The 142,748-nt window shown below is 38.1% G+C and overlaps 12 protein-coding genes across 16 annotated transcripts in view; 8 read left to right on the top strand and 4 right to left on the bottom strand.

Annotated features, from left to right (window-relative positions):
* fgf4 (fibroblast growth factor 4) overlaps positions 1-3,263 on the top strand; it is a 4,052-nt gene extending 789 nt beyond the window's left edge. The window contains exons 2-3 of the mRNA XM_087783132.1: positions 987-1,090; positions 3,058-3,263. Coding sequence (XP_087639258.1) covers positions 987-1,090; positions 3,058-3,234 — 281 coding nt within the window. The 3' untranslated portion in view covers positions 3,235-3,263. The remainder of the gene's footprint in view (positions 1-986; positions 1,091-3,057) is intronic.
* A 6,244-nt stretch (positions 3,264-9,507) lies between these two features.
* On the top strand, positions 9,508-13,346 carry fgf19 (fibroblast growth factor 19). The gene is made up of 3 exons (XM_087783131.1): positions 9,508-9,749; positions 9,821-9,924; positions 12,366-13,346. Exons 1-3 carry the CDS (start codon positions 9,548-9,550, stop codon positions 12,687-12,689), a joined length of 630 nt encoding a protein of 209 aa, XP_087639257.1. The 5' UTR covers positions 9,508-9,547; the 3' UTR covers positions 12,690-13,346.
* Positions 13,347-23,794: 10,448 nt separating this feature from the next.
* LOC148087245 (apoptosis regulator BAX) lies at positions 23,795-31,586 on the bottom strand. The gene is made up of 6 exons (XM_087785447.1): positions 31,386-31,586; positions 29,436-29,484; positions 29,132-29,293; positions 27,361-27,493; positions 25,885-25,989; positions 23,795-25,808 (listed from the first exon to the last, which is right to left on the bottom strand). The coding sequence occupies exons 1-6, from the start codon at positions 31,450-31,452 to the stop codon at positions 25,710-25,712; spliced, it is 615 nt and encodes a 204-aa protein (XP_087641573.1). The 5' UTR covers positions 31,453-31,586; the 3' UTR covers positions 23,795-25,709.
* A 7,610-nt stretch (positions 31,587-39,196) lies between these two features.
* Positions 39,197-74,463, top strand: ano1a (anoctamin 1, calcium activated chloride channel a). Of its 3 annotated transcripts, none has more exons than XM_087785446.1 (26): positions 39,197-39,352; positions 46,904-47,025; positions 51,162-51,509; positions 52,620-52,718; positions 56,194-56,345; positions 58,552-58,606; positions 58,944-58,995; positions 59,225-59,280; positions 59,360-59,401; positions 60,269-60,333; positions 60,588-60,722; positions 60,960-61,120; positions 62,486-62,571; positions 63,889-63,900; positions 65,462-65,533; positions 66,747-66,821; positions 67,333-67,534; positions 67,726-67,837; positions 67,917-67,974; positions 68,655-68,755; positions 69,047-69,189; positions 71,509-71,661; positions 71,913-71,965; positions 72,044-72,228; positions 72,295-72,400; positions 72,969-74,463. In XM_087785446.1, exons 2-26 carry the CDS (start codon positions 46,948-46,950, stop codon positions 73,209-73,211), a joined length of 2,844 nt encoding a protein of 947 aa, XP_087641572.1. In that variant the 5' UTR covers positions 39,197-39,352; positions 46,904-46,947; the 3' UTR covers positions 73,212-74,463. The 3 variants fall into 3 exon arrangements, with proteins under 3 accessions (XP_087641572.1, XP_087641569.1, XP_087641570.1); XM_087785443.1 differs by lacking the exon at positions 39,197-39,352 and adding an exon at positions 40,472-40,644; XM_087785444.1 differs by lacking the exons at positions 39,197-39,352; positions 63,889-63,900 and adding an exon at positions 40,472-40,644.
* Positions 74,464-76,701: 2,238 nt separating this feature from the next.
* On the top strand, positions 76,702-77,933 carry fadd (Fas (tnfrsf6)-associated via death domain). The gene is made up of 2 exons (XM_087785442.1): positions 76,702-77,034; positions 77,564-77,933. The coding sequence occupies exons 1-2, from the start codon at positions 76,743-76,745 to the stop codon at positions 77,848-77,850; spliced, it is 579 nt and encodes a 192-aa protein (XP_087641568.1). The 5' UTR covers positions 76,702-76,742; the 3' UTR covers positions 77,851-77,933.
* Positions 77,934-78,621: 688 nt separating this feature from the next.
* On the bottom strand, positions 78,622-82,288 carry LOC148087242 (high choriolytic enzyme 1-like). Of its 2 annotated transcripts, XM_087785441.1 has the most exons (7): positions 82,180-82,288; positions 81,358-81,507; positions 80,848-80,968; positions 80,491-80,669; positions 80,340-80,421; positions 79,836-79,960; positions 78,622-78,741 (listed from the first exon to the last, which is right to left on the bottom strand). In XM_087785441.1, coding segments are annotated over exons 1-7 (708 nt in total). In that variant the 5' UTR covers positions 82,229-82,288; the 3' UTR covers positions 78,622-78,739. The 2 variants fall into 2 exon arrangements, with proteins under 2 accessions (XP_087641567.1, XP_087641566.1); XM_087785440.1 differs by lacking the exon at positions 78,622-78,741 and having other exon boundaries at positions 79,828-79,960.
* A 9,151-nt stretch (positions 82,289-91,439) lies between these two features.
* On the bottom strand, positions 91,440-94,421 carry LOC148087241 (hatching enzyme 1.2-like). Its single transcript, XM_087785438.1, has 9 exons — positions 94,292-94,421; positions 94,125-94,155; positions 93,726-93,788; positions 93,345-93,497; positions 93,100-93,217; positions 92,828-93,006; positions 92,675-92,756; positions 91,746-91,870; positions 91,440-91,681 (listed from the first exon to the last, which is right to left on the bottom strand). Exons 1-9 carry the CDS (start codon positions 94,352-94,354, stop codon positions 91,638-91,640), a joined length of 858 nt encoding a protein of 285 aa, XP_087641564.1. The 5' UTR covers positions 94,355-94,421; the 3' UTR covers positions 91,440-91,637.
* Positions 94,422-96,094: 1,673 nt separating this feature from the next.
* On the top strand, positions 96,095-98,507 carry LOC148087240 (hatching enzyme 1.2-like). Its single transcript, XM_087785439.1, has 7 exons — positions 96,095-96,182; positions 96,635-96,790; positions 97,257-97,377; positions 97,450-97,628; positions 98,119-98,200; positions 98,280-98,404; positions 98,489-98,507. Coding segments are annotated over exons 1-7 (744 nt in total). The 5' UTR covers positions 96,095-96,103; the 3' UTR covers positions 98,491-98,507.
* An 11,361-nt stretch (positions 98,508-109,868) lies between these two features.
* Positions 109,869-113,147, top strand: LOC148087239 (hatching enzyme 1.2-like). The gene is made up of 9 exons (XM_087783035.1): positions 109,869-109,925; positions 109,988-110,069; positions 110,927-110,983; positions 111,402-111,557; positions 111,833-111,953; positions 112,026-112,204; positions 112,695-112,776; positions 112,856-112,980; positions 113,055-113,147. Coding segments are annotated over exons 1-9 (861 nt in total). The 3' UTR covers positions 113,057-113,147.
* A 4,031-nt stretch (positions 113,148-117,178) lies between these two features.
* mtch2 (mitochondrial carrier homolog 2) lies at positions 117,179-125,003 on the top strand. Its single transcript, XM_087785436.1, has 13 exons — positions 117,179-117,298; positions 120,132-120,216; positions 120,548-120,654; positions 121,307-121,333; positions 121,829-121,885; positions 122,174-122,231; positions 122,856-122,907; positions 122,981-123,040; positions 123,123-123,216; positions 124,036-124,083; positions 124,151-124,218; positions 124,291-124,366; positions 124,525-125,003. The coding sequence occupies exons 1-13, from the start codon at positions 117,212-117,214 to the stop codon at positions 124,609-124,611; spliced, it is 906 nt and encodes a 301-aa protein (XP_087641562.1). The 5' UTR covers positions 117,179-117,211; the 3' UTR covers positions 124,612-125,003.
* A 2,197-nt stretch (positions 125,004-127,200) lies between these two features.
* Positions 127,201-130,573, top strand: znf414 (zinc finger protein 414). The gene is made up of 4 exons (XM_087785435.1): positions 127,201-127,383; positions 127,465-127,581; positions 129,746-129,851; positions 129,927-130,573. The coding sequence occupies exons 1-4, from the start codon at positions 127,338-127,340 to the stop codon at positions 130,405-130,407; spliced, it is 750 nt and encodes a 249-aa protein (XP_087641561.1). The 5' UTR covers positions 127,201-127,337; the 3' UTR covers positions 130,408-130,573.
* Positions 130,574-131,522: 949 nt separating this feature from the next.
* Positions 131,523-140,961, bottom strand: plekho2 (pleckstrin homology domain containing O2). Of its 2 annotated transcripts, none has more exons than XM_087785433.1 (7): positions 140,754-140,961; positions 135,333-135,479; positions 135,111-135,233; positions 134,030-134,134; positions 133,865-133,963; positions 133,460-133,732; positions 131,523-133,213 (listed from the first exon to the last, which is right to left on the bottom strand). In XM_087785433.1, exons 1-7 carry the CDS (start codon positions 140,760-140,762, stop codon positions 132,161-132,163), a joined length of 1,809 nt encoding a protein of 602 aa, XP_087641559.1. In that variant the 5' UTR covers positions 140,763-140,961; the 3' UTR covers positions 131,523-132,160. The 2 variants fall into 2 exon arrangements, with proteins under 2 accessions (XP_087641559.1, XP_087641560.1); XM_087785434.1 differs by having other exon boundaries at positions 133,466-133,732.
* Between the last annotated feature and the right edge of the window lie 1,787 nt (positions 140,962-142,748).

Below are 142,748 nucleotides of genomic sequence, written 5' to 3'. Positions count from 1 at the left end.
CAATGAACAGTTCAAATAGCTTATCACAATATAACTAAGTATAACTAAGTTAAAGGACAATTAATTTATAATTCTGAAATTATTTTAAAAAAAAAGATATAAATAGTAAAAAATGATATATATTTTTTTATTTTAACAAATGCAAATTCATAATATTTGAGTCAGCTTCCCATTACAATTGTTTTTCATATGCTTTCTGACTTCATGAAATTGTTTTTAATATCATGTGTTACATTGTAGGATTCCTCTTGTAGGATTCCTACAACTTAGGTTTATTCTTATCCTCACAGAAAAAAAAGATTGATTTTCTAACCCACTTCATTTTGGATTTTATTAAAGAGAAAAACCCAATCTTTGATAGCTTGACCAAAGATGATTTCCACCGCTGGCCCCATATTGAATAGAGAGCTCATCCTCCTCGATGTATACTTATGTATGCACTGCTCTCTGTGTGTTGCTGTGTGTAGATGTGTTTAACCACAGCTGTGATCTAAAGATAGGGCAGAGAGAATATCCATGATGGGGATTTTCAGACAGAGAAAATAACAAATGTATATTTACTGAACACAAGTCTAATACCCCTATCAGGCAGTTGAGAATTCTAGTATTCCAGAATAATAAAGGTGACTATGGAGGCTTTTCAGGAACTCTGTTTATTTCCAGTCATGATACTAAATCCAGGGAAAGTGTCACACTAAATCTCTGACTATTGTCTTCATCATTACACATCTAATCACTAGCTTCACAGAAATCCAAAATCCAAATCCTGCAAAATCTTCATATCACTTAAGTCCCTTAATGAGGATATTTAGTTGTTTATTTGAGAATATTTATGTGTGGATCATCTTTTCCAATCTGTTTACATCACATGCCATAATGTTGTCCTATTGATCACTATAAACAGGTGTGGGAATCACATTAGATTAGAATATTTCAATGACCTTCATGGTAGCCTTATTGACTCAATATGTGTCTTCTGTGTCCAGGTCTTCTGCAGATCTCTCCAGTTGAGAGAGGAGTGGTCACCCTACTTGGTGTCCACAGTGGTCTCTTTGTTGCAATGAACTGGCGAGGAAAGCTCTACGGATCTGTGAGTGTGACTACATGAATAAACCCCCAAATCTAAATGTTGATACTAATATCAAGTTCAAGGGAGAACATTTAATAAATACATTTTGACTTTCTTGATAACTTTAAATACATATGGATTAGAACCGGATCAATATAAGGCTTCAACAATGCTCTTTCAAATGGCCGTTGTTATCATTTTTCATTCCGCAATTATCTTCAGTGGTTGCCACATTGGTACCATCTCTACCTAAACTAATCTGCGTGCTTCACACATTTTTAATGATGCCCACTCTTGTTTGTTAGCCAGTCCTTCAATTTACAACACATCTGAGTTTGGTCTCACTTACTTAGAATCCAAATATTTAAAAGTTGTTTCTCTTACACGCTCATTTCGGACATTGTCTTTCCTTATCACACCCACTTTAAATCGAAGCATCTTCAACTTAAATAGATCGATAGATACATAATGATATATAGCAATGTTTTAATAAAAAAAAACTGTGAAACTGTGTCTTCCTGAATGAGGAACAAAAACAGAGATGACCTAATATGTTTGTTTTTTATGAATAATTGCTGTATTGCTGTGTCTAATTGGAAAAAAAACAATTTCGATCAATAAAGTTCTACCTAACCTAACCTAAGCTAACCTAATGCTTGCATATCATGTTGAAAAGTGGAGCAATAACAGTGTACATTGTTCAGTTTGAGTTTTCAAAAGGTCAATAAAAGTCATTTCCATTGCCAATTCAGCTCATCTGTCTTCATTAATCCTACTCGCTTCTTCTTCTGCATTAAGGCCTTCTTCTGGATTTGTTGACAGTGACTTGGTGTCTTGGTTTTGTTTCTCGGGCAGAGACACTCAAAGTCAACTTGAAGATATAAATAAGAATAATAAAGAACATAAATAACATTGTTCATTAGTACAATGTTTAATAACATTTTACACTGATGCTCCCACATTCCATTTCGCATTTAACACCCTGGTATACTAAGAAAAAGAAACTAAGTAAGTAAGATATTAATAAGCACATTTTATGGTGAACTGTCACTTAGGTCTTTTTTTTTCTTAAATATGAATAGATTGCTTTATTACAATTTGTGTATTGAAGTCAAGTTCATTTAATTTAATCTGTCAAGAATATGAAAAAAATAATTTATTTACGAGAAGGAGGATCAGGTTTGATAAAGACACAGGTGACAAGAATCAGGGCGATCAGATCAGGAGCACATAAGGAAGTAAACAAGATATATATGTGTGTATATATATATATATATATATATATATATATATATATATATATATATATGTCATTTTTCTTCCAAAAAGGATTTTTTTTTTAATAATAGCCTTGTGCTGTGTGGAATTAGTGCTTAGAGTACACCTTTGAGCAGGTATGAGCAGAAAAATAAAGAAACTGGAAAGAGGGAAGCCAAACACTGTTTGAAATAACGATCAAAAATTAGATCAAAGGTGTGAATCAAGTTGTTCATGACTTTGCGGGAGACATTTAAGGTGATAAATGAAGTGAATATGTAAATAAAGACATACAATAATTTGCATTATGATAAAATAAATCCAGAATTGGTCGTTCTTCGTCCAAAGTTGAAGCATTTCAAAATTCAAGTTTAATGTGAAGCGATGAGTGATACGTAAAAGTCACTGTGTGTGTCCTCATTCCCAGAATAAAAGACAAAAGCTCGAATCCATCTTTGAATTCATGCTTCCTCCGTCACAAAGGATTGCAACACAATCACAGCCTGGCGTCCCGAGACCTTTCCCTGTCGCACCATTCATCAGTTCACTTTCTATTTCTCCTGAAAATGTCCCATACAATAGCCTTGTGAATGATTGTTTGATAGAAATCAATTTTACAATGGGAAATTTCAATTCCCCTTTTGTAAACGAAAATTCTATCATCATTGTTTGCACTCACTAAACGATCAACATCCTGAAATAATAATCTGTCTTTTCTCTCTGTCCGCCAGTTACACTACAACCACGAGTGTAAGTTCAGAGAAAAGCTCCTCGCCAACAACTATAACGCCTATGAGTCGGCCACCTTCCCTAGGATGTTCATCGGCCTGAGCAAAAGCGGAAAGACAAAACGAGGAAACCGAGTCTCGCCTGCCATGACAGTGACACATTTCTTGCCAAGAATCTAGAGGCATCATAAATAGCCGTGACAGGAAGGAGATGGACAAGAAGGCAAAATGCACTTTCACTCTGAGCCCTTTGTAAGTCTCTCATATTTGACTTTTTAATTTGACATTTTCCTCTTATTATTTATTAGTGTTTTCATTGTGCCTGTTTTGTATTTTCTTTTTAAAAAGTTTTTGTAATCCTTGTAAATGTGGGGTGAAAATGCAACTCACTAAACTTGTACCTCTTTTATAATTTATTTGAAGCTTCTGAATAACAACCTTTTATTTAAAGTGAATATCATTACTTGATGACTTCAAGCTATATAACACTGTTGCGTCCTAGTCTGTGTTTTGTGTGTTAAGGGTGTTGGTGACGGCGCTGCACTCCGCCAGACTAATTGAAGCAGTATCGTTTTACTGTTAGTGAGAGAGCGAGGGAGAGAGATTGACTGGACGGTCAATGAACATCCTCCTCTGTTCTGTTTTTAGGCCTGCCATGGGGGGTTAACTTTGAACTTTTCTGCCATCAATCTCAGTCACATCTATCAGTGAGCCGCAGCACAGTGACATCGTCTTTGACATTATTCTTTAAGTAGGTAATTTTGGAGTTTAACAGCAAGGTCAATGTCATACAATGTAACAGAGAATCTGGCGCCTTGACAGTAGCAGCCTATTTTTAGTTTTGTTCTGATTTTCTGCTCACTCTTGAACTCAAAGTCAAATAAGTGTAAACAGTTATATTATACTAAACAGCAAGTATTTGGATTAGAACATGGATATGGTAGTTTTAACTCTAGAGTGAATTATATGGTGTGAACATATGAAGGTAATTAATCTAGCCGGACAAAATCCATCCAACTGAATCCAACGTTTATGCGGTTCACCCAACACTAAACTGTCTTTTTGAGAATGTTCTTCCAATGTTCAAGCATATACTAAAGCAGAATCTATCAGATAAGACATGGATAACTACACTTGTTGGTCACGCTGTAAATTATTCAATTGATTTAGAAATTCTAGATGAACTAGACTAAACTAAAGATTGCTAGATTGGTCAGTTAGTTAAAGGGCAACAAATGTGAAAACCCATCTCATCATGATGAAGTTTTGAAGTTATTATTAAGTTATTACTTGACAAGTAATAGTTCTTACTGGCTGAGGTTATGAGAGCGAAGTCTATTATGACATAATAATGGGCTTCACTCCTCTTTCAGCAGTGACAAACCTTGATGTGTTTTCAGTGGGCGGGGCTTAAGCACATTTTCTAACGTAAATATTTAAATGAAAAGAGAGTTTTACACAAACAGACTCATACTGAAGTACAATCGAGGTCCACAATCTATTTAAGAGAGACTTGCATCAAAACAATAGTTGCCCTTTAACCAAATCATGCAATAGGTCAGTTCAGAAACATAGTGATGTAATTCTTAATTTCATTCACAAAGTGCTCTGCAAATATAAATGACTTACTTACTATTCTACATTGATATAAAGAAGAAGACAGCAGTCGTAGTCCCAAACTACAAAACAGAGTCCTTTCCTGCCTTCTTTTTCACCTCTGTGAGAAACTGAGCAGAGCTTTAAGCCATGTTGTCCTAGTTGTGCCTTGTCACGTTCCAGCTATCTTTACCCCCTGATTTACTTTTAGAAAGGATAATCACGGGGGAAATATTCACAGACAGCTGTTGCACTTCAATATATGCTTGGGCTGGTAACCCTATATTTTCTGTACATGTTTTGTGAATATAACCTTTATATTGATGGCAATGGTGTTCCCTCCCAGGAAGGGATGGCTAATAAAATGTATAGCGCTGTAGTGTGTCTGAGCTGCACATTTAGGATTCAAACTGAGCTCATAGGTCATTCCACCTGTGTAGGGCTGACAGATCAGCAGGGCAGCTTTGGTTTCTGTGCTCGAGCCTAGCAGACATGCTGACAGACAAACAAATATCATGCAAATCAGCAGTTTGCAATGTGTCGTGACTTCAAGCTATGACCACTGTCCAGAGTTTTCTGATGTTGAGACAGATCGAGACTGTTGGTTGTATCATGTACGCCTGAGACCATCGGGGTAATGATTGTTGCTCACAGCTGGCACTCTGGTATTTCTGCTTTGCATCGAATGCATTAGTCCCCTCGGTCCCTGACGCAGATACGTCCATCTACTCCAGCTGCACATTTGACTGTTCATGTCCAGGTCTGACTGCGGCAGATCCATTTTGTCAATGACAGTCAATGGAAGTCTTAAGTCCCATCCCACTGTTGTTGAAACTTCTCATCCGTGTCAATATCCGTTTCACTCAGTTTCTTACAAAGGATTTATAGTCTTGAATATAATCAATAATGTATCAGATTGAATTTGTCTTCTTTCTTCACTGTCAAGTTCCATTATGCAGTATTGTCAAAAAACATATTTTTACTGTTAAAGCTTTCAGCATTTCCTACTCTATCGTGTGGTGTTCAGAAGTAAAACTCATAGCAAATAATTCAGGGGGACAGGGTCTTTTCCAGGTACTCAAGATTGATCAATGGTCTCAAATAAAAGCTGGTGGTCAGGTCAGACATCGGCTATCAAGTGTCTTACTTACGCCTTGCCACCTCCTCTCTTCTCTACTTTGCAGTGATAAGGTGAAATTGTTTTAAAAAATGAAGAAACAGAATGTTTTTTATCTTATAACAAGGTGTTACAGTTTTCTTAATGAATATTCGTCCTGACCTAACAACCTTACCTTGTGCAGTTATTTTAGATTCTTTTTTTTTTCTATGACCAAGCAGAGATTATTTTGTATTGAATTTTGTAGGTCTTTATTGACAAGATCCATTTTTTACACGGAAAATAAAATGTATACATATGTATCAGGGAAGTTGACTGTGATGTTTTTGATGATGTTTTTCTTTGTGACTGTCATGATATATCAAGTCAAGTCAAGCGGTTTTACAAATATTTTTTATACAGAATTTCTTTCATGAGTTTCCTGTAGTTTTATATTCGGCAGCATGAAAGATGAAACTGTATGTGCCATGCACTTATTTAAATCCACTGTAAGATATTTTGACAATAAATCATCATTTAAAACTACTTTCTTCATTTTTGCGTTATGACAAATAATAACGTTCTCCCACATTCTACTTGTTAAGAACAAGTGCAATTGTTGTTTTAATGATTACATTTTACACATGTACATATGGTAGGAGCATCAGAGTTTCTTTTTGTGCTGCATTTCTCTTGAACTACTTGTTGGAATAAGCTAACATAATATTTTAGTCATTGGTTTTCCCTTTATGTATATAATTACAAAGACCAGAGCAATTACAATATTTGTGAAAAGTTGGCTCAATGGAGAATAATATGTAATATTATCTTTCTTTTTTGGAATCAGTGAGTAAACTGACCTGTAAGGAACACAAGAGTTGCCTCAAACTGGAATGTAACCAACGGCCTCTAACCAATGCACCACTACTCTCTCAATGGAAATCAATCGGAAAATCCGTACTTGTTATTGTGTCCCTAACAAACAAAAATATATCCATGTGTTCAAAAGAGTAATTTTTTTAAACATGAATTTTAAGAGGTAAAATATAAAATTTATATTTAAATGCTAAATGTGTTGAAATAATCTAAGAGGAACTTTGTCAGTAATGAGGCTTGTCTGTCAAACATGATTGAAGTTTGTTAAAGTGACAGCACAATAAACCACAAAAGCAAAATTTGTGAAAGGTCACAATATAATTAGATTTGCTATCTAAAAACAATAACCATTAGTAATTGTTTTTCTTTATTATTTTGTAGAGCATCATCCATGTTTCACTAAATTGCTTTTATCAACTTGTGTCAGGCAAACGTTCAAAATGAAGGCTGCTTGGAAGGACATCCAAGGGTCTTTGCCTCACAACAATACTGGCTTTTTCTTCTTGAGAAAGAGTGTATTTAAAATGCTGTGTGACAGTTTTGATGATGAGTGCGTATCTAAAATCTGTCAACAAAATCATTCAAGAAACCAAAAAAAAAAACTTTCATCTGGACCAACACACAGTTCAATCTAATAAAACAATGGCTGACTCTGATTCCCTGTCACAAATCCCAGTATTCCAATAATTGATTGTCTTTAACGAAAGATTTTGACCAAAGTGAGATTTTGCTGCTCTAGGGCAGCAGCTCAAAATGTTAAACTTGAGTTAGGGTTTTTGCTAGGCCAACATGTACTGGAGCATTGGTTCAACAAACATCTTCTGAGAACTGAAATAGTTTCTACGGTGAGAGAACAGCAATAGTCTTGGCCAGTGTCCCACGGTCAACCCACAGTCCGGACAGCTTTTCTTACTGCAATTGGGGCAAGAGTCTCTGGTCTGGATTCCATTCCCAGATTAATGGTCAGGCTGAAAAAGAGCTAACCATGAGCTGTAGGTAACACTACACCAAAGTTATTTAACTGTCAGCCTTCAGGCTATATTGGCTCCACAGATTTTAGTTGGAGCACCAAAACTAATTCAAATCATATTATTATGATTTTTGGTTTATTAGCTCCTCTGTAAGTGCACGGGGCAACTGCAAGTGTAAGCAAGTCAATGTGGGTTCATGAGAATGTAACCTGTGGAGCCACCTGAGGATTCTCTCAGGAAGCAGTTTTAACAAACCTGGTGTTCAAACCAGAAGCGTGGAGGATTCAGCTCTGACCTGTCATATTCTAGAAAGAAGGGTTAAAGGTTAGTTTAATTAACCCTCAGTCAAATGTGATTCGTGCATGATAATATAAAAATGCTTTTTAATGAAAAACAAAACATGATTCACTATGGCAACAGGTCCAATGCCGTTTTGCTTTTTCTACTTCTCCCTGGTTTAGATGAGTGCAGACAGTAAGCAAAAATAAGCCCAAATTTAAAATGTTGTGTCACTGAATGAGAATCAATTGATCTTGTATGTTTATTCCAAGGGCTAAGATAGATTTGAAGTGTATAGGAGTCATTCCAGTGTAATAAACAGCAACAATATAAATGTAACAGAGTTTGAACTTGAACAGTAAAAGCAAAACATTTTTCTAAAATGACAAATCAAATGCTTTGAGAGAGACCAAACTAGTCTATTTTGGAAAGGGAACTAGACCATGTTAACCATGTTATCACCGGGTCAAGGTGAACAGAAGGCCAGAAAACAAAAGAGTTTGAGATATCCCTTGTGTTGTCACTATGACCCTGAGATAACACAAGGGTTTTGGTTAGGAACTATTCTTTTCAACAAACAAATTGTACTGCATGGGAAAGTGGCTTATGTGACCCGGAATGTAAATTTGAACTTCAATGCAATTCTGTCTTTAAGCATTATAGAATGAATTGCATCCTTATATCTAATATCTAATTTCACCTGATAATACAAATGTCTGTTTATGATTCTTAATTCAAAATCATAAAATCATAAAATACTACAACAAAGGGATTTCTATATCTACACCATAAAAGTAAATATCATCAAATTGTGGACAGAACATTACATTGATGATAAAGTTAATCTGACAAAATTGGACTGATGTATGAGTGACTTTTAATGAATGGGAGTGTAACGTTCTGAATTCCAGGAATTGTGATAAATTGACTTGACATAACGATTTAATATGTGGTGAACTTGTAAATCTGGGATGGTATGGCTGCTTCGTTATGTCCTGTCACATGACTGACGGAGGGATTAAGTATCATTAAACCATGTTTTAATGAAGAAAGGGGGCGTTAATGATAGTTCCAATTCTGCATTTTCTAATTCTTTTGACAGAGTTGCCATCGTGTGGAATGAGGGAGTATTGCATCCAAATATGGTTTAAATTATATAGGTGTTTTTATTTTATTTATCATTTATCAAGTTATTTTCTGTTATTGAGAGAAAAGTATATTTTCTGATCTTTGAACAGATGGTTGTTATCTTAATTAATATCTTTGTTTAGAAAAAATTAATGATTGAACATCATAGTACACAGTTGCATTGCCAATAAACATTACCAGAGAGACTTAAGTTAAGCTCACAAAAGTTATTCAAACCATTGAATATGAACCAGCAACTCCCTATTTTTCAGCATTTATATGTGCTTTTGACATTTTTTTGTGATGCTGGTCAACACACACTCCTCTAAAGCAACGAAACAACATGCCGCCATTGCTGCCATGTCCTGCTTAGTAAATATTGCTCTAGCAAAAGAGGGGGAGTGGAGAACAACCATGTCGTTGGATGTCATGCAGGGGTGTGTTATGGTCTGCTTCTGAGAACTGTATTCGAGAAAGAGGGTTATCAGCAGCAGATAAGAGCAATGTTTAAAGCCTGATAGAGTCTCCACACAAGATTTATACAACCATGCGTCCACCAACATTTTGTATTATGAGTTGTCTTTACGCAGCTGGATTTTGTATGCCACTCTTGGATCAGGATCCACACATTTCTAACGGCTGGGATCAGGTGGTCCGGCTCAGGCACTTGTTTGCAGTCAGAGCAGGACTGCATCTACTGATGGGCAGAAATGGAGAGATCCAGGGCTCTGCAGACCAACATATGTACAGTAAGTGTGAAGTTGGCAGACAATGTGCACAAAGGAATGAAAAACTGACTGTAAGAACCATCTGAAACAAGGCCTGTTGGAGATCCGTCCAGTGGGTCCAGGTTGTGTTGCCATCAAAGGAGTTGCTGCTGCAAGATACCTATGCATGGAGGCAAATGGGAGACTGTACTCATCGGTAAGAAAAATTTGATGGTTGATTAGACTTGGCCTCATGTTATTTGTTTAAAAAAGCTACGTAAAGGATTGTCTTTCATTAAATATTATTACATAGAAGATCTAAACTTTTACTTTAAATATTTTTGGTTTATTTTAAACAGTCAAATGTGTCAGTGAACCTTTGTATTTTCTTATAAAAAACAGCCAATGGTCAACTATTATATAACAACAGTCTATTTACCATTTGACTCGTCAGCACTTTTAAATACATACAAAAGAAACAGGTTAAAAAGTGCAAAAATGAAAATGTAAACTTGTGCTCAGGTCAGACTACAAGATTTTAGACTTGAGTCTGGTGTTGATTCTAGGAATTAAACTTCTATTTAAACAGCAGTTACATAGGTCTTTATTCTCTGAGCATTTTTCTGAACACCTTTAAATGAAAATACTTTTATATATTGACAGATGCTGTTGACTCATTCTCACATGTACACATAATAATTGACACTTTGTGTTGGTAAGTGATAAATAACTTAAGACCATTATTAAGAATTCTATGGAGTGTAATGAAAAGCAGTGACAAAAAAACACATTCTGTGGATTTAAGAAAATTGATCTTGGACATCTATTGTTCTCATCAGTATGTGTCTGTTTGCAATAAATCTCTTTAAATTATATATATATACTGTATATATTTACATTAGAAAATGAGTTTGAGCATCACTCATTGAAAAAACTTTGTTTTTCTTGAGATCTTGGGACTTATTGAAACATTTCACATTAGTAGCTCTTTAAGTGTGGGGATGTAGAAATACTAAAATGTGTAACGATGGTATTGGTGTTGTAAATATTTGAGATGAATTGGCTTGGCTAGATTGCGTATGTGCTTGATTTTGTTTTAATGTGTGTTGTTTTATTTTTGAAGCGATAATATTTGTGTGCATATGTGTCTCTGGGATTGGACAAGCAGAAAAAATAAAATATATCTGAAGTCACAGGGGTGCAATAAACTGCAACTGTATTAATGGCAGAACAAAACAACAAATCAATGTTCAAACAGAAATGATTCAGTCAAAAAAAAAAAAATACAGTTTTATTCGTTTTTTTTGTCAAATAAGTGACTTAAAACAATGTAAGCTGTTAACACATTTTCTGGAATTATCTGCACATAGATGTAGATGAAATATTGACTGGAACAGCATTTGAATTTTATCTTGACAGAAAATGGTTTCCAACAGGTTTTCTTTCTGATAGCAGTTCCTTTATAGGCAAGAATGTGTATTCTGGAAACACAAACCTTTAGTGCAACAGAATTATCTGCTTGTTCTGAATTGTTTACGATACCCATACAATATTGTAACATTGCTGGTTAGATCCCTGGGTGGGACTATTAAGTGGCAACTAGCTTGGTAACCAGAGTGGGCTTGCTGACATTCTGCTTCCTTATTTAAAAACTGTGAAATAAATATTGTTCTGGTTATTGGGGTATTGTCTTTATCCTGGTTAAGGTTTGGTGTCTGACTTTACTCATTATAGAATCACACACCGAGATGTACTTGGTCTTTTCTAAACCTGCAAATATCAAACAATTTTTTGCTCTTTCAGATCAAATGTATTTTACAGCTAGCAATTTACTTTTTTAATACATTTTAATATTTTCTCATTTTAATGTTTTAAAAGCTACTTATGTTCATAAGCTGTTGTGTGCACAGCAGTCAGTCATTCAGTCTATCATCTAGTCAACCTTTGCACGCAGTAGTACAGGATAGGATGTTTGCGAAGAGAAAAGCTGAATGAAGAGCGCAGCAACAACAACCTTGACCTCTGACTAGCTTTGCAGCCAAGACAAACATCCGTCCAAGAACTGCCTTTTTACATGGCCTTTGTCCATGTGCTGCACTCAAGTAGCTTTATACAATCCTAAGCTTTTTAAAACATATAAATGTTTTACGTTAACTACATGAATTGTTTTGGTCCCCAACAAGGTTTGTATTACTTCCAGTAAATATTATTTGACTTCATTATTCCTGGTCAGCATCTGGGAATCTTTGCTTTTGATTGTGGTCACAGGTATCGATCTACTATGATTGGCTTATCCTAATGGGACTAAAGAATGAATATAATATCTTAATAAGATGTAGTCTGTAAGTAAAGGGGCTGGACCATAAACTTTAGTTGATTAACCGGGGGGTGGGCACAATTTAGGGTCATGAAAAACAATGTATGCTGAATGGTGTCTGCTTTTGATAACATTTGAAAAGCATTTGTGAACATCTTTCATTATTCCAAGTTCATCTGGAACCAAGTTAACTTTTCTAACCAGGTCAGTAGTTCACCTCCTAATTTATTTGATGCTGTAATAAACACTGCAACGATGCTGATAAACCTAAAAATGATTCAAATGTCAGGACATTAAAAATACTAATCTTGCACTTTTGTCTGTCTGTCCTGCCCATACAGCTACTCTATGGAAAGGATGACTGCATCTTCAAGGAGGAGATCTTACCAGATGGCTATAACATCTACACTTCCCATAAACACCAGGTTTTGCTCAGTCTTGGGAACCAGCATCTCAGGCAGCAGAATCCAGACAGAGGCCTCTCCGCTTTCGCACGGTTCCTTCCCAGGATCAGCACTGTGGGTCATAGTAACTCCCCTCCAGCACCAACAACTCAGAGCCAGCTGGCTCAGAGCACAAAACAACCAGAGGAAGATCTAGACCTCATGAATCCCTTTGGAAAACTATCTCAGATCATCCACAGTCCTAGTTTCAATAAAAGATGAGGCCGCAGGAGTGAGACACATCTGTAAATGTTTTCAGGAAGAATCAGGGCTCAAACCAACCTGGACAGCTGAAGAGTGGCCACTTCCACAGGGTCTTGTATTGGAAACTAGTGTTTGTGTAGACACCCCCATTGCACTATGGGTACAGCTGTGCACACCAGCAAAACTATTAGACTCTGGGATTGAAAACCTCTTTAAGTCCCATGCAAAGTGTCTCGGGACAGATATGAAGCCTATACTGGACGATCTAAAGGATCCCCAAAAATGAACTGAGGGGATAGGTGCCTTATCCAGTAATATAACATTTTTCATTTCCATGTTAGTCAAAACAGGTCAAAGATAATGATGAAAACCATTGTAATATTTCATATGTATATATTGTTTATTATTATGTATTTATAAATGTGTTGTAATATTTTACTTTATAGTCACTTGGGTGTGTCAGTGGGTGTGTATATGTGTTTCTGTAAGGCCTGTATGACAGCACCAGTTCTTAGTTAAAATCTAAGTGGGCTGTTTCATTATGGCAAATTTCAGTTGATTCTCAAATGCTCCCAGAGCTATGCTCAATCATTCACATCTATTCCTCAACAAGTACATGGGCAATATTGCGAAAAACAAACAGGTTTGGATTACAAATAAAATGAATGACATGTGTGTGACAAAGTCTTGTGGCCTTATTTTACATGTATTCACTTTGCTTCCCAACCTCTTCCCTCTTTCAAGTCAGGGACGATCTTGATTGTCTATTGTTCTGAGCCCAACATCCATTCAGTCCAGTGACCATTTTGTGAGTGTGATCAGCAGTGGCTGACGACATTTGTTTGGCGTTCCAGGCGCTGGATGTGATTACCAGGATAGTGTTAACCCTAGAAATATAAGGATGAGGAACAAGGAACATTATTAACAATAAAGATGATTTCAAATTGTGACATAAAGCTTTGTGATGGGGTGTGGGGCAGCGCTCTCCTGTGCTTGATAAAAAAAAATCGGCGGTGGTTTGGATTTCTGCTCATTTCTTATAAGGATTTCTTTATCTACCAGGGAACACTTTTTCAACCATGCAAAATCAGCTGTTAAAAAAAACACACTTAATTATAGTAACATATTTTAATGTTATACAACAACAATAATAATAACAGGAACCAAGTCCACCTTCAGTCACAGTACACTCCTCTGGTGCAGAGACAGACTGTGACCACCACAAAGTCATGTATCAGACTCCTGTACTCTTCCTCGCTGTTGTCCCTGATCCAACAATGGCAGTGTTGTCAGTGTGATAGCCCAGTGTGCTGTCACAATGTTGATTTTTACTTTTTTTATTTACATGTTAAATGTATGTGCCTTATGGCTGAGTCAAAATATGATGTTTCAAAGGTAGGCGTATTATTTTATTTTTTGAGCAGCAGGGGGCAGGATGATAATGTGCCGGGCACTGACCAAAGTATTACCACAGAGCGGGTCGCGTTGTGGCCTCTTTCTGTCCAACACAGTCGTGGAGGAAAGAATTAACGTGTCCATCTCATTTTCATGGTACATAAGACGGTACATAAGAATGCGAGCGCGGAGCAAGATCGGAGATGCCAACCTGGTCAAGAAACTGAATACTCTTGCGAGTTCTTCCGGGTAAAGATGCTCCTTATCTGTGGGAAGAACCCGCCATTCAATCATCCCCAGCCGCGCACCTGCCAGCGTCTGTCAAGACAAAACAGAGGACACGTACCAAAACGGAAACACAACTTCAAAATAAAACAGGAAGGAACATAAACATGACAGTACCCCCCCCCCTCTAGGTAGCGCCTCCAGGCGTTCTACCCGGTCTTTCCGGGTGCTCCCGGTAAAAGTCACGGAGGAGGGAGAGGTCCAGGATGAGTGAGCGGGAGATCCAGGAGCGCTCCTCTGGACCGTAGCCCTCCCAGTCCACTAGGTACTGGAAGCCCCGACCTCTGCGGCGAACCTCCAGGATCTTGTGGACTCTGTACGCGGGGTGATCGTCAATGATGAGAGGAGGAGGTGGAGGCTCGGCTGGCGCACTGAGAGGACTGGTGGTGACAGGCTTCAGGAGAGAGACGTGGAAGGTGGGGTGGACTTTGAGCGACGGAGGGAGCTTGAGGCGCATGGCAGTGGGATTTATGATCCTCTCGATCTCAAAAGGCCCCACGAACCTGGGAGACAGCTTGCGTGATTCCACAGGAAGGGGGAGGTCCCGGGTGGACAACCAGACCTTCTGGCCAGGTGAGTACCTTGGCGCTGGCACACAGTGCTTGTCAGCGAGACGTCGATTCCTTGTGGCGGTGCAGGACAAGGCCGCCCTGGTCTGGTGCCAGACAGACCGACAACGTCGTAGGTGGGCCCGAACTGAGGGAACCGCTGCCTCCCTCTCCTGAGAGGGGAAGAGAGGTGGTTGATACCCGTAAGCCGCCATGAATGGTGACCTCCCAGTGGCAGATGACGTCAGGGAGTTGTGAGAATACTCCACCCAGGGGATGTGCTGACACCAGGAGGCAGGGTGACGAGCCGACACGCAGCGTAGTGCTGATTCCAGGTCCTGGTTGGCCCGTTCCGTCTGTCCGTTGCTCTGCGGATGGTAGCCTGACGAAAGGCTAACCTTAGCCCCCAGGGATCTGCAGAATGCTCTCCAGACTTGCGAGGAGAACTGGGGTCCACGATCCGAGACGATGTCCACCGGGATGCCATGGAGTCTGAAAACGTGTAGGACCAGCAGGTCCGCTGTCTCCAATGCGGACGGTAACTTGATCAGGGGAATGAAGTGAACCATCTTGGAAAAGCGGTCCACTACCGTAAGGATTACTGTCCTACCCATGGATGGAGGAAGACCGGTGACGAAGTCCACGGAGATGTGCGACCAGGGGCGACTCGGCACAGGTAAGGGTTGAAGGAGTCCAGCGGGGGGGCGACGAGAGGACTTTCCGCGAGCACACGTGGCACATGCAGCCACAAACTCCTTGACGTCGCGTGCCATCTCCGGCCACCAGAATCTCTGTCTGAGAAACGAAAGTGTCCTCGAAACGCCCGGGTGACACGCTACCCTGTGGTTGTGCCCCCACTGAAGCACCTGGGCACGAGCTGGCTGCGGAACAAAGAGTCTATCAGCCGGTCCAGAGCTAGGTCCTGGGTCACTCTCCTGAGCCTCCTGAACTACCCTCTCTATATCCCAGCTGGCCGCCCTAATGAAACACCGCTTAGGGAGTATGGTCTCATCCGCCAGACCCTCCTGGGAAGGAGCAAACTGTCGGGATAAGGCATCAGGCTTAACGGTCTTACCTCCCGGGCGGTAAGTCAGGGAAAAGTCAAATCGGCCCAGAAACAGGGCCCAACGGGCCTGGCGGGAGTTCAGGCGCCTGGCCTCCTGTAAGTAGAGTAAGTTCCTATGATCCGTTAAAACCAGAAAGGGTACCTCTGAGCCCTCCAGCCAATGCCTCCACTCCTGAAGTGCCGCCACCACCGCCAGGAGCTCCCGGTTGCCAATGTCATAGTTCCGCTCCGCTGGGGACAGCTTCCGGGAATAAAAAGCACAGGGATGCACCTTGTTGTCCTTGGCGCACCTCTGAGACAGCACTGCCCCTATGCCGGTGTCCGAAGCGTCCACCTCCACGATGAACTGACGGACTGGGTCAGGGTGTCGTAGGATAGGCGCGGAGGAGAACAGCGAGCGCAGCCGGTTGAAGGAGTCCTCCGCCTTGGAGGACCAGGTGAAAGCACTCTTAGTGGAGGTAAGCTGGGTTAGTGGAGCGGCAACCTGGCTATAACCCCGGATGAACCTACGATAAAAGTTAGCAAAACCCAAGAACTGTTGCAATTGCTTGCGGCTAACAGGCACCGGCCATTGGGACACTGCCTCCACCTTCATGGGATCTGGCCGCAGCTGACCCTGCCCTTGAATAAAACCCAGAAAACTCACGGTGGAAACTCCGTACTCACACTTCTCTGCCTTGACAAAAAGTCTGTTCTCTAATAGCCGTTGGAGAACGCGGCGGACATGGCTGAGGTGTTCATCATGGGAACTGGAAAAGATCAAAATGTTGTCAAGATAAACATACACAAAATCATTTAAGAAGTCCCCTAAGACCTCATTAATGAGTCTCTGGAAAACCGCTGGCGCATTGGTCAGGCCAAATGGCATGACCAGATACTCGAAGTGTCCTAGGGGGGTCTTAAAAGCCGTCTTCCAGATACTCGAAGTGTCCTAGGGGGGTCTTAAAAGCCGTCTTCCACTCATCGCCCTCTCTAACACGAACCAAGTGATACGCACTTCGAAGGTCCAGTTTTGTGAAGATCATGGCCTTGTTCAGAGGATCAAAGGATGGGTCTATGAGTGGGAGGGGATAACGATTCTTGACTGTTATGCTGTTTAACCCCCGGTAGTCTATACAGGGTGTCAGGGACTTGTCCTTCTTACTAATAAAAAAGAACCCTGCACCAAGAGGCGAAGAAGAGGGGCGAATTAAACCGGCGGTCAGTGACTCCCCGATATAAGTGTCGAGGGCCTGACGCTCAGGACGAGTAACCTTGTACAGTCGACTACAGGGAAGTGGAGAACCAGGAAGTAGGTCGATGGCGCAGACATAAGGACGGTGCGGTGGTAGGGATAGCGCCCTCTCCTTGCTAAAAACCTCACCCAAACTGTGATACTCCGGAGGAACGGAGGAAAGATCAGGAGGGGGAGAAATGGGAAGTGGAGGACGAGAGGTAGTGGGTGCAGACCGGAGACACTGTGAATGACAATGAGGACTCCAACCAAGTACCGTTGAGTTCACCCAGTCAAAGTGAGGATTATGGATACGAAGCCAGGGGAGACCGAGAACTATAGGAGAAGAGGGAGATGAAATGAGAAGAAAACAAATGACCTCAGAGTGGTTACCCGAAATAGTGAGGGAAAGGGGAGTGGTCTGGTGAGTCACGTCGAGGAGCGGTCGGCCATCTATGGCGCAGACCGGGCGGGGAACGTCCAGTCTAACCAGGGGAATGTTAAGGGAAAGGGCGAAGTCTCGGTCAATGAAGTTGTTGTCAGCGCCAGAGTTGATCAGAACAACCTCAGCAGTCGAAGTCATGTCAACAGTCAATAGTCCAGGTAGAGTGATCCGGTGAGTGGGGTCATGAGAAGAGCGGGTGTGTCCCACCCGAAGCACTAACCTTAGGACGACTTGGGCAGACACGTAGTAGGTGAGCAGGCTCGCCACAGTACAAACACAATCCCCTCGTGAGCCTGTGAGAGCGCTGTTCAGGAGACAAACGTGTACGACCCAGCTGCATCGGCTCGTCGGGTGGCGGCGTCGGAGTCGCAGGAGTCAACTGAGGAGCTGGTCGGTCAAAGATGGAAAAAGGAGGAGAGAAAACGTCCTTGCCACGTTCCCTGCGGCGTTCCCTCAACCTATTATCGATTTTGATAGCTAGGCTGATAAGAGCCTCTAACCCCTCTTGTTCATCCCGTGTGGCGAGTTGATCCCTGACGGAGCTACTTAACCCCTGGGTAAACGCGGTTATAAGTGCGGGCTCATTCCAACCACTCTCGGCGGCTAATATACGGAAATCTACAGAGTAATGCCCCACAGACTCATCTCCCTGTCTTAACCTAAGTAACTTGCGAGAGGACACAGCGGGAGAGCGATGTGGCAGGTCGAAAACCCGGCGCATCTCGTCAGTAAAACCCTCATAATTAGCTAGAGCCGGAGAGTTAGACTCCCACAGAGAAGTAGCCCAGTCCGCTGCTCTACCCCGGAGGAGATTTATCAGATACGCGATCTGGGCGCGACCCGTGGAAAACGAGGAGGGCTGCTGGCTAAACACTAACTGGATCTGGAGCAAAAAACGTGCACAACCACCCACTTCCCCACTATAATGTTCCGGCGTGGGTATCGTGGGTTCGCATAGAGCCGCCAGTCTTTCAGGTTGAGCAGGAGCTCAATAATCCTCGGAGTAATAGTTCAAAAACAAAGTCTTTTAATAATCCATACGGTCGGAACGGACCGGAACAAAAAACAGGACAGGCGCTCGGGACGGAGGCAGGACGCGGCTGGAGATCGGGGTCTCAGAACAGCAACTAAAAAACAAAGGGGAAAAAGAGTCACGTGAGTAACTTAAATCGCTGACAACGTCAGGGGTCTTCACAAGACGGTACATAAGAATGCGAGCGCGGAGCGAGATCGGAGATGCCAACCTGGTCAAGAAACTGAATACTCTGGCGAGTTCTTCCGGGTAGAGATGCTCCTTATCTGTGGGAAGAACCCGCCATTGAATCATCCCCAGCCGCGCACCTGCCAGCGTCTGTCAAGACAAAACAGAGGACACGTACCAAAACGGAAACACAACTTCAAAATAAAACAGGAAGGAACATAAACATGACAGTATATGGCTTCCTGTGCATTTGGGTTGAATATGAGTTCATATTGGTATTGTGTTATGTGTGAAACTAGCTCAAGTTGTTTATTAATAAGAGAAAAAGTGAGCCAGGTTTGGAAGACTGTTAATCTATGTGTTAAAGAAAACAGAACACATACACTTTATAGTAAACGCTATACCCTTTTGAAGTAATAAACAGATATAAATGGTCGTGAACAATGGAATACTTTGGAATATTGGAAAATGTGGAGGACGCCATCAGAGACTACTTTGATAACACAGACTAGGATGTGCTGCTGAAGTCTCATGGTGAGGACATCATTTCAATATTATTTAAATTTCTGCTTAGACGTTGTCGCCCCTGCTAAGACTGTCCGCTGTTACCCTAATAATAAACCGTGGGTAACAAAGGAGGTCTAGGATGTCCTTAAGAGGAAGAAGGTGGGTTTCAAGGGCAGGGACAAGGACGCCATGAGGTCAGCACAGCAGGAGGTGAAGCGATGCTTGAGGGAGGCAAATGACACCTACAGGAGGAGGTTGGAGGTGAAACTGAGTGGGGAACAGATATGAGAGGTCTTGGATGGTGTTAGAACCATCACTGGACACAAGACCTCTCTGACTGCAGTGGACACGGTGGAGGAGGCAAACGGTCTCAACAACTTTTTCAACAGGTTTGAGCAGGTCACCTCACTCTCACTGCTGCCCACTTCAGGACCTGCCCCACCTTCTTGTGCCCCCCTCAGCTCCACACAACCACTTCCCAGCATCACCTCACTCCAGGTGCACGATGCACTTCTGAGGATTCGTCCAGGGAAGGCTGCTGGTCCTGACAAGGTATATGCTTGGCTGCTAAACCACCTGCGCTTCTGAACTAGCTGAGCCGCTCCAGCATGTCTTCAACCTCAGTCTAATGCTGGGGAAAGTACCAACCCTGTGGAAGACTTCCTGTATCGTTCCAGTCCCGAGAAAGATCCAGCCGAGCGAGCTGAACGATTACAGACCGGTGGCACTGACTTCGCAGCTGATAAAGACACTGGAGCGGCGGGTCCTCAAACATCGCATGCCACAAGTTCAGGACGCACAAGACTTGCAGTTTGACTACTTCCTGGCCTTTTTAGCGCCTTTAACAACATCCAGCCCACTCTGCTGCAGTTAAAATTGACAAAGATGCATGTAGACCCTGCTCTGGTTTCATGAATCTCGCACTGTCTCACTGATCGACCACAGTATGTCAGGCTGAAGGACATCACATCTGACACTGTGGTGTGCAGTACAGGAGCTGAAATCTCATTACTCTTTTTACTTTTACATATAATCCAGTAATTTATAATGTTCTTTTAATTCTCATTCGTTAAACATGTATGCCAGGTGCTTATTTATTCAAAGCCTTTTATTTATGTTCGTGAATATTTGTTATAAATGAATAATAACTACGAGTAGAAGCACAAGATGTTAATGCATGGCTGATATGCTAAAATTTTATATAAACACATACATTTGCTTTGGTGCCCTTAATTCGAAAGAAATCCTTGCCTTGGTGCCCTAAAATGAATGCTCTTCTTTAAGGCAACACTTGCCTTGACCTTAAAAAGGTTAAATTCGAAGCCTGGAAGTATGCTGTTGTTTTAAGGGCTGGTCGTCCCGAGCCTTGTTGGCAGATAAAGTCATTTTGGTGTGCGTTAAGGTGCCTGAAACCAAATGAACGAAAATGAGAAGGACATGTTACTTCTTTCCCCCTCGACTGTGTTAGACAGAAAGAGCGAGTGGATTCATTGCACTCCATACATAACTCAAAATTAAAACAATTCCATATTTTAATTTTCCAATATTCCAAAGTATTCCATTGTTCACGACCATTTATATCTGTTTATAACTTCAAAAGGGTACAGCTTTTACTATAAAATGTATGTGTTCTGTTTTCTTTAACACATAGATTAACAGTCTTCCAAACCTGGCTCACTTTTTCTCTTATTAACAAACAACTTGAGCTAGTTTCACACATAACACAATACCAATATGAACTCATATTCAACCCAAATGCACAGGAAGCCATATACACTCACACAATTGCGACGAACGAACGCTGACACAGACGAGACCTTGTGCCACGATGAGCAACTGTAGCTAATTGCTATCACACACTCACAAACTTCACAACAACTTTCTCTCCTTGTCATTTCACAAATGGGGACATTCACACACCAATACAGTGACACATCATACATTAAATAACCGATTCTGAGCTAAAAATTAAATGAAAATGAGATGGACACGTTAATTCTTTCCTCCTCGACTGTGTTGGACAGAAAGAGGCCACAACGTGACCAGCTCTGTCGTAATACTTTGGTCAGTGCCCGGCACATTATCATCCTGCCCCCTGCTGCTCAAAAAATAAAATAATACGTCTACCTTTGAAACATCATATTTTGACTCAGCCATAAGGCACATGCATTTAACATGTAAATAAAAAAAGTAAATATCAACATTGTGACAGCACACTGGGCTATCACACTGACAACACTACCATTGTTGGATCAGGGACAACAGCGAGGAAGAGTACAAGAGTCTGATACATGACTTTGTGGACTGGAGTGAGAGGAACCACTTGAGGCTGGACACCTCAAAGACCAAAGAGCTGGTCTTGGACTTCGGGAGGTCCAGGACAAAGCCACATCCAGTGTCCATCAAAGGTGATGAGGTGGAGATAGTTGTAAACTATAAGTACCTCGGTGTGTGGCTGGACAGTAAACTGGACTGGTCCTGCAACACAGACCATGTGTATAAGAAAGTTCAGAGTAGACTGTACTTTCTGAGGAGGCTCCGATCATTTAAAATCAGCAGGAAACTCCTCTGCATGTTCTACCAGTCTGTGGTGGCCAGTGTCCTGTTCTATGCTGTGGTGTGTTGGGGTGGAAATGTGTCCAAGAGGAGTGTCAACAGTGTTGGACAGGTTGATCAGAAAGGCTGGCTCTGTGGTTGGCATGAAGCTGGACTCACTGGTGACAGTTGCTGAGAGGAGATCTCTGGACAAACTACTGTCCATCATGGATGATGACAATCATCCTCTGAACACTGTCATTAGTCTGTGTTGCTATGTGCCAAAAGAAATCCCGAAAGAGACCTCCAAAGGGATCAATAAAGTGTTCAAGATTCAAGACAGAAGAAAGATATGCGTCAACAAACAAATGTTTACAATATTATATTGTTATTATTGTAGATCTGTTTGGTTCCTGTTTCACTTCCACTTCCACATCATGTAAAACACAAGTACAGTTCAAACGTGCATAAGCAGAAATGTAAATGCTGCATAGGTGCAAAATAACAGAATTGACTATTAAATATTACTTAACCTATTGTAATGGTAAGTTAGTAAGTGATAGTTATTTGTAAAGCTCCTTTTTTAGACCAGGGTCACAAAGCACTTAAACAATCACAAGCAATACACATAACACATACAAAAAAATCCTACAAATTTCTGAGTGAGCAGAAGATTGTTCAAATGTTTATGAGCAACAGACTGGAAAGATTTCTCTCCTCTGGTCCAGAAGCATATGTGCAGATCCATCAGCAGTTTTGATCCAAAGACCTCAGAGCCCGACCTGGGGTGTAAGGCTGAATCAGATCAGTGATTTAAGGAGGAGCCTGACCATGAATAGTTCTGAAAGTAAGAGCCAGAATTTTAAAATGGATCCTGAAAGAAACTAGCAGCCAATGCAGAGTTTTAAGGATCGTGGAAATGTGAGTTTCTTCTACTAGAGCAGGTCAGAATTCTCATAGCAACGTTTTGTATTAACTGCAGGCGAGACAGCTCCTTCTTGTTTAGACACGAAAATAAACTATTACGGACACAAACGCATGGATTATAAGCTCCAGATCATGTTGTGACAACATTTTCCTCAGTTGAAGGAAACAGTTTCTGGTCAGTTTTCTGCAGTGTTGAACTAGAGACATGTCTTTGTCAAATACAACACCCAGGTTTCTCAGGCTCAGTTTGACAGACTGACCTAAGTCACCCAAGTACTGACTCAACCCTGGAATCTTATCATCAGGATCAATAACCAGAGTTTCAGTTTTGTCAACATTTAGTTGCAAAGTGTTTTCACTCAGAAAGGTATGATGAGAACTACTGTTACACAAACCCAGACAGTCCCACTTCATCCCTCAGTCTTCTCAGCAGGATCTGGTGATGAACCGTCTCAAAGGCTGAGGACAGATCCAAGAGAACCAGAACAGTGTATTAACCTGACATCATAATGTCACTGGACACTTTCAGTAAGACTGCCTCCGTAGAGTGATGTTTGCTGAAGCCAGACTTCTCATTTCTGTCGCTCTGATCCAGGACCAAAGACAGATGCTCAGACACCACCTTCTCCAAGATCTTGAATAAGAAGAAGCTTAGTAATAGGCCTGAAATAACTGAGGTAAATCGGGTCTAAGCCTGTATTTTTGAGCAAGGGCTCAGAATGGTAGTTTAATACATTGGGAAAAACGACAGTGGAAGGGGGGATAATTGGGAAATGTAGTTACACATATATGATAGTTATTCGCATTGACATTTAATTATAACTACAATATTTGCATACAATTGTTTAAATAAAGAAACAAATTGAATCTGAAAGTGTAGTAACCAATTTCCCGAAGGAGATCTCCAAAAAAGGGATAATTTCTTACATTTTAAAGCCATGCAAATTACAATATTTAGTTTGTTTTCAATACATTTACAATAAACACAAATTGCAGGAAGGTCTTGATCAATGTTTTTATTTTCAAGATATTTTACACAATTGAATATGCTAGAATCAGCCACCACATTATGGCAATCTGTGTCTGTAGCAGTCAAAACAAAGGAAGGAAAAGAGGAAAAGGGCTTTAGGCAGACATGTATCACTGATGACTCACAAAGATTATTTCCAGTCATACTACTAGTCATTTTAGGTGCTTCAAAAAACAACCTCTAGCACACAAGGCAGAAAAAACCCAGACAAAACCATATAAATAAAAACTAATAAACAAAAAGAAATTCCTTGAATGACATTATTCCATAAAAATGTTTCAATAATCAACACAGAGGCCCAGCTCACTAGGAGGAAATGTCAGGGAGCAGATCAGGCAACTAGGATTTCAATCATTCCTCTAGTACTTAAATGCTGCTGTAAGTTTTATAAGCACAAGTAAAGTGGAGGAAGTTGTAAGTGATGCAAGTGATTTGTGTATAGTTTTTGAAGAAGCAAGACATAGTGAGGAAGAAGAGCAAAGTGTTGGTTTAGAGGCTACCAAAATGACAATATTTACACTTATTTTGAGTTTGTTGCTAAACATCCACAACTTTTATTTGTAAAAACCATTCAATTACATTAAACACAAAGTGGCATCTACATCTTTTATGGGCGAGTTTTAACGCAATGTGCCGCTTTGTTGCAGTGATATTGATATATGCAAGCTATTGAGTTGATACAGGTTGGAGAATTTTAGTTGTGGCCAACAGTTTCACAAACTTTTTGTCATGAATTTTATAAACTTAAGGTTTATGTGTAACTGGAAAGTGAACTAACCAAAACTGTCTGTCTTGGAATGAAGGCTGCAGAGTTCAGATGATAGTAACTTTATATACAAATATATATTTATTTAGTATTATATTTCTTCCTAGGGAGTTATTGGATCTCTAAGCTTCCATACGCATCAGTATTTCTACACTGATATGGAACCGAACCGTTTGTTTACATTATTGCTGCATAATTTAGGCAAAGTAACTTTTTATCATTACGTCATGCAGGGGAATCTCAAGATACAACCAAAACGATATGTTCTGTTACAATTTCTAATGGTTAATTGCCAATGGTCCATCTTGAAATGGGATGGCAAATAACATGCCACCTCTCCTACACACTTCTCATCTCCTCTCCCTGCATGCTTTAACGGCCACAAGGAAAAAGAACTAAAGATTATCTTTGAAATATTTAAAAAACAAACCAATAGTGAATGTAAAAATACATTGAGCTGAAACCATGTATATATATATATATATATACAGTATATATATATAAAACCCTACTGTAATACAAACAAACAAAAAATAGGATGTCAAATTGTGCAAACACATAATAGGAGATAAATGACGTAAAAGTGATTCACAAAAGATGTCTAACAAAATCATTGCATCTGTAGTTTTTACAGTCATATTTACTGACTTTAAAAAGACTGAGATAACAAATAAAGATAAATATTTGTGTGATTCCCAAGCCTGGTAGTAAAAGCCCATATATCCATCTTTAAGGAATGAACAGTTCAATTTAAAGTAGGTGTCAGTGAGAACTAGGTTTTGAAGATGTATTTTTAGGATTCATGAATAACCCTATTCAGTGATCAACTTTTTATTTCTTTAACATGGTTGCATGGCTGATAAAACACTTTGGGAAAGACACTTGAAGTCATGTGGTCTAAAAGCTGAAACATACAATAAAAAAATTACAGTAAGTTCATTTCAATTTATAGCTGAGAAAAAATGTATGATCATCGAATCCAAAAGACTCCAGATAAACATCCATTTAGTGGTGCATCAAGGAATGATCTCCTATAGATCTGGGATGGTCAGAGGTCCCATAAAAAATATGTAGAGCATGTCATGACATCCACCAAGAGGGCTGATGCTATCCAACATTCTCAGCGTGTCCACCGGTAGTAAAGAAAGGCAGCCACCAAAACTATAGAGGCTGCAGTAGCTGCCGATCTCCAGTGTGGGACTCCTCGAATCACTGCTTCCTGTATGGAGAGAAAGCACCTAGGTGAGGAGCTCATTCTTTCTGACAATAATTAGACAGCCCGACACCAAACTCACCCAGCCTCCTTGAGCAACAACCCAGTTGTAAAGAAGATCCTTGATGACTTGTAAAACCCAACTAATAATCATTCTGATATTCTCTAGATGGTTGGTTGTCAGTTGCTGAAACATGTCCACATGAAAAGAGGAAACAAGTTTGAGACACAGGATAAACAATGACATGCATATTTCCTTTTAATGTAAGATTCAAAGAATAGAGGTTTGATGTAGTCTGTAGACAGAGGCAGAGTCTTAGTTCACGTTCATTGTGACGTCAATGCAATTTCCTAAAACCCAAAAATGTCTTATCCTTCTCTTTGAGAACAATTTGAAAGCTTAACAAGTGAAGGTGGTTGGAGCCAAATCTACATAGCTATATCTAGATTTGGCTTCTAAAAAAAACGCTTGTAACCTCTTGTTCGCCCAGAGTTCAGCCGAGTGAGAAATGTATAAAGTAATAACTTCAAATCATGATCATGATGAAAGGCTTACTGCATCATGGAGAGAAAGAATTCAAAATTTGAAGCATGTGAGTAAGTCACAAAAAGTGGGTTTTCACAATAGTTGCACTTTAAAGTGTGGGGATTCAGAAATACGGAAATGCTGAAAGATGCTTTTAAAAGCTTGAGCGATTTTAGGCAGTCTAGCAACCTTTAAACTTCAGAAAGTTCAATGGTGCCCAAACTTTTTGAACAGTTTTTCATGATACATTTTGTTGTATTTTAGTTAATAACAAGATTTGTGAAAAGAAAGCTGCCACACTGAAGGAAAAAAAAAATACATATGAGAACAACAGTTATTGTTTATGAAGCTTTCGCCCCCCACTGTATATATTCTTCACCCTCTAGATCAGGCCTACATATTATGGTGATATAAGACACATTGATGCATACATTTATATAAATAACACATATTTATTTAACTTCTCAATTGTAAAAATAAATAATTTTCCATCATTTTAAATTATTGACTTCAAGCCTTGTGAATATGAAGTACAATTATATAATTAGATAACTGGACTGCAGAACCGGTCTGGTACAATCATATTAAAATACATTTAAATTATTGTAGAGTTCAAAAATGAATGTTTTAAATGTTTTTCAGACTCACACCGCTATTACTTTTTTTTTTTAACCAGAATGTACATTTTTCAAGACATAAGTCGCGAGAAACTGCGAAACATTTCTCATAAGGAATAAATGAGACAAGGTCAAAAAAGTCGTAAATGTGCAATGTTTTTCAAACATCTCCTGCTCTGGCAGAAGTTCACATAGAGATACCATTTAAACTATAAAATGTAGAGAAAAGTCCAAATTATCAACATGGGACTTACGTAGCTTTCATAGTTGTTTTTTTTTAGCTACAACTACCTTTACTTTTGGCTGTTTATTCTTGAGATTAGTTTCAATACAATCAACCAATCATTGGTAAAACGGTGCAGCATACATGTACATGAATATTAAATATTACTTCTTGGAGATGGGAACAACTTACCCTGTATATCAGTCTATATGCCAAGTGGAAAAGGGCCACCACCCGACCACGATTAATGCCCTCTGAGAAGAGGCCCCTGGCTACCTCCATGAAGACGTCCTGAGCACAGTTGCTTTGAACCCGGTTCACCAGTCTGACAGGAAGCAGTTAAGACACTGTGAGTGAGGCTAAGAGTTGTCTGCTTGGTCTATCGTTTTCTAGGATATAAGGGTCAAACAGTATAAGTATTAGGGGTATAAGAAAATATCGATACAACGATATATTGTGATATTTTTACTCCCGATACTGTATCGATATTCAATAGCACTGTATCGATGTTAAAAAAAATAAATATAAATAAATAAATATATATAGCAGTGACGCAGCTGCTGCTAACAACAGAGCTAACAGCAGTGGCTCTGCTGTGGTGTTGCTGTGTGTGGATGTTTGGAGGAGTACTATTTTAATAAGCATCTACAGAAGCATCATGACAAAGAATATGAGAAAGATAAAACAAAACTAAGCAGTTAACTTTGCTGTTCTGCAGAAACGAGAGAAACTTTTAGTCGACCTCATAAAAGTCAACAATAACAAACGTTCATCTTAGTGTTAATGTTGACTTCATCATTGGAATCTTCTTCAATCCACTAAGTAGAGAGTTTGTGGTTAATACTAGTTGAATAAAGAATGACAGCGCTGACGTCAGGACGATCAATGATTACACAAAAATACATTTAACAACTTTTAAATCTGTTAATCACAGAACAAATTGCTTAAAAAAATGGTTGGGCCTTTTTTGGCTTTAAAACGGAGTTTAAAGTAAAAAAAACAAAAAACACTGATAGATTATGGATATTGCATGTTGCTCCAGGTTGTTTGAGATTTAATGCACTTCATTGTTAATACAAGTTTAAATTTGTCAATATTTTAAGAAGCACTTTCCTACAAGCACTTTCACATTTGATTAGAGAAATTATTAGCCATTAGCTATTCTAGCTTTCTTGTAAAAGCCAGAAAAAGTGTTGTTTCTTTAAAAGAAACTTTATATCGAATTTCCTACATTATCACAATATATTGCGATATATCGTATTGTCAAACATGTATCGCAATATGTATCGTATCGCCAGATTCTTGCCAATACATAAACCTACTAAATATGCATCTCAAAGATAAATTCTAATTTCGCTCATTTTCTACTCACCCTTATGTATACCAAGGGTTGGGATTAAACCCCCCCATCTTGTAGCCACGATATAAGGAATTGTTCCGAAGAAACTGAAATAAGTCTGTATATGTTACGTTTGTTTGTAGCAGAAGCTCTAGATTACTCAGCTCCTGCCTGAAGTAATTCCCCTTTGAAACACATTGCAAGATTTCAGCTGATGGTCTAGCAGCTTATTCTAAAAAACCTTTAAAATATAAACTTATTTAATTTTATTTTGGACAATTCCTCATTTAACTCTTCGATACGAGATGCAAATTTAATTGATAATAGATTCATTGTTTGCATCTCACTATATTTATTGTTTTTTGGACAATGCATTAGCTAGCTCGCAAGATATAAATAATAAATATAACATTATACACCCACACAATCATCAGTGGTTCTTCTTCATAATTTTTTGCAACCTAGCCAGTTGACCGCTACGTAGCAGATTGACTCACGATGCATCATGCAGCAACAGAAGTGCTGAAACATAATTTATCATCTATTTCTTTAATACCGATTGGTTGCTCATTTTTGGCTATTAAACTTTCCTGACTGTATTTGTGTCTGTAAGGAACATCTTACCTTTGAAATTCTACATTCCTGTTCAAGTCATCTGCGATCCTAACCAGCTGTCCCACCACCTCTTTGATTTGTGGGTTTTGTTCTTCTCTAGGCCTCCCACCCAGATCCTCCAAACGGATTCTTCTCTCAGGATCCTGCATATGGACACGCTGGATCACGTACCTGGAAATGAGATCATCGGCCAGATACTAATTAGTTACTGGAGATTTAAAAAAGAAAAATATGGTGTTTGTTATACAAATATTATAGAAACCATTGTACTCATAATTGTTTGAAGAATTGGTATAAAGGAATAAAAACATACCCTCGGAGAACCATTGCCCCCTCTTCAATAATTGGATCATCAATCACATCTTGGAAAAGAACAAAATACTTTAATTAGCAGACATCTTGGTGCTTGTGGTCTATACATAAAGCTTATACGTGACAAGAATGAATACTTCCATCCTATAAAAGGAAACCTTTGAATTTATCTTTAGACAATCATAATAAGGAGTAGAAGTGTAAATCACCAACTTTATTATATTTAAGTTTGGATGACAACACAATGATTTTATACGTCAATTAAATTGACGAAACCGCAAAACATGTCACAATCCATTACATCTACTTACAGCATAAATGTGTACTTTAATATAAAAGGCATCAGGTTTTCTATGGAAAATAATTGCAGGATATCTTCTCAAAGTCTATTAAAAGTATAGGTTCTATTTTGAATTCGAATATTACAAAAATATTACTTGTATTCGCCCGTATAGTAAATAACAAGGCCAAATATTATATTACATTTACCGCAGACACCAATGAAAATGACTAAACTTGACGTAATGCTAATTCTAATTCTTTAAAAAAAACTGCATTTCTTCTTCATAATTGTCAAACAGGTATATTTTAAAAGAAATTCTAACTGAACATAGCACTAATATTTACTGCCTTTACCACATTATGTGCATGAGAAGCGCTGGCACTGGATCAAGTTGGAAGTGCACAATCCAGAAACATTGCCTTCTCCAAGTCAGTTTCAAATCTATTTTCAAATTGACTTGGGCAAAAAAGGAAAGTTTTTCTGTGGTAAGATGAATCAACATTTTACATAATTTGGAAAAAAATAAAAGCAATGTTTTTTTCATAAACATTACCTTGTTACAGTCATCAGCGTTCAGTGCAAAAGTGAAGGCCCTATGGAATTGGAAGCTTGGACATACTGTAGACGATAGATCAATATTAAGAAGGCTGATGAAAAAAAAAAACATTCCAAAAATATTGAAAATATTAAATAGTTTTTAACATATTAATTCTTAAGGTTAAAGGTTGGTGTACTTTTTTTATGGATGCTTCTCCACAGTTTGGAACACACGTGCTACGCAGATTGGTTTTAGGAATAAAAGTTGCGTGCAACATTCACCTAAAGTTTCATTTGTTCATTTCTAACTTAAGACTACACGTTTCCTTCACTGCTTCAGTTCCAGCAGGTGGAGGTAAGTAAGTAAGTATCTTTATTTGTATAGCGCTTTTCTAGACCTGGGTCACAAAGCGCTTAATCAAAACAATATTCAACAAAGTATATATTTTAAAGATCAAGATAAAACTGATAACACAACATGAGTTCCAGAAAATCAAGGAAAAGCCTGAACAAATAAAAACGTCTTAAGATGTTTCTTAAAGGAGTCAGTAGACTCCATCAAACACAGAGGGAGAGGAAGATCATTCCAAAGCTTTGGAGCAACAGCCTGGAAGGATTTCTCTCCTCTGGTCCTGAACCATAGCGTTGCCTATGCAAGACAGTTGCCCTCACAGTCAGCAAGAAGGTGCAGGACCTCCTTTAGAACATGCCAAAAATGTTTTACAATATTCCAGGGTCCAGATAAGGATATGAAAAGATGATTTTTTTTCCCTCCTAAAAACTCAATGAAGTCAACAATTTTGCCACTAAACAAACTCGAGGCTAGCCTCCTTGGCGGAGGTAGTACACTTGAGCAAAGAGCATTTCTCATTGTAAAATGTTGTAGGTGGCGAAATTAATCCAATAAAGAGACACAAATACAATATATATACAGAAGATCCCTACCACGCATGTACATCATGTTAATTATGTACAGTAACTCGTGTACAAGGTATGTACAGGAAGATACTGATACTGGAGAACTCAATTCACTTCATTTTTTGTTGTTAATCTTCCAGGAGAGTTGTCGTTAGGCCGTGGAAGAAGTTGAAAGTTAAAACCGGACATTATTAACAACATGGCTCCACATACCTTCCCCACCCATGGCTCCTTCGGGTTCCTGCTCTTCGTCCCTGTTGTTTTCTGGCCGCTCTGCCATCGTTCAAACCTCCGGTCAGCCTCTGGCGGAGGAGCTCCGACGACTGTAGACAACTTTATCTCAAACACGGTACCATAGGAGTGAAGAAATTCGGTCAAAAGAGTCAGGCCAAGATTTAGAAAGTTTTCAACTCAAGCGCAACACGGAAGTGACGTCAGAGCAGGTGGGCGGGTCAATAAGGCAGACGCGGTTCTTGACTCGCGCTTCCTGCTGCAGTGGAAACAGACTTTTCTAATGGTTTTATTTTTTGGTCAAAACCAATTAAAATACATGCATTAGGCAAAACTATTTAAACGTCTCCTAAGCTCTTACCTCAGGGTTCAAAGGTCGATCTCAGGCCTCCAAAGAAGACCATCATCAGCTCATCAAAAACAAGACAAACAACTATAAACCCACACTCTCGCACTATTTACAGTATACTTTATTTGAGACTCGACAAATATAAAATATGTATTTTTTATTTAGTAAATCAATTATTTGAACAAATCACACATTTCGAATTCAAAGTTGTAGGTTACATTTTCAGGGAAATATTTATAGAATTTGGCCACATGGTGGAGACAATGAGCCACGCTGAGGTTGTGGTGCTCAGCTTGCAGAGAAACTCGATGACGTTAGCACGATGCCTGGAGGGTTGGGCTGGTTGAAGTATCACAGCCCCAACACCCACACAGCTTTATCAACTTGAAACCTGCCTCTCTGGTTTTTGCACGGTCTTGTTTGTCCCAGTCATTCATCTCAACAAAAGAATGTCTCGTAGTTTTTTTTCCCACTGCAACTAAAGAAAATTGCCTAGGTTTGACAGAACATCATCCAACACAGGCTTGTGGTTTGTTTAAAATTATAATTACAATGTTTTAAAGCATCAGGTGTATCTTTGCCTGCCTTTGGCGTAATGTATTTCTTACTTACATTGGTCAAAATTTAGAAGTAAATATATTAGTTTGAATTTTTCACTGCAATGCTTTGAGAAAATCCAAGGAGTGCATTATAAACACAGCTTCACACCTAAATGGGTTGAAACTTAAGGATGAGCTTAACTACAAAACAATTATAATAAAGAAGAAGAAAACATTAGCCTAAAACATAAACCTTAATAGTTAAGGATCTTTGAGTCTGATCCACAGAAAACATATCGCAAAATGATAGTGTTCTATTTTTAAAACAAAATGATGTGATCTGAGTTCAGTCAATGGCCACTTTATTTGAAACACATGCTGAAATGCCCGGTGACAGTAATAGTGGCAAACCACTTGCTAATAGGCAACTAGATGTGGTTAAGACGACTTGGTAACTGCTAAAATGGGGAATAAAGGATTTTAGTTACTTAGTCGGATTATTTCAAAATATACTGGGATTTCATTGAAAATGAAAATGGGAAAGATTCTACTCGACTATAGGCAAAAGACAGAGACCACATGCATTTCAGATTGTGGTCATTAAAGGTACATGTTAGATCTGTGTGTATGAAAACATGTGTTCCTATGAATCTGATCAGTGTAAGTCCCACTAGTCTTACTCAATCAGCTATTTTATATCCTTAATTATATAAAGAGGATTCAATAGGAGAGAGGTTTTTTAACTGTACAATAAATCCGACATCACTTGTAGGTCTGACACCGACAACTGTCTGGTTACAGAGGGTTTTGGGTATACTTTTCTTTGATTCTTACGGTAAGTATTTGGTCATTTTGCTCCATTTCTATTTAAAGTTGTACATTAGAGTATGCTGTTTTAGTATTTTAACTTTTATTAGGATATTTGGTGAACAAGTAAAAAAGAAAACATATTTTAAATGTTTCTTTTTAGAGAGCTTTGACAGCCTTGCTAGTTTCACCTGGCTAAAAAAAGAACTGTATCTCCAATAACATGTTTGTCAATGTCCCAAACATCACTGGTGTTACTTTGACTAGCAAAGTACTGTGAGAAAATTTAATCAATCTCTGTGTAGAGAGGAGTTGTCATGATGGTGTGACAGGAAGTGTATGTGTTCAGATAAGCAGTGGGACAACAGGAAGAAGCAAGTATGGTGCATGGGAAAGCATAAAGGGGTTATTTTTGCTAGGGACTATGGTGTACGGTGGGTCTGTGACCTTTGTCCTGTTCATACTGAGACCAAATCTAGCCACCATGACTTATATTACTGTGGTGTCATCTCCCAGCAGACACACAAACAAAATCAATCAAATGTCCAAACAAATGCCAAAGGAATTTTACAACAGTCTTGACATGAGCACATGTCATGACTGGTGAAGATGATGGAAGCGTGGGTTGTAAGTAAACAGAGCTGATCCAAAGACAGTCATAATAATTATGTAGAGACGAAGAGCAACAAGTAACTTAGAATTTCAATGAATAGATATCCCATATGTTTTTTAGACATTTTCATAAAACGCTTTCTCTTGTTTTGCTGTTCATCTACTTATTTCTTCATATAAATAATGTACTGAAGGTGGAGCACAACGACAAATTAAAACTGCCAGACAATTCTAGCAGACAATCTTGACAGTTGCTTTTTCGTCTCAGCAGATTGGTCTAAGTAGAGTTAAAATGGCAGCAGACACCAGTGTTATTTTGGCTTGCATTGTTGCATTGCCTTTTTTCAAAGTAGCGTTATTCTGAATTACAAATCATTCGAGATAATCAGCTGTTTAGCCTATTATTTATTAATGTTTGTTGTCAGCTGGCTAAGCTGAAGGATCAGCTGGGGAGGACATGGTTTGCCACTAATAACACACTGAGGTTACAATAATGATGTACACTCAGTGTGTCAACACGAATGAATCCATGAAAAATATTTGCTGTGTTTATGAATCACAAGGTGTTTCCTAGGGAAATATTAATGATATATACTTCTACAGTGGCCTTGAAGGGAAAATGATGCAATGTAAAATACTGCAACATGTGCATCATCACTTTCCGCCTTTCAAAAGATACACGTGCAATACTGTATGTCCACGTCAGCAACAAGCATTTTCATGGTAGATATACAGCCCATTGTTTTAGAATAATGTTTCTGCTCTTCCGTTTTTGTGGTTCCGTTTTAGTTTATGTGGTTGCAACTTTGTTGTAATTAAGATTTTGCTTTGAGTTTTGGGGTCTGTCCTTCAGTGCCAACCTACGGTAAATTCATCACTGGAGTTTAAAATGTAAAACATGAGAAGTATAAAGCAGTCTAAAGCTCAAACAGCAGCATAGAACAAGATAAGTGGGGGAACAAAATCAGTCAGATCATCTTTAAATTTGAACAAGGCAAGTTTCCGCATGAGCATCATGACTCACCAGTTGCATTTACACAATGGCGCCTTCATTTTAGTTCTAGACATTCATTTTTGTGTAAATAGAGGTGACTACACCCCTCATACACACACACACACAGGTCCTGAATTCAGCAGCACTTTACTTTTTTATTTTACCTTTGTCTTAAGCTTTGATATATTTTGTACATTTAATCTAAATAGATTATTTTGCTCACATCAGTGATCTGATCCAGCCTTACACCCCACCTCGGGCTCTTAGGTCTGTGGATCAGAATCTACTGATGGTTCCTCGCACACGAATCAGGACCAGAGGAGAGAAATCCTTCCAGGCTGTTGCTTCTAAGCTTCTGACGATCTTCCTCTCCCTCTGCGCTTGATTCAATAAGCTTCTTAAGACCTATTTATTTGTGCAGGCTTTTTCTTTACAATCTTGGGGCTGCTAGGTTTGTCACTGTAACATAACAATCACTTACTTTCTTACTTCACCATCAAGATAGACATATGTACTGTACGTGGGGGCACCAAGAATGAAGCACCAAGGAAATCTCCATCTAATGAATATGGATGCTTAGTAATTTTCAGTATATTGTTCATATATTTAATAATTTGTTGAAGGAAACAGTTTATGGTACGTTTTCTGCAGTGTTCAACTAGAGACATTTCTTTGTCAAATACAACACCTAGGTTTCTCAGGCTTAGTTTGACAGACTTACCTAAGTCACCCAAGTACTGACTCAACCCTGGAAACTTATCATCAGGAGCAATAACCAGAGTTTCAGTTTTAAGATTTTTTTTTAACGGCAAAGATATGGATGTAAAAGTATGGCAGAGACATTAATTACTTCATGAGACACAATTTGAAATAAGTGAAACTAACTGTTATTATTTTATACAAAACAGGAAATTACATTCTGTAGTCTCCACTCAGCATAAAGGCTTTTGTTCCAGCCTTCCTGGTCTGCTTTTGGATTAAGGTGTCGCCAAGAAAGAAGTCTCGGCTATCTTGTTTATAGTAAAAGCAAGACTCAAACTTCGTTCTGTTTGGTGCATCCCCCAACTCAGTCTACCCGACACCTTCATGTGAAATATTTAGCAAACACAACTCCCTGCTTTTGATTTCTCACCGTGATGTGCTCACAGCAGTCTGTAGACGTGAGAGTAGCTGGTGTTCTGGTCTGTCCACTTTCAACTGGAATAGTAAAAAACAGACCAAGTTTGTTGACATTAAACCTTTGTGAGAGATTCTTCTGGTGGGGGATGTTGAAGGGTGTGTCACAGGTTTTCAATCCACAAACAGCTATAAGGAACATTTTAGCAAATGTTGTTGAATGATAGTTTTGAACTGTCTTTTGGTAGTAAGCTGATGGCTGGTGCCTCAGGCCGCCCACCAAATAAAGTAAACAGATTTCCGGGCTTTGGTGTAGATTAAAGGTTATTGAATCGTTCCTTTTTTTTTGATGCTACCAACATCATCTTGTGGTTTTTTTGTTGTGAAGAAAAAATAACTTTTGGTTTTGTGGAGCAGATTCACACAGCTTCACACATATCCTGCTACCTTCTCTCATTATGCTATAAACCCAAACAAGGGGTCTTAAGGTGATGTACAGATAATTAAGGATTATCTGCAAATGAAGTAAGTTGTTCTGTATCCTAACTGTCACAAAAATGAGAGCAGGGAGCAGGTCTGGCTTTAAACATTAAAATGTTTTTGCTGCAGTTGGAGAGGGCTGTAAAACTTAATACTGATATGGTTCAACTTTTATTGTTAGTTTTAATCAATTTGTGTGGGCTATTATCAGGACTCTAGGGGGAACTGAATGTCTCTCCTCCCTTTGTTTCTTATGGGAATATTGCCATCCTTAAATTTTATGAAGTCAAGTAAAGAAAAAAAAGCTTGAAGAAGATGTTTGCTTTAGAAAGGTTGGATTGACCGTCAATATTAAAAAATCCTTCTCTGTCTCCTCTACCATACCTGATTATAAACTTTTTGAGTAATGTTGGGATTAGTGCGATTGAGGTCTGTTAGAAATTATATTAAGGATAATATGTCTATTTAGATCCGAATGAATGTTAAATGTGACTGGTCTTCACTGTGACCGAACCAAAGGCTTTCATGTGCTTCAATGTCAGATGGGCACCTGGTGCAAATGAGTGGCTATAATGTTTGTACTGTCATCAGATGTGGACATGTTCAGATGCCGTGTTTACGGTGAATGTCTGCCCCCCTCCAAAAGATCTGATGAGACTTGCAGAAATCCACTGGTGGCTGCTGGTTTTTCTGCTCATTCTATCTACATCATAAAATGCATCCGTACCTCCATCCAATACCTAAATTGTACCCTCCATTCTTTTTCAAGAAGATGGTCTCTGATTTTATACAGTATATATACCGTATATAGGAGAGTTCATTAAGTTGAATATATTCTGCCAAGCTCACAACACGGGGAAGCAAATATCTTCAATGGTTCATTTCAGGTGAGCTTTATTATCTTTCCTATAGTAGGGCTGATGCAAAATTCCTCACCTGTCTTCACACCATATCTGTGCCGTTAGAGTAATAGTGTAACATTTGGCTCATTAAGACATTAAGACATTACACATGGTCCCACTTCAGCCCGGAGCATGATTTTGAATCGTGTTGAGTGAGCAACTTTTCAAATTCAAAAGTTAAACCTGGCATGTTCAGAGGGCAGCTTAAAGACCCACTTCCACAGTCCATGGAAGGGTGTGGTTTACTTCATGTTACCTATGAGGGATACAAATCATTATAAAATGAGTTCAATATCATTTATTGTCATCTGCTGCTACTCCAATTGCCCATGCCAACTTGTGTGTGTTGTTATATATGGGTGGTGGCAGACTAAAGTTTGCTGGGAGAACTCTTTAAAAAATATCAATCTCAGAGTCTTTTTACACAAAGGTAATCCCGAAACAATAGGAGAGGAGGGAATGGAAATCACCTGAAACCCCACTTCGCTGTGGCGACCCGAAACACGACATCATGGGGGGCTCTAAATGGTCACATCAATGACCAATGACTATATATGCAAATGTATAATTTGTGTCACGCTCAATGTTTTGTATTAAAAGAGAAGACTACTTACTCTCTATACTTGGTATACATTTCTGCGTAGAATGTGATGTTATCTGATGTTATACTAGATTTTCTTCAACTGCAAACCCCAACTCAATTAAATTACCAAAAAAACTCAAGCCCATGTGTGAAATTGTAAACAGCATGAAAGACAAATGCATATTTAGGAAAAACTATAAACTTATTTTATCCTCGTCAAAAGACAAGCTTTAGAACTGCTGGTACAGTTTTTGCTAAAAGAATGTTGAAAATTAATTATTTTTATATTGTATGGTCTTAAATCTATCTGGCTATTGCTTTTTTCCCGGACCATCATTGGAAGCTGCGCTGAACATGTTACGCCAAAAGCTACAGGTGACTCAAATTCAGAAGCTGGACAAGGGAAATGGAGGCACTTTAGAGTTGTTAAATCCACAAACGTTTACTCACACGAGCCTCTTTAAAGTTCTACACCAAGCAATTCTAGTCAGTAATGTAAAAAATTGAAGCAGCTAGGTTGATAAGGCCAAAAACCCAAATCTCTTGGGTAAACATTTATTTTCTTTTTGACAACATTGCTGAGTTAGCATATCAGAGAAGCTTGTGGTTGTCGAGCCGGTCCGTAGTTAGAAAATAAAATTGAATATGGGAAAATCAGGGGCATTCAAAGTATATATTATTGTTTAAAAGTTATTGTGCAATCCTTCATTATCCTCACATCATATATTTTTTTGGGTTATTTTGACATTTTCTTCAAAATTACAGCACTCCTTGATTGAAACATCCTCATGTATCCTCTTTTGAAAGACGTTTTTTATGGATTTGATCAATAATGTAATGAAGTAAAATACTTTAAACACAACTAAAACAAAAATTCTCAAAATGAAAAAAAAAAAAAAAAAAAAAAAAAAGTTCAATTATTATTATTATTATTATCAACTCAAGGAACCTGTTGATGGATCAAACCATGACATGGTTAAACTATTTTGCGCTTTCAGGACCTTTTCTTTGTTTTCAAATATCTTGTATACAATATTCATGAAAAAAATAATTCACTAACAAACAAACAAGTTGTAGCACCACCACAAACAGGCTGTAAAACTCGGCATCATTATTTTTTATTGGGAAATTTGGTGGTGAAGTTGGGAGGCAACTGGCATATTGTCCAGAGCTTTTCATTTACTCAACAATTTTGCTTCATTGACTGGGAGTGGTCCCACTTGAGGAGGCTTTTTTCTTACCTGAGGGAGTTTAAAACAGTCGTCTGCAAGTCTCCACACGCACGCAGTGGAATGCGTACCATCTTGCCCTCTATGTGTAACTACATCGCATGAGGCAAACAAACACGAGACGTGCACATAGGGGCGAGTTAGGGACACTAGCAGCAGAATCTGTCACGCAGCAGGGCCACCTGAGGGTTGATGTGGGAGGAGAAAGAGCCTCACCTGTGGAGACAGTAGCACTTCCTCCTCCACCCTTATGTGGAAGAGTGGAAAGTTTCACCTTATCAATTGTCGGGTCGCCTCTGCCTTCTAACCATCGGGACCACTGAAGTCGCAGAGGAAAGGTAGGAAGCCATTTCTATGAGTCAAGACTGGATACAAGATTAATCTAGATATAAATAAATAAATATTTATTTATAATTTATTTATTATAAATTAAATGTACTTGTAGACTTAGAATCAGAGTTCTTTGGATTTTCTATCTCTTCTCTACCTGAGTGGTGCGTTAGTTTTCTTACCACTTTAAATTAGATGCACCCGAGTGTAGACGAGTACCTACGAAAAGAAGGAAAGACGCTTATATCTGTGTTGAAGTGTGGCTTCGTTACTTTACATGATGGTTTAACGTGGGCGGACGCTTGGTTCTGTCTTCCAACACGACGATAATATAAAATAATATCATACACGCCCCGTCAACCAGCCGGTTTTCAACGACCGACATGCCTCGCGTACTTGCGCTCTGGGCTCCCGGCGTCTGCTATACCTTGGCGCGTGAACGCGCGTTACCATGGAGCGTGAAGCCGGCGAAGGAGCGGTGGTGCGTTCACGTGCAATGGGGAAACACTAGAGTCGAGCACTAACCGAACGCTCGACACCTGCTACGAATGTATACTTATTTGTTAGAAAAGAGCCAGCAACTGCATTTGAACATGGAGGCAAAAACACCGAAAAAAAGGAGATTTGTCTTGAGCTTTACTGCAAATTGTCTGATACATGTAGTTTATAGAAGTACAAAATTTAACTGTACCGTACACATTTGTTAAAATGCTAAATTTTAAGATAGAATAAAAATAATAAAAATACCGCTTAACTATGAGTCAAATCTGAAAATTTATAATCTGGGTTTGCGATGCTAGTTGAAAAATATTAATATTTTCTATAAATTAAAATTACAAGAAAATGAAAAGCAATCATGGAAATGTTATTGCATTGTTCCTATTGGCGAGTACAAGCCTCAAAACGACAAACTAAATCGTTTTAATAGTTCTCATTTTGTTAGCGCAGTATCATTTTGTGTGTAACTAATATGAAGCCTCAGGGGTCTGAATGCATCACGATGCCATGCTGTTTCTGGCTTGATGACGAGCTTCACAGTACTGAGTGGATTCCGACACTAGTCCGAGCGATGCTCCTGGTTTACGCGCGCCCACGACAGTCGCTCGGTGATATACTGGTCACGCACGAGGATGCGTGAGAGCTGCAGTGGGCTGCGAGACCCTCACAGGGACAGATGTGGCGCTGAACACCACGGCTGATCGAAATAAACCGAGCGCGTTTTAAGACCCGATGGAGCGTCAAGATGCCGAAAATGATCCGCAAAAGAGCGTCGATCACGGCGGAGGCACCGAGATGTCCGGTAAGAGGCAAATGTTTACGCGAATAATGAAAACGTAGAATAATACGCTGACTGGGATTTTTTTTCCGACGTATTAATGACAACAGTCCTGGTGTTTATTTGTTGGAGTATATTGTTTGGTCCGATTGCTCACTAAAATGATTGGAGCTGTTTCTAATGAGATTATGAGCGTAACAGACATTGTTTTGAAACAAACGCAACATTTAAACTACGACAAAGATGTGCCACTAGGTAAGAAGCGCACAAGACAGCTGCCAGTGGATGAGGCTGAGTTTCTGAGGGAACACCTGAAGAACCTGGAAACGTAGATAAATATTACATATTGATCATCCGGTTTCATGATGCACTTCTCTATCCTTCAGATATATCAGACAATATGTACAACATCACTTAAAATAAAGAACAAATATAAGATCTTTGTCCACTATAATCCACCACAAGTCGACACAGTTAGTTATCTTACACCAGCAATAAATAATTGCTACTAATATATAAGGCCTTTTCCTTCAATGGCTATTTATTTGACTTGTACTTTTGGCTTTTTAAATCTTCAACTGAAGCCATCACCAAGAAAGTTAATTTATGGGCTCCCGAAATGTAGCATTCATCCATTAGAGACATTTTAGGGTCCAACACTATACTGATTCTGTGAGCATTTAAAGGGATACTGGATCCCGTTGGGTTAGTCTAACAAAATATATTAGTAATACATTTTTAAAATCATTTTGCAAACACAAATACAGCCTGAATAATAAACCAAAACCAACAATAAGATTAATGTGACAGGGAGACATTCAAAGCAGTTAAAATACATTTACATCACTTTAAATAAAAGTAAGTAATAGTAAGTAAGTAATATTTATTTATATAGCGCTTTTCGAGACCAGGGTCACAAAGCGCTTAAACAATCAAAACAATACTCAAAAAAGTACATACTTTAAAGATCAAGATAATACTGAGAACAACACAGGAGTTCGAGAAATTCAAGGAAAAGCCTGAACAAATAGAAACGTCTTAAGATGTTTCTTAAAGGAGTCAGTAGACTCCATCAAGCGCAAAGAGAGAGGAAGATCGTTCCAAAGCTTAGGAGCAACAGCCTGAAAAGATTTCTCTCCTCTGGTCCTGAGCCGTGTGCATGGAACCATAAGTAGATTCTGATCCACAGACCTCAGAGACCGAGCTGGGGTGTAAGGCTGGATCAGATCAGTGATGTAAGGAGGAGTATGACCATGAATAGCTCTGAAAGTAAGAACCAGAATTTTAAAGTTGATCCTGAAAGAAACTGGAAGCCAGTAAAGAGTTTTAAGGACTGGAGAGGTGTGAGTTCTTCTACTTGAGCAGGTCAGAATTCTCGCTGCAGAGTTCTGAATCAACTGCAGACGAGACAGCTCCTTCTTGTTAAGACATGAAAACAAACTGTTGCAATAGTCCAGACGAGAAGAAACAAACGCATGGATTACAAGCTCCAGATCATGTTTCGACAACATTTTCCTAAGTTTAGAGATTTTTCTCAGTTGAAGGAAACAGTTTCTGGTCAGTTTTCTGCAGTGTCGAACAAGAGACATGTCTTTATCAAATACAACACCCAGGTTTCTCAGGCTCAGTTTGACAGACTGACCTAAGTCACCCAAGTACTGACTCAACCCTGGAATCTTATCATCAGGAGCAATTACCAGTGTTTCAGTTTTGAAGTATATACTTCTCTTACTCTTATAAAAGAGTACATTAAAAACCTTAACTGTCATTTTAAACAGTTTGAACCCAAAAATATGTTTAAAAGTGAATTACTCAACCGCCCCAAAAAGTTGAACAGTTCGTTCAAAAGACCAGAAGACTATATCTAGTGCTAAGCTAGAGCTAAGATTCATGGACTGATCTTTGATGTGCATGCTGAGCCACCAAAGACAGACAGTTTTGCATATGTTTTGCAAAACAGAAGCTTAACATTCACCAAAAGACAAGTTATTGACATAGGTCACTGGTCAACGAGAACAAACAACTTATCAGGTCAGGTTAAGGGAAAGTGGGCATCTATCAAATATATAAAATTTCAATGCAATTCATACAATATATAGTAAACGCATATTAAATAAAAATGTTTTTTCTCAAGTTCAATTTCAGTTATACCTATTTTTTCCTTTTCTTCAGAAAAGCATAACTGGGTCCCTAAAATAAAAGCTTTTTATGATTGTCTTGACCCAATGTGTTATTGGTCAAGCAAATATTACTGGTAGAATTGGTACTTAAAATAGTTACAGCTTTGAAAATATGGGAAGTTCTCACATTAAGTCAAAATTTATGTAGGCAAATTTAGATTTGTGACTGACAGTGGTGTGACCACATGGTGAGTGCAGCCTGTGATAATTTAAAGACATGTCCTGTCTGAGTGCATATCATGCTGGCTGCATCCTCTCAGGCATGCTGCCAACATGCCTGAAGATTGTATCAGAAAGTAACTGCACATGCTGGCATTTGTTTACTTGTACTGCATTGTTTTTTATTACAATTAATTAAATATCAGTGAAATACCTTATTTTCATATTAAGTCGAATGATTTTTTTGCTTGTGTTTCGTTGTACATTAATAATAGTTGAGCCTTAATGAGTTACACACACATTGCTGGAACTGAAGGCTTCTCACAGCTCCATGCAACCGTCACTTATAATAAAAAAATAGGGAAATCTTGAACACAGGGTACTCGGAACCTAACCGCAGATACGTTTCTGTCACTATTCACTCATTACATAAATAATAAATGGAGTTTGTCCTCTCATCTAGGAAACAGGTTGCATTCAGAAGCTCTCTCAAAATTTCTCTTACCTTAGTATTGGGGATGTTAAATGTCAAATCAATCTTTGAATTATCAATAGAAATCTGCATTTTAAAGTGATTATTTTTCATGTTTGTTGGGGCTTCAGGTCACAAAGCCCAGATGTTATTAAGATCGAATATAAAGCAAGTACAGCAGTAAAGTCTGGATTTTGCAGGGAGGTCACACAGCGTGTCTTTTCGTTTGTACCTCTCTGTTTGAAAACAACAACTCGCCTGTTTCTTCTGTTTAAGCAGCAATGCAGCTAGAAAGAGGTGAGGCAGTAGCAGACTTGAGCCTGTAAACAAATGACTTTTCTGAAATAATAATATTGATACAGTACAACAGTCTGTGTATTTTCTGTCCATTATGTCGAAAAACTGTGAACCAGAAAGTGCTGATCAATATAGAATTATAGAAAAAACTGGAAGCAATCATTGTGGACTGACAACACTTGTTCTGCTGATGGTGATCACGAAGAGTAATTGTTGGAAAGGAAGATTGGTAAAAGGGCTGGTTAGATTAAATGAAATGTCATTCCATCATTTAGCTGTCCATGTCAGGCGGACTAAAATTGATATTTTTTTGGAAAATGTGTGTGTGGACTGAAGGAAGAAGATTGTGGAGGCAAGTGACTGACATTTCTTTTCTTCATGGTGTCCGAGTTCTTGAAACCAGTGCCTTTGCATCATTTGAAGATATTGTCATCCTGTTCTGGCTGCTATCCTAGTCAGCCAACACTGGATACGCATAAGCGGTGAAAGATATATTGAAGGATGGATGGATTGATGGGTGGATGGATGGTAGAAAGATGGTGTTATGTTTGTCATTTCTACTGGAGATCTCTGTAAAAATCCATCCCATGAAAACCAGCTATCTAGTTATGCCCAGGGCTATGCCCAATACGGTTGTAATGGCATTTTCTAAAGAAAGAAGTATTTGCTTTGGGCTATTGACATACCAACTGGATAGACACAGAACAATTACAAAACATTGTGGTAGTACCTGTGTTTATTTACGTCAACAATAGCTGTTTAACCGTTTGTATACACTACTAAGGACAATGTGTTTTTAAGAAATAATATCAAGAACTTGGTTTAGATATGAATAGCCCTCAAGTGTAAATGCAGCTTTAAGGGTTCTTATTGTATGCGTCCAGCAGAATTCAAAACATGAGGGTGATCGCCAGGCTAACATGAGATCAGTTGTTTAAATACAATGGATAGAGTCTGTTGTAACATGAAGCATGCAGTTAAAGCAACGCCCTACCCTCACCTGGCGTCCTTAGACTCCTGTTGTTGTTATAACCAGCAGTGGAGGCTTTCCAGGGTGCTGTTCAATTTTCAGAGCTGCAGCTCTTAGTGTGTGGATAGAGATGATTCTACAATTCTCCATAAGGTTCCACACAAATGGAGGATGTCATCGCAGTTCAAACCTTCACCATTAGTCACAACTCCTTCAGAGAACAGGGTGAAATAAAACAAGGCCCACACTGAACCAGGCAATAAATAATCAACCTGTTTAGTAATTTCTTTTGATCAAATGTCAGATACCTCAAGGAAATGTTGTATAGAAAATCTTTTATACATTTATACTTATAATAAACTGTACTCAAATTGATGCACTTCTGTTACATGTTTTTTGCTTTGTTATTATAGAGTTGCAGAGTAAAAATATATATTCATTCATGTTCTAGACAAGTATTAAACTAAGTTCACTGCTAAAAAACTGCCACACTGTTACTCATTGGTTTTAGTATTTATTCAAACAAGAGTGTTCATAGTGTTTGTATTTAAAACAAAAAAGCAATATTTAATTTTGATAAATAAATATGAATAACTTTAAATAAATCACTGCAATCAAGACCTTCGCCAACATGTAAAACTACCCCTTTTACCTTGACCAACATTAGTGTGTTTTTTTTTATACATCACAGTGATGTTTTTAGTCAGCCCAAACATTTTTACAGTGTTAAGATAATTGGACAAGATATCTTAGCCACCCAGACAAGTTCACAGACATTGCCTGCTCTATTAACACTTGAACTTCAACTACATGTTGCAGGTTCTCACGCTATTTTGACTGTGGTATCTGTGAATACTCACTGAGGGTGTTACATTGTTATAAGCACCACATGTACGTAAGTGTTTCCACGTGTGCAACAACTTTAGGATTGATAAACTTGAATCTGAATGTTTTCTAATTCTGTATTTCCCCTGCATACGGACTGTTGTGATCTGCTGTATTTATCATATCAAGAGATCTGTTCTCTATGCTTGAGAACTTGGGGTCGGTGTCAGTTTCTGTTTTCTCCTCTTCCATCCCATTTTACTCTAACCAACTTCACGGTATTTTCATATAATTCTAGGTACTGAGAGTAAACCAGAAAGTAACCAGAGCACAAATATGACTTTTCTTTTAGTTTCAAATATGAAAATAGGCCACATTAGGTGCCGCAATCAGGGGAAACAACCAGAGTGCTTACCAGGGTTCAATTTGTAAAATATTCAGTCAGGGTTCCTTTACCTGCGTACAGTATCGGCAGTCTGGTCAAACGAATTAGAATCAGGCAATCAATGGGAAACAACTTTCTTTTCAGTTTATTTTTCCTGTTCAACAATCTCTGCAGGCTTGATTCTCTCCAACTGATAATTGTCTGTTCTGTCATTTACTATTTTAGTTTCTTTACAATCACTGTCTTCAGTTTCCAGTTCAGTTAGTGTCACATCTATTAGGCTTCTATTTCCAAGCATGTCTTCATTTCATTTTTCTACAATTTGGTCTTTGGGTAAGTTTCCAGTTTCCTAATAGCCATTTGTTGTCAAGCTTTTTGGTTGAACAATCCTCAAGGTTGTTTACTTGTTTGGGGTTTTGAGTGTTGTTTGGGTCTTACGTTCTTATGTTCTCTCCAGATAAAAAAGTCTTGGTGGAGTTTGAGTAAGGATCTTTTCCAACCCTTAATACAGACTGTGTACACAGGCAAATGTACATTTTCTTTTAGACAACATATATAATGGACCATAGTAAAGCCAAAAGGTTTGTTTTTTTCTTAATCTGCTACAGGTGAGACTCTGACATGTTTAACAACAACCGTGATGTGTTTTCCCATCAAATGGTTGGACATCATTATCAAACATATCAGAGGTGAAATGCACCGGAAATTGAGAGATTTAAAGGAATGTAGCTGCTGTGGGGAGCGCTGCTATATTGGTATACTTGACCACTCGGTAGAGGCGCTATTGCCCCTTTAGAAAAATATGTCTTGTGAAAATAGCCATCAATGAAATTCGTCAACTATTGTCAGTATCTGTTGTGTAGTGACAACATCGACTAATCCTTGCTGCCAACATGCCAACTGCTGAAGAGGGCTCTGCAGATGTTTGATGAGAGATTTAATGCCATTCTGTAAAATATTATTATTAAATATTCATATAAATGTGTCTTTCACAGATTCTTCGCATCTGGATTCCAAAGAGGAGGGTGAGCCTGGCACCATGAGGAGAAGTGAAAACTACTACCCGGTCCCGGGTGAAGACAAGAATGTTGGCTTTGGCAACACTAGTGATTCCATAGTAAGAGTTTTCTCTAGTTTTGCTTATGATGGTTGTTGTGTGTAGTTTAGATAAGGCAAAGCAGAGTGAACACATTTTAATGCAATGTGTCAAACTGGTAGGATTTGTTAAATATCTTATTAAAATGATGTAGTAAGTATCTAGCAGCTTAATAGCAGTGGCTCTGAGTTGTTTGATAATTGAAATATAATAAAATACATTGTCAAGTGGAAGAGTGTTGGAAACCCCTGGAGATGAGACATGGAAAAAAGACACAGAAATGTAGAACGAAGAACAGGAGAGCCATACCAATCCTTTATATAGCTTTAGCTATAGCTTTTTGGGTGATGGAAAATTGGGAGCAGCACTATTACCTTGGATAACAGCCAAAATAAAATGAGAGTCGCTCTTCAAGAGAAAGTTAACAACCACCACAATCCAAATTGAAATATTGAGAGAAATGTCAAATACATAACATTAAGACTATCTTAATTGAGAAGGAGGAGACTGATTTGGGAGAATGGAAAATCCCAATATTAGAGGTTGTTGGGACATGTCAGATGGCTTCTTCTCCACCCAACTTCAAGGATTTACAAAAGTAAAGAAACGGCAGATTCAAAATACATGGAGAAATACAAATTTCAACATAAACACACTCAAAGTTAAACCAGAATAATTTGGGATTTAAAGGTCAATCAATATCAACTCAGTCTAGGTAACATGGCCATGATTTGAAAAGAGGAGAGGCTTTATCAGTTTCCTGTTTTTTGAGGGTTGCATGCTCTTGCCTTGGTGGTATCCCTGGACGGCATGGTAACATAACACAGGAGCACTGCCCCTCTCAGTCACATGAGCTGACTTCCTCAGGTGTGTCTGTTTTTGGGGCTACCGAAATGTAAAAATAATAATACATTTAATTTTTTTGTATTTTTTGTACTTTACCACTTTATGTGACACAGCCCTAGAACGTCTTTACTAAAGGAAACTAATGTGTGGATTTGAGTGTCTCTTAAATTGATGTTGATCATTTAGTGTTCTCATCAGTATGTGTCTTTTTGTACAAAACTCTATTTTAATATAAATATTTACATTAGCAAATGGGCTTAAGTTCTCCAAACATACAAAATCATCACGGTTGATTATTGTGGGCCAGGCGCCACTGCTGAGATAGATAGATCGATTTCAGACGGGGGAGAAGACTATAGTAAAAAAGTTATAACACCAAGACATCATCATGATGAGGGACTAATTGCATCTTGGAGGGAAAGACTTCAACCAGCTTTTTCAGTAGGTGGAGGTTAAGTGCATTTTCTAATCTAAATACTTTTACAATTAAAGAGAATTTTTTGCAAACAGATAGATTCTGATGAGTACAATAGAGGTCCATGATCCATTTAAGAGACACTGAAATCAACACATCAGTTGTCCTTTAAAATTGTGGAAATAAATGGGAGTTGAACAATTCGAAAGAGCAGTTAGTTTAATCTTTGAGATCAATGAAAACAAAAATATCTATTAAGTGAAAGTAAGAATACTAACATATTTACAAAGCTGTGTGTGTGTGTTCACACGATAGACTGTATTTTCAATGTAAATCCTCTATTGTGACTTCACAATACTTCTTGCTGCTATGCCTAAGGCATGTTACTATTACTGACCTGCTGGCCAACCAAAACTAGCCCTGAACCGCCAGATGTTGTATTGATGATTACCACTAGATGGCAAACCAAACCCACTCTATCACAACCACTGGACGCACTTTCAAGATGTAACAAGAATATATTTGGTAAAATAGGATTGTGGATTGACCATGTTATCGGTCGCTCATCCCCGCGCCGCCCTGACTTGATTGACATCTAGCGTAGCTCAGGTAGAGCACGTCCCACTGGTGTTTACGGTCCTTCAGTTTTTAAATAAACTACAACACCACTGAACAAACTAGAGAGCGTACACCCATTACAGCCAAACCATATAAAATCATGTGAAGAGTAGTAAAAAATTACGTTTTATCCACTAGTGTACAAGTGCACCCCTTGACTAGGTAATGGTATCTTCCACCCTGCCTCTTCCTCGACTGATCGACTCATCTGCACAGGTGTTTGCTTTTACTCTACCTGTAGCTATCTTTAATACAAGTCGTCACCACTGTTCATTTGAGCAGCGTTAATAACAGCATTGTGTTTTTGAGGTAAGGGTTCGCTTTTTGATTTATTTTTGATTTTTTAATTATTTTTTTTAACTACTGTTGTTATTTTTAAAATATGTTTTGGGGTTGTCATACAATATTAGCGAATATAACTGTTACTGTGTAATGAAATGTTGTTGCTTTGGCACTACAACATTGAAGGGCCAGTGTTGTGGATCTCTTTTACCCTTTTTCCATATAGATTTGTTAAAATGTTGCTAAACTTTTTTTGAAGATGTGTTGTTTGGTAAATTCCCTTTGGCAGTTAGAAAATTATCCAATGGGCCATTTCTTTGTTATGAGGGCCACTGATTCAGTAGATTTCATTGGATTAGCTTATCTTGACCTTTAAAGTATATACTTTATTGAATATTGTTTTGATTGTTTAAGCGCTTTGTGACCCTGGTCTGGAAAAGCGCTATATAAATAAAAATTACTTACTTATTTACTTACTGTCAATTGGTCCAGTATTGACAGGCTATCATCATCTGCAGGGCCGCCCTGGTTACTATTTATTTATTTAAGGACTCTCAAACTAACCTAGATGTTCACCTCTGCTTCACTCAATGCTTCAATTTTAGTTTCAGACTGTTATGACACTTGCAGAGATGTGAGTGTGTCAGAATTTGTCCTGAGGAGGGCTTTTGAATAGTCTAACTCTTATGAAGCGATAAAACAAACACACCCGAGAGTAAAGAGTAAGCTGCTCTACAGGGCTGCTATGACTTTTACTGAAAATGAAAAAAGAGGACACAAGACAGTAAAACAGGCTGTAAAAGCATTGTTACACAAAGTATTTGCTTAAGGAACACACTGGTAGTAAACACATTTGTAAAACATTTATGCAGGGAAGTGCAATTTAATCTTTGCATTTTCATCAGTAAGTACATATTTATTTCTCTTTGTTCTTATTTTATTTTTATGAATATTTGCTGTATTGCTGTGTTCTAATTGGAAAAAAACAATTTCCCGAAGGAGACCTGCTGAGGGATCAATAAAGTTCTACCTAACCTAACCTAACCTAACATGAGAAATAACTTAAGGTTAGTTAGACTTATTTCAATATTTAGCATGGGAGTGTAGGGTGTGCCATGTTTAACAAGCCTGGTTGATGTTTTTTGCAAATTTTTTTCTTTGAAAATATTTTCTTTTTCTGCCTCGCAGCAATCATATCTTAAGTCTTGGACTTTAAGGCTCCTAATTCAACTGTGTAGATCAAAGTGTTCTGCTGAATAGCAACATTCTTCCTTTGTTCTTTTTTGAGAGAAAACTGGCAAAGAAGAACACACGAATTGGCAGCACAACTCTTGGACAGGTTTATTTATATGATTGAAGCTTTCATTGTAACCAAATGTTAAGCAAACAGTTGGTTCTTGCTGCTGAGAAGATGCTGCTGTCGTGAACATACAATAAGGGCAAATGCATTTTGCTTAGGAGTCCTTTGAAAACAAATGAGTGGGTCTTCTAGGTGGAGGTGTGGAATTTCCAGGTGGCACACAGACCACACACAGAATCCAGCAACATTATCCAAAGTTGAAAGATTAAAGATTGAAGACTAGTCACATATTGATGTTTTTTGTTTTCAAATTATGCAATAATGTAGCCTGGGTGCCATCCTATTTCTACCAAGGCACATGCTACCCTTAGAAAATAGTCTGGGATCGCTTGACCCAGGCTAGGAATAATGTACATACATCTGTAAACTACCCACAGTCAATATTTCGAATGTAAAATACGTGCAGAGTTTTGTAGACAGATACTGCTTGTAACATTTCCCTCATTACTGCTGATTCTACCACGTGGTTAAGTACAGTACTCAGTTTTTATTATTACTTCAATAAATGTGAGAAATTCACTTTTTACTATTGGGCTAACTAACTAGGACTCGGCAAACTGATTTCTAAGCAACAATACATAACAAACTGTTGTTTTCCATCATTGTATTTTTAAATATTCTTTATCTTCCCTCTAGCCAATGAAGAATCTATATGCTGATGACGGGTCGCCTCTCTGTCCTCGGTATGGTCCATTTTTCTCTGACAACAAGCGAAGGGTGGACTACGTGTTGGCATACCCCATGCAGAAACCGAATAGTATCCGACGCAAGTCCAACAAACCTGGGGAGGGCAACTTCATACGCCGGCTGCGCCGAAGTCTTAGCATGAGGAGCAGCCGTGCACCCCTGCAACCCAAAGAAGACCCTGAAATAGCCGCCCAGGATCAATGCACAGATTACCATGAGGATGATAAGCGCTTCAGGCGTGAAGAATTTGAAGAAAACCTGCTTGAAACTGGGCTTGAGCTGGAGAAGGATGAGGGGGTAAGAAAAAAAGTTTTTGGAGATGTTGATCAATTTACAATATTTCTAAAGCTTGCGAAATCATGAGCAAGACAAAATTGACTGAAGGTTAAACAGATTAGGGAGAATGCTTTAGGTGGGAGTGGGAGAAAATCTGTCGCAATTCACAATTGTTAATAGTGTCAAATTTCTAATTTTGTAAATAATTTGTATATTCTTAAGATCGTTTTTATTTTGTATTATCTCTTTTATTATTTCTTTTTTCCTTGCACTTTATTTTTTTTCAACTGCGCTGTTGTGAAAGTGTGTTTCCCCTCTGGGGATGAATAAAGCTTTTCTATTCTATTCTATAATTCACAGAGTTTAGCGATAATCATCTAGTCTGTAGGAAGATGGTAAGCAGACAGGTAAAGGCCACCTCAAACACTGATATTCAGTGGATGATCCAAGATGGCAATAGGAGAAACAACAACACATATATATTTATGGTATAATATCCATACACTACGGTTTATATCTCTACCCATAGAAGCACTTCACTAACCGGACTATAGACTATGTAGATACTAAAACTACCAAAAACCATAGAGAGTAGACATATTTGTGCAAACTAAGATCTTAGAGGACTTCCATTATGAAAAAATACTTCTTTAGGTATTTAGTTTCTCAGCATTAATGTAAAATATTTCAATTAACCTTCACATTCTCATCAGAGGATGTGTGACATGCAGGTCTGATCAACAGAAAAAAGGGGGGTGTTTAAAATGCAAATCCTCACCTGTCTAAAATCATCCAGGGATGTGATTACTAAGCAGAATCTCCATTTGAACAAAAGCTCTTGTATTGCAAAGCATTTCTTTCTTGCAGCTGATGAGTACGAATTCTTAAAATAGTTTCCTAGCAACAGCAAAACTCTCAGGAAGGCGAGTGGATAATCATCATCATCCACAGTGCACATTTTGTTGTCAAACCAATTGTTTGTCATATGCAGCCTTGGTGGGAGATTTACTGGCCTGCATTCTCCTGATTGCTATTCAATGTATTTAACTTTAATTTCTGAATCAACCACTCCAATGTAAAAAACTGCTTTCATAAAATAACTGGTGCTGTGAAACTGTCTTAATTTTCCAGGGTAAGATCCCCGGGATCGGGTTCTTGAAAATACACGCTCCATGGAATGTTTTATGTCGAGAAGCTGAATTCATGAAGCTGAAGATGCCAACTAAAAAGGTACAGCATTTAGCATAAGCATTTGATCATTCTTCCCAGTATGTCAATTCTTATCTAGGCATAACTTCATGTTCTAAGATTAGTGCAAAGCCCTCTGACAAAGCTTTGATTTTGGTTAATCCTGGAGGTCCTGCCTTGACTCTAAGATAACTCAATGAACTCACTACACAGCTTAATGGAGTCCCTTAGGGCTTGGCGCCACATCGTAAAATCTTATGTTATGTTCAGATTACTCAAGGGTTCTACTTCATGGTGCTACGCCCTCTAACCAAGCTTCACTATTGGTTAAAACCAAGGCAAAGACTGCCGGGATAAACGTACCAGCTAAACGCTGCTTCTGATAGCCCCATCACATGGAACAGAGCACAGGACCCAAGTGAACTGAGACTGGGATCCTCTAGGGCGCGGCAGCACCGAAGAGAATGTGGGCTACCTTTGCCACGTCGAAGTACTCCCTGTCAAATGTGTGGAGGCCCAGGCCACAGATGTACTCAGTGGCAATATCCCTCAGGAGGGCCAGGGAAGCAGCCACAACAAGGGTGGTGTGAGCCTCAGACCACCAGGGAGAGATCCATCTGCTTCCTAGTCTCAGATAATGGCTGAGCTCATCCAGTGAGTAAACTCTAAGGCAGGGGTGGGCAAAGTGTTACACAATACGTCGCAGTGGGTAAAGATTTTTGTCCCAACCGATCAAGAGACATATTTTAACAAATCCGGTGTCTTAGTAGTCTAAACGGGTGACTGTCAATCTGGTGTTGGTTTTGGCAGAAACCCCAATGGTTAAACTGTGTGCTTGATCATTTGAAACAAATCCTGCACCACTCTAGCCCTTAGGACCGGTTTGCTCATCTCTGTTCTAACCCCCTAACCCAGCACACATCTGCAAAAACAGATGAGTAATGCATCAGAGATTCTGAACGCAGACAACCACTTTACATAACAGGCCAACACCCTCACTGGACACAGCAAATGTAGATGTTGCTGATCCGGGTCTAAGTGAAGCGGCAGTTGGAGCGTCTCTTTGAGAGGGTATTTGCTCAGAAGGAGTGCAAAAGATAAAGACAACTCCTTGACTCCAAAGGGAAGACACTAATTGCTAATGTACAAGCTCACTTGCTTTCTTCTTTGAAGCCAGGGCCAAAAGGAGTGAAACATTAAAAGACTAGTTTCGCGGCTGCCATGAGGTTTTAGGCACAGGGCCGAGGGAGATCAAATGTATGGCCCATGGAATCCAGACTGCCATCTGTGCCCACTCTGGACTTCCAGTCACCTTCCTTCCAGAAGTCGGTAGTCTTTCTCTGCTCATCCCAACAGGGTGCAGGGGTCGTCTTGGATGTATTCCACCCACGATTTAAAGGGACAACGCAACTTGGCTTGACTAGCCTCAGACACTCCCTGTCAGTCTCTGATGGCTGGGCTGATGGCCCGTCACACAAAACATAAAGCATGTGTGTGCTCCAATCCAGGGGAAGGTTTCACACAATACAGGCACAAAAGTCAACGTTAATGGTAATGTTTGTCACTTGCCTTAATTCCTTTCTGAGCCGCACCCAGCTAGGTGGCGGTGAGCTTTCTCAGAGACAAAGCAGGGCCAAGGGGACTAACAAATAGCGCTGCTTGGTTAGAGGGTGGAGCATCATGAAGTAAACCGAAGTGAATACTGTTGACTTACACTTTTTTTTTTTAGCAATTGTTCGTTTAGGAAATGTCTAGTAACTAGTAACTATAATTTATTTTTTTTTTTTTTCACATTTTTTATCTTGACACTAGATGATTTGTTTTGGATTTAAATCTCTTTAAAAGTGCAACTTAAAACATACAAAGTGTGTGGTCTTCTGGTCAGTTAGCAGTTCAGTCAAAAGTGAACCTTTTTTTTTTTCTTAGCATAGCATAATGATGAAAATGTTTACAGTATTCAGATTTTATTGCCAGAAACTATATCTGCAGGCACCTCTTAGATAACACTAAGAATGTCATTTAGCACATTCTATTTGATTTTCAGCAATTACTTAATGCAGAACACATCATAATACATCTTAGCTTTGTCATGTTTAAGGTAATTATTAATTGATAAATAATTAATGCTTCTTTTGATTTATACTATACTTAATTTTTGTGGCATTTCTTTACACACATAGTCATCAAAATATAATATTCTTCTAAGAATAGGTCGATCATGAATCTTGTTTTAAAAAAAAGGACCATACACACACTAAAGAAAAATAAAACAAAAAAGACAATGAAGGCACAACTCATGTACTCACTTTTATGCATTTCTTTTAATCTAATACAATAAATAATTACCTTTTCATTAAAATGTATTTCTGTGTGATTCTCAAGATAGTATATAAAGTATTCCGACTCAGTAGTACTCGTGCACTGGCAGAGACGAGAGCGGCGCACTCACAGACAGACAGGCAGACAGGCAGACACACGTCTCGATTAAAATGTACAAACCGATGTCAGGATGTAAAGTTGTTGAAAACACTGTAGTTTGTTTTTTTATGCCGCTCTTTAGCTTCTCTAGACGTCACTGATCAACGGCTTCCAGCGTCTCTCTCCGCTAACTTGTTTGTTAATCCACTGCGTCACTTCACGTGTTGTTGGTACTGTTGGTCTTTTTAATGTTAGATTGATGGAAACATTATTTCATTGTTATCTGAAGGTATTTATTTGAAGCATCCTGATGCAAACTTGTGAGGTATTTTTCCTTACACCTAGTTTTGAAATTCCAAAGAAATTTAAAATAATAGTTTGTAATAATTTCTTGTGGTTATCAGGCATTGTGAAAACACTTTAATGTTTTTCTTTGACTATGAAGTAGTCCCAAATATTTGCCTGAGGTTCACAGAATGAACAAGAAAGCAAAAAAAGTTCGGAAAAAAAAAGTATTTGAAACATTAAATACTAGGGCTGCACGATTAATCGTTAGAAAATCGCGAACTTCGATTCCTACTTATAGACGATCTCATTTCCAAGTGACGACTATTATAAAATAATATATACCCCATTTTGATTGGTTAAAGTTTGTTACCTATAACAATCACACAATTCTTATAGTATAAATGAAAATATATTGATGTGTATGACCGAGGATGTGCTTATATATGACAGAGTAACAAGAGCAAGTGTGCAAACATGTAAGTAAGTAATTTATATTTGTAGAGCGTGTGCAGTAAAAGACAGAATAAGTGACCAGTGTTTGTACTTTTCTTTACTCTGCACTGAACGTTTATTTGTTATTGAATAATAAATATATTTTCACCACACTTTTAGCACGGTTTTGCAGTACAAGTTTTTTAAGTATTTGCTGTGAATATAGTATGTCTGTTTATTGTTTTTTATTCAATTAAGTGCAATAAATATTGATATTGGGGAAAAGAAATCGTGAAAGAATCGTGATTAAAAAAAAATGTTTTTCTCATTTTACCCAGAATCGTGCAGCCCTATTAAATACATATCCTTCTCTTTTCAGGTCTATGAGGTAAAACAGGGAGGCAACATTGTGGAAAAGATCCGTCTTTTCATACACAAAGTTACTGCTCCTCTTCACCCAAAAGTAGATGCAAACCGACAACAAAGCATCAAGTCCCTGTCACATCCTTTTTCCAGAGAGAAACAGCATCTGTAAGTGTCATCTGAACGAATAATGTGATTTAAAGGCAGATATGTGAAAAAGTATATTTTCAGTTTAAGGGATACTTTTCAAGTTATCTGTTAAAAGTGGAAAAATCATTTCATTGTTGTTGTTTCAATTTGATTTTTATAGCTGTAATGTCTTGTCTCCCTATATCCTGTGATAAATCTTGCGGAACCTTTCACATAATAATATTAAATAATATTAATAATATTAAAACTATACTGTAACTGTTTTTCCACATCTTCTGACTTTGTTCCTTTGCAGTGGTATTCAAAAACCAACACTTAGCACACACTTGTACCTAGGGAAAATTTAGAGTTCTCAATAAATTTCTGTTTTTGGAGTATAGGAGGAAAGTAGTGTGCCTGAACTAAACCTAAGAAGGAAAACATATAACATCCACACAGAAAGAATGCATGTTGCAGAAAAGCTTCATCACGGCTCCTTACGATGCTCATGATGAGAGCCAGAAAGCCTTTCGTTATCTACAAATCTACATTAATTCAATTAAATTCAGTTTTATTTAAAGTGTCTTATCGTAACACAGTTATATTAAGACACTTTACAGTTGAAGTAAGACTATTAACAATCCTAACATGTGTTCCAGAAAAAGCAAACCTCAGACCCAAGTCTGACAAACATTCATCCTTATGGTGTTACTGCCGTGGGTTTTGGGTGATGGTCTTGTAATTATTATTTCCTTTTTTTTCCACTTAGCAATCATTGAAATATATTTTTTTTTTGGATTGAATGTTTTGGATGCTCCTTGCCTTCTTTCTTATCTATTAACTGAATATACCGGTTTGGCCAGTGTCAGAACACATTCTGAGGTCTGTGGATCCGAATCTGCTGATGGTTTTACGCACAAACTTCCAGACCAGAGGAGAGAAATCCTTCCGGGCTGTTGCTCCTAAGCTCTGGAACGATCTTCTTCTCCCACTGCGTTTGATGGAGTCTACTGACTCCTTCAAGAAGACATTTTTATTTGTGCAGGCTTTTCCTTAATTATCCCGGGGCTACTATATTTGCCACTGTGTTGTCTTGGCCTTTTAAAGTCTATAAATATGTATTTTTAACTGAGCATTGAATTTTTTTTAAAGCACCTTGTGACCCTGGTCTGTGAAAGGTGTTTTACAAATGAAACCTACTTACTTACTTACTATATAAGATCCTGGTAGCAGAGTTGACTGCAAGCTATGTCTGTGTTATGCCACGAATATCATGAAGGACCTTTGTGCTTGGAAAGTCATCGACCAGAGTGGGAAGAAAGTGTTTGCAGGTTGAGATGTATGGAGGAGAGAGTGGGCGGCTGACACATTTATTTATAACTGCGACTACCTCCAGATCACCATCCTTTCTCCTCTCCAGTTAAACATCTGACAATCCACAGGGAGGCTCATCACATCCTGTCAGTAATAAGTGGACGGCCACAACGTTTCGAATGCTGATGAATATAATAAACAAGCTTAAACTCAATCCCTTGCTGGCATCAGTAAGAACGACTGGGTTCACATAAATCTAGACAAGGCAACATGGGAAAACAGGAAAGTGGTATTGTATGTTTCGGTAATTCCAGTTTTGTTTTTCATAACCAAAATCACTTTTATTTGACTGTGGATGACTATATTACTATATTCTTTTTGATTTTATGGTATCTGTTTCAGCCTTCTGAACAATCAAAACAACAACACCTAATGTTAAACAATTAATAAAACTGAGTGTGGTGTATTAAAAAAAAATCATGGGGATGTTTTCATCTCAGTTGTGATTTTTTACTTTGCAATATTCAATTGATTCATACTTAATATAAATGTTTGAGGTATGATTATATTGGAGGATAATTGTTATCATGTTGAATATATAGCCCTGGCAGGCTTCTTTGAGAACGCAGTCAAATGGCAATGCAATAATGAGTGAGTGACAGGAAGGGCAACTGGACCTTCACTGAGGAGAGTACTTGGTCCGACACTACAGCCAACTTAAACCAATTCATGCATTAATGGATCCTATTCAAATTGCAGAAAGCATTTTATATTTAATGTATCTTGTGTTTGTGAAGTGTAACTTGTGTTTTTTTAATTGTTCACAGACAGTGTTTAGTTTAAAACTAAATAAGAAAGTGAAAATCGTGAAAGATGTGTCAATAAAAAACCAAGTCATTGCTCACACTGTATTGTTCTCCTTTGTTGCCAGATTTGATCTTTCTAACCAGGACAAGTTCTTTGACAGCAGGACAAGAAGTTCAATTGCAAGTTTTGTTTCTTTTGTTCAATATGGTAACTCTCTGTATTGATTCCAACTGGTTATATTAACTGGATATATTCAATTTAAAAGTTTTTCAATCAGCCCCCAACACTGGGTGGTCAATATTGTTGCCACAAATCATTATCGATAATCTTTTACATAACAATTAAGATGCACAATAGTCTTCCTTTTAATCTGTAATGCTATTGATTTCCCATTACTGGAAGCATTATACCAGCCTAGTCTGAGCTACTGTCAATTGAAAGCCAGATAGATTTGCCAACAAAGAGTGGATGTCATTGTCCATCTGTTCTTATGATTAATTGTACTTTTGTTCTTAGGTATACGAGGTGCTGAAAAGAACCAAATGCATCAGAGCTAAATATCCCATGGGTAAGATGTCGAGCCATCAATGAGTGTGCAAAAAAATCAATAAGCAATCACGATTTGTCGCAATACAAGCAAATGTTTCTTTCACTGCACTTTTCCTGAACCAATACATCATTAAAAATCATATTGATCTTAATGTGGAGCCTTAATTGATAAAAAATGTAATACATACAATTGGACTGTACTTGCACTGTATTTAATTATATAGATTTTCTTTGTAATTTTTTTACAGGCATCACTAGTCTACTGGCCAATGGTGTCTATACGTCAGGATTTCCTTTACATGATGTAAGTGTGTCAATGGCATATTAAACTTTATAAAATGAAAAAATGACCTGACTGCTAACAACGTGTGCATTTGCTGCAGGGTGAGATTGAGGGTCTCAATGAAGGGCCTAATGACAGAAAAGTAAGATTTTCTTTATTTCTTTTGTTTCTTACCTAATGCTTTGGGAGAAAAAAGATCAACATTTAATTTACAGTATTCGATGCATGCCTGGCAAAAGTGCTAGTGCCAGCATGGAAATCTGTGGTGCACGGAATAATACCACCATGTTTCCACTGTGTGATAGTGCCTGCAGCTAGTGTAAGCCAGTGACAGCTTGTGGTACAAAACGTTTTTGATGCATACTCAGTCGATGAAAAATATTTAGCAGGCTGTCAATAAGATAATGATGAATTATTTTTTTCATTCTTTATCACATGTTAACGATTTTAACATTTACGGAAAAAGGTAGAATATTTCCGCTGTTTCTATTAATAGTAAAATAACAATTTTGGACTGACGAAGTTGAACATTATTTTTATCAAAAACAAAATAAATATCCACATAGAAAATGTGTTTTTGCCTGAAATTCCACCCAGTGAAAAAATCCTCAATTTACAAGTTATACACACATGCTGATGAACATAATTCCATAGGTGTGGATTGGAGCTGTAGAGGTCCATGGTAGTGGGGAGGGTACTGTCTGGGTCATCCTTTGTACAGCTTAACACGGTGATCCAGGAGCTGTAGGTTGACACAACAAGCTTCCAAGACTGACACTTCTCTCCACCTGATCCACTGCTTTGCACGGAAGGCGGGACAGTGTTTGCTTTTTATGAAATCCACTACCATATAATTTGTTTTCTTTACATTGATTCAGAGGTTATTCTCACCACATCAATCAAGTGTCAAGTTACCTGCTGTCTTAACAGAGCAGTCATACACATGCTGTAGGATTTCACATATATAATTTAATTTAATGTATTAATTGCTGACTGATTTTTCTCATAGCTGCTGCATGAACAATGGGCCAGCTACAGCGCCTTCTACAAATACCAGCCCATCGGACTTATCAGGTAAAACATTTATGGGCATCTTATTGAAGATCTTTGCTTGCTTGAAAACAGCCTCTGGAAAGCCAAAGCTCAATTGGAATATTTTTTTAAATCCAAAATACATTTTACAACAGAATTGTTTATAGTAATTCTAAATGGCAAAAATTTGAATTGTTCTTGTTAGTCTTGTTCAGTAATTCTTGTATTTTGGATACATTTTAAAGATGACACAGAGTTATTGACAGTTCTGTTTGTATTTATTTCTGCTCTCATAGAAAGTATTTTGGAGAAAAAGTTGGACTCTACTTTGCGTGGTTAGGAGTTTACACGCAGATGCTGATCCCTGCTGCCATTGTGGGAGTAATAGTATTTCTTTATGGCTGCGCCACCGTCGATGATAATATCCCCAGGTAAATTGCATTTATTTTTTATTATGTTTTTATTTTGGCAACCTAATGCCATTTTAAAGTTAAATGAACACATCTGAAATATACATTTGGGGGCTAGTATGAATTGTTTGTGGTTTTTGTTTCTAAACATTGCAATGGACGTACTACACCACACCTAAAAACAATTTGGCAATGTTATACTGATTTGTAAATTTGTCTCTAAAACTGTGTTTCCTTCCTGCCCCTATGCATTGCCAGCATGGAAATCTGTGATGCACGGAATAATATCACCATGTGTCCACTGTGTGACCGTGCCTGCAGCTACTGGAAGCTTGTGTCGGCTTGTGGTACAGCCCGAGCCAGTCATTTATTTGACAACCCTGCAACTGTCTTCTTCTCAATCTTCATGGCTCTCTGGGGTAAGAACAAACACAAGAGCAGCATCTTGCCACATTCAATAATTAAAAATATGCGTGGCCAAGTTGATACCAAATAAAATTGTTGATAAAAAACTAAATTAAAAACAGATCAATTAAGCTATACAATTGTGTATTGTGAGTTAATAAATTAAAATATTATATACATAAGCATCTTACATTTGGTATATTTCAAGTTAAACAAAATGAATATTATATATATATTATAGCTGCGGCTGTAGAGAACAACACTGATTATAAGGTATATCTGCTGGCTTAAGGGAAAACCTTCATTATCGATCCGTTTATTGATGTCACTCTTGTCTCTCTTCCACCGGCACAAGCCTCATAAAGCAGCCATGTAAGATCCAAAAGGGACGGTCCCTCCACACTAAAGTACCTAGTTCTCAATAGTCCATTTTTGGCCTATCGCTTGGTTGCTCTGGTGGCAAAACACGGTGTGGGCCGTGACACCTCCTCTGATGTTCTGCCAGAGAAGATTGCCATCTGTCAGCTGCAACAGGAGCCTTCAGTCATATGCCCTAGGCTTATTCTTATTTTGACAAGCAAACGATCACAGGAGATTACACAAGCAGAATCCTTAAAAGATGAGATGAAAATAATAAAAGAAAAAAAAGAAAGAGTTAAAAGAAATACAATTTACCCATTAGCAGCATCAATGACTCACTGCACTGTGGATGCTTTTCATTGGAACCATATTGTAGTTCATATAATATAATTTATACCAGCCTGTGACTATTGGTTGCAACTCATTGTAAATAATATCTCATATGTTCAATTTTTTTAGTGGGATGTGAAGAAAGAAAATGAAGGAGAAAAGGAAAGGAAAAATAGTATTTTTAAAAGAGATGTATTTTTGTTAATGTTGAATGTGCGTTTTTTCATAAAAATTATAACTTGAAAGAAATTGATTTGAATTACACTTACTTAACAGAAACTCTGTGATTAATCTGAATAACTCTGGTTAAGGTCAGAGAAGCTTTTAATCCCAATAAACCCAGTACAGGTCATTGCCCACATTAGTGATCACATTTTCAAGCAGAACAATGCTGTACCAGAAAGAGCACGTTTTAGTTCTCCGACCAGTGAGTCCAGAGAAAAACTTACCTTTACCACAACCTTGAGGAATTCTACCCTTTCATCCACTGGGATAAACTCCAATACAGAAGCTCCAAGTCAAGAGTCTGAGCTGTCTATTCAAGTCCAACTGCATCAAACTACAATTCGAAAAACAGTATTTATTTTATTGGTGATTTACAGCATTGCTAAGTTTGCTAACACATATTTTTCAATTTTTATTTTTATTTTGGGATGCTATTATGTGCTAACTCTTTTCTCTTCTTATAGCTGTGCTCTTCATGGAACACTGGAAGAGACGGCAGATGCGTCTGAACTACATTTGGGACCTGACAGGATTTGGTGAAGAGGAGCAGGTCTGGTCATGCAAAAATATTTTACCATAACCCCAGCCCTAGTTATTATACAACCTTTTCTTGCCACCATGTTTCATGGCATGGTACCTGCATGTTTTTTATCATGATCATTTAAGATATTTATAGCTTACTTTTACAAAATAAATAGCAGAGAATGTACTTAGATCTGATTAAGACGTATATCATACAATATTATTTCTCTCAATGTGATGTGATTCAAGTCACCACCTGTAAAGGAAGTCTATTGCAACTGCTGAGCCCTACACATCTATATTCAAATCCAGGTCTGGTAAAGGTTTCTGCTGTAAAGTTTTTAAGAGTTGACCTTAACCTTAAGGTTACTCATTGCTACTGAGTAGCAGAGACAGTGTAAAGATGATATGTCTGCAGCAGACTGAGTTGTTAAGTGCAAGCTAAACAAGTGGTACAGGTCTTGACAAGTATTATATCAGCCCAGTGGGAGTAAACAGACAAGTTGGGAAATGACAGATAACAAATTGTTACAAACAGCCAGACATTATGTAACAATGATCTATTGGAGTTTTCTTTATTTAATGATCAGTCCAACATGTACCAAAGAAGGATTCTTGGCAGCAGACAACTTTTTACACTTGCATTTAAATGTGATAAAAGGCTGTGTGACATTATCTTATGTTATATTAATAATAAATGATACTAATATTCTATAGGTGGATAACCTTTTGTCATCGATTTTGAAGGGAAGACAATTGTTGATCGAGTTTGTCATTGTTCACTGTTGTTATTATGAACATCCATCCATCCATCCATCCATCCATCCATCCATCCATCCATCCATCCATCCATCCATCCATCCATCCATCCATCCATCCATCCATCCATCCATCCATCCATCCATCCATCCATCCATCCATCCATCCATCCATCCATCCATCCATCCATCCATCCATCCATCCATCCATCCATCCATCCATCCATCCATCCATCCATCCATCCATCCATCCATCCATCCATCCATCCATCCATCCATCCATCCATCCATCCATCCATCCATCCATCCATCCATCCATCCATCCATCCATCCATCCATCCATCCATCCATCCATCCATCCATCCATCCATCCATCCATCCATCCATCCATCCATCCATCCATCCATCCATCCATCCATCCATCCATCCATCCATCCATCCATCCATCCATCCATCCATCCATCCATCCATCCATCCATCCATCCATCCATCCATCCATCATTTGTTGTGTCAGTTAAAAAATGTGAAATAAATGTCAAGTTGCTTATCACTCACTGATTATGTCCTCATGTGTGGATGTTTTTCAGGAGGAGCACAAGGTTTGGCTCAATCATGTCCACCTATACATATTTTCTCTTTCTATCTAATGTTTATTTCCTTAAGGTTTCTGATATCTGTTTGCTGTTCGCTCTACTTTTTGATGCTGCCAGGCTGTAGTCTACCTGCTATTTTACTGCTTCTGCCATTTATGCTGAGAGGTGGCTGTGACTCGTCTCTATCTAAATCTTAAACTATTTTTCACTTTGCAAAGCAGAAGACAATTAAGATGAGATGCATTATGATCTTTATTAAAGAAGTAATATTCACTTATTTTAGTTTAAAATATCTCTAAATGTTCTGGAAAATCAAGCAAACAAACAAACCTTACCAAAGCAAACCTTAAATAGTTACAGTTTTTCTCAGTCACTTTGGTGCTTTTCTCACATCACTATTAACATTTGCCCAGCAGTTAGTGCATTTCTCAAAAAAGCAAAAGTAAGTCTATATTCTATTCCTCAAAAGCAAGTATTCATGTCAATGAAACTGCAAGTGTCATCAAAATGAGTCTTGACACCATTGTTTATGAACAAGATCGTCAAATGGACAGATTATTCTCTCAGTGTTTTTCCAATGCAAAAAAAAGGTCACAACTCGGGGACCAATGTGAACAATGTAACAGGACATATTGTATCTGTACATATATAGGTAAATCATTCTGGCACATCCAGACGTTCCTGTCTATCTGTCATGACTATTCAGCATCCATAAGTATAGTTCATTTTGACTGACATGACATAAGCAAATGACAATGTTATAAAACAGCAGATAATTGTATGAAAGCAACTGATACATGTCCAAAAGCATTTTCAATTTGTTCAGAGGAAGGAGAAATTGCTACTATGATGTGCTCAAATGACTAAATGTTGCGGAGGTTGAACTAATAGTTATGAGCATTTTCATGCTGATCTGAGAAAAGCACCAAGGCAACTGAGAAAAACTGAATTCTTGTACCTTCAGGAGATCCTGATAAGTGTGGGGGTAATGATGTGGGTTGGGTTATGCAGTCAGGAGGGAAATCGTGAGAGCCGGGTTATTTCTTCCTCTCATCTGGTTCTGGTTAATTTCTTTTGGTTCCTCCTTTTTTCTTTCAACTGAATTCATGGTGGATTTGGACATATATGAACATCAATATACATACTCAAAAACAAGCACAGAAATCCAAACACTTTTAAGAATCACTTTTCAAATCAAATTTTTTATATAATTCGATGTTGTTGGTTCTCAAATTGTAAGATATGTCGTTTACCACAAACTCAGTTTATTACTTCCATCCAAACCATTTAGAACAACTTGCAACTCTGCATTCAGGTTTATCCAAAACGTGACTTCCTGTAGAACTTAAAAGCTCCGGATCTTCATCCATCTATAGTGTGACCACAGGGTTTTCTCTTTGACCTTCAACTTCACATGCCTCTAACGTTTTGTTATATGAAGCAGCATATCTGTCTCCTTGTTAAACTCAAGCAGCATCACAGCATCTGAGCATGTTTACCGCACTTCCTGCTCACTAACACCTGACTCAATCATTTTCTATAGAACCTAAACCCACTTCTCTTGCAGGATCACAACCGAGCAGAATATGAGTTCCGGGTCATGCAGAAGACCATGAAACTGGAGAATTCGACTCCTAAGGTAAGTTTTATTTTCTTTGTTCAATTACAGAAGAACACTCTCCTCCTCTCCACTTTACAATTAGTGGTATTAGAGTGACAATAAAATCCTTCTATATGACTTATCCTGTCATTTTTTCCTTGCCTGCTCTTGGTTAGGAAAAACAGGCTGTGCATTTGCATGAACTGATGTTAAATCTGTTTATCTTATAAAAAAAATCTACACTGAATAGTCAAATTCCATTAAAATAGTAAGTTATAATGGTGCTCTATCAAAATCAATGATCTATCCTGTAAGAAAACCTGCTGTTAGACAAGTATCATTGTATGAAAAATAAACATAAATAAACATTAAACGAGGAATAGGATCTTTTTTTTTTTTAATAACAAATGTATATATATATATATATATATATATATATATATATATATATATTGTACTAATATTATAAGATGTATAATATTTCAGCATGAAATTGAAAAATATAACATTACCATTATGTTTGCATGTAGATACTACTTACTATAAAATTAAAATTAAAAGGTAATTAATAAAAATAAAGCACAAGCAGTCAGCTGATGAATCTTTATCAATCACTATGTATTTCCTGGTCAGTGACCATTAGATTAAATGATTAAAAACACACAATTGTAGAGAAATTCTTGAAACTCCTTGACCTACATTTCAGATGAAATTAATGTGACATGATGGCTCTCGGCAGAATAAGCTTCGCTTGACTGTGTCTGTTTGTGTTAGTATTTGTACAGATGTGTTATGCAGTGCAAAACAATAAAAGTGCATAATTTCCTTGTTAAAAATGTATAATGGATAAAAAACAATTGTTCATTTATATGTTAATAAGGCAGTATACTTGGGTGTGCTTGCAGGTAAATAAATAAAATAAATAATAATAATAATAGGTAAATAAAGTTCTACCTAACCTAACCTAACCTAGGTGTATTTTTAGTTCGATACGATTTTATTATTATTTATTATTATTTTTGCCCGGGTATTAAAAGATATGGGAGGGATAAGAGAGTAAGTTCAGGCAGATCAAGTACATAAATATTATATAATAATAATAATGATGGTGATCAGTCAAGATAAATCCAATCTCAAATAATGTTGTTCTTTTTTTATTTTATATACATTTATATATTATTAAAAAATGAACAAAGGACTAATGCCATGGTGGAATCCATCTGGTATCTGTTTACTTATTTGTTCCTTCCAGGATGAGAAGGTAAAGTTGACATGCATGGACAGACTGCCAGCGTACATGACAACAGTGGTGATGATGTTATTCATGGTGAGTCTGCTTGAGTGTTCTTGCTATTTCCCTTAAATAATGTTGCTTTATTTGACATGATCATTGCAAAGATGGACTTATTTGAAATGTTTAAATAATTATTATTGTATTTTTTAATTAATAATATTTTTTTGCAGTGTGTGTATATAAGTAAGTATGTTTTATTTGTTTATTGTTTTCCTACAGTGAACTTGCTGCTTTTATAACACACATTTCCCAACAGTCAGACTAATGACTTTAAAAAGATTTTCTCTCTGAAATGATAACTATTGAAAATTGCTGATATCTGATATCTAATGTATTTGCCCGAAAAAGACTATCGTCATGATAGCCTTCATTAAATGTTTTGGCTTTCTGTCTTCATAAGCTCTGAACTAAAAAGACAGATGTAGACTACAACAGTAAACTATATTTTCTCATGAGTTATGTCTTCTAACCGTCTTCTTTCTAGACACATGCATTTCTACACACACAGATGTGATTATTGATTATGTCGCTTTCCAATCTCCAGATCACAGTCACCTTTGTCATGGTCTTTGGTGTCATTTTGTACCGGATCAGCATCAAGGCTGCTTTGCACATGAGCAACTATCCTGCCGCCCGCTCAAATATCCGTGCAACTGTCAAGACGACAGCTGCCATCATCAACCTCATCATCATCATCATTTTAGATGAGATCTATGCTTCTATCGCTCGTTGGTTGACCAGGCTGGGTGAGCAAGATATGTAGTTTTGGGCAAAGGTGACAAGTTCAGCAAATTAGAAATGAACTAGAGAATAACAGAGAATATATTCTAGTGATCCTGCGAATGCACTTTTGATAAAGATATTGCTTATTGTGAGTGTTTATTAAGGCAAACATTAACATCAATGAGGTGTATCAACAGTTTTCTGCTCCTTCCAGAGGTGCCAAAGACAGACAAGAGTTTCGAAGAGCGTCTTATCTTCAAGACTTTTGTCCTGAAGTTTGTCAACGCCTTCACACCTATTGTGTATTTGGCCTTTTTCAGAGGAAGGTAAACTGAACACACTGTGTATGCAACCAAAGTTTATTTCTTAAAACTAAACACAATTTTTTATGTGTTTACTTTGCAGACTTGTTGGTCGACCTGGTAACTACCTCTATGTGGTTGGATCCTACAGAATGGAGGAGGTAGGACACTTCAGAAACAATTTCAAAATAATTCATTGTGCTTATCTTCTTTGCAATGTTTTTCCATAATTCGGTTAACTTATCCAAGGATTTAGAATATCGAAAATATCAAAGAGGGCCAATACATCAACTGCAGTGTGCTTGTACGCCAAGTGGAATATAAGTTGACTCTTACTCAGCTGTAGAACAAATAAATAACATTATGACTTTGAGTTCGAAAATATAGTTAGACCATTCACTGAAGACTGTATTTCATGGTATAATATGTTGCTTCTACTTTCCTTTTGAAGAAATATTCGGAATTTTCATGAAAAACGAATTTTGGTTAGTCAGCATTGCATGGGATTTCTTCGTGTAAAAGCACTGACATCTAGTGGCAGCATTTATATATCATTATGGTCCAAAATATTGTTAAATTAAGGTATATAAATCAAATAATAAAAGAATGGAGCTCAAAGATCGGCCCGGGGTTTCAAAATGAATACAATTTTCTTCAAAGCATAATGTCCTTGACTATGTACTTACTGATAAGATAAATTGTTGGTTTGTCATCAAGATCTGTAAATGGTTCTTACTTTTATAGGTTTTTTCTTTATATAAATCACAGATTATCATTATGACGTGAACGTGAATTTTGTATATAACTGCCAGTTTTGACTTTACTTCTGACTTTTTTAAAGTGTGCCCATGCTGGCTGCCTGATGGAGTTGTGCATCCAGTTGTGCATTACCATGCTGGGCAAGCAGTTGATCCAGAACAATCTGTTTGAGATCGGATTGCCGTGAGTATGCAGCACATTTACACCTTAACTTTTTATATTAGGAAATTCAAAAAGGAAAACACAACAAGCAACTGATGTAGGAAAACTAATAATGCGCCATGATGCATTCACCCTCACATTTGTGAAAGAAATAGAGTAAATAAAAGATATTAACAGATCCTTCAACTAAAACCGGATGTAATAATTGAGATGCCCATGATGAAGAATCAGATAATGACAATGAGTTAATCTTAAGTCAAATCCAATATGACATGAAATTTTACAAAACTGACAAATTCATGTGTTCTGCAGTAAGCTGAAGAAATTGCTACGTAAACGGAAGTCTGAGCGTGACATTGAGCAGCAGGAGGAGCTGAAAAAGTCACTGCAGCGTCACGAGAGAGACCACTTCCTGGGTCCTTTCGTTGGTATCAACCCAGAATACATGGAGATGAGTGAGTCTGCTTACAATCACTTCAGCATGTCTTTTAAGGTGCATTACAGATAAATAAATGTTTTCTTTGAAAATGAGGATGTAGTACACAGGCAAGGAAAGAGTGACAATTCAATTCAATTCAATTTTATTTAAAGTGTCTTATCATAACATAGTTATCTCAAGACACTATACAGTTAAGGAAAAATAGATCCCAGTAATTCAACAAAGAGCAAGAAGCGAAACACTGTACAGTGAGCTATGGCGAGGAAAAAAATCCTTTTAGAAGGCAGAAACCTCGAGCTGAACCTGACTCATTGTTGACGGCCTGCCGCTTTGACCAGCTGGGAGGAAGGAGGGGTAGACAGATGGATAAGGAGAGGAGTGAGGGAAATTATAGTGAGAAAAAAAGAGGAGAGTGTAGGAGAGTCCATGGAGGTGCTGGAGAGAACTCGGGATCTGATGATGTGGTGAAGATCCTGGATCAGCTGCAGCTCTGGAGGTGGAGCCCTGGGGCTCCGAGAGAGAAATAAAGAGGTGTGGGTTTAAACTGCACAGGTGATGAATGTAATGCAGAAAAGAAGGATATACAGAGCTCAGAGAGTGTCTAAAACTCCTCCAGCATTCTCAGCCTATAGCAGCTAAGATAAACAGTTAAGTTAGTTATAGCAGCTAAAGATAAACAGTTAAGTTTATCGAAAAGTAAGGTTTTAAGATTGTTTTTAAACATAGAGAGGGTGTCTGCCCTCCGGACTGAAGCTGGTAGTTGGTTCCACAGCAGAAAAAACTGAAGGCCCTGGCTCCAAATCTACATTTAGAGATTTGTGGTATAACTAATAGATCAGAGTTTAAGGATCGTAAGGTCCTAGAGGGTTGGTAAGTTTGGATTAAATCTTTAGTGTATGTTGGTGCGAGACCATGTAAGGCTTTATAGGTTAGGAGAAGGATTTTAAATTGTATTCTAAATTCTACAGGAAGCCAATGTAGGGAAGACAGCACAGGGGAAATGCGTTCGCGCCTCTTAGTCTTAGTCAGGACACGAGCTGCAGAGTTCTGAATGAGCTGAAGAGTTCTGAGAGACTTCTTAGAACTTCCTGACAGAAGAGAGTTAATATAGTCCAGCCTTGAGGTTACAAAAACATGGATGAGTTTCTCAGCAGCATCCAAAGGAAGGAAGTGCCTGATTTTTGAAATGTTACGAAGATGTGTGAGTTAAATGATAAGTCCTCGTCAAAGCAGACACCCAGATTCTTTACAGTGGTGCTAGTAGCAGGAGCAAGTCCATTATGTAAAGCTAGATCATTAATTAATGATTGTCTCAGATGTTGCAGACCAACTAGTAAAACCTCAGTCTTTTCCGAGTTCAGTAGGAGGAAGTTTTTGGTCATCAAGGACTTGATATCTGTAATACAGGACTGTAGTTGTGTTAGCTGATTTCTTTTATCTGGCTTCCTTGAAGTAGAATTGGGTGTCATCAACATAACAGTGAACGTTTATAGAGTGTCTTCTGATCATGTCCCCTAGTGGGAGCATATAGATTGTGAATAGTATTGGACCAAGAACAGAACCTTGTGGGACACCATAGCTGACCTTAGTGTGTGTAGATGAGAGGTGGTTGACATGTACATAGTGCGTTCTATCCGACAGGTAAGATTTAAACCAGTTAAGAGCAGTTCCACGTATGCCTATATGGATTTCTAGCCTCTGTAGAAGGATTTGGTGGTCGACAGTGTCAAATGCAGCACTGAGATCTAGAAGAACAAGAACTGAAACATGGCCCTGATCAGAGGCCACGTCGTTACTAACTTTTACCACTTTTACAATGCCATTTTTAACATATTTTTGATGGTTTCTGATTCATTCACCGTAGGATAACTTGAGAGGCATATATCGGTGCTCAAAAAGCTTGCTCTTTACATGGACATTCCATAGTTTTGACATCAAAAATGAACTACATTTTAAAATCTTGTGAAGGTAAAAACACCTTACTGTACAAATGTGCCACATTATGTAGTACTGGAATTTGAAACATGAACCTGAGTCAGAAAAATGTGAATGCAAGGTTGTTATGCACCATTAGTAAATCAACTTTATAAATTTAGATAAGAAGTTCCTTCACCTTATCTTGAGTTTGTACCTCACTACTGTTTTGTTTTGTTCCATTGGAACACCCAAGACCTCACATGTGGCAGAAGAAATAACCTTTGAAAAGTACTTAAGTATAGATAAATTGTAATGATTGAATCCATCTTTATCCTCCAAATTAGCAAAATGTAATGTCTTGTGTTGTCTCTATTTGCTGTGATATTAGTGCTCATACCTATTTTCTTTTTGTCTACAGTCATCCAGTTTGGAATGGTTACCCTCTTTGTGGCCTCCTTCCCTCTTGCTCCACTCTTTGCTCTGCTCAACAATATCATTGAGATCCGTCTAGATGCCAAGAAGTTTGTGATGGAGCTTCGAAGGCCCATAGCAGCCAAAGCAAAAGACATCGGTTGGTGGCGTTTCAGTAGTGTTTCTACACATTTTAGATGGTCGTGTGGACATGAATGGACATTGAGTGTACATTATTATGTGTTGAACTTTCATTCACTAACTTGAACATTTGTGATTAAATATGTAAGCCACTGGAGGTCATTTGCACCTTGACATTGTGAACATTTCCTCTGTTAACCCTGCTTATCCAGGGAAGGTGGTAAACATTGTTGTTGAATCGCCCAGTTTGAATCTTTGTCTAACTCACAGGAATCTGGTACAACCTCCTCCGAGGTCTCAGCAAGGTGGCAGTCATTGTAAATGTGAGTGGTAAAAGCATGCATGCGTACCTCAGATGGTGTTAGTGAGCTGGTGACACTCACTATTCTTCTGTTCCTTAGGCTTTCGTCATCGCCTTCACATCCGACTTTATTCCACGTTTGGTCTACCAGTACATGTACAGTCCTGATGGAACCATGCATGGTTTTGTTAGCCATACACTGTCTTACTTCAACGTCAGTGACTTCCAGCCTGGAACAGACCCGGTGCAGCCCATGCATCTGGGTTACAGTGTCCAAGTTTGCAGGTTAGCCCTCCATTCAGCTGATGACTTGTTATCCATTATAATGTTGGGTTGTATTCACCTCCTCAGATACAAAGACTACAGAGAGCCTCCTTGGTCCAGCACACCATACGAACTGTCCAAGGAGTTCTGGGCCATCCTATCAGCTCGTCTTGCCTTCGTTGTTGTCTTTCAGGTTAGGAAGTCCTCAGCATTAAACTTTGTATATATTTGTTATTTGATTTTCGCTGGTAAAACTAAATTAACTTAACCCATCTCTCCTAACTTGTTCCTGTGTTTCAAATGTGTAATGTTATGGAAAACCAACATATAATAGTAATACCTCCCAAAAACTCACCAATCATTATTGATTGGGCAATTTGTAGTCTGACTATTCAATTCAATTTTATTTAAAGTGTCTTATAACAAAGTTATCTCAAGGCACTTTACAGTTGAAGTAAGACTATAGTGGAGAAAGGAGAAACAGATCCCACCAATTCAACAATGACTACTTAGCTATGGCTATGTTCAAAACGGTGAAAGAAGCCTTGAGAAGATTGTATTTTCTCTTTAACGATAGCTAAATTACTGAATAAACACTACAAGTTAGAAAAATTACTCACGAGCACCCAAAAATAATCATATTAAGTGATGTTGTACACAAAAATAGTTAGCTCTAATGTATTTGTATTTTAACTCTAGCGTACATCCGTTTGAATAGTAAAATAGATTGTTGTAACACAGTTTCTGCATGTGTGTCACAGAACGTGGTGATGCTGATGAGTGATTTCGTAGACTGGCTCATCCCAGACATCCCTAAAGACATCAGCCTCCAGATGCACAAGGAGAAGATCCTTATGGTGGAGATGTTTATGAAGGAGGAGCAGGGGAAACGACTGACACTGCGTGTCCATAATCGCCATGACAAAAGCACAACACCATCAAATGACAACCAAAGTCCTCCCATGCCACGCTCTAGACCCGTGTCACATGCCAACTGCTACTAGTGCAAAGTGTGCTTGGAAATAAAGAAGACTGAAGAAGGGAAAGAAAAGCTCAAGGTTCAGCCAGATGCCAGCTGGTCTTTTAATGTGCGTTGTTGAAATTTGTTATGATAATGAGACATTAATGTCTTTCAACAGGGCTTCATTTTGCTCCCTTTATGACTGCAAAGACAGCAACTGTGTTGCTACAATAAGACCTGATAGGAACTTCTGGTTAAGCCATTTATATTCACATCATCTAACACCTATTTAAATAAGTGATCATTTATTTGATTTTTTCTTTTTAATGTTTTTTTTAAGGAAGAAGCCATTAACGGTCAATACGTTCTGACTTTCAGAAAAGGAAAGAGTGGCAATCATTTCTTCATGCATCCAGGAAAAGAGTTTCCTTCTAGAGTACATATCTGCCATTTTGTAGACATGTTTATGTACCCGTTACTGACCTCTGCAGGTGTCAAGCAGTATCAATACATAAATGACAACAATCTCTCTTAAAACCATTGTAATAAAACAACACTTCACCACAGTTATGACTTGGTTATTGTCCACTAACAGCAATAATATCAACACTACCTGATACATTTGGAGTGAAGATTGTGATAAGTTTTTATAAAGTTGGATAAACGTTTAATTTAATGCAGATATTTGTTTCTAGTTTTTGTATTAACATGTAGTTTATTTTTTAATCTCTCTAAGTGTGCTTTTTTAGAACTTCCCAATTTTTAAAAAAAGGAAATGGACCTGACCTTAGTTGGGAGCAAGTCGAAACGAATAGAGAAAGGGCTAAAATCACAAAATATGTCTTAAAATAGAGCACAAAGCAAAACGTCCTCAAATGAGGTTCACCTGTTCACTGGTTGAATTCACTGACACGTTCACAACAGATAAACTTCCCTAATACAGACACAGCTCTGGCAGGTGATCAAAATGTCATAACAAACTTGAAGAAAAATCATGCCAGACACTCAAGTGTTTTCAAAGTTTTCATTCATTCACTATCTTGTCTTTAAATGTTCCTTCTGAGAAAAAATGTAATTGTTGTATCTATAATAAAGCACACGTTAAGGCGAATACAATAAACACCTTCTTGTGTCTCTACTGTTAATAGCATGTGTGTCAGTGCTAACCTGTTATGGTCTCCAATATGACTTTGGATTTGTTTGATAGATTTCACCTTGTGCATGTACATCCATTTGCTCTGTCCGTTTTGCTCCAAAACCTGAAACGAAAATAAATGTACACAACTATAACCTCACCATGTCTGAAAACCTTTTTGTGAATTAAACCAATCTGCAGTCGTCAGAACAAATGTTTTGCTTAAAATTTAAAACATTGCAAACATGCAAAAGTTGACAGAGACAAAGCTCGTTCAGCCTACAGTATCGCGGCTGCGCATGCGCGGTATTTGCTAGAAAGCGTTTTGAAACTTTACCGTGGAGAGTCAAAGTAAAAAAAAAATGATTTAAAAAATATTTACGTGCTGTAATGAAGAAAACACCTGATGACTATCAAAACGTTTGTAACCGTTCCTTAACACTGGCCAACAACGCCACCTATGGACTTGCACCTAAAGATGTAATGCCACGACCCTGCGCGTAGAAACCTCCAGCAAATGAATACAGGCCCCCAAAAAACGGAAAATAATATAATTTATTGGAGTATCAACACAATGCAGCGAATTAATTACGACCGAAGTAGGCTAGAAATAATCATAACAGGATATGTAGCTCTTTACTTTAAATATCCTGATGTTAATCCGTAGTGTGTTTTTCTTCTCGTGTGTTTTTATTTTTTGTTTTATTTTATTTTATTTTATTTTATTCTGTTAATAGTGTTAATTTTTTAATAATGTAAATAATTTGTATATTTTTAAGATCGTTTTATTTTATTATCTCTTTTATTGTTTCTTTTTTTCCTTGCACTTTATTCTCATTGTGCTGTTGTAAAAGTGTGTTTCCCCTCTGGGGATGAATAAACGTATTCTATTCTATTCTAACTGACAACGACATAACAAACTAAGGATTGCACCCAAATGAATTAAAGTCAAAGCACACAGTTAGTGATTATAATACAGAAATAAAGGGAAAACAAAAACACATTTGTACATTAGTATAGACTTCAAGGGGGGATTTATACTAAGGGTTCGGTATTAACAAGTAATTTGTTTTATATGGAATGATTAATTCATGTAACTTTATTTGTATTCGGCAGTTACTAAGGTAACATATTGGTGATGTATCAAATATTTTGCTTTATCAAAACTCCTATTCTTTAAAAAGTAATGCAGCTATACACATAAAAGCTTATAGTTTAAAAAAATGACGTATGATTGACTTAAATTTATAAATAAGATTCTGTTTTTATTCATAACTACTCAATAACTATTTCAGTTAGTAGATATATGTATGTAAATTGCAAATGCAAATTTAATATTACAGTATGACGTTTAGGCGATTGATCTCTCGTGAATTGATTGCTTTGTCCCTTTTTTGGGAACCTGAGATAACTTGAGTGAGCAGTGAATTTAACGGTTACCAACTTGACATGGAATATAATCGGCAAATTGTATTTTTTTTGCTAAAACATTAGAACCAACAGACAGTTGTTTATTTAAGTTGTTTTATTTATTATTATGGTGTGTTAATATGAATAAATGTGATTGTGTTATTGTACACACTGAATATGTTTTTTTTATGTCTGCATACAGTAATTGTACTATAGTTGAATATTCTGTATTATCAAATCTTTAACAATTTAATGTATTTAGAATAATTGATGTACTTACACTAATATGCCACTAGATGGTAGTAATGTATATATATATATATATATATATATATATATATATATATATATATATATATATATATATATATAATATTTAAGTTATTTTAAGTTATTTTTTAATATATATATATATATATTAAAAAACAACTTAAATGAAAGTGACTTAAATTAAATACAAGTAGTAATGGATGATGTACTTTAGAAACAACTGATTACTAATGAAGCTAATTATTGGATCAATTATATTAAAACAAATTACTTTTTTGTCAAAATGTATTTTAAGATTCAATTATTCTCTGTCCAAACATTTTTCTATGATCCGTTTAATAATAGCGATGTGAATAAAAATACTAATGAAGTAAACAAAGGTCGGATCTTCTCGCGTGTTTACTTCATTGCAGCACGTAAATATGTTTTAAATCATTGTTGGGTTATTTTGACTCTCCGCGGTTAAGAGTTTAAAAACGCTTTCCAGCAAATCCCGCGCATGCGCAGCCGCGATACTGTTTGCTGAACGAGCTTGGTCTCTGTGAGAGAGAACATTAGTGACGTCATCAAGTTTGCGACGACACCGCACATGCGCGGGCGGGATACTGTAGGCTGCCCCGATCGTGTACTGACAGAACCTTGTGCGCAATCGTGTAGGAAGTGACGTCACGAAGTTGGGAGTCGGTACCCAGAAAAGGGCACTGTCTTCCTGCGGAAGTCAAACTGTTCTGTGTGGAATTCTGGCTTTCGGGGTCGAGAATGGAGTTTGACAGTCTGCTGCTCCACATTTCAGATCAACTGGACAATAGTCAGCTCCAGGACCTCAAATTCTTGTGCCGGGATGTGATCGGTAAAAGAGACTTGGAGAGGGTGGACAGAGGAACTAGACTCTTTCAGCTGCTGTCCGAGAGAAACCACCTTAGTCCAGACCAGACGGAGCTCCTGGCGAGGCACCTGGATTCGATCCAACGACCAGATCTGTCCAAGAAGTTACAAGACTTCGACTGTCAGACAACACTCGAGGAGCAACAGGAGGACTGCGAGGAGAAAAGTAACTTTAGAAGCTGAAGCTAAAGTTAGCTAAAGTTAGCTAAATGCACCTTATGTTGGCTTATTGTGTTATGATCAATAATCTCATGAACATTGATTATAGTTTGAACCCTGACAGTGATTCTTGACTTTCAACTATAACTAATACACATGAAAGCAACTATTCACGTTGAATAATAATAATACTGTTTAAAAGAGTAGGAACAACAATAATCTTATATCGTATTAGATTAAATCATAATGCTCTTATTGACACGAAATACATTTGCACCCTTAAAATAAAAGCCATGGTGGCCAACATGACAAGCAAGGGTAAATGAAAAGAAGTGCAGGCCAGTAACCCACGGATTAATTTATAGATGCAGGCTAGTTTTACACATTTGCTATAGTTGGACACATTTTTACCTAGATCACTTTAAATATGTGACTATTGTGGCACAATGTCAGGACCGTAAAATACCTAATATGTAATGGAAATTTTGTGATGGATTGTGAACCCCATTTAAGGATGTCCTGTGTGTTTTCTGCAGGAAATCTAGACATGGCTATAGAAGTGGTGGAAGAGAGCCTGGGCAGAACGTGGCGTAAGCTGGGGAGAAAACTAGGCTTAACGGAGGCAAAGTTGGATTCTATCTCCATGAGACACCCTACTGACCTGGAGGAGACAGCCAGAGAGGTGCTGAAGGAGTGGAGAACGAGCAGAGGAGCCGAGCATAAAACATCTGAGTTGATCAAGGCACTAAGAGCTTGCCAGCTCAACATGACGGCAGACATTATAATGGAGAAACTCGCAGCTGCAGGCTTCTCAATGGCTTGAGTCATCCAAAAAAATGCTCTTTTCTGTAGAACATTGACAGACTGTTGATCAGATTTTATAAATAAATATAATTTTTAAATATACCCTTTTGCCTATGCCTGATCATGACTTGCTCAAGCAGGAGTCACCTGATTCTGAAGACAAATAATTTGATTATGATTGTCTTAACTGACTGCAATCTGTAATGTGGCCGGATGTTTTTGTGGAAAGTGGAAAAAGCAACTCAATCACAGAGGCAGTAATTATGTACAATTTTATGCAATTGATTATTCAGTTTTCTATTATTTCACCCATAGAGTACGTTTTTTAAATGTGTGCTTCTTTATATTTGCATTTAGGTGTGTCTATGTACATTTTTGGTTTTTCCTCACGTTCATTGTTTGAAAACATATTGATTGGACAGCCGATTACATTATGGAGGTATTCTGAATTACCATATGGATCCACAAAGCATTTGTAGAAGATGATGCATGGAAGGGTTTCAGATTCGGAGCTGGTTGCCATCAAGAATATCTTATTAGTACTAAAACATGTGTATTAATTATTAAATCATGTAGGGCCATGCTTCTAAGTTACCCCACTCAATATTTTTGTAAATCAGTAGCTTCGTTTTTGTGTGTTTTGTGTATCTAATTGTTGGACAAATGTTTTGTGTCAATGTTGGCACAGTTGGAATGAGTTCTAGCTAGATTTGTGTCTATTATTCTCAATGTACCATCAACTCTGAATATGCTAGTGAGATCGTAAATGATTGTGTGTATTACACAGACAGCAATGCATGAACACTTTTATTGACTGCAGAATCTCTGGTGAAGTGGTCACTTCCGATACGTTTCCTCCACAGTGGTCATCCCAAACCCCATATATGACTGAAGAAGTCAGCAGCAGGTTCTGCAAGAGATTTTGATTAGTAATGTAGTAAGTGGGTTTGTAAGCGCTATAATAAAATCTGCCGCGGAACGGCCCTTTAAAATTAGGAACCAATTATATTATTAGACCCTTCTGGTCTACAAGTTCCCGGTAATGGCTATTTTCATCCCTCGTGTTCAGCAAATTATGTCAGTCTTGCTTATTAAGACGACGCTCGGCTGTGTAGCCGGATTTCCTCGGCTTGAGTCTGGAGCGACGTGTTAAGGTTTGCGAGCATGTCAGCACTTCATCAATGTATTGTAGACTGACCGCTCAGAGCTCCACTTGAACGACTCGCTGGAAGCCTTCACGTCACCACTGCACTCGGCCAGGTATGTGATTTTGCTCAGATCAGCTTCGCAAGTCGCAATCATTTTATCTATTGATGATTTATTTACTTCTTTTTTTTTTATTGTTCACCGCAGGCACATCAAGGCGTAAGTGCAGTACGCCGTCAAGTGGCTGCGCCACCTTGCCACCGTGTTAACCTCTGTTTTGTCTCTGTTTAATTGATACTTGATGCCGCAAACTGTTCCCACTATTCACGAGCGGAAGTTTTCGGATTCCTTTCAATATATTGTTTGCATGTTTTGAGCTTGCTTTGCATGTTTATTTCTCTACCTTCTGTAAAGGTTGGTTGTTTTCTTTTACACTCATTCATTATTTGCCATATTATGTTCTTGGTGAAAGGATCCTAAACTGAATTTTGTCTTGTGAGTAGAACACACCGGCTGGAACCAGCGCCCGGATTTCCCCTGGTGGTGAACGGTTTTCGGTGACTGCATAGTTTACAGGGTGTTTTAGTGAGGGGAAAAAATGGTAAGATTGCTATGTATTTCTTCTTTTAGTATCTGTGATTTGTTAAATAAAATACATATTTTTATATTGGTAATCACGTCTGATTTTCATACTGTATTAACGGACCTACATGCCTTTTAAATTACATATTTCCTTGGGTTTGAACTCCCCGGGTGGCCTTGTCGGCTTAAATAACTGAAATCACAATCAAAACAGAAAACCCTCGCCACAGTAACATAAAGATGGCTGTGAGTCATGTCGATGCCTGGTTTACTCACAGCACTTGTAGAGCCTGTTGAGCCTATCAATGTCGTTCCTGCTCATCTGAGTGGCCGTTCCAAAGGACACGTTTGGGTTTGGAATGGGAACCATGGTAGGCTGGTTGTTCTTGGAAAAGGCGTACCTGCATCAAGCACAGGAGGTTGAGGACTTCCAACAGAAACCTGGTGCTTGTATGCTCAAAACAAAGGGTGTATTGTAATGAGTAAAGGAGACATTGAACCATAGCTTTTCAAATTAAATCGGAGCAATAACTTCACAATGGAACATCCTTGGCTGTCATTACCCTTAGCAGGGAGGTATGTTATCTTCATAAAATCTAGAAAGTTGAGCTGGTTTACCAATGACTTGCACAAAAGGCAACTGGAGCATCAACTAATTCTCACATCACATTATTCTTGTAATATCTGGCATTTTCCAGACAAAAATTAGACTGAGGTGCACTGCGACCACTTTTGGAGTTCATATTTAGATGTGATCTTTGGAGGTTCCAAGTGCCATACCTCTCATACTGCATGACAGAGTTGTAGTCGTAAGGAGTTCCCTGGTTCAGTGTGTCGATTTTGTAGAAGTTGTAATCCATTCCTGCAAAAAAATATTATAGGAGGATGTCTTCAAGTTAAACATCACAGCGATGATGAATGGGACTCGTACCGTCAATGATGTTGTTCCAGTACACTTGGATATAGTTGTCTCTGTCAGAGCGGGTCTGCTCATGATTGAAGCCAAGAGCATGGAGCAGCTCATGCTGAACAGTTCCATGGTAAAGACATCCCTGGCGGGCCAGAGAGACCACCTGATTGCCACCTTGGCGACCCACATAGGACCAGCAGCTGACCACAAAGACATCATTGAAAAAACATTCCTTTATTTGTGTCTAAATACTAAAAAAAAATCTTGCGCTGATGAGCATTTTATGCTCAAATATATTTTTTAAAAACATACAAAAACTTGCTTTTTCCCCTCTTTGTCTACTTGGAATGTGCAGATGTGAAAACTATGGAGACTCACCCATCCTTTGACTCAATGCTCAGCCACTCATGGTCTCCATTTTGGTAGGTTCTGAAGTAGATGCAGGAGACGCTGGAGAAAGACTCCAGTCCTCTGACAATTATGGACCTTTCTCTGGAAGCTGTACACACAAAAGCACACAATATTTGCACTCAAACTTTTCTTGTCACCAATCTGAGAATACAAGATGCGCAGATAATCTTGTTTTGTCCATTTATTTGCACATCATTATATTTGTTAAGGCTCACAACAGCTAAAGCAAGACACACCGAATTAATTCAAAACATATACATGTTTCACTTTTTCTTCGAAAATCTGGGACTGAAACAAGTAGCTAAGTTAAAAATGTTGTTGACAATCTCATGTACTGCAGCTAGTATTGATTGAAAAACATACTATGCAAATTAAAGTAATACTGTTTATAGCTGAGATAATATATATTTGCTTTTATCTAAGAGAATACAGTCACTGCAAGTTTATGTGTGTGTATCTGTGGCAAAAACAACTCACAGTATTGGCTGGAAATGTAGTAAGGGATATAGACTTTCCCATCTGTGTTCTTCAGCCACATGCAGCCTCTGGAAGTGCACGGGTCAGCATTCTTGTCAGGATTGATTGCAATATCTCCTCCAATCAGGGTAGGTTCATCCACACTAGGCTCTGCAACATGGGCAGAAAGATTACTTAGGGCTTGTAATAACGATTCAAAACAGATTAAAGAACATGGGCAGATATAATACTGTAAGAATAGCTATAGCTTAGATATCAAATAAGAGACTGTCAACAAATCATTTGCAGGCAAGAATTTAAAACTTTGAAACTTAACCCATAGAAGACTATACAATACATATTGTATTATTGACCAATAAGTGCTTTCATCATAAATGGCATGATCGTACTACAGCATTTAGTTTCAAATTCCAATATATTCCAATATCACCATGTTCACTAAATTCTATGAACCCTTTTGCAGCAACGCCTTTAAAAAGTAATAGCAAATAACGGTCCATCCTACTTAAGTAATGAAGATACCAATATTTATATGTCAGAAAAATGTGCAAAAATAAAGACAATGTAGAGAAGGTAATTTTGTGCCACAAAAGAATATACGTATGTATTTCCAAACCTCTATGTGTGGTATTACATGCAGATTATATTCCAAAAAGTAAAGACATGCTATATATACCATTATATATTATAAAGATAAACAGCTTAGAAAAACTTTAAATGCTTGTCCATTTACATTTTCTTTTTGGAAACCTAAAGTTCATGTTTCACAAACAGTCAATATTCCTAGTACAACATTAAAAATAAAGAAGTAACTCTACTCACGACGGTCTCTGTTGGCTCGCTCCAACAGTTCACTCACAGACAGGTTCATGTCATCACTGGGCACTACAATATGCAAAGAAACACACACAGGACCATACAAACATAGAAATGCATAAGACACTATATAAAGTATAAGAACATATGATTATTAAATCAGTGGATTATAAAGGACAAAAACAAAATTTAAAATGTGAATTAAATGTAATCTTACCTTCCTGAAATGATACATGTTGACATGAAACAGAACGGAAAGCAAATATTACAAAGCTTTAATAAAATCAATAAAACATGATTGTTTCATAAAGGATTATTCTTTATGGTGTCTCATTTTGTATATTTAATGCATTGCTAAAACTCCACTCTCCAAATATCAGCTTTAATTAGGAAATACTGTTTTTCTATTTTATTTTGTTATGCTTTTAAAATCCTAATGGTGATCAACATTACTATAGTCATCATAAATAGTTTAATGACTCTTGGATTACAGTGAATAAAGGATATATATTATAGAAACAAATAAATAAAGGTAACACAGATGTAAAACCCAGTTAAGGGATGTAAACCGTCCATTCATGGACATCACTTAATTTGGATGTGTTTAAATGAGGTTAGTTACCACAGCACAGGCTGAGGAGACCAGGAGGAAGACCAGCAGAGATGAGGAGACAATCATGGCTGCAACGAACCTGTGGTTAGAAAGAGAGTCATACCAGGGGCAGCTTGTACATGTACATTTTTAAAAAGTGTTTTGAGTAAGGTGAGATACCTGAGAGCCAAACCAGTGATCAGATGTTAAGATGACCCAAAAGAGAGTTTTTATAAGATGTAGTTGTCTCTAGGAGTTAATGGATAACAGATCATCACAATTTACAGTTTGATCATTAACTGTGAGAATGTTACACCTGTGTCAAAAAATGAAAGAACACCTTATCTGCACTTGTGTGTGTTCAAATGGATAAAGCGTTTCAAAGAAGACGTTTTTACACTTACTTAAATCAATTCAATTAAATCAAACACTTTTTTTTCCATCATTGACACAAATTTTAGGTTGATCAAGGTCGAAAGCCACAATCACAAGTAGCACGAAAGTCTTGAAGATAAAATGCTTTAATTCAACATTTTACACACGCTCATGTTTTCTTGTGTTCCATGAGAGTCGATTCTATCATTAGAAATTAGGAGGTGCTGATCCCCCACACTGTTAAGCAGCTAAGCACTGTACAGTAAGAACAATATGACCATGGAAAACATAGCTCTCTTTAGGTAATGGAAAAAGAAAAGTAGAATTAAAAGAGCAAGCATACCTTTTCCCAATCCATATTGTCTATTGTGGGTAGCAAACTGGATTATGTAATACAAATTAGCCTAATACTAATATTACATAGATCACAACACTAAATTAAAACCTAAATTGCCACCTTTAAATTATTCCACACAATGCTGTTGCTCTAGTGTTTGTATTCATATATTTTGCAACAGAATGTTTGGACTAACTTCTGCACAGCAGCTGAGGTTCTTTGATGATCACAGGCTCTTTCAGGCCATGACCTTCAGTTCTCACTAGGTGGGCAAACAGCTGAATGTGAATCGGCCCAGATGATCTCCTGTTTTTCCAAAACCATAGTCCTCTGTTGGAAAATAACCTACCAAGTTTCTTGGGGTCTTTCGCACAAGTGGAAAAAATGAACATGAGCTCGATAGACACATATCTGTATCAGTCTGTTGTGGTGAAGAAAGAGCTGAGCCAAAAGACAAGGCTCTCAATTTATGAAGTTATTAATTACAGTGTGTCTTAATTAGGTATCTGTCAGACAACCTACTCCAGAGCTCCTCATTTTTACAATAAATGAAGCCTCAGGTACACGCATGCACTGCACCTGGAGCTTCACCCTTTTATGTTTACTTTTGAGGCCAAGTGAATCTGTTTTATCTGATTGATTAGTTTCATGTTTTCTATGTTTCTATTGTGAGACGAATAAAGACTTAATAATTAATATTTAATTGCTATTTGTTGCTGTACAACAATCATGGAAAAATAATTGGTATAGATATACTGTAAATATGTATATTGGGTCACTTTTAGGGGGATTTACTTAACTGTTTAGACAGCTTTTGAAGACAAATGACACAAGTTAAAGAGTTAGAGCAGTTCCTCTGAAAGAGAGAAAAGTAAGGTTAAGGCAGATAATTACCAAGTAAAGGTGCTGTCAAAGGACTGGTATAGTCTGTCATATTATTATCTGTCCTTGCGGCTCATCTCTGAAGTGTTGTCGATGGACACGTTGGCATCTGGAATTGGAACTATGGTGGGACAATTGTTCTTACAAGCATTCCTTCCAGATGAGGTAAGCAGATTTAATGAAAGAAAATAATGTGAACAAATTTGCTTCAAGGTATCTTCAACCTTCATGCCCTTAAGTAAACTAAGTTACTTAAAGGCATGACGTTTTCTACCCGTGGGTTTCAATTTTCACCCAGTCGTGGTTCCTGCTTTTGTTGGGTCTAAAGAAGATTCATGAGAAGGAAAAGATTGACTCCAATCCACGAGTGATGATGTACTGATATTTTAAGCAGGCAGATTATATACAGTGCTGTCAAAGATAATAAAAGAAAAGTACTTTTCTTCTTGTAGTAGGGGAAAGGAGGAGATCATTTCAGACACACTGACTTTTTGAGAACAGTTATTAATGTTTCAGAGGTGGAAATTTGCATGAATTGTCCAGATATATACTCGGACAAAGTGTATTTGGAAACAGTTCTTCTTCTTCTTTTCCTTTTCCGCTGCTCCCTTCAGGGGTCACTACAGCAAAACAACCTCCTCCATCTAACCCTGTTCTCTGTATCCCCGTCTCTCACACCAACCAACTTCATGTCCTCTTTCACTACATCCATAAACCTTCTCTTTGGTCTTCCTCTAGACCTCCTGCCTGGCAGTTCCAACCCAAGCATTCTTCTACGAATATACTCACTATCCCTCCTCTGTACATGACCAAACCAGCCCATTCTGACCACTTTGACCTTCTCTCCATAACATCTAACATGTGATGTTCCTCTTTTTTTTACTCCAGTTTCTGCTATCAATGTGAAATGTAAACAAGTCAAGTGCAATGCGGTCCGAGGCAAAGTGGTCCGGCCGATAACAACAAAATCTCTCATTACCTTGTCACATTTATAATAGTCGGAAAACACAATATAATGAAAAGAATATTTGAAAATGTTGATTTGAAAAATAAATACATTTGGAAACGATTTTGAGGACTTGCAATACCTTCGCAGCACACCAGGGGGAAGCGGCCCCACAGGTTGGGAATCACTGCTCTAGACCATACAACATTGCTGGTCTCACCAGTGTCTTGTATATCTTTACTTTAGTTCTGGCTCATACTCTTTTTTCACACCCCTGACACTTCTCCACCCATTCCACCCAGCTTGAGGACACCTCTTTTCCACAATCTACACTGCTCTGGACTGTTGACCCTAAATACTTGAAATCCTTCACCTTATTTATCTTTACTCCCTGTAGCCTCATGGTTCTACTTTGGTTCCTCTCATTCACAAACATATATTTTGTCTTGCTGCATCCAACCTCAATGCTTCTCCTTTCTGGAGCATATTTCCACCTCTACAGCTTTTCCTCCACCTGGTCTCTGCTCTCACCACAGATCACAATGTCATCTGCAAACATCATTGTCTATGGAGATTCCTGTCTAGCCTCATCTCTCAGTCTGTCCATCACCACTGCAAACAAGAAGGGACAGAGAGCTGAACCCTGATGTAGTCCCACCTCCACCTTGAACTTCTATGTCATACCTACAGCACAACTCACCACTGTCTCACAGTTGGCATACATGTCCTGCACCAGTCTAACATACATGTCCTGCACCAGTCTAACATACATGTCCTGCACCAGTCTAACATACAATTCTTGCACCATTCCAACATACTTCTCTCCTCATACGGTACCATAGTTCCTCTCTCTGCACCCTGTCATAGGCTTTTTCCAGATCGACAAATGCAAACGCAGCTCGCTCTGACCTTCTCTGTTTTTCTCTACCAAATGAAGATATATCCTCAGATTTACCCACATATATGTACTCATGTTTATCAAATGTTAATGTTAACAATATTACCTTTTCTATCAGAACAAAAAAATCTTGTATATACCTTCATGACATTTGCTTTTAATATTCACATTAAGCTTGAACTATGTTACTTTTAACATTGTGCATTCAAATGGGTGATCAGTGTGTATTGAAAGTGTGTGAACTCTGTGACCCTGAATGTTTTTGTTCCCACATTCCAAGACTCTGAACAACTGGGGATTTTATGATCAATCGCCTATACTTGCGATAAAAGTGACACGGCCCTCAATGTGAGAGTGGACGAGTGCTCGGACTTTACATACACACACATACACATACACATACACACACACACAGCCCCCCTGGTTCTTGAAAGACTTCAGTGACTTTTTATCTTACATTATTCAAATGGAATCTGTACTTTTTCTTGGAGACTTTAATCTTCATGTTGATGACGTCACATCTTGCTCTGCTAAAGAACTTTTAACTTTAACAGAGGCCTCTAATTTTAAGCAACATATTTCTTAACCCACTCATCAAAAAGGCCACACTTTAGACTTTATTTTTTCTCTTGGCCTGGACATTTCTAATGTATCTGTACATGATGTCCATCTGAGTGATCATTCTCTTGTCTTGTTTAACCTGGACTTCATCCCTGAACCTAAGCCTTTGAAAGTTAGGTCTCAGAGGCGTGTCATCTCAGCTGATACTGCAGATAGTTTTTCTACAATGTTTGACCCTCTTTCCTTTGATGACTGCCCAGGCGTGGACAGTTTGGTTCACCGTTTCACTTCTCATTGTGTTAAAATACTGGATCAAGTGGCACCTGTTAAATCGAACTTGAAAATTCAGAAAAAACAGTGCCCTTGGACAAATGAAGATCTCCTGAGTCTGAAGAGACTTTGTCAAAGAGTGTCTCTGGAAGTCCACTAAACTTGAGGTGCACAGACTTCACCTCAGGGATCTGATGTCTTCATGCAATGAGATGGTGGAAACTGCTAGATCTGGTTACATCAGAAAACTGGTAGCAGCAAATAAAAAAGACCCTAAAGTATTGTTTGACACGATTAATTCTCTCGTGTCTCCTGCTCCTCAAATCACGCCTGTCTTCTGTGAAGCTGACAGCAATGCATTGTTGAGATTTTTCATTGACAAAATTAAATTGATCAAAGAGAAAATCTCTCCCTCTTTGTGTGGAACCCCTGCTGCAGCTGAGCTCCTCTCCTCCTCTTGGTCTTCCTTAAGTGCTCTATCTCTGGGTGATATTTCGGCTCAGATGACGTCCTTCCTTGTAGGCTTTTTATCAAAGTATTTGATTCGGGTAAATACACTGTTCTGGTTCTCTTGGATCTGTCCTCAGCCTTTGACACAGTTGATCACAAGATCCTGCTGAGAAGACTGAAGGATGAAGTGGGACTGTCTGGGTCTGTGTTAGAATAGTTCTAATCATACCTTTCTGAGCACAGTTTTAGTGTATCTGCTAATCAAATGAGGTCTGAATCGGCGGGTCTGTTGTGTGGAGTCCCTCAAGGTTCTGTTCTGGGTCCTTTATTGTTTTTGCTGTACTTGATTCCCCTGGGTAAAATCATTCAGAGATTTCCTGATGTTTCTTATCACATTTTTGCTGATGACATCCAGCTCTACTGCTCTTTTGATCCAACTGAGGCCCGGGGGCTGAACAGCTTAGTAAATTGTTTGCTAGAAATCAAACAATGGCTAAGTGAAAACACTTTGCAGCTAAATGTGGACAAAACTGAAACTCTGGTTATTACTCCTGATGATAAGGTTCCAGGGTTGAGTCAGTACTTGGATGACTTAGGTCAGTCTGTCCAACTAAACCTGAGTAAACCTGGGTGTTGTATTTGACAAAGACATGTCTCTAGTTCAACACTGTAGAAAACTGACAAGAAACTGTTTCCTTCAACTGAGAAAAATCTTCTCGTCTGGACTATTGCAACAGTTTGTTTTCATGTCTTAACAAGAAGGAGCTGTCTCGCCTGCAGTTGATTCAGAACTCTGCAGCGAGAATTCTGACCCGCACAAGTAGAAGAACTCACATTTCTCCGATCCTTAAAACTCTTCACTGGCTTCCAGTTTCTTTCAGGATCAACTTTAAAATTCTGGTAAAATTCAAGCTCCTCCTTACATCAGTGATCTGATCCAGCCTTACACCCCAGCTCGGGCTCTGAGGTCTGTGGATCAGAATCTACTGATGGTTCCTCGCACACAGTTCAGGACCAGAGGAGAGAAATCCTTCCAGGCTGTTGCTCCTAAGCTTTGGAACGATCTTCCTCTCTCTCTGCACTTGATGGAGTCTACTGACTCCTTCAAGAAACATCTTAAAACATTATTATTTGTTCAGGCTTTTCGTTGATTTTCTTGAACTCCTGTTGTATTATCAGTTTTATCTTGACCTTTAAAGTATATACTTTATTGAGTATTGTTTTGATTGTTTAAGCGCTTTGTGACCCTGGTCTGGAAAAGCGCTATATAAATACAAATTAGTTACTTACTTACTTTGGAATATTTTAATAATTTGAACATTTTGAATAATTTGAACATTTTTAAATTGTTTTTGTTAACTTTGTATCTTGATTTTTATAATTGTAATTAGTTAAGTAAACGAGCAAGCATGCTCGCACGCGCTCCTGCAAGCAACAGTTATTTATAATATGCCTATCTAGACCAGGGTCACAAAGCTCTTGAACAATAATAAGCAATACACAGTTAAAATAGAAACAGATTTAAAAACTCTTGATGGCCAAGGCAACATAAGACAAACACAGAAGTCCCAGAAAATTAGGAAAAGGCCAGCACAAATAAAAGGGTCTTTAGATGTGTGTGAGAGTGATTATGTGTGTGTGAATGTGAATATATATGTGTGTGTAAGTGAGTATATATGTGTGTGAAAGTGAGTATATATGTGTGTGAAAGTGAGAATACATGTGTGAAAGTTAGAATATATGTGTGTGAAAGTGAGTATACATGAGTGTGAAAGTGAGTATATATGTATGTGACAGTGAGTATATATGCATGTGAAAGTGAGTATATATGTATGTGACAGTGAGTATATATGTATGAGAGTGAGTATATATGTACGTGACAGTGAGTATATATGTATGTGAAAGTGTGTATATATGTATGTGACAGTGAGTAAATATGTATGAGAGTGAGTATATATGTATGTGACAGTGAGTATATATGTATGAGAGTGAGTATATATGTATGTGACAGTGAGTATATATGTATGTGACAGTGAGTATTTATGTATGAGAGTGAGTATATATGTATGTGACAGTGAGTATATATGTATGTGAGAGTGAGTATATATGTATGAGAGTGAGTATATATGTACGTGACAGTGAGTATATATGTATGTGAGAGTGAGTATATATGTATGAGAGTGAGTATATATGTATGTGACAGTGAGTATATATGTATGAGAGTGAGTATATAGTTTCCACTACTCTTTTCCACAACATAACTCTTTCCCATAAGCTCATCAACTTTATTCCTCTATAGTTATTGCAAAATTGAACATCTCCCTTATTGTTAAAGATAGGCACCATCACACTTGTTCTTCATTCCTAAGGCATCTTCTCACTCTCTAAGATCTTGTTAAATTGTCTAAAGAGAAACTCTACTACCTCCTTCCCTAGACACTTCCATACCTCCACAGGTATATCATCAGGACCAACTGCCTTTCCATTCTTCATCCTCTTCAATGCCCTCACTTCACCTTTACTATTCTCTGCTACTTCATGGTTCACAGTAGTCACCTCTTCTATCCTTTGCTCTCTTTCATTTTCCTCATTCATTAGCTCTTCAAGTACTCTTTCCATCTTCCTATTAATTCTGTGGCAACTGTCGACACATGTCCCTCTCTATTCTTAATTACTCAAACCCGCTAGACGTCTTTCCCATCTCAATTTATCTGTTTTGCCAACCTGTATAAATCATTCTTTTTTAACTCCTCCATGAAAACCATAGAACAATCCTGTCTGACCACTGTGTCCTTTGTTCTGCCTTTGTCCTCTTCATTTTCCTTGTCACCAGATACATCCTGCAAACCACCATCCTATGTTGACTTGCTAAACTCTCACCCACCACTACTTTTGCAGTCACTGATCTCCTTTAGATTACATCGTCTATACAAGATGTAGTCTACCTGTGTGTTCCTGCCTCCACTTTCATAAGTTACACTATGCTCATGGCTTTTCTCTAGCTTTTCCAGCTCAATGCACAGTGCAGCCGTTTTATATGTTCTGGTCGAAGTAAGCTGGGCTGTTATCTGTCAGGTGTCTGGTTATGAGGCTGCACACATCAGTTCACTCAATCACCTTATTCTTGTTAATTATCTGGCTTATTCTTTGTTTAGCTAAGAACATGGTATTTTATTCTGTTTGAAGAAAAAACTAACGTGAAAACTGAACTCTCCTGACTCACTTAAATATTATAATTTAAGTTTCAAGTTGAAGTCTTACTATCCAAGATTCTCCAAGTCCCTCATTATGATTATAATGTTTTACAGTTATTACTTGTCCCTCTTCTGTAATCTCGGTGAACAAAAGGTTATGAGGATAAAGCACATCATAATATAATAATGGTCTTCACTACTTTTCCAGCCAGCTGTAATCCATCCCTGCTTTGTTTTTACAATGAGTCCCTTGGAGTTGGAGACTTCTTGGATTTATAATGCACGGTGAAAAACCTTGCAGAATGGGTTCGGTTATAGTGAACAAGATTTAATCTCTAGAATAAATAGGGGTTTTCAGTGGGTGGGGCTTCAGATAATTTTCTAATGTAAATATTTAAATGAAAATAGAGTTTTTTACAAGCAAACATATACTGATGCAACACTGTTGACTGATGAGTACATTAGACGTCCAATATCAATTTAAGAGAAACTAAAATCAACACATTAGTTTTCCTTCAAATGAGTATATCTACTACTTTATTGACAGTAAACTGTAATGGAAACCAATGTTTGTAAAGGACCAGCTGGTTGGACCAGCCCTCATTTTTCAGAAAATATCCCAATGGGCCCCTTTTTTTGTGTCCAGATCCACCCACTCAGTCGTGGCACAAAAATATGTAATTGGATGAACTAGATGTCAATTGAAACTCTTACACAAAAAATTCAATTACTCATAATATAAGTGAAAAACAGACTTGTCATGATTGAAAGCATATTTTTAATAAATGTGTTTAAAGCAGGCCAGAGAGACACAATTAAACATCAGCTTGTAATAACAAAGCAAATTGGTTTGAGGAAAGATCAATGATCTATTCTCATTAAAGATGAATATGATCTTTGTAAAAACACGAAAGGAACTTGTTGAAGTAAAGGAAAGCAGGCACAACTTCCACTCTCATCTAAAGATGCTGGTTTTTGGCTTCAGGGTTGAACTGTTCTCTGTCTGGAGGGAAAGAAAACAAAGTGTGTGATGATGGAAAATGAGATTTGATACCATTGATACCTACTGCAGCCGTAGAGGATGTTGATCCGCTGGATGTCTATTTGACTCATCTGCCTGGAAGTTCCAATGGCCACATTGCTGTTCGGGATAGGTATGATGGTGGGTTGTTGATTCCTAGAAAATGCAAACCTGGCAAAGAGACACGTTTCATGTTTATGTTTCATCTCTGGTTTTCACTGTATACAACCCCCCCATTTATTTATTATCTTCTGTACTTTTACTCACTACCCAAAGTGTGTGACCATAGAAAAGAGTAAAAACAAAGATTATAAATTATAAATTTGAGTGATTGAACTTTTGGCTTAGCTCAAGCATAACCATGATAGTCCGATACAGAGACTTCACGGCTGAGGATAATTATCTAAACTGTTTGTCTATCTCATTCTCCATTTTCCTCCAACTCTTGAACAAGATCCCTTCACCTAGGGAAGAATCACCAACCTGACAGGATGTTCCATCCGTTTACAATCGAGGACCATATCTTTGCATTTAGAGCAGACACATTATCCAGTAGTGCCATTTAAAAGGTCGAACAAACAATGCTGTCTGCCAGAACACAGAAATACCAAACAAGGTTCATGGCTAAGGCTAACTGGTGGATAAAGCGTGGTCACTAGGTCTTTGCCAAGGGACCACTTTCCTGGACTGGCTTGATGTTGGGGTCCCAGGAACACATGTCAGGGCAATGTCAACTTGATCTTGGGTTTTGTATCTTTCCCTCAATCATCCACTGACAGCAGGGTCAATTGGACAGTTCTCCACCACAGAAGGTGACAAGGAGTAAAAGAAGAGTTTTAAAAACAAGGTGTTGGTTTGGAAAGCAATAGGGCCTCTGTAACTTGTTTTGAAGAATGTATATTTTAAAGTTTTCTATAACTGAGAACTAGTAGAAACATAGTACAAAGATATAAATTTAACAAATGTGTTTCTTACCTATCATAGTGCATGACAGAGGTGTAGTCATATGGTGTGCCAAGATTCCTGGTTCTTTTTTTAGCAAAATTAAACTGCATTCCTGTACAAAGACATTAAGCTATTAGGAGCAGAGAAAACAAGCAGCAGCAACTCTCATAAATCGTAACTCACCAGGGATAATATTCTGAAAAAGAATGCGGACGTGGTCGTCTCTGTCCGAACGTGTCTGCTCGTGATTGAAGCCCAAAGCATGCAGCAGCTCGTGCTGTACAATTTTATGAACGACGCAGTTAGGACGAGCCAGAGACACCACCTGACCACGTCCTTGCCGTCCCAAAAAAGAGTAACACCTGAAGTTTCAAATTCAAATAATGAGTTCCTGAAGAATGAAGTCTTTTGATGTTCTTGTGAGATTTTATTGTACGTCATTAAAGTTATCTCACCCGGAGGCTGACTGGATGTTTACAAAGTCCCTCTGACCATTGCGAGGAAAGAATCGGATGCAGGAGGCCTGAGCAAAAGACTGCAGACCTCTCATGATGACATTTCTCTCAGACTGAGCTGTAAACACAACAAGAACATGCTGGATTAGCTACAATAAATGTAATAATTCTGACTCAAAAGATAGCAGAAAAGTTCTGTTCTGTTCATTGCCAGATCAGAGGTCAAATGGTCAATATGAACTCACAGTACTGGTTGGAGATTGTGTACGGTATGTAGACATTGCCATCAGTGGCTTTTGGCCAGAGGCAGTTTTGCAAGGTGCAAGGATCAGCATTCCGTAGCATTGTCGGCATAGCAATGTCTCCATCGATTACCATAGGTTCATTCGGTGCCCTTCCTGTTAAAATAGTTATTGAAAATAAGTTTTAATAAAATCATAATTATTTCGGATCCTTTTAGTTGTTTTTTTTGTGGCCCTGGTCTGTGAAAGGCGCTGTACAAATAAAAATGACTTACTTATTAAATGTAACCCGTTTAAAAACAGTGCAACATAGGATGGCAGGTAAGTGAGTGTACAGTAAATAATATGAATTATAAATAAGATAAATGTTAATAACGAACATACCAACGTTGACGTTTGCCTTCTCTAAAATTGCAGAGATGCTGTCATCATCATCAATGCTGTTGCCTATAAAAAGAAAGTATTAGAGAGAAAGCAATTTAATCTGAAGAGCTCACAAAGCAAACACATGTTTGGGTGAATACATGTAATCCAGCTCACAGAAGAACAAATCAAATAAGATAAATATATAAAGAATCAATTAAAAAAAAAGATATATTTGGATTAAGTTTCAATAGGAAAACACACACATACATTTTTGTTTCCATAATATTGGTAAAATGTAGTCACCACAAATATCAGTAATAAAAGTTTGGAAAAAAGCTGACTTGATTATCATAAATGCTCTTAAATGAAAAATGCATGCACCACTTATTAACATTTACTACAAACAGTAAAACTCACCAGAGAAGTCATCTCCTTTATCGGCTGCAGACTGTAAGAGGACACAAAAAGAAAAACAACATATCACAAGTGAAAATACAAAAAAAACGAAAATTTCCATGAATATTGTGTGAATAGAGTTTTCATGTTTTAATTACTAGAAAACAAGAATAGCTGTTGAAGCATACTTGGACACTGAATCCGCGGACGGAGCACAGGAGAAAGCTGAATGCCAAGGCCTGCAGTATCATGGTGCACCGGATGAGAACAAAACATCAACTGACTTCTGTCGCCAAGTCAACCTTTTTCTTGCTCCAGTTTAAGAGGAAGACAGAAAGAGCAGTTGTGCAAGATTTCAAAGCTGTAAGACGCAAGAAAAATGTTTGGACATGGGGGGCAGAACTGTCTAACTCTATAAGCTACGACGACAGCTGTAAAGAGAAGCAAGTTAATGAATATATCAGACCCTCTTAAGATTATCTGCATCATTTATAAAGAGGTTGAAATGTCTCTAATAAAATAAGATAGTGTTGTAAATGTGTGCTTTCTTTAAACTTTAGGCTCTTCAACACAAATTCATGTCTTCTTCACTTACAGTATATCCATTACCTTTAATTCTGAGTTAATTGTTATTAACCATTATTATTCTTATGTATACATAGCATCTTTACGGTTGGATAAAAGTTTCGTTCATTATTATTTTTTTTTTTTTTTATAAAAGTGCCCGCGACTTCTGAATGCATTGTTTTTTCTTAAGACATTGCTTCTCCATCTCTAAAACACAAACGTTGTTTTAGACACCGAGCATTTCAACAGCAATGAAAGAGGATGTCTCTTCAGAACTCACTTAAGTGATCTGAACTGAAGAAGGTTATAAGGAGGGTCTACATGGGGAAAACAAAGGCAAAGGCAGCAAAGACGTCATATGCATTCAAATAAAGTAAACCTTAAGACCCCTGGTTTGATGAATAAAATGAAAATGTTATTGAATTAATAATGTGAAAAACAACACCAAAATACTTTGCTAATTTGTTTTGTATTCTAAAACAAAAAAGAGTTGTCATGTCATGTCAGCAAGAAGTTTAAACTGTTGAATTTGACTTCTCACTCATTTCCTTGAGCTTTGCGAGAATGTAGCAAACGATTCTGCAACAATTCATGGTTAATGTGTCAATATGATGTGGCTTTTTGTTGTGTAGTCTTCTTAGGCAAGGAAAGATTGCAGCACACAGTTCTCTTTTTTGGTCTGATTTATCTGCTATCACTCATACCGTGCTTTGCATTAGGTTTATTTAAACAGAAGATCTAATCATTTTTCAATCAATATTGATGTAGGCTCTATCAGTGCATTACCAATCTTATTCCCCCAAAAGGGAATGAGAGTCTGAAAATGAATAGATGGATGGATGGATTATATGTTATATGTTATATGTGTTTTCAAAAGTCTGATAGGGTTGTGCATCCTTTTCAAACATATCTTGCTTGGGCAAACAATAAAGTAAGGACTGACTTTTCTACAACTCTAGCATTGTGTACGATGACCTTTTGCAGAATGAGCATTTTTAGCACATGTTAAAGTCTCACAAGTATAGAAAATATACCACCTGCAAGTGTTTGCACTGATAAATGTCTGAGCCCCACTGTTTATCTGATCTTATCTTGTATAAAAAGACCTCAGTGGACACTCTTCTGCACACGTCTGCTCACAGGAATCAAGGTGAGCAAGTCTGGATGTCAGCAGACAGACAGAAGTTTCTGACGCTTGTCTGTTTCTTGCAGGTCTGCTGAGATGGCTCGCTTGTTTGTGTTCTCTGCTCTGGCCCTGCTGCTGGTGGCAGCATGCTGCTCTGCGGAGGTGGAGGTAAGACAGTACAATATGACATGAGATCATCAATGTGTTGTTTAGCTAACATTCTCTACTCTCCTGCATCTCACAACTCACCATCAGACAGGTAGGTTCCTTAATTTGCCTATCTTGTGTAATTCTTTGCTAAAGTTTGATGGTTTACTTTCACCAAGCAGAAAACCTGGAGGATCTATCAGTGTCTGAGTTGCTGGAGAGAGCCAACAGAAACCTGGGTAAGTTGAATATACCTTCCTTTATTCATATAGGAATGCTTATGTTCACAAGTTTAGCTGAGCACCCTGCAAGGGTTGTCTTAAAAATATGATGATCTAATGCCTTTTCCAAGTCAAAAAAAAAAAAAAAGTGAAATGACTGACCTGACTCGGAGGAAGTTTGAAGAACTTGCCTCAAAATGTATTGAACATGTATATAATGTGAAATTACAGCTGTTCACAAATAAATTAACCAAACCAACCATAACATTGCTTGTGTGACAACGTGGAATAAACAGAATAGGCTTCGGTTGGATTCTCTTATTATACTTTTAGGTGACATTAATGTAATCATGGTTCATAGTTTTAATTTTCATATTTTTTTTTCGGTTATGTAGACGTGTTGCATTACCACTTTGTTAACTTTGTTTTTGAGCTTTTCATGAAGTTAAAAGGTTTATGGTGTCTCACAGTTCGTTCTGCTGGTGAGCCCACCCTGATTGAGGGAGACATTGCCATTGACGAAGAGGCTGAGAGGAACGCTGACCCCTGCACCAGCCGTGGCTGCAAGTGGGGCAAGAACAATGATGGAAAGGTTTACATCCCTTATTACATCACCAACCACTTCTGTAAGTATTAAATTATGGAAGGAAGGGTTCTCTTCTTTAGTCTGGTGACTAAACATCAACACCCATGAATAATTAATAGTCTTGTTCTAAATCAAATAATCTCTATCATAGAATATATGCCACACAATTCCATACTCAGGACATTTTAGGAATATATGCCGTTACTTAATAATTTGATATCTCTGTATTACAGCATAGTTAGGTGGGATTTCATCGGTAGATATTATTCTACTGATAAATTATGTCTATATTGAATCTACTATTATCCGGACGAGTCAATATTGCAAAATGTTTGACACAATAATGCATTTGGACAACATTTCTTGTAAGCGAACTTTGCAGCATTCATATCTGTGAGTTTTGTTTACTTCCCCAGAAGTCCCTAACGTTATAACTACGAACCAAATACTTACTTAAACAAGTGAGATTGGCTGAATTTGTCAAAACATTGTGTACATTCTGTCAGCCTCCCGTGAGAAGGCCATCATCACTCGTGGATTGGAGTCCTTCTCCTCCTTCTCTTGCATCCGCTTCAGACCTAGCAGAAGCAGCGACCGCGACTGGCTCCAGATTGAGTCTCAGAACGGGTAGAACGTTTTTAATGTGTTTTGATATCAAGTAGGTAGATGACTTTGCTGACCATTGGTGTTCTGTCCCAGCTGCTGGTCCTTCGTCGGACGTCGTGGTGGCAAACAGGTGGTCTCTCTGGCCCGCAGTGGCTGTCTGTACCATGGAACTGTTCAGCATGAGCTTCTCCATGCTTTGGGATTCAACCATGAGCAGACGCGCTCTGACAGGGACAACCACATCAGAGTCAATCTGCAGAATGTTGTTTCTGGTAAAATGCACATTTTAACAGTTAAAGAGGCATTGCTACAAAAAAGAATTAGCGTCACCTAGCAACCCTAGTATGTTCTTACATGACCAAAATCGTATATATTCCCGCAGCTTCTTCATCAGTCCTCTGACTATATCCATTCCACAGCCCTGGTCACTATACACTCTCCTTATCTACTGTATATTGCAAAGACAAGACTTTTCATTTCCAACCCCTTAAATCAACATACTCCACCTGCAGTCTGACAAATATATACTTGAATAGTCAATGACAGTGTGACACGTGTCTCCTCAATCCACAACTCCACTGAACTTGATTCCCTCTGGAGTGCAAAGTTTATTTTTGTCTTGTCTGAGTGATTGTTATCAAACTAGTCAAGTTAGAACCAAATTCCTCAGTAGAAAAACATTCAGCAACATGCAAAATTACAGTTCTCTGTGAGATACCAATCTTAGGAAGCTAACAGACATGTCTTTGTCCTGGTTTCAAGGAATGGAGCACAACTTCAGGAAGATCGCCACTTTGAATCAAGGAACTCCCTATGACTACAACTCTGTCATGCAGTACCACAAGTGAGGACAAACACAATGATGTGTCTTTTATTGGTTTTTGGATTAAAACCTGGTTCAACTTATCTCTGCCTTGTTTCAGGTATGCCTTCTCCAAGAACAACCAGCCTACAATGGTTCCCATCCCAAACAGCAATGTGTCTTTTGGAAACGCTAAGGAGATGAGCCGCAATGACAAGACAAGACTGAATAACCTCTACAAGTGCTGTGAGTGTTTGCACTATTGCACACTTATATAGAGATTCACATGCAGGCGCTGACTTCTTTGTGTTTTTTTTTTTTTGCTTTCAGAGAAACGATCTTCATTGTCATCAGTCAGATGATCATCATCATCTGTTGTGACTGCACTTAATAAGTTGTTCTTGCATAATAAATATTCTTGAAACTGACTTAATGTAAATCTTGTCTAAATATTTTACACTTGATTCATTGCAAGCATAACTACATTTGTTAGACAGGATATGCATGATAACAATTTAATCAATTCAATTCAAGTAGACAGATGGATGAAGAGAAGAGTGAGGGAGGATACAGTGAGAGAAAAGAAAAGAGTATGGGAGAGTCCATAGAGGTGCTGCAGATAACTCGGGATCTGATGACGTGATGGAGATCCTGGATCAGCAGCAGCTCTGGAGGTGGAGCCCTGGGGCTCCAGGAGAGAAATAAAACGTGTGGGTTTAAACTGCACAGGTGATGAATGTAATGCAGAAAAGAAGGATATAGAGAGCTCAGTGTCTAAAACTCCTCCAGCATTCTAGGCCTATAGCAGCTAAGATAAACAGTTATGCTAATTATAGACTTTATCGAAAAGCAAGGTATTAAGATTGTTTTTAAACATAGAGAGGGTGTCTGCCCTCCGGACTGAAGCCGGTAGTTGGTTCCACAGCAGAGGGGCTTGAAAACTTAAGGCCCTGGCTCCAAATTTACATTTAGAGATTGTGGTATAACTAATAGATCAGAGTTTAAGGATCGTAAGGTCCTAGAGGGTTGGTAAGTTTGGATTAAATCTTTAATGTATGTTGGTGCTAGACCAGGTAGAGCTTTATAGGTTAAGAGAAGGATTTTAAATTGTATTCTAAATTCTACAGGAAGCCAATGTAAAGAAGACAGCACAGTGGAAATGTTTTCACGCCTCTTAGTCTTAGTCAGGACACGAGCTGCAGAGTTCTGAATGAGCTGAAGAGTTTTGAGAGACTTTTTAGAACATCCTGACAGAAGAGAGTTACAATAGTCCAGCCTGGAGGTCACAAGAGTATGGATGAGTTTCTCAGCAGCATCTAAAGGAAGGAAGTGCCTGATTTTTTAATTAATCAACTGTGTGTTAGCCAAGACATTTAAATATGCTTTTTAATCATCACTAGAGCAAAGATCCTGTTATATTGTCAACAAGGCAGGCCATAACATAATATGGTAGAAGTGGAGGAGCAGGAAGTGGCGGCACAGATCTCCTTCTATGGACCTCTGTTCAGGATGGCCACCGAAACAGTCAATCCCAGGTTGGAGTGCGACTCCATTTCGAAAACACACGTTGTCTTAGACACCGAGCATTTCAACAGCAATCAAAGAGCATGTTTCTTCAGAACTCACTTAAGTGATCTGAACTAAAGAAGGTTATAAGAGGGGTCTAACATCGGGAATACATGCGAAAACAAACAAGAATATATTTGTATTCAATAATTAAATATATAAAAACAATAACAGAGAGTAGCAAAGAAGTCATATGCATTCTAATGAAGAACTCAGTCCTCTGCTTCTCTCTTGAGTTCTGCGCATTCGTTTGATCCAAGGATGAGTGAAACTTAGAATCAAAACATTTATAGGAATAGTCTCGAGGCAGGGCAGCTATCACCTCCTTCCTAAATTTGGAAAAAATGTTTTTATTGTTCTGAATTTATGATCTTACCTTATTTCTCCAAATCATTTCTTTATGAGATTGACGGTTATTTCGCAAAAGGTTCAGGTATCATAATTCAAATATGAAGCGGTTGTTTCTTTCAAATGTTCTTTCTTCAATTAATTTATCCACAGATCGACTCATGAAGGTTTGTTAGCATTAAACTCTACTAAAATCAAATTCCTAAAAAGTTATTTTCAGTCTAAGTTTAGAAATTAACTATTTTAAAGCAATCGTCAAATCTCAATTAAGCAAATTATTTACCTAAATGATATAGTTTTCAATCATACTAACAAATGAATTCTACAGTCTTCAGAAGAACCAAAATGTTCCCTAAAGGGATCTCAAAATCAATCATCTTAATTTATTTATCAATCATCACCTTCTTTGGACATGATAGCACTGCCATCAGCGCTAATGACAACATATCAAGCCTCTTCATTGCTTTTCAAATCCAAGTCAGAAAATATTTTTTCTTACAGACCTCAACAGACTGAATTAGGAATCCACTTCTCCATTAACTTCTTTATCACTTCAACTGTTCATTCACTTCTGGAGGGAAAAGTCTCAACATTTCCAGAAAACACCAACAAAAATGAACAAGTTTAATTTTCATCTTCAAAGTAAATCTTGTTCTGTTGTCAAGCCTCCACTCCAAACCAGTCAGCGTATCAACTTCATTTACATTCAAAATATGATGTGAATTTAAATAAAACTTAAAAGAATTTCAAACTAATTTTTTGGTCTTAAAATATTTTAAGAAAATACTTTTCCTAATAATTATCCTTATTCAATAGTACTACATTTTCAACCATATTTTCTTCCTCTCCTTTGCTCCCTTTTTTCCTTTTCAAAAGTAGCAGATAAAGGGATAGTTTACTTCCCATTTTTTAAACTATTCCATTTCACTTAAACTTCCTAACTCCCTACTTCTGAAAAGTGTAATTAGATAGACACTATGTAGATTTTAATCTAAATCACGATCTATTAGTATTCTAATGCTCAAAATGAAAAGTGAAAAGTCACAGAGTGGAAGGAGTACTTTAGTACAGGAGGAACAGATCTCAGATACCAACCCCAAGTAGTAAACTCCCCCCAGATAGAACTCCTCCCCTTAGAAGTTCAGTCTAACTTCATGTCATGGACAAGAAAACATATCAGAGCTAGAGTGGAGCAGAACTTGCTCTGAACTATCAAAATGACCTCCACACATTACAAATACTTATTTAAAAAAACCTAGATTTTAAAACAGCTGACACAGTCTCAGAGTTAACAAACAAGACACAGAAAACAATCTCAGTCAGAGTTTATACTTAACAATAATGACTAACTTTAACTCACAATTCAAACAAGTAACAATTACTATTATCAGCCAAGACAAATACTTCCAGAAACATAGTCCAAACATCTAGAGTCAAGCAACATAAATTCACAGAACAACAACTATAAAAACAACCAGATTTCAAAAACTAGTAGTTATTAATTCTTCAACCAATACAGTATCATTATTCCAACACAGAAAAAAATCATTTAAATTCAAAACTCATCAAGGATTATCAATCAACAAATTCTCCTTTTACATGGAATTCACCTTGATAAAGTCCTAAAAATGAAGGTTTCCTTAGTTCTTATCTCATTATACATTGTGGGTTGGGTTTAAAGCTTTAACATAAGATTTCATACATTTAAACATTTAAAATTCACATTATAGAGGGAAGCCTGTTGCTTCACAGTGTCCTTTTGACCTTACCATCCCCCATGTTAAGACATGTGTTACACTATGACTCAACTCTGCCCAACAATGAGCCTAATGGAACTGGTTTTACTCGTGTCAAAATTATTTTCATCTTTAGCAGTTAGCTTTACCTTAGCTGTTTCATTATTATCAGATCAGATGTGTAGTTCTTGTAGCCTAGAACACTTTCCTGTATCAGTCACTTGTGCTCACTTCATTCATGTAAGGTACTGACCACTGCACAATTCTAAAAGCATCTATGTTCATGATGGTTTTGTTACTGGATTAGTTATTTTACTTTAAATCTTTATTTCACTTTTGGTAGCACCATTTACTGATACTACACACACTTTCATTTGACTTTTTCTATTTTTAAGTTACGTTTCTTGTCCCTGATGTTGAGGAACAAAGGAAAACATAAGGATTTCCTTCTATATGTTTAAATAACGGTTTACAAGCTGAATCTTTTATCTAGAGAAATTTTATTTACAATCTCTTGCCATGCGACCTGGTTTGTGGCAAATAAAACAGTTTCCATATGTATTTTGGTATTTCTTACATGTGGAGTTGCTAATAAATTGTTTCACATGTTTTTTGTCTAATTCCCAGTAAATCCATATTCTTTATTCCATCTGTCAACATAACTATTCCTGGTTTACTGAATTCCATCAATTTAACATCCTTTGTTTTGGTTTTTTTTTATTCCCATTTTGGAGATTACTTTAATTTATTTAAAAGCTTTTATCTTCGACGTTACCTACTGTTAGTTTTTATTAGTATAGGATTTTTCCAGCGCTATATTCTTATTCTGAGTAATTAATTTCTTTAGATTATTGTCTTCAGTTTGTATTGATCGTGTCTACATAAACACTGATCCACATACACACTATTTTATCTTTTGAATAGGAATGTTTCCTTTCAATGACAATATTTTAAGGCCTAGGACGGTGAATGTTTTTTCGTGTGTTTATATTACCAAGTCAGAAGTCTCTTGGGTCGACAATAATTCCATGTCAAGTCACTGGCTTCACAGAGGCATTAGAAAGTGAAATGTTTTCCTCCTGTCGATCAGAGAGGCGTAGAGTGACGTGGAGGTTGGCCGTTTCCCTGCATGTTGTTCCAGGTTTCTACTCTGTGTTTCTGTATTGCGGGTGATGCGAGGAATTTCAGTGATTCAGAACTTCAACAGAGTGTCACAAACATTTCCGTCATCCTCAAAGCATGTCTAGCTTTGCATTTTCCTTAGGCTTTTATTCAAACTTTTTTTTCTATGTCTATTTGTATAGTGCCATTTTAGACCAGGATCACAAAGCGCTTTGACAGTCACGCATTCCCACACACAATCACATACTGATGGGAGTAGGCTGTAACACATGGTGCCAGCTCTGCCATCAGAAGCAATCAGGGTAAAGTGTCTTGCTCAGGGACACAACGCCACAAACTGGTCTGGAGCTGGGATTCAACCCGCAACCTCTCAGACCGCAAGCAACCACTCTACCATCCGAGCTATGATGACTCATAACTAGAATTTGTTCTCTTTACTTGGAGACTGATAACTATCCAAGCCTTGTGTGGCCTCTTTCCCAATCATTATTTCTACTCTGCCAGCTAATTTTAAGTACCTCAACCCAAATCAAAGAAGTTCAACAAAGAAATTATAGTCTACAAGGATAGTGAACCTTAGCAGGCCATATTTCTTCTCGCTCTCCATCTCACTTGTCAGCACTTCACCCAAGCATTTTTCGCACACCAGTCCGCGATATTTGCAATTATTTGCCGGGAACAATCTAGTATTCTGCACAATCCTAAATGCCATCTTTTCAACTTTTTTTGCACCATTCCCTGTTGTTTATTAACGTTTCATTTGACTAAATATTTGAATTACAGCGCACAGTCTTTCATCTTGATTTAAGAAAATCATTTTTTGAATTCAAGAGCGAACTCTCTACTCTATCATTAGAATTTTTATTCCCATTAAAATCCCTGTTTCCTTTTATCATAACCATTTATTCGAAAATCAGGTAAAAACTACAAGTACGGCTCAGTTACTCTTACTTTTTTAAAACCTTTTAACAAATAAAATCCAGACAGCCATAAAGAGACTTCTTATCTCTTTTCTCTCACTTTTCAACAAAATAAAATCCAGGCAGCCAATGTTTACTCACATTTTTCGAGTCTGAGCAAACACAGCATCTCCCTGAGCAGACCCCTTGTACGATTGTGAACAACATTAGACGCCCTATAGTCAACTTGGGATAATTATTGATTTATATCAAAAACCAGTCATCTTTGACAATTAATTATATATGTCATAGAGATCAGTATCAGTCCATGATTGTTACCCATGGAAAGTATTGCTTTTTCACAATCCTAAATTAGCTATTAAAAATATCTGAACCCTATTAACTGGGTGTTAATCTAAAATCTGTTCTAAACAATAACGCCCATTCTAGGGGGTCCGGGGACATGCTCCCCCAGGAAAATGTTGAAATCTAGACGCTCTGAAACGTTATTTCCTGCATTTTCAGGGCGGTGACCTCGCTGCAACCACACTGCCGCCTAAGTATTGACAAATTAAAGCGCTCAACAAAGTTCATAGATAAAAATATCGGGAAACAGATCTTTCTACATTATGTGTGTTTTGTTGCCATTAGTCTTACTAATACATTTTGCATTATACTTCAATTATGGCATCAAGGGTTAAGCAAATAAAATAGAAAAAAAAGGACTCCTTGCGCCGACAGCAACAATCAAAATTCCAAGGCCTCCAAACTTATATTCACTTCTTATTTATCAAAAACAACACAATTCAATAATTCACTTTGGCATTCCTGATCAATCAAAAACAACTAAATTTATATTCATTACTTTAAACTTATCTTGGTTTCAGCCACGGAACCCGGATTTAGACTCAAAAGAAGACTTTAACTTATTCATATAACGGTGTCTTCTTACCATTTGCTGCGCAGCTATTCAATTTTGAGTCCAACCACCGGGTCCGTCGTCTCAACCAGGCTCTTCCCCTCCTTCCTTGGATCAGGTCGGAGGTCACCAATTATTGAAGAACTCAGTCCTCTGCTTCTCTCTTAAGTTCTGCGCATTTGTTTGATCCTAGGAAGAGTGAAACTTACAATTAACACAATACTTTATTTAAGGTAAAATGATAATGAAAAATAGGCCATGCAAGACCTCAAGTACAATTACAAAAATCATGATACAAAGTTAACAACATTTTCAAATTATTAAAGAATGCCAAATTCTGAGCGCTCGGTCCACTCTCCGTCAAATCCTGGTGCACTCACCAGATCCTTCTAGAGAGTGGCCCAGAACCTCCAAACTCATCTTCCTTTCATTCAAGGGGATTTATGACCATTACCCCATAGCTGGATAAGGACTCTATCAAATTAAAACAAAGTTCATGTTTTTTGTCTGTTTTCTCTTTTTGTCAACCCTTACTGATACGACAATAAATTATCTGATTAGTCTGTCTTCAACCTTAGCCTTGTTTGTCACTTAAACCTGTGATGATTACCGGAGAAATACATTACTCCCTGGGTCTTCAACATTTTAACAAACAGACCTAATCTTAACAAACAAAGATGTTCATTTTAGCACATACCTTTCTAAGCAGATGCCCCTTTACGCAGTGTATCTCAAATCTTCAAACATACATGTTTTTATCCTATATCTTTTACGACTCACACTGAATAGCAGAACCTACACAGATGGTCCCTCCTTGGCTCAAGTTGTTGAGAATGTTTGAACAGAAAAACATTCGGGGTCACAGAGTTCACACACTTTCAATACACACACTGATCACCCATTTGAATGCAGGATGTTAAAAGTAATGTAATTCAACCTAAGTTTGTGAATAATAAAAGCAAATGTCATGAAGGTAAATAAAATAATATATTTTAATATTTTTTTCTAATAGAAAAGGTAATATTGTTAACATTAACATTTGATGAACATAAGTACATATCTGTGGGTAAATCTGAGCATATATCTTCAATTCAATTAAAGTAAACCATAAGGCCCCTGGTTTGACACTTGAAATGAAATGAAAATGTTATTGAATTAATAATGTTAAAAACAACACCAAAATACTTTGCCAGTTTGTTTTGTCTTCTGAAAAAACAGAGTTGTCATGTCAGCAAGAAGTTTAAAGTTTTGAATTTGACTTCTCACTCATTTCCTTGAGCTTTGCGAGAATGTAGCAAACAATTCTGCAACAATTCATGGTTAATGTTTCAATATGATGTGGCTTTTTGTTGTGTAGTCTTCTTAGGCAAGGAAAGGTTGCAGCATATAGTTCTCTTTTTTGGTCTGATTTATCTGCTATACCTTCAACTGGGCTATCACTCATACCGTGCTTTGCATTAGGTTTATTTAAACAGAATATCTAATCATTTTTCAATCAATATTGTTGTAGGCTCTATCAGTGCATTACCAATCTTATTCCCCCAAAAGGGAATGAGAGTCTGAAAATGAATAGATGGATGGATGGATTAGATGTTATAAGTTATATGTGATGATATGATATGATATGATATGATATGATATGATATGATATGATATGATATGATATGATATGATATGATATGATATGATATGATATGATTAGAATATATGCATTCTATTCAACAACATTAACAATAAAGACAGGACTGACTGTTCTACAACTCTATAGCATTGTGTACGATGACCTTTTGCAGAATGAGCATTTTTAACACATGTTAAAGTCTCACAAATATAGAAAATATACCACCTGTAAGTGTTTGCACTGATAAATGTCTGAGCCCCACTGTTTATCTGATCTTATCTTTTATAAAAACACCTCAGTGGACACTCTTCTGCACACGTCTGCTCAAAAGAATCAAGGTGAGAAAGTCTGGATGTCAGCAGACAGATAGAAGTTTCTGACGCTTGTCTGTTTCTTACAGGTCTGCTGGGATGGCTCGCTTGTTTGTGTTCTCTGCACAGGTAAGACACAGTAAAATATGACATTAGATCAATGAAAAAATGTGTTGTTTAGCTAACATTCTCTACTCTCCTGCCTCTCACAACTCACCATCAGACAGGTATGTTCCTTAATTTGCCTATCTTGTGTAATTCTTTGCTAAAGTTTGGGGGTATGCTTTCACCAAGCAGAAAACCTGGAGGATCTATCAGTGTCTGGGTTGCTGGAGAGAGCCAACAGAAACCTGGGTAAGTTGAATATACCTTCCTTTATTCATGTGACCCTGGTCTCGAAAAGCGCTATATAAATAAATATTACTTACTTACTTACTTATGTTCACAAGTTTAGCTGAGCACCCTGCAAGGGTTGTCTTAAGAATACGATGATCTAATGCCTTCTCCAAGTCAAGAAAAAAAGTGAAATGGCGTTATATCTTGACCTTTTAAGTATATGTTTTATTGGGTATTGTTTTGATTGTTTAAGCGCTTTGTGACCCTGGTCTGGAAAGGTTCTCTATGAATATAAATTACTTACTTACTTACTTACTTACTTACTTACTCACTTATGTTCACAGGTTTAGCTGAGCACCCTGCAAGGGTTGTCATAAGAATATTATCTAATGCCTTCTCCAAGTCAAAAAAAAAAAAAAGGTGAAATGGCTGATCTGACTCGGAGGAAGTTTGAAGAACCTGCCTCAAAATGTAGTGAACATATATATAATGTGAAATTACAGCTGTTCACAAATAAATAAACAATACCAACCATAACATTGCTTGTATGACAACGTGGAATAAACAGAATAGGCTTCGGTTGGATTCTCTTATTATACTTTTAGGTGACATTAATGTAATCATGGTTCATAGTTGTATTGTTTTTAGCTTTTATGATGTCTCCCAGTTATTTATGATGAGCCCACCATGATTGAAGGAGACATTGCCATTGACGAAGAGGCTGAGAGGAACGCTGACCCCTGCACCAGCCGTGGCTGCAAGTGGGGCAAGAACAATGATGGAAAGGTTTACATCCCTTATTACATCACCAACGACTTCTGTAAGTATTAAATGAAGGGTTCTCTTCTTTAGTCTGGTGACTATACATCAACACCCATGAAAAATTGATAGTCTTGTTTTACATCAAATAATGAAATATATGCCGTTACTTAATCATTTGATATTTCAATATTACGGCATAGTTAAGTGGGAGTTCATCGGTCAATTTTGTCTGTCTGAGTGATTCTTATCAAATGCATGAATATTACTGTAGTGTTATATTTATTTGAGTTTCCTTTGTTTCCTTTTCATTTTTATATATATCCAATATATATTATATACATACTGTATATATTATACATTGCAAACTTGTACTACATTTCCAAATTCCAAATTCCACCACTTTTGGACAAATAAAGGATTATCTTATCATATCTTTTGAGACAAGTGTGAATACACCTTATGGGTCAGGTATTGCTTCCCAAATGGTGTCTTTGAAATAGTAAGAATAATAAATTATTGGGATTAGTATTACATGTGTGGTAAAGCGAATCAATTTCTTCTTTTTATTTAAATTTAGTTCTAAGAAATCCTCTGCCAGGAGAAATTGTTTCCAGTAATTGTGTGTTATTATTTTTATTGTGATTTCACGTAAATGCAGTAACAGGCAGCTGCTAAATTTCCTGCACATACATTGGTCTAGAACAGGGGTCGGGAACCTATGGCTCGCGAGCCAGGTGTGGCTCTTTTGATGATTGCATCTGGCTCGCAGATCGACCGGTCGATCGCGAAGCTGTTGCGAGTAGATCGCGTGATTTAATAAAATATGATTATAAGAAAATAGTAAAGAGAGCTCTGATTGGCTGCTGTGCATGTCAATCAAATGGTTATTGTGCCGATTGGTTGAAAATTTGATTGACATGCACAGCAGCCAATCAGAGCTCCTGCCTCTTCCACTGAACGCACGGAAAAGATCATATGAATCGAAAATAAAAAGAGCAAAACGTGCGACAGTCATTTTACGCAATTCAGAAAAACGATATAGAATTATAAGCTTGTTTTTTTTAAATAATATATCGAACAAAATAATGCGCGTTTGATCGCTTCAGGTTCTTTACGAGAGTCACAGAAACATGACGTCAGGTCCATCAAAGTTAAGCTGCAGGTTTCAATGAAAGCGCAACAAATGCTGGTTTTCCTTTTGTGATCGCGGTCCTTAAAACACACTTGCATTAATACACCATCACATGATGACTATTTGTAAATTACCTTTATCTCACGAATATAATAAGAATACGCAGAAACACAAACACGTTAAACGGGTGCAGGTGAGACACACATTCTAATGACGTCAGAGACGATCAGACAAAGCGATGATGATGTGAAGTTACTGATGAACAGTTTTATTCTCGTTAAACTTCATCTGAAATTTAATTAATCCACTTGTGTGATTCATATCAGACATGTTTAAAATTAACAAATATAAACTGTTAGTTTTAATTCATGTTTTCATTTGTTTTTGTTTTTTCATGATCACAGAAATGGAGAAATTTTAGTCTTGTGCTTCATTTAAATATGATGGACATATTGAAATGGAGGCATGAAAAGGGATGAACCCGTCTGAATTCTTTGTTGATTTTGATGAACAAAGGAAAAGGGCTTGAATTTGTGTCAAGCACAGATTCTTACATCTGAATATTATTTATATGGCTCTCACTGAAATAAATTTCCAAATATTTTGCTTTCATGGCTCTCTGAGTCAAAAAGGTTCCCGACCCCTGGTCTAGAATCTACTACTCCAGTTATGTCCATGTTATCCACCCTAAAGTTTTTTGATATGTCTAAGTCCTAATTGTGAATTCAAAGGAATTGTGTAAAAGACAATGTTTTCAATGGTTATTTAAAAAAAAAAACACACTCACACACACATTTTTCAGCAAAATTCATTTTATTCTGCCGATAAACAATGTGTTTTCCTGAATTCTGCTGATCCTTAACTTTCCATCAAAAGGTGAATTTCCTTCAGAATACCACCTGTGATTGTTTGCACTGGATTGATAAGGATGGAGCCATATCATATGACTTAGCAGAGCATGTATAAAAGGCTGCAGCAGAAGTGCGACTGCACAATTCCACATCAAGGATCCAAGGTGCGTGTCGCTGGTCACTTGGGAGAATGTACTTGGTTATAACTAATGTCTGTTTCCTGCAGGTCTGCTGGGATGGCTCGCCTATTTGTGTTCTCAGCTCTGGCTCTGCTGCTTCTGTCAGCATGCTGCTGGGCAGACGAGGAGGTAACACACACACCATTTACTAACTTAAGTGTGTAAATCAGCTGGGCACACACACAAATACACATCCTTTAAACACACACAGCTTAAAGACCAAATCCACAGTCATTATCTGAATGACTCTCTACAGATGTTGGATGTTGTCTACCATGGAGCTCTGAGATTTATAACTGGCTGTAAACATCTCACTCACCACTGGACATCGGTCATCATTTTCCACATGTAGACTTCTGTGCATGTTGTATGTACACCTTCATTTACAAATCAATCCTTGGACTTCTGCCATCATATATTTCCTCCTACATGTCACGCAGACGGTGTAGTCATAGCCTGCGCTCCCATGCCTTTATTACCTTCAGCTTCCTTCAGTACGTACAGAACTTGGCAAGAAGGCATTTTCATACTCTGCCCCTTCAACCAGGAACACTTTACAACAGGATCTGAAGTTGTCCAGTTTGATTTTAATGAGGGATTTTATGACGATTTTAAGGGCACTTGAAAAATCACTGAAAATGTGTTCCTATTTTTCACATTTCAATCTGCTTTGATTTTTACTGTGTTTGTACTTTTATTATATATTTTGTCTGTCTGTAACTAATTGTTGTTTGTTTTATTGTATGTCTGCCTGAAACAGGTCTCTCTTGAAAATAATACCTTGTGTCTCAATGAGGCTACCTGTATAAATAAAGTTTAAATAAGAAAATAAAAATATTTTATATCATGTTTTTTCTTTTCTTTAATGCTCTCTCCTCCTGCCACCCAACTCTTCAGACAGGTAGGTTATCTATCCTCTTTCTGCACCATAGCCAGTCCATTTTGATCGTCCTCCTCAAATCTGATGCTTCTTTCTCACCGTGCAGAGAACCAAGAGGATCTCTCTGTCTCTGAGCTTCTGGACAGGGCTAACAGAAATCTGAGTAGGTGGAGTTTATTCTTATGCATTGTGACAGACATAATCGTGGTAATACACGCTCGTTGCTATCACTATAATTAAACCATCATACTATTATAACTATCATATTTGTGGCTTAGGTTAGTTTGTATACTTCTAAATGTCCCAATTCAGGGGTTAGCGAACTAAATTAAATTATTGTTGTAAAAGTATTATTGTCTCCTTTGTTTACAGTAAAATTTAACAAATACTGTATAAAGAAAGATGGATGGATAGATACTTTATTGATCCCCCCAGAGGAGAAATGATTTTGTCCAGCAGCAATCACACATCCATCCATACAAACATCCATAAATACATGTAAAAAATGATCAAATAAATACTTAAATACAATAAATTTACACATAAATATGCAATGATAATGTTAAATTGATATTTTTCAGTTCGTTCTGCTGGTGAGCCCACCCTGATTGAGGGAGACATTGCCATTGATGAAGAGGCTGAGAGGAACGCTGACCCCTGCACCAGCCGTGGCTGCATGTGGGGAAAGTGGACTGATGGAAAGGTTTACATCCCTTATTACATCACCAACCACTTCTGTAAGTGTCTGGTAAAGCCAGTTAGTTCTATAAATAAACATGTTGTATTGGGGTAATTGAGAGTTCTCTATAAATCCAAACAAGATCCATCATTGGATAAATTGTGCATCTGCACTGGATGATTCTTAATTTCCAATTTTCACTCTAACTAGGTTTGATCGGACTGAATGCCTAGCTTGTTATAAAAGCAAATAGCATCATTCATGTCTATAACTTAATATGTAATTGTTGAAGATTTTAATTTGATTTGCCCTGCAATGTGCTGTCCTGGTCAGCCTCCCGCGAGAAGGCCATCATCACTCGTGGATTGGAGTCCTTCTCCTCCTTCTCTTGCATCCGCTTCAGACCTAGCAGAAGCAGTGACCGCGACTGGCTCCAGATTGAGTCTGAGAACGGGTAGAACATTTATAATGTGTTTTGATATCAAGTAGGTAGATGACTTTGCTGACCATTGGTGTTCTGTCCCAGCTGCTGGTCCTACGTCGGACGTCGTGGTGGCAAACAGGTGGTCTCTCTGGCCCGCCGTGGCTGTCTGTACCATGGAACTGTTCAGCATGAGCTTCTCCATGCTTTGGGATTCAACCATGAGCAGACGCGCTCTGACAGGGACAACCACATCAGAGTCAATCTGGGGAATGTTATTTCTGGTAAAATGCACATTTTATCAGTTAAAGAGGCATTCCTACAAAAAAGACATAGCGTCACCTAGCAACCCTAGTATGTTCTTACATGACCAAAATCTTGTGTATTCCCGCAGCTTCTTCATCAGTCCTCTGACTATAATCCATTCTACAGCCCTGGTCACTATACACTCTCCTTATCTACTGTATATTGCAAAGACAATACTTTTTGTTTCCAACCCCTTAAATCAACATACTCCACCTGCAGTCTGACAAATATATACTTGAATAGTCAATGACAGTGTGACACGTGTCTCCTCAATCCACAACTCCACTGAACTTGATTCCCTCTGGAGTGCAAAGTTTATTTTTGTCTTGTCTGAGTGATTGTTATCAAACTAGTCAAGTTAGAACCAAATCCCTCAGTAGAGGAAATTCAGCAACATGCAACATTACAGTTCTTTGCAAGATACCAATCTTAGGAAGCTAACAGACATGTCTTTGTCCTGGTTTCAAGGAATGGAGCACAACTTTAGGAAGATTGCCACTTTGAATCAAGGAACTCCCTATGACTACAACTCTGTCATGCAGTACCACAAGTGAGGACAAACACAATGATGTGTCTTTTATTGGTTTTTGGATTAAAACCTGGTTCAACTTATCTCTGCCTTGTTTCAGGTATGCCTTCTCCAAGAACAACCAGCCTACAATGGTTCCCATCCCAAACAGCAATGTGTCTTTTGGAAACGCTCAGGAGATGAGCCGCAATGACATTGCCAGACTAAATAACCTCTACAAGTGCTGTGAGTGTTTGCACTATTGCACACTTATGTAGAGATTCACATGCAGGCACTGACTATGTTGTTTTTGCTTTCAGAGAAACGTTCTTCATTGTCATCATTCAGATCATCATCATCTGGTGTGACTGTTTTTGAGATGTTGTTCTTGAACAATAAATCTTTGAAACTCCCTTCATGTTCATCCTGTCTTCATATTGTACACTTAAATTCTCAATTAAGTTCTCTAAATGTAGATTTGGAGCCAGGGCCTTCAGTTTTCAAGCCCCTCTGCTGTGGAACAAACTACCGGCTTCAGTCCGGAGGGCAGACACCCTCTCTATGTTTAAAAATAATCTTAAAACCTTACTTTTCGATAAAGCCTATAATTAACTTGACTGTTTATCTCTAGCTGTCATAACTAACAAAACTGTTTATCTTAGCTGCTATAGGCTGAGAATGCTGGAGGAGTTTTAGTTTTAGTTTTAGACACCGAGCTCTGTATATCCTTCTTTTCTCGCCGGGGCCGTTCTGGCTTGGCCGATTCGGGTGTGAGGGGCCCGGCGGGTGGGGCCTGTGGGTGCCTTGGGCCTGGTGGTGGTGACCGCTGGTGCCGCGATGGCCCGTGTGCCGGCGGGGGGGGTGGCCCGCTTCCTGTCTTCATATTGTACACTTAAATGTGGTCTTTGGTGGTGTGTGGGGGCTGGTGCTGGCGGGGGTGGTTGGGGTGGTGGATGGGGGGTTGCGCTGGGGGCGGTGCTGGGGCTGGGGGGTTGCTGGTCCCGCTGACGGGGTTGGCGGGTGAACCGTTAGGGGTGGGGCTGGGGCTGGCCGGGTGTTCTGGATGACCTTCCGGCCCCGATGGCTTCGCCTGGTCTGTGGTGGGGGGCCTGTCTTGGGGTGGGTGTCTGCTGCAGCGGTGGCTGTGGTCCTCTACCCGCCCTGTGTGGCATGTGCTGTGGTCGGGGAGTTTGTCGCCCTTGGTCCTGGGGGTTCGTGGCCGGGTTGGTCGGTCTTTCAGGGGCTTCCCGGGTGGGGGGGGCCACACTGGGCGGGGCCACATTGGGGGGACGGCAGAGGCATTGGGCGGACCCATGTTACCGTAGAGACCATGTACAGCCCTTGCAAGTGCTGCTGTCCCCCTGGGTGCTGCATGGTGGGTGGGGGCTCGCGCCCCCGGTGGTGGTCCGCCTTCTCGCTGGTGTTTGGGGTCGGCTCTGGTGGTTATCTCGCCTGCCGGGTCCTGGTCTCCCGCGGGTTCCTGCCGCGGCTTGGGCCCCTGTGTCTGGATCTGCTGTGCTAGGTATGTGCCCTCTGGCCTGGCTATTTCAACCTCCCCCCCCCCCTCTCCCCTCTATATATCTTCAGCCGTCACCGGAGTCTGTATACCTGTGTATTGTATACATTTGTCCCAAACCCACACCTTTTTATTTCTCTTCCGGAGCCCCAGGGATCCACCTCCAGAGCTGCTGCTGATCCAGGGATCCACCTCCAGAGCTGCTGCTGATCCAGGGACCCACCTCCAGAGCTGCTGCTGATCCAGGATCTTCACCACGTCATCAGATCCCGAGTTCTCTCCAGCACCCCCATGGACCCTCCTACACTCTCCTCTTTTCTCTCACTATATCCTCCTTCACTCCTCTCCTTATCCATCTGTCTACCCCCCCATCCTTCCTCCCAGCCGGTCAAAGCGGCAGGCCGTCAACAATGAGTCTGGTTCCGCTCGAGGTTTCTGTCTTCTAAAAGGAAGTTTTTCCTCGCCATTGCTCACTGTACAGCTCACTGTACAGTGTTTTGTTTCTTGCTCTTTGTTGAATTGCTGGGATCTATCTTTCCTTAATCAACTGTAGTCTTATTTCAACTGTATAGTGTCTTGAGATAACTTCGTTATGATATGACACTTTAAATAAAATTGAATTGAAATTGAATTAAAAAGTTGCAAGAATAACTCAATTTGTTCAAATGGATATGCATGAATAAGCATTAACTTGATTCATGTCTATATTTGTAGACTCAATGCTACTGAATACAAATGACTTACTTACTTACTTACTATGTAGACTAAAACAAGATCATGTATCAAACCTATAATAGGTTGGTTATGGGAGCAAAAATGATCTGCACCTACCTTCAAAATCATCATTAAACTGCAGTGCACAACAACTTTGTTTGCTCAACTGTTGGGCTTTTTATAACTTTTATCACTTTTTACTGATTTGTCTTGTCATTTCATGTGGTTTTGTAATCTAATAGTGCAATAAGTCTATGAAAGTTTATTTCCTTAAGAAACTATTTGATGGAGAGGATTATGATTCTGCATAATCTTGTGTAACTGCTGATTTTCTATGTGCTTTTTGTATCTGTCAGAGAAACTTCTCTTTTGAGATCTTATCTCCTGGTGCTATTGGATTGTATAGGATGTTCACATAATACACACTTGTTCAAATCCTTTCCGTCTTCCTGGTGTTTTTTGGAAAAATAAAACTTGTGCTTGTTCACTAATCAGATTATATATAGCCAGTTTAGTTAGCAATAAAACTAAAACAGTATGGTCCTGCTCTTGGTGTTGCTTCCCTTGAGATTCATATCAAACTCACAAGATAATATAAAGCAACACCTGCATCCCCTTATACAACTGGGTGCTGGACTTCCTTACCAACAGAACCCAGTCTGTCCGTGCGGGCAACAACACCTCAGGACTCATCTCCGTGAGCACCGGCTCCCCACAGGGCTGTGTCTTGAGCCCCCTGCTGTTCACCCTGATGATCCACGACTGTGGTCCCAGGTACAATACCAACCAAATTCTGAAATATGCAGATGACACAACAGTCATCGGCCTCATTCAGGACTACAACAAACTGGCCTACAGAGAGGAGGTGCAACATCTGGTGGACTGGTGTGAGGTAAAAAACCTGCTTTTGAACGTCAACAAAACTAAAGAAATCATCATCGACTTCAGAAGATCCCGACCCGGCCACAAACCACTCCTCATCAACGGCACAACGGTAGATGTCGTCAGCAGCACCAAGTTCCTGGGGGTGCACATCACAGAGGACCTCAGCAGGACACTTCACACCAGCTCCCTGGTAAAAAAAAAGAAAAGCCCTGCACTTCCTGAGATGGATGAGAAATGTGTCTCTCCCCTCTCCCATCCTCATCACCTTCTACAGAAGGACCATCGAGAGCCTACTGACCAGCAGCATTTCCATCTGGTCGGGGAGCTGCAAGGCCTCCGACTGGATGTCTCTGCAGAGAGTGGTGAGGACCACAGAGAAGATAATCGGGACACCACTCCCCCCATCCAGGACATGGCAAAACACACTGTCTGAACAGGGCCCACAGAATTCTGTGCGACCCCACCCACCCCCTCTATAGACTGTTCTCTCTCCTGGCGTCTGGCAGAAGGTTCCGCAGCATCCGCTAAAGAACAGAAAGATTTAGAAACAGCTACTCTTCTCTGGCCATCACACTGCTGAATGCAATATAACTTTGAGCAATGCACTATTTAAAACATTATTTATTTGTTCTATTTATACTTATTTTACTTATTTATATTTATATTTATACTTTTATTACATTTAATATATGCAATATTTAAAACATGTATTTATTCTGTTTATATTATATTGTTATATTTATAACTTAATATATTAATAGTAGATACAATTAATATTTATATTTATACAATCACCCTATGCTGTGTTTTTAAAAGGTTGCCAAGCAACGAAATTTCGTTGCCAGTTTTTTACTGCTGTGTTCTTCTGTGCAATGACAATAAAGAAGTCTAATATGAAAGCAAACCATACATAAACATGAAATATGAATTATAAATTGAAAACTCTTATGCTTAATCTAAAAGCTTCTAAAAAATGATTGTATTTGTATTATATTGTTTAAAAAAATACTTATGATAATTTTTTATTTTTGAAATGATGCCTTTGTTTAAAACAAATAAATTAAGTAATTTAAAGTATATAAGTAAATTCATAATTTAAACTATTCATACATAAAAAATTATTTGTGCGTTATGTTTACAATGTATCTCTTTACAGATACCACACAGTCCAGATGTGATGGGGAGCTAGAAACGGAGAGAAAGATAATTCCAATCACACTGGATCAGAGCCAGTTGTAGCCTCGTCTATGTACAGTATAGCAGTTAGCCACACGGTGGCAGCACTGTTAAAGCAGCAGAGATGACGAACGCATAATGCAAAGAAGAATAGAAACAACTTCCTGTCAGTGTTGACAGTTCGGAATGGCGGATACGTGTGGTCAAATGCTCCTGGGATCAGGACTCAGCGTCCTCTCCCACCCTCTCATGTACATCAAGGTTCTAATCCAGGTAAGAGAAGAATGAGCCCGGACGCACCGAGCCAGGTCCAGTGGTCTCGGATCAGAAGTGGGTAAGCGTGATCCCAGCCTGGGTGGTCGCCTACCGAACTGCTGTGCAAATGTCTTGTTCAACGCTAAAGCAATGAGCCGAAATGACACGTATAGTTGATGTTTGAAGCATTTAGAAATGAGTACATGAGCCTTTAGGTTTAGGACAGATGTCGAACGCGCACATCTGAGAAGGTTATGTGTATGTTGGTGTGGGTTGTCCCTGTGACCTTCTACTGTATTCAGAGTCGCCAATAGATAAAAGATTGATCGACTCAAATTATCCTGTATTCAATCATTCATTCTAAGTAATTCATCATATACAAACATATATTTTTATATATTGTTTATATAATTCTGGGCCTATTCTACACAATACAAAGAATCCTACTTTAGTAAATATAATTTTTTATACCAATCAATTCAATTCAAGGCAAAGCAAAAACGTTTAAATTCATAATAAATCGTATTCTGTGATTTCCTGGGTAGGTTTATAAATATGTTTTATTTAGTTTTTGAAGCAATATTCGCTCTACGATTACATTTTTTTTTTTTTTTTTAAATGGTGTTATACAAACCGACATCAACTTGCATACATTTAATATTTCAAACGCATAGTCGAGAATAAAGACCAATTATTGTACTGTTTTTAAATTAGCCTTGACATGAGTTGATGTCGTACAAATTCATAAAATGGAATTTAATTGTAAATGTTGTTTTCATAAATGGACCCCCATAGTTTGTGCTCATAACTATAATTATAGCCACATTTTAGAAAAACCAATACGATGATGGCAACGTTAATCCTTGTGTTACCTTTATGTCACAAGCAAACATCAATGCTTTTAAAGAGCATATCAAAGTAGAAACAGAAATTGTCAAACAAGCATAATAGTTTATGGGCAATCAAACCTTTTGTTCATTCTGGAAAGGTAAACGTGTGATTGTCTATAATAATTGCTCTTTTTTAGACACTTTTTGATTAGTGTTTTACTTTAGCTTATAATAAAATATCAGAAAATAAACAAGATTAAATTGGTATATGACTTGCATGTTCATACAATATCTAAATTTAATCAAACCTGCTCTTAACAGTTGATCATTTCCATGGAAACATTGATGCTTTGATAAAAAAGGGTTAAAGGGTAACTCATGTCAAACCTGGTTTCCTGACTAATTGGCATGATTCAAATGTGAAAGTCTGCTTCTCCAAGAGGCTGCAAGTCTGTCATTGTAATGTTTTTTAGTGAGCAGTGATTAAGTACATTTTATATTATCATATTATATTATTATTATTATTATATATTTATATATTATTTATATTTTAAAATGTAAATATTTAAATTAAATGAGTTTTGTACAAACGGACACATAACTGATACAATAGAAGTCCAAGATCAATTTAAGAGACACTCAAATGAACACATAATAATAAAGAAAGAATACAAATAATTTATTATCATTGTTTAACATGAAACTTTGGAGCTTTGAGCAAAATTCATATACAATTGAATTGGTGATAATAATAATAATAAAAAAGGTAAAATGGTGTCTAGCTCCATTCAGATTAGCAATTGACTAAATGAGGAACAACAACAGGGATGTGGATTTACAGTAGCTGCTTTCATTTGAGCCTGCAGGCAACTGAGGTTATGTTTCACAAGAACGTCTGTGATTCTCGTAAAAAAAATACTTGAAAAATTTTGTTCACTTTGTTCTGAATATTATAGAAACACGTGCAATAAAAAAAGCTGCTAAAAACATTCCATATAAATCATGTTGTCATAATAAATAAAGATGATCAGTTTGGTGAATGAGAAATGTATTAATAAGATTGAAAACGATTTAAATCCATCATTTAATTGAAAACGTGAACTTCTCAAGATGACAAGTGAGGCTGACATGGATCTGAGCATTGAATATGTTTGACACCTTCAAACTGTCTGGAAGTTCACACGTTTTCTTTGCATTCTTGATACATGAACGTTGACGTGTAAAACTACGCGTGCATGCACTCTTAGTTCATTAGGCTCCGGGGTTTGAACCCGCAACTCCGAAAGACATGTTGCCACATTAACTGACTGAGTTAAAGAGACGGTGTGGACAGGGCTTCAACAAACGGTCTTATTCACAAGGATCTGACCCCCAGACTTTGTTTTTGCTTTAAACCTTTGACATCAGAATCTACTGATTGATCGTGAGATGTAGTGTAAAATGTTTAAACTCCAGACGTTAAAACAAAGTTAACACGTTGTCATGAAAATACCTATATTAATGCAGCAGTTCTTCGACGTTGTCACCTGATCGTTTGTGCATGATTGGCTGAAAATATGTTCAAGTAGCTCGGTACTCGTATGGTTTTGTCTAGTGGCACTGTTATGTTGAATTTGGAAGTCTTCACATTTTTTAATATTGAATTTGAAAGGCTTCAAATATTTCAATATTGAAATTAAAATTCTACAATCTAAAAATATTGAATAATTGAAATTTAATAATACGAATTCAACCTTTCAATATTTGAAATACTTAATTCCACGATTCAATATTCTGATGGAACTCATTTACTTCCATAATTACTCTCCCTCACAACCAGACTGCAAATATTAATGTTCATGTTTTAAAACAAAAAATCAGATTATAATATTCAGCATAGTCTCCTGTGCAATGACCAGTACTGTGCAAAAAATGATTGGATGATGACATGTCTCTCAAAAACAGCCATTTTAGCCGCCACATCTTTCTGTACTTTCCTCTCATAACATTTATGGATATGAATTCCTTGCTGTTGTTGACAGGTTGGACATGAACCCCTCCCCCCAACTCTAGGAAGAAACCTGTTTGGCAGACAAGTGTATCAGCTGCCGGGTCTGTTTGCCTATGGTGAGTGCAACTTTAGACTTGAGTTGCCTCTACTCTTATCTCATATCATTCTTGTGTATTTGATGAACTTTGATCCCTCACACAGGTCTGAACTGTGACCTGTTTTATTATCTACTATTCTGCTGCTGTGCTGTCATTTAATTGGTTAAAAAAACAATTTTGACAACCCATATTCTGCCCAGATAAAGATGTGTGGTTGCTGGGCAAACTAATGTTTAAATTTTAACATTCAGCCTTTGTGTCCATGTCTTGTTTTGTTTTTTGTTTCAGGTCTGAGATGTGATTGAATTGAATTATCAATTAATACAATTTTTTTTTCTCTTTTTTCTAGCCAAACACATCATCAAGATTGATGGCAAGGCCGGTCTATTTAAAGGTCTCGGCCCAAGGCTCTGCTCTGGTACCATAGGCACTGTTGTTCACAGCAAAATATCACAGGTAGGCTCTGAGGGAAGCAGTCCAAGCAATAAGTCTGTATGTTCTTTAATGCTACTCTGAATAGCCTGTTTTGAACATGGTATTACTTAGAGATGTTTCAGTAAGGCTGTGTAAGCATAAGGTCATTCATTCTGAGATGTGATCACTAATTAGGTGAATAATTGATTTGTTTAATATCAAAAAATCTATTGGGGATCAACGGTATTACAACAGTAGGTAAATGTATTCGGCCAACTGTCACCTAAAATATTTGCCTTCAGCAATATAGTGATAACAAAGCCAAATAGTATGCTATGTTGACAGACACTGAAAACTACTAACTGTGATTTGTTTACTTAAAAATCATGTTTCATCTCACCGACATCTCCAGAACCATCTCCAGCAGAACATACTAGTGGAGAAGTTTGTTGTGCAGTGCCTGTTGCACCAGTGCTGAACATTATCTTAATAGGGTGTGTTCAAATCACTTTGAAAACCTTCGACCCATCTACAATCAGTATTAACCCCCCCTTTCTTAGAACATGCTGGATGGGGTTACTTATTCTGAAAGTCATGTTTATCTGAGGCATTTGAATTTGAATTGGCCTTTTATTTCTGTTTTTGTAACTTTTATTTTACATTGGTAACCTTGATCTTGTAACTTTTCTTTCAGAAATGTCAAGAACATGACACACTGAAGGTAGGAATTTATTTTAACTTATGGTGTTTCCGTAGATTTAGCACTTGTTATCTCTGGGTCAAGGTGACACAACAGCAAATGTGTTTTTGGTATCACTTGTGTTGCTTCTGAGTCAAGGTGAACAACCTCCACCACTGAATATATATTTCTGGAAGCCAGTGAGGTCGTTCACCTTGACTCACGGGCAACACAAGGGATACGACAAATAAAATCTTGAAAGCCCTTTTTACCCTGCAGTATCTGTGACGAAACCGCCTCACAGACCTGCAAATTAAAATAAATCAATTTCTGTCAAGCATTCTGAGCAAGTGGATTGGAATCATTCCTTTTCATCTTCATCTTTATTTTTTGCATGCACAGTTTATTATTCATTTTATGTATTTGATGTTGTCCTAGAAGATCTATAACGTCATATCAATTGAAATATTTAAAAAAAAAGGATGTTTTGTTTAGGATTTGAAAAAAGGTCAACATTAATTATGACATCTGTTGCAGACTATGTGTGGGCAGCAGAGTGCCGTGGAAGGATCCCTCCAACATGTTGTCAACGAGGTCAGTTTTCTAATGTCACCCCCAGTGTACGTGCCATCTCTGCCACTACCGTTGACCTTTTCTTTCAAAGCTTTATTTTAAAGTTGTAGCTCTAAAGTAAGAAAAGATTTTCAAGAACTGATGTATAGAAACAGTTTGTCATTGAATAAATGATCTACTCCAGTACAGAGAAAAACCCTATAACTAACAAAACATTGACACACATTAACTCTGCATATGTTTGTTTTTTTGGGGAGAAAAAGGAACAAGTACTGTTGAGGGTTTAAAATCCATGTCTTTTGTCTACAGACGACCAAAGAAATGATTGCTCGCTCTTGTGCCACCATTGTCACACAACCTTTCCATGGTAAGTAGTAACATGCTGTCTATTCCTGAGTCTATTCATGTTGCAGCACATATATTACTGCTGGTGTCCATGAAAAGTAATTTGCGATAATTCTACTATAATAAAATAAATGGAAAGGTTCTGCACATTCGATTTGTGTTTCAGGTGTGATCTAGTAGTCAAGATTAAGAAAGACAAAAATGTTTCATGAAGACACAGGTTTTTATGCTTCATTTAACTGCCTAAACAGTCGGATAATACTATTTTAATATTTGAGACACTTTGAGAGTTATTGAGACTTTATGATTAGATCTAATGGGTCTCAAATGCGGTGTCACTACTAAGCTGGAAAGTCCAACTTCCAGACGAATGCGTAACCTGTAGTTCTGTAGCTTATCAGAGTTTGACTTTCAAAAGTATTTAAATCAGTTTAGTGCTGAACAAGAGTGACGGCTGATTAAGGTCAAGTTCAAACATTCTTAAGAGTTGACTGCACTTTTGACTCTCAAATATAAGTAGCAAATATTGTAGCTATTTAAAATTTAAAAAAAGAGAGTCAGACAAAGGTTGAATATTTATTAATTATCAGATTTTAAATGTTTCAAATGTTCAGTATTTGTTCTAATGAAAATACCTTGTTTTAAGTCATCACTCTGCGCTGCATGGTCCAGTTTATCGGGAGGGAAACCAAATACAGGTACCTAAGAAGTTTTCCTTAAACGATGCCACAGAACATACATTAACTTACATGATGATGCTGATGTTATCAGTGGTGTCTTTGGCTCCATCGTCACTGTGTACAAAGAAGAAGGAGTCTGGGGATTTTTTGCGTGAGTGCCGTTTATCTCATATTTGATGTAAATGGTAACTCAACTTTCCTTTAAACATGCTTCTAAATCTTTTATTCACCAGTGGACTGATTCCTCGCCTGCTTGGCGACATCCTGGCTTTATGGATCTGCAACATGCTGACTCACGTTATCAATACATATGCCATTGACGACTCGGTATATCATTGAGCTGACTTTATAAATGTATAATGAGAGCTAACTCTGATGTTGGTTGTTAAGTAGAGACGATCTGTAATGGCACGTAATGTGTTTTGAGACTCAAACGGATCGATTATGATCTATGACTATAACACCTAATGAATGTACTGTTGAAATAAGAAATGTTCTCACTCAGAGCTTTGAATAGCTTTTAAGATTGACACTGAAATAATGTGGTCAACTCTCTAATGTCAACTCCCATAATGCCCTTCATTTTTAGTTTAACAAAACAATAAATGTATCTAATATGGCTGCTTGGAAGGTCGTCCACACTCTGAGATATGACAAATCCCACAGGTATCTGTTCTCACATACAACATGTGCTTTTTTTTTACAAGATGAGATAAAGACGCTTATGTTATCCAGATGTAGTGAAGAACATAGTTAAAATAATAGCAACAGAGTTGTACTGCATGAATTAAACCAATCATTAGAGAAAAGATTAATAAAATGTAAATATAACAATAAGGTCTTAATGTTTTAATGTTACAAAATAAGAATATATTGTTTTTCTAACTTGTTTATCAACTTCTTGTTTATTTTGACAAAAAAATAGTTCACCTTGTTCAATCTGCTATACAAAATATCGGTAATACAAACATTTGTACGTCTTAATGTAAAGCAGAAAAATATGTAACACATACCCTGGGTCTTATTCATGAAGCGTATGCCAACAAATTTGTAAGCAAGAAATGTACTGGATTCCCATTAGTTACCATCAGAATAGTTTGGGGTTGTTCTTAATTTCTGACTCAATCTCATTGTTTTTGCTCCTAGATGAGCCACACAGGAGAAATTAAGAACTGTTCTCAGGCTGTGACTGGGGTAAGTCTAATTGCTGCTACGACTCAACTCCTTTATATCTCTGGCTGACTCTGTGCCCTGTTTTCAGTTCTTTGCTAGCATGCTAACATACCCATTTGTCCTGGTGTCAAACCTCATGGCAGTGAACAATTGCGGGTGAGTGATTACTGATCCATCCCAGTTGTACTGTCTGCCTCTCTATATGTGACCGTCGTTTTCTGATTTCAGATTGGCCGGTGGTCTTCCCCCTTACGCCTCTGTTTATCCCACCTGGGTGGACTGTTGGAGGCATCTAAGCCAAGATGTGAGTCAAACTATTATCTTAGTGATGTTTTTTCTGCTTTACATCCATGGATCATCCTATGACACGGATTGAAGTTGTTCCCGTCCATTGAAATTCCATTTTCACTGAGACGGTGTGTTTTCCCGGCATTTGATTAAAATTCACATTTTCTCCTTCAGGGCAACATGAGCAGAGGAAACAGTCTATTTTTCCGGAAGCTTCCGGTAGGGAAGGTTTACCTGATGGAGGAGAAGAGATTTTTTTAAGGATTACGTTTGATTCAAAACCTGCATTTGCCTGGTAAAGAGGCGGGACAGTTAGCACTTCAAATTTGTATGCACTTGTTTACCTTTTTTCTTTTTCAATCATCGTATTCATTAAAAGAGACGTCGTAGCTTCCAGTCCTGTAGAATCAACGTCCATGTGTCCCCTCAGATAGATCGGACTGAAATGTAACCCTGCTCTGAAGGAACGATTTGCTTCTTTGCACCACTTGGGGTGTTAGTCACTGTTGGATGTGGAATGTGCATCAGTTGATATTCTTATCTCATGGTTTGGTGAATATGACTGACAGTGATCATAAAAAAGGAAAACTGAAACTTGGCTCTCATCACGAATCATGTCAAACTCACTAAACTATTAAATCTGCTTTTCTTTTCTCAAGACTCCTTGTTTTTTCTATCTCGCCTGCACTCAAAAACCCGAAAGAAAGTTCTAGAGAAAGTTACAGAATATAAGATCTGTAATGCTGGGCAAACGGTAAGTTCAGTAAGTAATTTTTATTTGTATAGCGCTTTTCCAGACCAGTGTCACAAAGCGCTTAAACAATCAAAACAATATTCAATAAAGTATATATTTTAAAGATCAAGATAAAACTGATAACATAACAGAAGACACAACAGTATAAGTAAGTGGATATTATATAAAAACCTGGGATGCGGAAAGAAAAATTGGGAAAAAATGAAAGACTTGTTAGATACAAATAAACACATTTCCTCTCTAGAGTAAAAAACATCCTTACTGTGCCATGGTTGGAGGGTTGCAAAGAGGCGTTTGAGGTGAATTCTAAAGAGATCTGGTCCAGGACTGCAGAGAGAATGGCTGGCAGTTGTACCCGACTGAGGTAGGGTCCAGAGGCTTCCCAGCCCGAACAGGTAAGGATGAAGGGCAAAACCATATGCTTAAGATGCCATGGAATGAACTGGATTAAGTATCGGACAACATGTTTGGGTTTATTATAGACCATTAAATAACTTGGAAATCGGCAATTATACCTCTGTTAAGTGTATGTTTGTATATAAATGACTGATATAGTCTACACTGATGTAAATGACAAGATCAAAAATAAACAAAATTGGAAAATGTATTGTTCATTGGTTCTTCAATACTGTTGACGTGGTTTGTAAGTATTAGGTATTACCTTAAGTATTATGTAGCTGCTTTAACTAAAGAAAATGACTCTGAGATGTACACAGTATATGTATACTATATATATATATATATACATATATATATATATATATATATATATCGGGTAGAAGATAGACGAAGATGTACCAACACTTGGTAAAGAGCAAGAAAAAGACTTACTAAAACAAGGTTGCTGTTACACAAACATCTGAAGAGCAGAACAGACGAGGAAATTTTCATTAAGCATATGTTTGAACTACCAAGAGGCAGATGAACACGTCAGTAAAAGCAGTAAACATCTGGAACACTACTGGAATAAAAACAAACATTAATTCTATATATTTAAGTATTTAAGTACCTCGGTGTGTGGCTGGACAGTAAACTGGACTGGTCCTGAAACACAGACTATGTTTATAAGAAAGTTCAGAGTAGACTGTACTTTCTGAGGAGGCTTTGCTCATTTAACATCTGCAGGAAACTCCTCTGCATGTTCTACCAATCTGTGGTGGCCAGTGTCCTGTTCTATGCTGTGGTGTGTTGGGGTGGGAATGTGTCCAAGAGGATAGACTGTACTTTCTGGGGAGGCTTCGATCATTTAACATCTGCAGGAAACTCCTCTGCATGTTCTACCAATCTGTGGTGGCCAGTGTCCTATTCTATGCTGTGGTGTGTTGGGGTGGGAATGTGTCCAAGAGGAGTGTCAACAGGTTGGACAGGTTGATCAGGAGGGCTGGCTCTGTGGTTGGCATGAAGCTGGACTCACTGGTGACAGTTGCAGAGAGGAGATCACTGGACAAACTACTGTCCATCATGGACGATGACAGTCATCCTCTCAGCCCTGTCATCAGTGAGCAGAGAAGCAGAATGAGTGCACGAATGCTCCTTCCCAGGTGAAAACAAATAGAATCAAGGACTCATTCATTCCTCGGGCTATTAAATTGTACAATTCTGAGTTCGGGGGCAGGAGTGGAGTAAATGTATCATGATGTTCTGTTCTATGTTAGTCTTTGTATCCTTTGTCTTTGTCATTTTTCTTTGATCTATGTTCTTTATCTTTATCTTTAGACGTTGATTGTATCATCTTGTTCTTTCTCTTTGTTCTTGTTCTTATTTTATTTTGATTTATTTTTTATGAAAAATTGCTGTATTTTCTGTGGCTATTGGAAAAAAAAAATCCCGATGGAGACCTCCTGAGGGATCAATAAAGTTTTACTATACCTTACCTTATTTGACACTAAAACTTCAAGACTAATCCAGTGAAGTATAAATCAAGTATAACTTGTTTTTACTTTTTAATTAATAATGCAGAAGTGGATCAACATGGATATTACTAGAGTATTCTTAAGGTCACGTTTTTTTTAATTTTTTTTAAAAAAAGGAGTAACGTAGGCTCGAATCTGTCCATTTTCAGGGTTAACTGCTGTTGGTCTATCCTCACCGCGCTAGAGGGCGCTCATGAGGCAACACGGACGGCGTCGAGGAAATGTTGTTATGAAAAAGGGAGTCGTCGCACTGAAAGGTATCAGTGACACCACCTACGCTTCCTTCTCGTTTTGTGTGTGAGGCGTCAGAGTGATCCAGAATGGCATCGGAGTGCTCGGTCTTACGGACACAAGAGGCGGCATCCGGTTAGTATTTTTGTTTCTTTAGCCGACTTGCTACATGATTAGCCGTTTGTTGTTAGCACTAAACCTGCCTCGATCTGCCAGTTTCAGGGAATACTCGGCTTTCTTGCACCATCTATGGCTGCAGGAGGGTCTACAGCGATAAGGTGGCTCTTGAGAACCACATTAAGGAGCATCAAATCCCAGCCCAGTCTGTTCCTGGTAAGTGTGACGAGCATAAACATCTCCTGAAAATGTTTGTGGATATCTTTTTCTCATGATCTACCTGAGCGACGTTAGACTTTATACCGATCGATGTCCTGAGAATTAATGTATTTGGTGTGTTTCAGCACACTTCTAAACACAGATACTGGGAAAGGGATACACATTCTGGGAGAATGTAGTTATTGACTAACATTGGCATTGAGAAATGTTGCCTAGCCAGAGACATCCTCGACTGACCAGTGGTGAACCTCAAAGCAGATGGATGCAGGTTCAATTGCAGCTCCAGATATACAGTGTTGTTTTGTCTAGGAGCAAGACCCTCAACCCGATTGCTCCTATCAGTGTGATTGTGTGTTTTTAATGGGTGACTGGGTGTAAACCCCGTTGGGTGAGGAAGCTTGCAAAAAAGTGTGTTTGTGTAAAACACATTTGAGTGTTTGATTGTCCTACCCAAATATTAATAAAGCTGTGTGCATGTTTATCCCAAAATCGTTTTGCTAAAATTAATGACTACAAATGAAAAATAGTTTCAACTTTTTAAAAACTTTAGAAATAATATGCTTCTGTATCATTAGTATGAGTACAGATTACAACTGTGAGAAACGACTGTCAATAATACTCACAGGGTTATACAAGGGTCACTAGTATTGCATATCAAAAATAAATTACCCAAGCGTAGTTCAGAAGCAGGAAATAATGTTCCGTCAGCAGAGCCTTGCGCCTGCCTTGTAGTCCTTCATTATCACTGTCATACTGTTTAAAATGCATTTCTGTAAGTCGTGTATTTATTGTTAAAGTTACAATTGACTGCCATATTTTGTAGACTCGCAGTTTTTTGGACAAATTTAATAAACATGCACACATTTTATACAATTCAGATACAAATACCGACATATGCTCACACAAACTCGTTTTACACGTGCCTTTCTGAAAAGCTTCCTTATACCATATAAAATGCTTTGAGTTTTATAAATTTACATTTAATACAGTAGGTGTTTTGAGGGCCATCAAGCAGAAAGACACTACTGGTAACCAACGAAAAATATAAAATCAAGTGGGTGAGTGCAACCACCATATAGCAAGAAGGTTGCAGGTTAACTTCAAATGTTGAAGTCTTCCTCTCCAAGATGCAGCAGGTCCCTCGTCATGATGATGTTGAAGTTATAACTTTGTTAAGTTCTCTCACGTCTGAAATCTTGTTGAACGAGATGTTACAAGAGCGGAGCCCATTATGATATCATATAGTTTAATACTTTTATAACAACAAATCACTTAGAGGTGGAGACTTGAGTGATTGATGACACTGCGTGACAAACCTCAATGCTTGACCAATCACAGCAGAGCGGGTGTGGTTATGGTAAACAAGATTTCTCTCCAGAAAAAAAAGCATTTTCAGTGTGCAGGCCTAAGCACATTTCCTAATGTGAGTTTTGTCAAACAAGTTCAATTTCAGAGACTATTAAACAAATACATTAATTGTCATTTAAGTTATTATTTTATTTACCTTTTTTATAATCTGATATAAGCTCTTTTTATACAAATATTTTTTAATTTTAGCTTAGATCTTTTAGAGGGGCAATAGATACTCGGAAAAAGCGGCCCAAGACAAACTAGCATTATAGCGATACACTTATCTTACGATACTGTTCAGTACAATATATTCAGCTAAAGATTCGATTTTATACAATATATTTCGATACTCTTGCATAGTTTTCTGAACGATCTCCGGTAACCTTTAGTGACATTTCGATGGTTTCTCTCATTTCTGGTTGAATTAACAGAACTGAAAGCCAAAATATGTCCAGCTGTATGCTATACTCTCATCCTCAGTCATCACTGGGATATTGCAGGATTTCATGGTTCCTATGGGATATAGGATGCAATGGGTTTTATTGCAACACAAAATTGTTGTGGAAAAAAACAAAAACAAAATTTGTGAATATTTGGACCCTAATTGTGAAGAAATGGCTCTGTTCTATTGAATATCAATACGATATTGATACACTTTGAGTGTTTCAGTATTTTTCTACACCCATTTCAAAGAATAAAGTAAACATACAAATAAAACATGTCATTGTTTCTACATGATCTTTGACTTCATAAGGGTGACATGTATGTTGAGTAGAAGTGTTGATCGCTGATCACCGTTTGATTCCCTTAGGTAAAGTCCTGCTGTGTTCCACTGTTGGTTGTTCCTCTTCCTTCCCTGATATGCAGACACTGATGTTACACATGAGGCACCATCACAAACCCAACATCTACTACTTGTAAGTTCTGCTGTCCAATCAGTGTTTAGATCTTATAAGTGTTGTAGACCGGATCCACAATAGACTTTGTTTCAGGTGTGAGAGCTGTCGGACGAAGCTACGGTCATACAGAGGTCTGTTGACTCATCTGCACAGCTGCTCCAAAGTGTCGCGCTCCAAAATCAAGCCAGCTGAGGCCCTCGCCCTCCAACATGCCAGCAGCTCTGCCACCCCAGTGATGGATAGTACACCTGCCCATACCTTACCCTCAACAGGTGCTCCCGGACCTCAGCCAGAGTCTGCTGCCCCCCCTCTGATAGCCTCGCTGCCAAACATCACATCAGATGTGCAAAGTCAGGTCTGTGCAGAGATGACTCCCCACCATGGAGATCTGGGTCCTCCCAATTTATCTCCTATATCTCTGTCTGCTGTTCCTCTTCTTGCTCTCGACGGTCCAGTTGGCCTTCATGAGATTCCAATGCTAGTCCAGAGTCCTGAGAGCTCCCTCCCTGTTGCAATGCCTTTGACCCCCAGTTCCTCTGCTGCCATCTGGGAGAAGAATCAAGGTCAAACGTGACATGTTTCTTCAGTCACCTTTATTCTCATAGCCAAATAAAGACATACCATAGGTAGAGTTGCATCCTCAAATGTTCATCCATTCAAACAATTTAATATGTGTTGTTGTTCGATACAGTATTGACACAGAGCACAAGTTGAAATAAAATGGCAACATATAAACAGTTGATATTGTTGGCTTTTTACTTTTGCATCCAGAGCAGCAGCAGCAGCAGCAGCAGACTAAGGACCAGGCTGGAACTTTAGTTTCTCTTCAGTCACGGTGAACACAAGGTCTCTTGACTTGCTTAAAGACTATTTTATTAGAATTGAGAGACCGTTATAGAGGTTAACTGGTGGCTTTGAATTGGCCAGTGATGTGTTGTGAGCATGCATCATAAATGCAAAAGCTGAGTCTGATCATAAGTTTTATTCGATTCTGCCTATTAGATGCAGCCTTGAAGGTGCCGTATCTATTTCTCCAGTTTTACACTAACTAGTGGGGTCTTGCATTTTCTGTACCATTATTCCAGCAAGTCACTCGTACCCCGTGAAAAAGTTCCGAATCTGTCATCAAGATACAAAATCTCAACATGTCGCCTACAAAAACACCTGGCAGGTGTTGAAGCCAATAAGTTGTTGGACCCATAACAGTTTGCTGTCTGAATTTTAGCCTCTACAATGGGGCGATCGAAGAGTAATCGACCAAGAAAAACATGGACTATTGGATAAAAAACAATAGGCTTCTTAGATATTAAAGATAATAGGAGGAAGAAAAGTGCAAGTGCAGCTTTTAGGGGAGAGGGCAAATCAATCAGGTCCAGGGAAGAGGGGCAGAAGACCCACATGGAAATTCGAATGCATTCAATGTTGCTTAAATTCTAACCATATGTATTAAATAGTAATTGAGATATATTTACAGAAATCCAGCTTTTTTTCAGCAATTTTAAGGCCCATAATCTTAATCAGGCTCAATTAATAGGTTAATTTGTAGTTTGTTGCTACAGAAAGAGAATATAATTGTGGGCAAATGGGCAAAAAGTAATTGTAGAATGAAGACCTCAATGCTTAAACCTCCAATGTATTTAGCTTCTGCCAGTGAAGCGGCATATAGTTAATTTAAAGAAAATACTGTACATCTGTGCATCATTTTTATTAATATAAAACTCTTAAATTCTCTTCATACTTTAACAACGACAAACTGAGTTTACCATCACTATCTTTACAACTTACCCATTTCATTAAACAAACTTGCCTTTTCAACAATACAGCAATTTCCAGGCACAAAGCATGAAATCCTTAATACCTGCAACGTCAGCTTATTGTATTTTTGCAAGTAATAAGATTCTACTCTTGTTTTACATCTTCAATATCAGTTTCCCAAAGGAGTAAGTTAAACAAACCAATCTATTTTAACGTTACTTTATATGTGATTTTACAGCAAGAATGGTGATTGACAGCAATTCTGCAACCTCATTTGACAACAACATGGTTTCTATAAAATGTGTCTAACGTGAGGTTGTGACATTCTAATCATTATCAGTTAGCTCTCAATGGACGAGTTGATGAATGAATGTTAGTCTACTGTATGTACTGGGAAGAGTCTTAATGTTAGCATTTCATACAAAGTTAGCATGTAAGTAAAGCAACTGACGGAAAGTACAGAGCTATAAGCTGGAATTTATGTTCGGGTTCAGATAAAATCTTTAAATTCCAAACATCTAGACACTTTCAACATATGAAGGTTAGGAACTTAAGCTATATCTGACCGACATTCACCAACTGTTCCTGTTCTTCACCAGAGTTAGCTTCTTAACCTCCTGGAGGACGTGATCCGCCTTCCTTAGCTTCTCCATGGCCTTGGCCAGAAGGTCTCCAGGTACTACCTCTCCATCGCCCACAGCCTGGGACACTCGTAGGAGGTCACCAGTCTTCTTCATCTCATCGAAGAGCTCGGTCTCCAGTTTCATGACTTGGTCCTTGTCAGCACCTCTATTAGTTCTCTCTTCAGTTTGGGGGGTGACGTTGAAGAGGAGGTCTCCACTAGAGGCAGAACGCATCTTGGCTGAAGTTGAGAGAGCAGTGAAGGCCTTAGACTGACCACTTGAAACAATTTTGGGTGTGGCAGGAGGCTGAGCCAGGTGAATGCTGACATAGTTTTCCATGTTGTCCTCACTGATGTCCAGAGCATCCAAGCCTGCACTGCTACCTCTCAAAGCAGACGTGGAGGCTGCCAGTGTATCTCCATCCAGAGAGAACTCGCTGTCTGAGTCGGAATGCTGACCGCTGTCTACAGACTTTTCCTCTGATCTTTTCTCGTCTCCTGGCAGGTGGCAAAGCAGCGGGCTCAGACTTGGCTCACTCAAGGTCACCACCACAGAAGGAACGTCAAGCTGGACTGGTATTTCATCTGAATCTGGTAGAGAAAGACATTCTCCCTCACTAGCAACAGATGATGGATCTTCTACCGGAGTTAAAGTTGGACTGAGATCCTTAGTGGCGATTGATATTTCTGAAATGCTATCAGAGAGAACTTGCTCCTCGTCTGTGTTATTAACAGCAACTTGAGCTTCTAGTTCTACCTCCTTCTTCACAGCACCCTCTGTCTGTAATGGTTTCTTGTCGGTGGGTGGAGGAGTAGGAGGAGGGAAGGTTGGTGAGGGCTTTGAGGCGTCCACCACATCACTCCTTGATCTACCTGTGGGTTTAGCAGGTGGGACCGGAGGCAGCTTTTTAATTGCTTCTGGAGACATCTCTACGGCTCCATCCTCTTTTATGGAATTATCAGCAAGTGAGGTACACTCAGCTGAAGCTGAGGGTGCAGGGACCTTCAAGATAGATATGAAATATTAGTTAAGATAAGGCAAAACATTTTTTCTGAATACAGAGAATACATTGTGTTTTTGTCAGTATGGATCATTTTAAATGTATAGAATCATGTATTATGTATGGATTGAAGAATGATGGATGTCACTAAAGTAATTGTTGTGACTGCTCTGTATTGTAATTAGAATGAAGTTATCACTTCTAAATTCTACTTGTTTCGGTCTAAATTGAACAGGCAGTTGTGTTACCTCTACCTGCTCGGAGTCCTCAACACCATCTGGGTCTCTGGCTGGTATTGGAATAGGTTTAGTTTCTTTGTTTGGGGGCATCGGTGGCATCAACACCTTCCTCTTGACTTCCGATTTAACTTCCTGAGTCTTGCTAAGTTCTTCTCCAGCTTCATCAGCGTTGTTTTTTGTTTCCACTTCATCAAGAGTAGTCACTTTGCTGTCAGTGGGTATTGCAGCACTCTCCATGTCCAGATCCAGGCGCAGGATCCCATCAGAAGACATTCCAGCCACCTTTACAACCCACATTTCATCAATCCCATGAACATAGAGTCCAGCTTTAGTTTTAAATATAACATGCACACAGCATATGCTACTTATGTTTCCAATTGAAATTCTGTGAAAGGATTCTGAAGAAAACCTTACCTCTTTCATGTGTATTCTGGTCGGTGGCCGCCTTCCACGGTTACCTTTGGGTCTAGATCGAGTCACATGATCCAGGTTACAGCTCTCATCAATTTTGACCTGCAAGCAGGTCACAATCAGTTGCCTAGTTTTAGGGATAAGTTAGGGATGCACGTCTGAAGTTACCTCATCCAAGATCTTGTTCTTTGCTCGATTGATGCCATCAGCCAGAGCTTTGATCCAGGCATCCCTTTCCTCTGCACTCTGAGTTTGGAATTTCAAATCTGGCACCTGCAAAATATAAAAACCCGAAAAGTTACAAAAGCTTGTCAGTCAGTGCAGACCTGTGCCAAGTACAGCCTAGAAGCCAAATGCAACCCTTTGACTGTTTTTATGTGGCCCTTATGAAGTCAAAGATCATGTAACCTTTTGTGTTTATTCCTATTATATATTTCTAGTCTCTAAATATGACGACTGGGTTTTTGTTTTGGAAAATTCCGTCCTCCATATTATTAATTTTATTAGTACTTATTGAATTTGAGAAGATAAATAAAAACCTATTTGGACAGTTGTGCTTTTAGTTCAGATTCTTAAAAAAAAAGTTAAATACAATAAAATGATAAACTTATCATATTAAGCATGATTTTATGACTTCCGTTTATACTTTACATTCCTTTATTTTTCCTTGATGGCCCCTGACAACAGCCCCTGTATGTAATGTGGCCCCTGAGGAAAGTACATGCCCACGACTGAGTTAGAATGATTACTATAGGAGACACCATGGAGTTACCGTACAGTAAAATTGTAAATTGTATTCAAGACAAAGTCATCACCTCAATTATCTCATCAAGATACATTTTGCATTTATCCAACGCCATAATAAGGTAGAGAAAAACAGGTCCCAGTGAATCACAAAAGCAACAGTGGCTAGAAAAAACTACCTTCTGAGGGAGAAACTTTGAACAGAACCAGACTGTGTGTGAACAGCCTTCTGCTGTGACCGGCTGGGACGAAGGGAGATCAAGGGAAGGAGAGCAGGGAGAGACCGGTGATAGAGAGAGGAGGAGAGGGAGACAGAACGATTCTGAGAACTGTGTGCACAGAGTAGAAGTATAGACAGTTAGAAGAGAGATCTTGGGTCCTCTGGCACTGTCGAATGACTTGAAGATAAATGCAGAGATCAGAGCTCAAGATCAGAGCTTGAACCTTGAAGACTGAAGATGTATGGGAAAGAGGAGGGATACCGAGAATAGAGGTTTGTTCTGACCTTGTTTCCACAATTGGGAGAATGGATGAGGATTAGTCTGTGTTTCTTCTTAAAATGACTTTTGACTTCATGACATTTTTCATAGTTTTCTAGATCCAGCCGCTCCAGACAGTTCTTCAAGTCCTGTTGCACAACAAAATTATATTGAGCTTGCGTGAGGTCAAACTGTGTCCATGAAGAAACAAACAAAGTTATAAGGTTGGAGCTTCTCTTTATCATTACCTCATTTTCATACACTGCAATCTCTGTCTTCTTCACATGGACGAAGCGCTCCTTGTAGCTGGGCAGCACACGCCCCACTGCTTTCTTTATCCAGCCAGCCTTCCCCTGCAGCTCGAGCCGACTCTGAACCTGGTCAGCTTTTAAAACCTAAAAATAATCATGGAAAAGGAGTGTTAGTGACTATTTCGTACCAGTCATGACAGTAGAACAGAGATTTAAATGGTGATAGTATAATAAAATCAAGAGAGCGTTCAGTTCCCCTCATGTCTCTTTTATCTGACTGTAACGTAAGCAGATAAGATGACGCAACAACGTACATGTGTTTAGGTTTACAGCCTACAAAAAAACAACATGATTATTAGCAATGATAAGATGTTATTAAATGTACATGTTATCAACGTCTGCTAAGAGAATTAAAAAAAGTCTGGTTCTGCTTAAGGTTTCTTTCTGTCAAAATGAACTATTCCCTCGCCACAATTTGATTTGACAAAATTGAATTAAATTGAACTTCTTCAATGTCTTCCACTGATAACTTCCAAAAGTAACCATGAAATCAATGTTGTTGTTAGCTAAGCATCGTCATCATTTTTGATGCCACCACTCAAAATTTTCTCAGCAAAGAAACAACAAAACGAAGGGAAAGTTTTGCTATAGAGTAGATGTCTAATCTAGAGTGGACTTCGCATTTTGATTGGATTTTTGTATTTGTTGACGTATACTTTAAAGCCAACATGCATATATTTGATTTAAGTTTTACATTAAAAAATGCGCTTAAGCCCCATCCACTGAAAATGCTTCGTCTTTTGCAGAAATATAGGTTTTTCACTGTGTCATCAATCTTGAAAGTCCTGTATAAACAAAGAGGGCTTGATTGCAGCTGAGTAAAGTCCATTATTAAGGAATTACCTGATAGATCAGATGGTAGAATTTTATTAAGTAATAACTTCAGAACATCATAATGGTGAGAGACTTACTGCATCATGGAAAGAAAGTCAGGAGAGTTGGGTTTTCACATAAGTTGCCCTCTGGCAATATAGTAAAAATTGCATTTTGCTTAGGCACAGGGTTGGGTTTGTATAATGTTTTAGTTTTATTATGTTATTTAGATAAGAATGTTTCAGAGGGTCATCATTAATTCAATGTTATTTACCACTAATAACTAATAAAAAAGGAGGCTTGTTTTGTATAACATTCATAGCAGCAGATTATACAATTGCAACAAAAGAAAATTGTATAATAAAATAATTTGCATCCTGAAGTGAAGTGACATATTCCAGTGTTTGATGGCACATTAAATATAGAGCAAAAGTTGATTTACATTTTTTTTGTTATAGTATTAACTTCTGATTATTTACTCACATATTGTGTACAAATGATAGATACATTTAATTTTTATTTATGTTTTTTATTTATGTTTTTAACTCTTAACTAATAGTTATTGTAAAGAATCAATAACATGACCAATGTCTTAAATAAACGTAATTTATCTTTAATATTAATTTATTATATTTTACTATTGCACTCGTTTTCTACCTAAAAAACATTAAAGTACTTACAATCTTGCATGTTTGATTTTCTAAACGTCCTCTACCTGTTTTAAACAACCTCTTTGTCTGGTCCTGATTCTCTTGTAAATTTGAATCACATGACACTGTCTGCAGCACAGCATCATCAGCAGTCAAGACTTTTCAAACTGTTAATATTGCGGTGCACACATTAACTAAATGTGTAAATGCAGGTGTCAAAATGCAAAATGCGGTGCTTCTCTTTCAATATGAAATGTGGAATGTCTGCAAGTGAAGCTTGCAGAAGTTACTGAGCTAACAGCTGAGGACCACTGTAGCTCACACAGGAAGTACTTTCCGCAGGGGAAAACAACGCTAACCACACTCTTCAGCCACATACATTGACCTTAAACTACACAGAGCTGGTTTTGTGGAGTCAGCTGGCCTGAACAAGAGAAGGGTGGAAGGTCTGTAGAGAAGACACACCTCAGCAGACATCTGCTTCTGCTTATGTTTTAGGTCAAGGAGCATCTGGAAAGAGTTGGTTTTCACACTGACCCTGTTTCCTTAACTCACAGAGAGCTTAGACAGTCTCACGTATGTAATAGTCTCTCTATCATCTTAACTGAAATTGGCTAATAAATACCCCTTGTTTATATCTAATTATAGATTAATATCTAATTAAGCTTAAAATCAAGTCGGGATGTCAGAGGAGCAGAGGGAGAAGTCAGTAGGCGAATCAGGGGTGGATGTCAACCATAAAAGGGGTCCAACCTCATAAATCTTGACTGTAAAGGCAAGCAAAGCGTGATATAAAAGTCGTCTGCAAAATGGATACGTAGCTGAAAGGTTTAGGCTAAATAGAAAATCTGTTAACTCCAAAAAACCATATGATAATCATCATCTTCAACCATGTTTTTCTTTCATTCACTACAGTTCATAGATAACAAAAACAACCACTTACATTCAAACCAAAAGTGACTAGGTCTGTAGACTGACAATGGCGTCATAGTCAGAAGTTGAGCAAGAACACCAACACCCTGTTTTCTCCAAAATATGAGAGGACCCATTCTGTTCCGTGTCCTTTCGTCCTAATTACTTAACCACGTGTTTTATGAAGTCTGATGCAGATGTGGAACATATGTTTTCTCCAGTTTGTTTTATTTCCAGCTCATGCCTGTTTGTTTATATGAAAGAAGAAGCCCCTAAAATGTTACAAAAAAATATTTAAAGGGTAACTAATGTGAAAACCCAACTTTCCTGACTTACTCAGATGTTAATCATTGAAGTCTTCCTCTCCATGATGCATAAAGTTTCAGATCATGACAAAGTTTTGAAGTTATTACTTTATAAAGATCTCGCCCATCTGAAATCTTGGCAAACAAGAGGTTACAAGAGTGAAGCGCATTTAAATTTAATCATTTTGCTTTCCTCCAGACAGCTATAATTTTCCCGGAATTATGACGCGTGGTGACTTGATGCTTGACCAATCACAGCAGAGTAGCGGTGGGTGGGGTAAACAAGATTTAATCTCCAGAAATCAGTGGGCGGAGCTTAAGCACATTTTCTAATGTAAATATTTTTGATTAAAAGAGAGTTTGGGCAAACACACATGATCACTATGCTTTCATTCATGCAGTTTTTTATTCATTTTAGGTGCTGACTTATTAAAATGTTTGTGTAAATACTTTACAAGTCTGTTGATTTCTAATTTACATGCTGGAGCAGACAGAAAGTGACTTATTCGATTGTAAACATGCATTTCATTATATGTGTCAATCATTAACACCATTGTGGTCTGTCTCAAAAACTAGATAGATAAGATACTACGTGGTTGATTCACCGAGATCATGAGCTGTTTGTCTCGGTGTTGTCTTGACCTTTTAAGTATATATTTTATTGGGTTTTGTTTTGATTGTTTAAGCGCTTTGTGACCCTGGTCGGGAAAAGCGCTCTACAAAATATTACTTACATACTGATGAGTACAATAGAGTCCAAGATCAATTAAAGAGACACTTAAACCAACTAGTTCAACAACCTTGGATTTTTAATCATGTGCATTTTCTTAACTTAGAAATAGAATACTACTCGATCTGTTTTTTTTTATTTTGTTTTAACATTAAACCAAATGAACTTAGCTGGAGAACTGAAATACCATAGACCCTAGAGAGGAACACATCCAAAAACAGAAAAGGAAGTAAGGTAGAGAAAAGTCACAGATAGTCAGACAGAGCTATCAAATCTGGGAAATATGAGCTTATTGATTGGGTACAATTGCAATATCCATTAGTTATCCATTTCCTGGCCAATGCCAATTGCTTATTTATTGTTCCTAGTAATAAAATACATACAGTTTATATTGCTGTTATTATTATGATTAATAAAATGTTTGTAAAATAACATTGTGTAAATATTGAGATCTATACTGTCAAGAGTAAATGTTGATATGAAAGTGAAATTAATAGGTGATTAAGTAAATAAAGATACTTTTTTAAATAAAATGCAGCATAACAAGACAAACTATCCCATCAACTTGACATGTTCTTCCAAGTTCTTGAAATTCTTAATTATATACTAAATAGATCATATTTTTTCCTTCACATAAAAATAGTCTTATTTTATGAAATAGTTTAACAGTTATATGTTACTAAATTTCAACTGATTGCATTACTATCTGCATTGAATTAAATATTTAGTTTCATGTAACCATAGTGTGTTATTGGAACAGATGAACAGAGACAGATGGACATTAGGGGATATATGTCAAAGATAGTCATGTCCTAGTTAAAGACTTGAATTCATCTACCAGGGAAGACCTTTCCAAGACCTTCAGAGTCACCACATAATGGTGCGGTCAGTACTGTCCAAGTAAAAGGACCGACACATATGTGTCTATTGTTGCTGAGTTCTGGGAAGTTTGAGGGGCAACAGAGAGGGTGCATTGTTATGGGGCTTGGATATAGTGTGTCTGTCTGTTTCCTCTTCAGTGAAGAAGGGTCAGTCAGACCCTCAGCCTGCGTGATACAGGTCAGGCCAATGACCAGGGGGACTCATGACTATGAGTGGATCATCGTCATGTTTTGAGAAAAGTAGCGAAGCAATAGAATAGGACCATTCTATCCAGAACTAGTTGGAATGGAATCCCATTTCATATTCAGATTAATGTACGATTGTATGCAATCAGGATGCTTTCAATAATTAAAAAGACTGAACTGACATTACATCTATATGTATAAAAAAGAAGTACAATATTCAACTCAAATTAAGGGGCCAAAAATGTAATTTAGATGTGTAGAATTTTAGCTTATTTTCATTTGGTGAAAAGAGGGGCAAAAGACACCAACGCAAATCCAAATAGGTCTAACTTTAATTAAATGTATACAATATTAAATACTTGGAGAAAATTATGCTTTTCAGAATTCCAGCTCCATCCTACAAATACAATTAGATCATCCTTGGATATGTACATCAAATTACAAGTTCATAGTAAATATGTTTGATTTTTCCAAATCATTTTTACATAAAGCCAATAACAATCAGGAACCATTTGCATGAACAACGAGTACTTTATTGGGTGTGGTTTGAGAGAACTGTTCACTTTACTTCCCATTACGGGTTCCTCAAATTGCTCTCCTATTATGGCCTTCGTGTATTTCGATTTCGTTTTATTGTAAATATAAAAGTGTTTTTATCTAAGCACATTTGTCAACGTATGATCAATTTCCAATGCGTTACGGAAAGTGTGGCCTAATGTAGTTCTTAAAAACTGGGTTTATCTTGACAGCGAACTGACAGGCAGGCAGGTGCTGAAGTCATCATTTCAAAAGATGTCTTTATTTCTGACGGACGTCCTTCACAAAATAACTCAATGTTGACTAAAAGTTAGTGATCTGCGGGCGCGAGCAGATATACTCACATCTTCCATGATGAAGGTCCGTTATGTGAAGCCGTCCAAACTGATCTTTATCTCGGCCACTGACGCGCCGCTTCTCCGTTCAACTTCAACGCCGTTAACATCTCAAACTTTGCTCTTCTCCTGTAAATACGGAACGAGGTCTGGCGACTTATTTCCTCATTTTACCTCCGAGTGAGAGAGAAAAAAAGTTCGATGATAAAAGTTTGGTTTCCGGTGCAGCTCTTGAAGAGAATCGAGGAGGAGCCTGATGGGGACTCGGATCTGATCGAGATGTAGAGACAAATGAGTTTTATCTGTGGCTCAAACTCTGTGGCAGGGGAGGCGAGAGAAGATATATTCAATAATCTGAAGAAAAAAACGGATTCTTAATAGTGGGTGTGTGTCACGGCTCAAACCATAGCCCTTATCGTACTCTTTTAATACATTTTGAGTTTGTTTTTTAAGATAAACAAAAATAAATAATACAGCCATGCTTATGGTAAAAAAAAATAATAATTAAGAATGGAAATAAATAATAAGAAAATATACCGCTATAGTTAATAAATTAACGAAAATAAATTTCCACGAAGATGAGTGACTGAACCGGAAGTAGGTAGAGGGTGTCGTTTATTGAAACTGATGCGTCTCATGACGGATTATTGAGCGAGAATGATTCATTGATGGATGAATGAACAGACTGATCCTCCTGGACTTGTGTATATATATATATATATATATATATATATATACACATTTAAAAAAAAAAACGTGTTTCACGAGAAAATGTATTTTCCTTTATAAAAAGTCCATCATTTATTGCATTAGGGATCTAGTTTAAGCGGAACTATACTTTACGGATCACGTTGCTACACGGATAAAATCTAGTGTGGCTGTTTTCAGACTTCTGATCCTCTTTTAACTCATTTTTTAATAAAAGTAGTGCAGATAAAATTTAGATTTTAAAGTGAAAATGAAAACTGTAAACAAATATAAATAATGTGAAAAAAAAAACAGTCCAAAAATGATGCACAGATGGTGTTGGATCACATTCAACAGTCTGATGGCCAGAGGAAAGTAACTTTTCCTGGGTCTGTCTGTTCTGCAGCGGATACTGAGGAACGCCCTGCAAGACGCCAGGAGGGAGACCAGCCCATGGTGGGGGTGGGTGTGGCGGTGAGGATTCGATGAGCTCTGTTTAGACAGTGTGAGTGTGCAATGTCCTGGATGGGGGAGTGCTGTCCCAATGATCTTCTCCACGTTCCTCACCACTCTCTGCAGAAACTTCCAGTCGGAGGCCTTGCAGCTCCCCGACCAGACGGAGGTGCTGCTGGTCAGCAGGCTCTCGGTCGCCCCTTTGTGGAAGGCTGAGAGGATGGGATGGGGGAGAGAAACCCTTCTCATCTGTAACTAAACAAGCATTTTCTCTTTGGTGATTCTTTGGTCTGTGTCTAACAACCCTGAAAACATGGAGTGACTTGACACTATTGTTGAAGCAAACAGCCTTAGTGTTGCAAAAGACCATCAAATGTACAATTCTGACAACAGACCTAACAGCAGGTGGGGACCATAGACCTGCAGAAAAAGGAGCCATACTCGCTATGTTTAAATGGGGCCTGAGCGCTCTCCAGAGTCTGGTGGACGCCTTGATCCAAGGTCCCAATCAGCTCAACCTGTGCAAGGCCGACACTGAGCAACATACCTGGCAATAGAGAGACCCCCCATGACAATAACCCATAAATTCCCAAGGGGCCTCAAAACGCTTCCCTCCGCCCTCTGGTGGCTGAAAGAAGTGCCGAACAGCTCACTCAATCTGTGATGACTCCGGGGAAGTGCCACATACCATACACGTGGGTCCACATGTGTCACATGCCATTCTCTCTTGGCTGCCACACATACCATGCCCCCTATTGGGCAGTGAGGGAGAGCCTTAAGAAAGAATCAACAGTAAAGCTTGGTAAGAGGAAAAAGCGCTATGATGTAGAACTAGAAGTTGTCATGAATCTTAAGTTACTGTAA

Source organism: Callionymus lyra, chromosome 2 (genome assembly GCF_982586985.1).
Source record: "Callionymus lyra chromosome 2, fCalLyr1.hap1.1, whole genome shotgun sequence".
Lineage (NCBI taxonomy): Eukaryota > Metazoa > Chordata > Actinopteri > Syngnathiformes > Callionymidae > Callionymus > Callionymus lyra.
Note: the sequence above shows the minus strand (reverse complement) of the source record. Positions and strands in the feature narration are given on the sequence as shown.

Bases quoted from the DNA above. Each gene is read 5' to 3' on its own strand.
- fadd (XM_087785442.1), top strand. From the start codon at position 76,743: ATGGAGTTTGACAGTCTGCTGCTCCACATTTCAGATCAACTGGACAAT. The intron at 77,035-77,563 runs GTAACTTTAGAA...TGTTTTCTGCAG, and splicing joins GGAGGACTGCGAGGAGAAAA to GAAATCTAGACATGGCTATA.
- LOC148087240 (XM_087785439.1), top strand. From the start codon at position 96,104: ATGGTTTACTTTCACCAAGCAGAAAACCTGGAGGATCTATCAGTGTCT. The intron at 96,791-97,256 runs GTAAGTATTAAA...ACATTCTGTCAG, and splicing joins TTACATCACCAACCACTTCT to CCTCCCGTGAGAAGGCCATC. The intron at 98,201-98,279 runs GTGAGGACAAAC...GCCTTGTTTCAG, and splicing joins TCTGTCATGCAGTACCACAA to GTATGCCTTCTCCAAGAACA.
- plekho2 (XM_087785433.1), bottom strand. The intron at 135,234-135,332 runs GTAATGATAAAG...GTTGTGCAACAG, and splicing joins TTGCAGTGTATGAAAATGAG to GACTTGAAGAACTGTCTGGA. The intron at 133,214-133,459 runs GTAACACAACTG...TCTATCTTGAAG, and splicing joins AGGACTCCGAGCAGGTAGAG to GTCCCTGCACCCTCAGCTTC.
- znf414 (XM_087785435.1), top strand. From the start codon at position 127,338: ATGGCATCGGAGTGCTCGGTCTTACGGACACAAGAGGCGGCATCCG. The intron at 127,384-127,464 runs GTTAGTATTTTT...TCGATCTGCCAG, and splicing joins GACACAAGAGGCGGCATCCG to TTTCAGGGAATACTCGGCTT. The intron at 127,582-129,745 runs GTAAGTGTGACG...TGATTCCCTTAG, and splicing joins CCCAGCCCAGTCTGTTCCTG to GTAAAGTCCTGCTGTGTTCC.
- fgf19 (XM_087783131.1), top strand. From the start codon at position 9,548: ATGCGTCCACCAACATTTTGTATTATGAGTTGTCTTTACGCAGCTGGA. The intron at 9,750-9,820 runs GTAAGTGTGAAG...ATCTGAAACAAG, and splicing joins TGCAGACCAACATATGTACA to GCCTGTTGGAGATCCGTCCA. The intron at 9,925-12,365 runs GTAAGAAAAATT...CTGCCCATACAG, and splicing joins ATGGGAGACTGTACTCATCG to CTACTCTATGGAAAGGATGA.
- LOC148087239 (XM_087783035.1), top strand. From the start codon at position 109,869: ATGTATAAAAGGCTGCAGCAGAAGTGCGACTGCACAATTCCACATCAA. The intron at 110,984-111,401 runs GTAGGTGGAGTT...GATATTTTTCAG, and splicing joins CAGGGCTAACAGAAATCTGA to TTCGTTCTGCTGGTGAGCCC. The intron at 112,777-112,855 runs GTGAGGACAAAC...GCCTTGTTTCAG, and splicing joins TCTGTCATGCAGTACCACAA to GTATGCCTTCTCCAAGAACA.
- ano1a (XM_087785443.1), top strand. From the start codon at position 40,575: ATGGAGCGTCAAGATGCCGAAAATGATCCGCAAAAGAGCGTCGATCAC. The intron at 58,996-59,224 runs GTAAGATGTCGA...ATTTTTTTACAG, and splicing joins CAGAGCTAAATATCCCATGG to GCATCACTAGTCTACTGGCC. The intron at 71,966-72,043 runs GTGAGTGGTAAA...TCTGTTCCTTAG, and splicing joins AGGTGGCAGTCATTGTAAAT to GCTTTCGTCATCGCCTTCAC.
- LOC148087241 (XM_087785438.1), bottom strand. From the start codon at position 94,354: ATGATACTGCAGGCCTTGGCATTCAGCTTTCTCCTGTGCTCCGTCCGC. The intron at 93,218-93,344 runs GTGAGTTCATAT...TTGTGTTTACAG, and splicing joins CACAATCTCCAACCAGTACT to CTCAGTCTGAGAGAAATGTC. The intron at 92,757-92,827 runs GTGAGTTACGAT...GTCTTTGTACAG, and splicing joins TTTTCAGAATATTATCCCTG to GAATGCAGTTTAATTTTGCT.
- mtch2 (XM_087785436.1), top strand. From the start codon at position 117,212: ATGGCGGATACGTGTGGTCAAATGCTCCTGGGATCAGGACTCAGCGTC. The intron at 122,232-122,855 runs GTAAGTAGTAAC...CCTTGTTTTAAG, and splicing joins TGTCACACAACCTTTCCATG to TCATCACTCTGCGCTGCATG. The intron at 123,041-123,122 runs GTGAGTGCCGTT...TTTATTCACCAG, and splicing joins GGAGTCTGGGGATTTTTTGC to TGGACTGATTCCTCGCCTGC.
- LOC148087245 (XM_087785447.1), bottom strand. From the start codon at position 31,452: ATGGCAGAGCGGCCAGAAAACAACAGGGACGAAGAGCAGGAACCCGAA. The intron at 29,294-29,435 runs GTATGTTTTTAT...TCTCATTTCCAG, and splicing joins GGGGCAATGGTTCTCCGAGG to GTACGTGATCCAGCGTGTCC. The intron at 25,990-27,360 runs GTAAGTTGTTCC...GACATGTTTCAG, and splicing joins CATATAGACTGATATACAGG to CAACTGACAACCAACCATCT.
- LOC148087242 (XM_087785440.1), bottom strand. From the start codon at position 82,228: ATGAACCTGTCTGTGAGTGAACTGTTGGAGCGAGCCAACAGAGACCGT. The intron at 80,422-80,490 runs GTACGAGTCCCA...ATTTTTTTGCAG, and splicing joins CTGGAACAACATCATTGACG to GAATGGATTACAACTTCTAC. The intron at 79,961-80,339 runs GTATGGCACTTG...TGCTTGATGCAG, and splicing joins TCTGTCATGCAGTATGAGAG to GTACGCCTTTTCCAAGAACA.